Below are 108,499 nucleotides of genomic sequence, written 5' to 3'. Positions count from 1 at the left end.
CTTCCGTGTTTGTTGTTTGTCTTCATCATCCAAGAACTACTTGGGATACGTAAATAGTCTTTACTATCATTTTTTTTTCTAATAACGTGATGATGAGATATATTTTCAAATTTTACTTTACCATTTTTTTTTAACATTTTGAGAGTGCACTTTTTGTTATCAGCTTGATGCATTAAAATTTTTAAATTTAGAGCATTTTTCACAAAGATCGAATTTTGATAATTAAAAACAGAAATTTTTTTTCCTTATCCACTGAATTAACACTTAGAATTAATAGTACTATCATTTCATCTAAATGGGTCGATCACTTGTTTCTTGTAAAAATAAATAATGTTAAGAAACTGTTGGGAAACTATAAGTATTTTTCTCGAGGGCTTCTTAATTCTCTGTTATTTTCAGAGTAAATGCTGGATCAACTTTTCTATCAAAAGCTAGACCAAGAGCAAGGAACTGTTATGTGGAGGAAAAGTTAGGGAGAATCAGACTTAAATAACATAATAATATCGATATTTTATCATGTTTCAATAAGCAACATGTTTGTCATGGACTGCACTTTTGGACACATTAACAACCCATTTCTGAATCATCAGGAAAGTATGTATTATCTTAAGCTCATTAAGAAAGCAATGAGAAAAAAAATTGGTTTCTTGCCGGAAGAAAGTTTTGTGTACTTCAAAAAGTCGAAATTCCACAGAAAAAATGCTGGAAAATTCATATAATAAAACAGTGAAGATAAGAGTTGTGGTGGGGGACATGGGACTATTCCATTCTTTACTAGTCAATGTCAGAAATTTCTCAGCTTTGAAGAAAATAAATCAAAACTTGTTTATTTAAAACTTTAAATTAAATTAAAATTGGTTACTATCATACACATTCAGACAAAGCTGTAGGACCAGATTTTTCCATTATCACAGGTTTCATTTTTTGATCAAATAAGTAATGGAAGAAGTTATAAACATTCCGCTCATGCACTCATTTCACACATTCACATAATATATAAATTATCAAAATTTTTGCATTTTTCACTTAAATCCCTAAAGTAAAAAAAAAAAAAGAAAGAACTTGCTAAATGAATGTATGAAAAGTCCATACCCCATAATATATAGTCGAGGAAAAATAAAATCCTCTCCATCAGTTTCCTTCAATAGACAGCAACAAAACCATCTCTCACTTTTTTTCCCCTTGTGGCTAACCCTCTTGAAATGACGATTGATCATTCATGGCTTAAGCTAACCTAGAGATTATTGGCCCCTATTTTATGGTTTGGACTTTGAAATCTTGTTCCCTATTCAATGAACATCCAAAATTTTTATAAAACTTGATTCAAGACTTAAACCATATCCTAATTACACTTAAAATAAAAACAAGATTTCTATATACTTACTTCTGAAAATGAAGCTTTTCGCTTGTGTTTCTCAATCATCAAGTAACGACATTTTCGTCGCTAGCTACTTGAAATGTTCGGAATGGACATTGATGTTTGAACGTCTAGAGTAAGTCGTCATAACTCACATGAAAGTTAAACATCTCAATTAGAACCCATATTAAAATATATAAATGAAGCTTTGATAGGGACTTAAATAATCCATTCGTGTAGGAATTTTGATCAAATATTTATATTTAGCCATGGCTTTTGTCCGGATTCTTGCTATTTTAATAAGAGATGATAGGCCACATTGAGACATTATAACTGTGTTAGATACTTTAGGGTATTTTGTGATAAAAAAAGATAAGTTTTGTTTAATTGAGAGAATTATATATATATATATATCAAATAATTGGAATAAATTAAGAAACCCTAGATTTCTTGCAATATATCGAATCCATATACACGTAAAAATGGCCCCATATGTAACATGGGTGTCGGCTTGACCGGTCCTTAAAAGGATACAAATGTTAGCATCATGCTTCAACAAGGTCTTTGTCCATCAACTAAAACAAAAACACCAGTTCTTTCTAGAGAGCAGTTATAACTTAAACTCATAATTTTTCTATATATTTTTTAATTTCTTTTTTGTTCGTGTTCTATATGCCATTTGAAAATTTTAGCTATTTCAACCGGTACTTCTGATTCGGGGAAGACAAGAAAAGATGGATCATTCAATTTTTATTTGAAAAGTTGAGAGATAAAATTCAAGGAGCAGAGCGCCGCTCAAAAAGCATGGAAAATTTCTTATAACAGTTGAGACATAATAATGCATGGGTTTAGCTAATTGTTGGACTATGATTCCAACAAAATTTCAAAGTAGCTTAGTCTTTGTTTTTCTAGGAGTCTTGTATTCTTGTTTGATGAGGCAAAAAAATTGTTGAAGTCTCGAATCTTGGCCTCCCATAGGAAAAAAATTAATGCACCTTAAAATCCTTAATTAATAATTATATAGCATAGACCTTTTTTTTTTTCCCATTAAAAGGTTGTAAATCCCAATGAAATAGTAAATAAATAATAGACTAATACCTAGTGATTGCTTAAAAAGTATGAAATGTTTGTTTAATTTGAGTTTTAAAGTGAATTGAGGTTTGTGAAAAGATGGATAAAAGGTTAGCAATTTATATATTTTTAAAAAGTGATATTTAATAATTTTAAAAATTAAATTTTACTATTTGTAATTTATATTTTAAATTTTTTAAGCTACGGTTTCTTAGCTATATATCATTTTTCTAGTGTTTATTTTTCAGGATAAATGTGGTGTTTTTTATTTATTCAAGCAAGACATTTGCTAAATTTGAGATTATAAATTCATTGTGCGACAAAAATACAAGTGAATGACATTTCTAACGTGTATTCATTTACATGTAGTTTAAATTTTTATTGAATAAGCGTATATTGTGAAGAGTTAGGCTATATATATATATATATTTTTTTTTTTTTTTTTTTTTGAAAAAATTATTCAAGGGTAGAAAATTTTATCAAATAATGATCCCTCCCCTTGTATTCAAACAATATATATTTACAAAAAAATTATATAAATGTGCAAGATAAAAATAAATTAAATTAAAAAAATTTTATTTTTTATCTTAAAAAAAAATTATGAATATAAAAATTACTCATATACATTAAATATCTATATAAATGAGAATAAAAATGAATTTACAATATTTATTAAATATAAATACAAAAATATATATAATATAAAAATATTTTATTCATTTCATATCTTACCTATTGATATATGTATTAAAAGATTAAATGACTCTTAATTTATCATTTTTGAATGGTGATAACGTGGAGTGTGGGACTCACATGTGTAAAAAACAGTGCCCCACTTCCGCACGTGTGGGGTGTCGAAGACAGAATCAACATCATCAATCAAACCGATCGCAGTCTATGTTAATTTTTTTTGTTTAATGTGCACGTGCACCGCAATCCCCTTGAGTTGTAAATTGTAACGGCTCTGCCTCTCTTTTCTTTTCTGTTTTTCCCCTCTCGCATCTTTTTTGGCATTATTTTTTGTTTATTTTAATCAATTCCTTTTCAATTATTTATGCTTTATACCATAGTTTTTATTGTTTATTATTCAGCAAAAAAAAAAAAATTTCTGTATGAAATTTGACTCCCCTTCCACCTCCATCTAGCTGTTGATTTGTTTAGTTTTATTTTTGTAATATTCTATAAACCAATTATGAAAGAAAAAATTTTAAAAAAGCAAACCATATTCTTATATAAGTTAATTTATCATAAATCATGTGAAATTTTTAAAATTTATCAATGAAATTAAAATTTGTTTGTTATATTAATTTTTTTAAAATATTTTTAATTTATCTTGCGAGAACATATAGCATCTTCCTTTATGAATGAGATAAATTATATATATATGTGTATATTTGTTTATAATAGGAAGATTTTAGCGGATGGGATATAGATAAAAGCAATTTGGGTTTAAACAATAATAGCATTTTGCCGAATGATGTAGGTATAACAATTTTCGTGCAAAGGGTATTTTAGAAAAAAATATATAACAATTAACAAGTAATTAACAACTCATCTTGTTTAATTTTTAATTAGCTTATAATTAAATTTTCTTTAAGTTGAAAATGAAAGGTGTAAAAAAAAAAGACGCGAAAAGTATAAGAAAAAAATTATTTGAAAAATGGCAATTTTTAATTCATCGTTTTTTATGCTATAAATTCAACTTTTTGAGTAAAAAAATTCTTTCTATCTCATTTTTTTATGTTTTTTTGGGATATTTTAAAATTATATTTTTTTAACATTTAAAATTTTTATATTTTTAATATTTTTAAATTTTTTTAAAATTTTTTTTTACTTTTGACATTAAAATCCATAAAATTTTAATTTTATAAAAAAATTTAAAATTTAATATTAAATATATTAAAATTAAATTTTTTTTAACTTCATAAAAATTAGTATATGATAAATATATTAAGACAAAGACAATATGTACATTTATTTCTTGTAATCAAATAAACATATAATATAGTATAATAAAACAGCCAAAATGTTTGACAAAATTTTACTACCAAGTACTTACTAGTATAAAATATTAGTTTGTTTATAGTATTTTGTTGCTCAGAATTTAAACCATCATTTCACATTCTTCTTTGTACCTTTAGGGTGACGGGCGTGCACTTTAAAGATTCCATTACGCTCATAGGTGGTAGCAATTAATTGGTAGAAATTCAATAAAATTAATCGTTTCATTTTTTTTTCTTTATTGATGCAGAGATCAGTTCTTGTCAGTGACAGCCGATATACTTATGGGTTTATTTTTATTTTGGTTTTCTTTTAATTGATGAGAAGCTTCTTGGATGGTGAAATCTTTGGTTAAAATATACTAATACTAATAGTAATGCCACTATCAAACTTGAACAAACAAAAGCAAAAAGTGCATTGTCAATAAATTTGTTTAAATATTGAATTATTCGTTTTAATTTAAATTTTTATTTAAATTTAAAAAAAATTTAATAAAAATAAAAAATTTATTGATATAATTTTTAAATTTATTTAAATTTTAAATTAGATATTGAATATAAATTTTAAAATTCAAGCTTGAGTCGTCCCAATTTGAATTCACATATATATATAAATTTTTTATTTATATTTAAATTAATTCTTATATATATATTAAAAATACATTGTATTTTATTTTATTAAACTTAATTTTAATTTTAAATATTTTTAATTTTTACATATATAAAAATAAAAATTATATAAAATTAAAATTAAGTTTTATAAAATAAAATAATGCTTATTTTTAATTTATATATATATATATGAATTAAATATAATCTAATTAAAATTAATTTAATCATATTTGTTAGTTTTTATTATATAAAATTAAGTTTAATTGGTGGATTTAAGATTGACTTTTTTAATTTAGATCGGGCTTGAAAAATTTTTAAAAACTAAAATTTCAGACTAATTTAAGTCTAGACTAACATATAAACTATTAATGTCAAATATAAATTTAGCCAGAATCCAACCAAACTCGACTCATGAATACTTCTAATTACCAAATACCACCATTTATGCCACACATTACTTTGATTGCTCTATTTCTTTCTTTTTGTGCTTTCAAATAGAGAAAGGTGGTTGCTCTTTATCAAACCATTTAGTTGAATTCTTTTGTTTTTCTTTTTACATTATTGCTCAATATAAGTAAATGTGAAAGTAGGTAAATATACATATCCTCACAGATATAAATATATATTTACATATACTATTAGAAAAATAATTTTCATCTCATCACTTTTATTTAAAATTTTTATATTTTTCTAACATAACATATAATTATTAATTAAAAAATTATTAGTGATTATAATATCTCATTTTATGAATTAATCAACTTACCCTTGAATTGGTAAGCTCTATATTTGAAATTAATCCAACAATTATGAGAGTATGTCATCTAGAATTTGTTATACTACAATTTTATAATTATTCAATTACAATAAAAAATTATGTAGGATCCATTACTTATAAGTATGAGTTCCACATAAAATTTTGTTGAACTTCACATAATTTTGAATTGTAATTGGTTAATAGTAGTAAAATGAATTGTAGGTGAAATGTTCCTACAATAATGTCATATCAGAAATTACGAAAAGTTGAGACAAAATTGATGAAACAAGCATCATAACTCTAATTAGGGGTAAAAATTTTGAGAAAATAAAAAGTCAATTTGAAACAATAGTATTCATTTTGGTTTGGATAAATTTTTTTAATCAATTCAGTTTAAGTTTAGATATTAAATATATATATTAAATTTGAATCAAATTTTAAATCAAAAATAAAAAATAAAAAATGAACCGAATTGAATTATATATTTTTATTAGTTTATATATTTTTAAATTTTATAAAATAAAATAATTATTTTATACCAAATCTATTTAAATATATTGGAAATTATATTAAAATAGTATATAAAAAATTAAATTTAAAAAATTGATGAATCAAACCGAATCGGTAGAATTTGATCATATCAAATCGTATGAAAATTTGAATAAGATACAAATCGATTCAAATTTTAAAAATTAATAATTTTATGTATTATTTAAAAAAATTAAAATAAATTTAATTTAATTCAAACTGTTATCACCTTTAATTCTAATATTACTAAGAAAACCTCCTTGCTCAATTGAAAATTTTGTTTGCCTGGATAATAAGTTATTTCAAATTCAACTCTAATCTTTACGAGGTGTAACATCTATTAAATTTTCACCTTGTCTTAAAAAGGATTATGTAAATCTTATTTACCTCAAAATTTTATCATTTTATGAAAAAAAAAAAAAAGCATATATGAGTATAACTTTTCATTTGTATCATTATAATTTTGTATGATAAAAATACATTTCTAAAACTAATTATTAGATCAACTATTTCATAGAATAAATTCTATATTTGGTATTTATATAAAAAATAAAGATTTCTATATGTTATAATTATAAATCATTTTTAATATAAAAAATAAAAATTCACTTACATTATTATAAATCTTATACTCTTTTTTAACATTCGAATCTAAGTACCTAAAAATATTTTTAATTTAAATCATTTTAATTCAATGATAAAAAAAATGTAAAATTTTCATTGATGGAAGTAATTACTCCTTAAAAAAAGATTTTAATAACACCGTACAAAATCAAAGAACAAGATTTGGATGGAGATGCTTTGAACTTGTTAGTAATTAACTTAATAAATATATTATAAAGTTTAAACAAGAAAAGTTGATAAGGGTACGGATGAATGTATGGAACATGGGCCGCACATTGGGAGATGCACGCGGCATTGAATGTGTACGCCACACACATACATCCACGGGGCATCTCTTTAACTCCACAATTTTTATTTTTTTTAATAATTGATTTGTGTAACAAATTTTATTTTAATATCTGAATTTAAAAGTGTAATATTCTATCATAATATATAATTAATGATAACAATTCTCTAAGAGTCTTTATGAGATGCTTATATTGAGCGTCAGTTGAATTTAATCACGATTTTAATATTATACATGTTTGTTTAAATTTATCTCGATTTAAAAAATTGAGTTACAAATTTTACTTAAATTTGTTTAGATTTATCTAAATTTTTTTTTAAGAATAAAAGACTTAGTTAATTTTTATTTAATTTTTTAATTAAGTCTTAAAACATAAATAATTTAACATAATTTTTAACAATTTATAATGTAATATCTTATGTATTTATTGTTTATATGATACACGTATAAAATATATAAATATAATAATATATATTACATATAATTAAAAAAATGTGTTAATTTATAAATATCATTTAACGAGGGTCAATTGGAACACTTAAACACTTTTCTTAATTTATTTAACTTTCATGAAAGTGAGAGTTAATTTATACAAATGCATCCAAAGAAAACAAAAAAGTATAATCGTTTAATATGTTAATATATGCATAAAAGTAGAGGTGCGAGTGACTTTAATTAATTAAGTTGATCATGGTCGCTCTAATTAATAAGTAATAATTTTACATTAGTTAAAGACATAATGACATTGTAATTAATCCTACTTGAGATCATGTGGTTACATGTTCAAAGTGATTTTAAAAAAAAAAAGAAGGAGAAACGCATAAAGACACTTCAAAGTTGTGTCTATCATTCGATCTTCTTGATCTCATTGTCTTCGAATGTGGCAAAGTACATACATCTTTGAATGTGGTAGTTTATAAACTTTCCGACATCCGAACATAGTTCAGTGTTAAATGTCCCCAAATTTAAAACATGATGACTCGCAAAGTTGGCAAACAAAAATAAAATGGAATTAAATAATAATAATAATAATAAAAAGAAAAGAAATGATCAAGCATGTAACATTCTCTTAATTTTATTTATGGAGTTAAAAAATTTCACGCAAATATTGAACTCAATTTATTGCTTGTTAAAGAGAAAGCCTTGATTCTATCTACCAGTTAAATTAACTCATCTATTGATTAGTTCAACAAATTTTTTTTTAATAAACTTAATATTAGGTTTAATGATAGGCGCATATATTTTTTTTATTCAAATAACAAATTTGAATTTTATTTTTGAAAATTTAAAATGTAAATTAATAATCATGTTTGGAATTAAAGTTTTGACATTTGACAATGAAACCCAATGGAATGTTCATGAAGGTTTAATCGTAAAAGTTTCAAGAAAAATCTTGCCCACTCGAGTTTATAAGAAGTTATTAATTTTTTTTTTCTAAAATGTAAATAGGACAAGGAAAAAAGAATTAAAATAAAAAGTCTCTTTGGAACCCCAAAAGGCCTATTTTCTTTGGATCATTTGCTATTTTTAAGTACTACAAATTTCAAAGCCGTAAGAAAATTTACAAATAGATGAGTCATGTGATGTTAAAAAAAAAAAAAAGTAAGGAGAGTATAGAGTTGCAAATATGTTACTACTTTAGCTTGATTCTTCTTTTTATATTTTATGGTAATGTTTGGTATAGGGTGATTATTTTAAAAATTATGGTGATCTATATATGATAATTAGATCACTATATTTAATAAGTACTAATCATGTGAAGGTAATCTCGAATCATAGGTAATCTCGAATCATCAGGAGTTATCATATTATTCCTTGGAGCGTGATCTAATTCTCGTATAAAAAGATAAAAAAACTTTTATTATTGAAGTAAAGTGATATATAAAATTAATAATATTTAATATTATTCATTTAATATGTGAATTAAAAATTTACTCTCTTAAAATTATAATTATTTTATATTATAATTTTTATATTTTAAAACTAATATTCATTGTAATAAATTCAAAATTATATATATTTTATTTTTAATATTTATTTATAATTTATTTTTATTTTTCTATTATTATGAATTTGTTAGATTTATTTTTTAATTAAAATATTTTTTTACATAATTTCTATATTATAAAAATTAATTTACCCATCAATAAATATATTTATTAATTTAACAATTTAATTATATTTAATTATAAAATAAATAAAATATTATTAATATTTTACAAATTATTATCTTTAAACAATATTAAAATTATTAATTCGTGTAACTATTATAATATATATAATTATTTTTATATTTTTAAATAAAATAGTATTTAATTTTTAGTAATATTAAATACAATAATTTTTAATTTTTAAAAATTAATGATTTTTAACTAATTAAAATGATTTTAAATCATGAATGATAAGATTATATTGATAATAAAATTAATTCAATAATTATATTACCATAATAATATTATAAAAATTATACTAAACAAAACCTAAGCGATGGTGCTGTTAGTGTTGAAGTGTTAATCAAAGTAGCTGTTGATATGGTTGTTAATGGCAATCATAGTCGTTGACAGGCATTGAGATCGTTGATTTAACGACCATCATACAACAAGGTTTTGTTTTGTTTTATATATATAGTTTTTGGATTACTACTTTTGAGATTAGTTGAACCCCTCCTACATTATTGTCTAAAGGTGATTAATTTTTTAATAATCCCCATAAAATCAATAAAAAACATGCCTTCTTGTCCTCAGAGATAAGTCTTTCCTTTTTCAAGGGTTAAGTGGCCAACAAGTACACATGACTTAAAAAAGCCATTTTGCCCAATGGTGGTGGGATAATGGCTGCCAATCAGGTCGATGCCATGCACAAACCCCTGTCCATACGTCCACCTTCGTTCTCCAGTTTCTGCTTAATTATTAGATTTGCTATTTCAATTTTCATGTTCCCTTTTTGTTATGTAGTAGTATATGGTGATTGATTTTAGAATTTGTTTTTATTATAGCCCACCCTTTTAAAATAATTTTTTCTTTGACAGTGCTAGTATATATAGTTTATTTAAGTGATAGAGTTTAAGTTTCACATTTTTCCAGACAAATGTCAAATCACTTTTTTGAAGTATATGTTGTTTGATCAAAGAAAAAAAAATTATATGGAAATGACTATATATATACTTCACGATATTGTAGGAAAACAGTAATATTCCAAGTAACGTTAATGCATGCTAAAATCGTAGTAGTAGTAGTAATTAATGCAAAAAAGTAATTATTACAGTTGTTTTGGAGAGGGGTTTAGGCTAATAGCTATGATAGAGAGAAGAGAAGGCGATGAAAGATGTCAAGTTGGGGGATGCCATTATTATTAGGAGTTTGGGTGTGGGACCAAAGGTGCACAATGGGTGCCTAGACCTTGCTAGCTATGTGTGACAGGAGAAAGTGATTTGAAAGTCGATTAATGATTATATATAAGATTAGTTAATGATGAAATATACTGTATTGCTCGACAGGCCCTGACCTGCTTAGCTTAAACTAATCAAATTCTCACTGTCCTTCCTCTGGCCTATTCGCTTCCTTCCCTTTTCTCATCAAGTGTCACTATCTTTTGTTTCATTCATTTTTGGAATATATGCTTGTTTTCTTTGCATATCCTTCTTATTTTGTTCCTTTTTGCACTCTGATTATCTGTACTTGACCAGGTATTATGATGTAAATATGTAATCCACCATTTTATGTCTAATAGTTACAATACGTTTTTTCCTTTATCACCTTGGTTATTCATATATATACATATATATAATCATGGGCTTTTGATTTTGCCAGCGAAGATTGAACAACTATATTTGTTTTTTTTTTGTTGTTTTTGGCAAAAGAACGTCATTCGTATCAGTTATCAGTTTGTGTTAATAACAATCCTCATGATCTGCTTTTATTTGATGGTAACTTAAATATTTTGCAAGTATAAAAGGCTATTACATGAAATCTCTAGGAATTAAAATTTGCACTTGTAAAAATATCTAGATGGTTATAAATAGGCTCAATAGAAAAGTATACGCAGCATGATGATTTTAACCTTCGGATTTCTTCTAATCATAGAAAAAAAGCTAAGTCCACTTCAGGTGGATTATATAGCATAGGAAGAGGGACCACTATTTCAACTCTATGGATTGTAATCATATCTGGAGTAGCACTAGGGCGTGCAGCGGCCTCTTATAAAATCTTTCAACTCACCAAAATGAGAGAATTTCATACTAAGAATTTCTTTTTGTTTTTTGGGTAGATGAAAGGAGAGTGTCAAACTGTTTAATCTCCATTAATCAATTTGACAATTTGTTATATATATATATATATCATCAACTAGCTCTGACTGAACCTCCCTCTTACTGGGTATTTAATTAATAATGAGCCACACATGCTGCAAATTTCAGACCTGAAATAATGAAATGATCATATATAATTAAAATTAAAAAAAGTGAACTCCACATGTTAGAAGGGTTCTGCCAATACTGAATGGTTCTCTTTTGTCCTATTGTTTTCCCCCTTTTCAAATTCCTTCTTTCTTTCTTTTTCTTCCTAAGATTTGTGCAAGAAATATAAATTACAGTGCTTTCACAATTTTATGTAATTGTGTTAATGTGAATATGGATAATTCAATCGATCCAAGCCAACATGACCATTTTCTTTACAGATCATAAAACTAAAAAAATTAGAACCCTACAATCTTTATATCCCAAGACAAGTTTAGATAAGGGTTCAGGACCTCTAGATATCTGTGTGAGAGACATTCAGGGATTGCTGAAATTGAGTTTGTTCTCCATCACATTAATATTCACAGCAACAGCATATAGGAGTTTATTTTATGTTGTAGACTCAGAGGATAAGCCTCCATAAGGTCCCTAAAAACTAAAAAGTTTTAGTAAAAAGAATCTTATCCCCATGAATTATGAACGAAAAGAAAAATAGAAGACTCTTGAAAATCGAAACCAGAAGTATTTTTATATTGTAGTATTGTTTGTATTTGAGATATAGGTAATTAGTTATACTGCTTGCATAATATATATTAATTTATTGTAGTTTTGTCGAGTAATTAGCTTAATTGAAGAAATTCAAGGGAAGAGAAGATGAAGATGTAGATAGAATAATACACGCCATGAATAAGTAACAAGTTTGGTGATGGATGGAACGTTTATCTTCAAAATTGTTCAATTTAATTGCATATATATGACCCATTGCCAGCTCTAGCTTTATATACACGACAATTTGTTAATATATCTCTCAGTTAAACTTAAAACAACGAACATCTAAAAGGACGAAAAGTCAAGAATAATAGAAAATAAAACAAATAACTTGACAAATTGATGTCTATATGGTAACTAATTCCCATTTTATAACTACAAGGACTCGGAAATATATGGCAAGCTATTTGAAGCTGTTGCAATAATTGAATATATGTAACAATGTGCAATATTTAGCTAGGTACCCTGGAACTAATAAATATTCAATTTCATTCTTAATTTGATCTGAAAGAAACAGTAGTTGCAGTTATGACACATATATAAGAACCAAGAAAAGCACAAAATAAGAAGTAATAAATCTAATCATCAAGCAAAATATATAGAAATGGCTTTGATTGTATGCTTGTTCTTTTGTCGTATAAGGATACGAAATGGAATCTCATTTGAGAGTATAAAAAATTTAGAACGAAGGGTGCAAGAGGGGTTTTTAAAGGAAAAAAATAATGAAATATGTAGCCCAATAAGGGGACCGAATGTAATTAAGAATTGATTATTAAATGATCCACCTCCCTCTTTCTCTGGTGTTTATAAGCCCCTTTTGGCGATAATGCTCAGCCCAAACCTCTCCTCTCTCTAAGAACAAAAAGAAAAAAACCACTTAAAATACCCAAAAAAAAAGAAGATCAATATGACAGGTTCTGGTTCCCCTTGTGGTGCCTGTAAGTTCTTGAGAAGAAAATGTGTTAGAGGCTGTGTTTTTGCACCTTATTTCTCCCATGAACAAGGTGCAACCCATTTTGCAGCCATCCACAAGGTTTTTGGTGCAAGCAATGTCTCAAAGTTGCTTGCTCACCTCCCTGTCAGTGACCGCTGTGAAGCTGCGGTTACAATCTCATATGAAGCACAAGCTAGGCTTCAGGACCCCATTTATGGCTGTGTTTCTCATATCTTTGCTCTCCAACAGCAGGTTTTGCGACCGTCCTTTGACCTTGTTTGATGTAAATTGATGATTTGAAACCCTAATTTGAGTTTTAAATGGAGATCTAATTATTCAATCTACCATTGCTTTCTTGTGTTTCAAAATTCTACAGGTTGTCAATCTACAGGCACAACTTGCTTCTCTTAAGGAACAAGCAGCTCAGAGCATTCTTAATGGCTCTGTTACTGCAAACCCTAATGACAAATACTATGGAAAGCTTCCTTCTCAGCTCCAAGAAGTTCAAAGTTGGTTTCACCCAGATAATTCAAGCATGGCAGCAAATTTTAACCAAAAACTCTTAAATCATCCCAGCACTTCAAACTGTGAGAATGGATTTTTGGATCCAAACTCTTTAGGGAATTTTGAGAATTCATTCATCTCATCAGGAGAAGATCATGTCTCATTTACTACTTTTGGGGAGACTCCTCATTCTTTGTCTTCCTTCGACATGGAAACAAACAACAGACAATGGACATTCCAGGATGTTGATGACCTTCAATCAATGGCCTTTGGCTATGCTCAACTTTCATGATGAAGGGGATCAATGGTCTTCAGCACAAAAGATTTATATAAAACTGGTGAAGACATCATCGACCTTCCAGTTTTGAATTGAATGCTGCATATTTTGAAACATATATGCACTTTTTGTTGCTATAAATAAACGCTAGGAACCCTAGAAAATTAATGTTCATACAATGGAAAACCCTAAATCCACCCTACTCTTGCTTTCTATAATCTAGTGTAACCTTGGAATATTGATAGAATAATAGTGTATTTCCTCTCTCTGAAAAACTGGAGAAATTGATCTGGTTTCGGTTGAGCAAATTTACTTTGTCTATGGACCAATTAAGGACCTCAAATTTTTTACCTAATAAAATTACTGTTACCTAAGTTCCTTTTCTACGCACTTTCCCTTTATGAGCCTCTTCATACAGCTGGTTCAAAATAATTTTACCAAATGCTCTAAGTAATGGATTCGATTCAAGATTACAGCATTGGTCTAAGTAATTCATAAATCCTACTCAGTAAAATGTTTATGATTTAGCTGAAGATTAATTATTTACTTTGTTTATTTGCAAGAAAATGACTGATGATGAGTTGGTTGAAGCTAAACTTAATGGTGCAACTGGCTTGTTTACGCATGAAACATTGAACTTTTTCAGCTTGACTCTAGTATGTAATCCAACTGCTTTGGCTTCTATCAAGGAAACACTCCTTTTTTGTTTTCAAGAATATATAGTATATAGCTCCAGAAACAACCAATTTTATCAAAGATTTAAAGATCTCTGAAATTATTAATTATGTATTGTGTGCGGAGAATAAACATAAGGAAATATGTACCAACCTCATTTTCATTAGAATACAACATGATTATGATCCCAAGATCAGAAACTTAGATTATTCGTGGAACCAAACTTGTCATTCTTGATTCACCCCCCAGTTTTGTTATACTCGATGTTGTTTACTACATATCACAATGTTTTTTGTGAGGATTTGCAATATTAATATTGTTGGCATACACATTTTTCAGTGCAAAGCAGATTTTTTTTGACTTGTCATATGGAATAAATTATGCAATGATCAGTGCAATTTATTATTCGATTGTTCTTCCTTAATTTCTACCATTATATATAGCATCATGATCAAGGAAGAAGGTAGAACTGTGAAAAATCTCTGACTGAACTTATTACTTCATGGATATATTACTTTAACTTGCAGGTTTGCCATATTGATTTATGTGGTGAGTAGTGTTCCTTATTCGGGAGATTAACTGCAACGAGTTACTAGTAATTTGATTTGAAGCAGAAAGAAGTGCATGTGTGTGAGTTGAAGGGTTTGATGACATATATATTAAGACAAATTCTGGTTGTCAAATCTGCCTAAATGAGCTGTAAAGTCCTAATTTTGCATTATTACATATCAAGGAAATCATTTGGACAAAATCATCGGAGATATCAGTGCTCAGTGCAAGTCTGATTTTCAATAAATTTTGGATTATGATGAATTAGTAGTATTTCAATGCTATTGAATTACTGCAATTAAATCTTGAATTGGAAGTAGACCTCACCAGTTCTTTTCTTTGCTCAATAAACATTTAACATCATAATTATTGGCAGATCATATCATATACCCTCTTGTTTTAATATTGTCTTTTTTTTTTTTTGGTTGGTCAAAATAAAAGGATATACCCCTTAATTGGAAAGCAGACCTGAGGCCTAGATCATATTTAATTTTGTATAGATTTTTATTGATAAAAATCAGTGTTCATCAACATCTTGACGTCTTTTACATATAAAGATGGGATGTTGAGATCTATTTTTCTTTTTTAATGATTTAGACATGATCAAATTGAGGAGAAAAAAAAAAGAAATTACAGATAATAAAATTCAAATATCAAACGTGTTGAATAATAAATGTCACATCTTAAAGATAATTATATAAATCAATAAAATAAAATTAAAAATTTATATATATGATGTTGAACGAAATATTGTAGCGACTTAGGCTGAATAATTGCTTTAATATAAGCTTATATAGGCTATAAGATTCAAGAATCTCTATGCTTGCCATATGTTTTTATCGAAATATACAAAGAAGTAATGAAAAATGAAGGAGCTAGCATTGTTTTGCCATTTCTTGAATTTTCCTCCTTTATTTTTTTTTTTTTTTTGAGTTGTCTAAAACCGCAGAGAAAAAATAGATAACATTAGTTAGAAATTGTTACTAGAATTTATTAATACCATGGCCTTTTATTCAAGTAGTTAATTTCTTGATGGCGTGTAAAACACACAACTACTCTCCCAAATACTTATGCACATTTCATCCACAAGAATTACGACTTTTGGGCTGTATTCCCTCTTGGTTCTCCCAAAAAAGGCCCAACCAAATGGCCGAAGTATGGCCCATTTTGCGATCAGCTAATGACAAAATGTTTAACATCTTCTCTATATTAGTGCTTTTTTTTTCTTTGATTAATTTCAAGCTATAAATTCATTAATAAATCAAAGAATAATTTTTTTTTTTGTTCTGTGACTATATGAGGATTAGAGGGATGGGTGGGAATGAATTTTAAAACAGCTCTACACCTTCTAAAGAATAATGGGTGTTTCATCTCTTGCCAAACAACAAATTTTTTATCACAACATAATGTACGGTTATCTTGTCTTAGTTAAATTGTCAAGATTAATATTTTTAATAAAAAAATTTCTAACTTTGATTATTATCATTCTAAATATTTTAAATAATTAATTTTTATAAATATATATTTAAAAAATACTTCATTAAAAAATTTTAGGACATTTTTTTAAAATTTCTATCAATAATAAATATAAAGTATCCAAATTAAACAATTTTGATCAACAAAAAGTCAAAATATGATAAGTTTATGGGAACAAATGAACTGCCTAAAATGAAAATTATAGTTTATTTTATTTATTATAAAAATAAGCAGCCTGTAAGGACGAAATTGTCCATCTGGCGTGATCTGATCTATTAGTGGACCCCATAATCGACGGTTCGGATTACACACACCTGCGTTGCAAAATCAATAGTCAAAAGTTGTATTTTAAAAATAATTAAAAAATAAAAACCACCAAGAAGACGTGTAAAATTGTTAGCCATTCATGATTTCCTTGTGTTTAGTCTCCAAACCGTTTCTTTCATTTATCCTTTTGTTTGCTTTCGTTTTATTTCTAATTTTTCAATTCCCAAATAAGACAATAATTCGTGTTTATTAGTTTGTAGTTTAAACCAACACGTCATCAACAATTCATGTCATGTGCCTAATAAATATTAAATATTCAAATTATAGAGCGTCTAAAAATGAGAATAATTTTTTTTATTTGAACGTTTAATTAAATGATTAATATAAAATTTGAGTCCATAAAAATAAAATATTTTATTTATAAGATTTAAATTTGATTTTTACTATTAATCATTTTTTGTGAGCGATTTATAATATAATTTAAATTCCTGTTAAGACTTGTCATATACTTTGATCTTGAAATTAAATATTTTCCTTCACTTAAATTTTTATAACAAAAATTAGTATAATTAATTATTAACATTCATCATATACTATACATTAATTCCATTAATTAATACTTTATCCCACCTTAATAATTAAAGTAAAGAATTAACCCCAATAATCAACATACTTTTCGCTGATCTTTTGACAAAGATTGGAATTGGAAGTGTCTGTCACGGTTCTAACTTATAACATAAATATATTTTATGACAATGGGTCTTGTCCTTTAAGAATAAGACACTATCAAAGAGACAGACCATACTCTCTTTTTATCTTTTGAAATCTTTTAGGAGTATACTTTATAATGTAACAATTTAAACTGTTTTCTACTAAAGTTTGATTTCAGTTCTTTTCTATTTCACTGACCTCACATTCAACCAATGATCACTCACTCCAATTTAATTAATCCTCTTTGGAATAATTACTTTTTCAGGTTCAAGTAATGGAGTCCAACAAATGTATTCTACAGCTTAATATTCCAATTTTTTTTTATTCTGCTTTTTTGTTTGCAATTTGAAATATATGGACAAAGTACGAAAGTGATTACTGTCGCTTTACTGGGTTTTTTTTTTTTTTTCTTTATTAATTGATTACTGATAAAGATTTTCCTGATATAAAGGGTGATGGGCTGGAAGAACTTGACATTAGATTAATCCTAACTTGTAGCTTGACTGAAGTTATTTATTCTCTTACATGTTTTTATGGTTTGTCTTAAGGTTTTATGTTGGTCCATTAATACTCTGGCAATTATGGCTCCGACGGTGGCAGCTGCCAACCAGGATATCACCCCTTGCTGCTGCTATCAGATTAACCCGTATAAATTATAATCAACAGTCCGTACAGGAAGATTATAAAAAATTTTAGTATCGCAAATATCTCTATGCCAACTTAGCTTACATGTTTTGTTTTGCAAATTAAGATAGTTACACTTTTAGTCCTAAATGTTTACCTATTTTTCGTTTTCAAACCTAAATGTTTCAAAATTGCTATTTCAACCACAAACGCAATATGCTACGTAGTTACCGTTATTTCTTTGTGTACATTCCGTTAGCAAATATATTTGATAATTAATGTTAAGACTGATATTATAACCATGTGATAAGGTTTAGGACTGAAAGCAAAAAAACACATCAATTAATAAGAAGAATCTGGAATGCCTAAAATGTTGGACAACCATAGATCAGTACTGGGTTGGAGCTTAACTTTTGTTCTAGTTGATCTGATATTGGAGATCGGTTAATAATAAGAATATCTAGAAGCAAATTAAGCTTGATTAATTATCAAAGAGAATGATAGTCTCGTTACTTGAACGTCAAGCTAAAAACGCTATAAGAACTTCTATCTTTTTTTTTTTTTTCATAATTTAATTTATATTCTATCGTTAAACTTTAAAAACTGAATTTATGATTCTATCATGTTTTAATCATGTCTAATAAATATATATACATTTTTTTATGTATGACCATTAATGGAGTTTGATTATGCTCTATACATGCTTATGAGACAAACAACACTTCAAAAATATAGTTGGAGAAGTTTTATTTGTTTCAATGATATATGGAACTTAAATAAATAGTACTAATTTTAATTATAACATCTTTAAATAAAAATAATAATAGATATAACAATTTATATTATGATATAATAATATAATATGAAAAATAATATAAAAATTAACACGAAAATGTTAACTTAAAATTTTTTAAAAATTTTATATGAATTTGATTAAAAAAAAAGTGCCTGAATTGGTTAGCAAAATGTGGGCAAAGCCTCTTAGCTCATAATGTAGCCTTTGTGCATTCAATAAAGGGAACATTTTGTCTATAAATATGAATACAGGGCCATAGGTTATTGGTTTTAAAATGAGCAAGAACTAATTATGTTAGGTAAACCTACTCATTAGAACATAAACCCTAGGCAAAGTGGGTCCCAAGGATACTTCCCCAAGGGTGTGCTTGCCTCTAATCACCATCATTGCACTCACAGGCTCTTCCCAGATATCCCTATTTGTTGACATGAAATTAGATTTTTCTTAGCAAAGCCATAATTCTATGCATCCCAGGTGATCTGCTTTTGGACTAAACAGATGCTGGAAAGGAATCCTTGGTCACCTTTAAACGATGTAGACTCATGTAAAGATAATCAATCTTAGATAAAGAATCAAGATGGTTGATTTATAACATTACAGCTCAAGTAATTAAGTTGAAAAACAAATTAATTAGAGTACTTTATATGGCGGTGCCTGTATAAATTTCTTCACTCATTTGTTGCATAAATTCGAAGATTTATCCAAACAAGTGAGATTACTTTTATTCAGAAAAGCAAAACATAGTTAACCAATGCTTTAGTAGAGCTATTTACATGTTTATTAAACTAAGATATTCTGACAATAGTTGGAGGCAATCATCTTGGTTACGGAAGAAATATATATTGACCCTGCTGCATAGTGTGATTCCATTCCAGGCTGATGATAATATATTATTATATATAAAAATAATGTCATCTAGAAAACCCGGGCCAAACAAATAACAATTGCTTTCGTAATTTAATATCCGATCGTAGGAAAGGACACCATAGGGTTCAAATTTGTATGTACATGCCATGTGTAATCTATCATTGGCGTTGATAGGTAGGAAATGAAAACAAATCTGGATAACCCGACTTTCAATGCCTTTATCAGATTGTCAAATGAAGTTGCTCTATTATTGTGGCTCAGTAAACAGTAATCTATCAAAAGAAAAAGTAAACCAACCCCCAGTAAAGTATTAGTTTCCAGGACAGATATATCTATCAGAACAGACAAGAATTAACCACCCCCAGTAACTTATTGCAGCTACAGTATGAAGAGTTGAAGACAGAGCTGAATTCCAAGTAGTAATAAAAATTTTTGATTAAAGAAAGGGGAAAATGCCAACATTAGGCTGATCAAAAAGTTATAGTACCAAGATTTCTTGAGTATATACATCATTCTTTGGAAAAAGATCATCAGCATCAGAACAGAAGCAGGATCATACTCCATAGAGAAAAAACAAAAGGATGATTCAGTTCAGTTCCTCATCATTCTAAGGGCAAGTGCTTGAAGCTCACCCAAATCACAATTATATGGTCTCTTCTTAGGATAACCCTGGAAAGAACACTCCTCTCTTCTTTGTATTTCTTGCATATTCATGCTATCAGCACTGTTGAGTTCAACCGACTCAAGTGAGCTTTGTGGGGAAAATGGATTCATGTAGCTTGGATAAGTTGGAATGGAAGGAACACCACAAAGGTTATTTCCTTGCCACTGACTGTCTATGTTATGTAAATTCATAGCATTTTGAGCTAGTTGAGCTTTGACTTGCATTAATTGAGCTTGCAGGCATGCCACCTATGAAATCAAGAAAAGAGAATACGTAAGAAGATTAGAAAATGGTCGCATACTAATAGCTGCATGTTTGATACTCTGTTAAAGTTAAAGCCAATCATAAACAAAAAGAAATTCTGTTGGTAAAAACCCTTGAATACAAAATCTGAAGTATAGATTTTTTCAGCAACTGTATCATTGCAACAACTCATCAGTCATGAAAGAAGCTGGTGAATATAAGAAGTTTGATCTTTCCAAAATGATTCTCGGCCGATAAATAAAAACTTTCCTCAGAAATGTGCAAATTAGAGCATGGGGGAATATTTGTTCTAATTCTATATGTAAGCTTCCTTCAAAAGAAAAAAAAAAATCTAATTACCTGTTGTTGCAAGGCGAAAATATGAGCAACACAACCATAGACAGGATCTCTAATCCTTGCTTGAGCCTCATAAGCAATGGTAAAAACCGCCTCACAACGGTCATGAGCTGGGATATGCAACAATAATTTGGACACGTTGCTAGCACCAAAAACTTTATGAATAGCTGCAAACCTTGCAGGGCCTTGTTCTGAACAAAAGTAAGGTGCAAAAATACAGTCAGAGGCACATTTTCGTCTCAAGAACTTGCATGCACCACAAGGGGAGCCAGTTCCAGTGACAGTAGCAGTGCCAGAGCGGGATGTTGCCATGGCAGAGACTATAGAAAGAGAAGAACTTTGAGAGAAAACAGTAAAGAAAACAAAATGCAGAGAGTGGCTGGAGATCAGGAATAAGAGAAATAAAATCTTAAAAATTTTCAAAGCGCACGAGTACACTAGGAATTGGTGCTAAAAAAAATGTGGTTTGGGGATGGTTGGCTGGCTAGGTGAGAGTGGGGCTGTTGGGGGGTCCTGCAGGGGCACAACAAAAGGGGTAGTCTTATAAGAAGCGTGAATGGGAGACATTAATGGCCTTTATGTACGGTTCTGAGGGAACATTTATTAATGGTTTATGCAATATGGGGATTGTTTTTTAATAGATCAGACCCAAGTTACTCTACGATTTAGACTTTAGTTTACATTATTTGAAATATTTTTAACACAACAAGTTTGATTTTTGGTGGTGTTTTTAGGTTTTTAGTAGAAAGTTTAATCTTTTTTTCCGCCGATCGCCGCTCCTTGGAACTGCTGCTCTTTGTCGCTTTGTGGAAGCTGCTCCTACTGCCACCTGCCGGTGAAGCCTACCGACAACAACTTAAGTGAATTACGACCTTTTTTTAGTGCATTTGGTTAATGTGGTTGTTGTATTATAGAATTTTTATATTGTTTGAAGATAAATTAGGTAGCAGCATTTGTATGTTTCAAAGCTAATCACTTTAATTCAGCCAGCTAAAACTGTTACATTTTTTTTTCATGTATACCACAATGATAATGGTTGATTTTTACATTGAGGCAAGGTGAAGCAAAGGAGATACTCGGTTTTTGTTGGTGTTTGGACTTTGGAAACCTGGACATTGACTTTGTTTTATCTGGTTCATGAAACTAGTGCTGCTCTGCCTACTGAGTTTAAAATTTCTTCCTCGTGTTTTTATCACACACGAGAGACAACAAATAAACCAAAAAGGAAAGAAGCCAACCTAAAGTAGCAACAAGGCCAAGGCAAAGGTAACCTACTCTGAATTGACTGACAGAGAGAGGCCATCATTTTTTTTCCCTGAAAGTAAAACAAAGACAAAAAAAAGGCTAACAAGAAATACACGTTAACCTGCGATGGAGTCCTAACTAGAGCCCAGTGCAAAGGGAAACCGAATGATTGCTTTTTTGTTTTTGTTTTTGGAAAATCAGAACGTTTTAAGAAAGATCAAAACAGTTAAAACGTGCACTACAGGCTTTTGAGTTTACTGCATAAATCTTCTGTGGTATTCGCGGACATATGTAACAAATAAACCATAATGTTGCAGGGCATGATTCTGGACAGCAATATTTTTGGAATTTATGTGTTTGCTCATTATTGAAGCATATCTGTCGACCAGAGCCATCAAAACTTATTCACTTTTAACTTAAGATCTGATCACCAGATTCACTTCATTCTCTTTCGCATTTCCTATTAACTCTAATTGCCAAAACCCCTTTTTAACTTTGTAACTTTTATTGTCCCCCTTGGTCGGAAAGCTCGCTCTGATTCAATGTTTCTTGTCGCCAATGAACTTTTGCTCCATTTATACCAAAAATGATTTCTTTGCTTAATGAAGATCAAGTTTGAGTACAAAAAAAAAAAAAAAAAAAGAAGCTATCAATAAATCAGCATGTGATCGTATCAAATTCACTGCTAATGCTTATTAACTAATTGGTAATTTTGATGACCATTTAGAAATTGACAATCAAAATAAAGATGTAGCTTTGCTGCAAACAAGCCCTTTAGGCAGGAGTAAAATGTTCAAATAATTGTATAAGGTTTATCTCATTCTCATCCAAGTATTTACGTTATATGAAGCTCACGATCTTCGCATGTAAGTTTGTCTAACACGTCTACTTAATTCAATATGTTATTTCATTGTGAATTTTAAGCTTCTGAAAAGTTTGTACACCACAAAAACAATGTATAATAAGAGGCATACAAACTTAATGCTGGAATTCACAGATATGGTTAATACATGTTTGCATCAGCCATGAGCAAATGTGGAAATATCAATCAACCCAAAAGGCCAAATCCAAAACAGCTGGAACCAGAAGAAAAATGGCGCGGCGCATTGGCCCAAGAACAACCTTTTAGCTACCTTAAATAAACATGCAAAGAAAAATATAGACTAGACGGCAGCCAACCAAAAAAAAAAGAGAAGCACAACTGGCATAAAGGCTCGTTACTCCCTAACACAGGAAAATGGCGGTTTGCACCCAAAAACTACTATCCAATGTCATAGTTCTCTGTTCATCTTCCTCGCTAGCTAGGCCATGACACCACATCACAGCGCCCCAGGCTTCGAATTTATATGGAAAAGATCCAAATCATTGCCAGCATTTATACTTTAAGTCAAGTTACAGATGCACATGCAAACTAACAATTTCTGTATCGGTAAGTAATAAGATACATTCGGTTATAACCATAATATCTAGTCGAGGAGCTAAGTCTTATATAGCCTTTGGTTATCTCCGATAGTCAAATTTCAGCTCTTGGTATTCCTGGTAAGTGCTAGCAAACTAAAACAATGAGTGGAGAATTGAGGCTAGACTTAAACTATTAAGGTAGGGATCATGTGCTAAATGCGGCTCAAGATAAGCCTTAAGCTCTAGGCTCTTCGAATTGAAAGTGTCAGTGATTGTCATATGACCAAAGTTTTTAACTACACCATAAACATAATGCATGTCGTATTTGCTTATTTATTTTCAAATGAGTACTCCATATGATCAGCAAGGGAATAAACTGATTAGTTCATTACCGTTTAATCCTCTACCATGTCGAGAGAAAAGACACGGAATCCTAGAAGAAAAGATCAAAAGTGCAAGTGTTTCTCCATTTTTTACAAACAGCTTTTACATGGATAACAAGCACGAGTTAAAAGATCTCCAAGCTAACACCCAAAACGAGATCTTATCAAGACTCAACCTTTGTTTCAGAACATCCAAAATGGGACAAACTTCAATATTTTTGACATTTACAGATCTGACCTTCATTCAAGTACATAAAAACATCCATCACTGCCCTCATCTCTTATGATGAAACCTGACTTTCAACAAGAACTGCATCTTAACCTGTCCAAAACAAAAACAATACGCAGATGATAAGTGCAAAACCACGTTAACAACATCAACTGGGTTCAACGGTAATAGCAATGATATAATTAGGGGCAGGTGCAGTAGCAGCAGTGGTAGATGGGTAGTAATAATAATTACACATGTCCAATTAGTTTCAAATAAGGCCACTCAAGTACACAGAAGGAAATATATCAGAGGCTAATTCAAATTTCAAATGAGGCCATTTAGTCTTTCTCCCTGAACATTGCCAACAATTTCCTAGCCTCAAATCTTGTCAGGCATCTTCCAAACTTAATTCCAAGGATTAATTCCATTGTTCATTTAACTTGAACAACTTCTTTAGTAAAAAAAAAGAACCCCTCATCTCACTAAAAGGAAAGAGATAGGAAGATGGCATCTTTGGGGAATGGGGATAGACAGAATTTGGTAGAGTAATTTAGAAAATATACCTTCAGCCTTTATATTAATAATGCACAGATGGATATACGTAATGCACATTGCAATAGAACCGAAGGTCTAATTTATTTTCATACACTAATGGTGGACAACATATCAAGTGCAAACTGCCACATATAGCTAATTAGCTACAAGGGCGGCAAAAATCTTTTAACTTACTTGAGCTGCATTATAAACAATGTACTCATTATACATCAGCTCAGATGCCTTCACATTGGATGGAACTGGTTTCCCACAAGGAACAATAATGTCATCCTTCCACTTTGCAAAGTCAGACTCCCGAGGCACTTTCTTGCCAAGCCCTTTAGTAGAGTGCTTTCCTTTTGGTAGTTTTTCTATATACTGAATGAGAATAAGGAAAAGTAAGCATATAGAAATATTTAATAAATGCCAAGTTCTCCATCTAGTCATTGGCAAGAAAGGGTGGTCTAACCTTGGCCTTTGTTAGTTCATAGACTTCCCCTAAAGCAACTTCACTGAGAAGCATTAGGCCTACAGAATTTTTCCTGTCAGTATAGCAATACTGAGCACTCTTACTGACCAAATCAGCAAAGTAAATCCCCTTGCCAAACTGAAATGCCAAAGAATTAAAACAGTTAGTCTTGCATAAGAAGTGGGTATATCCTACATGCAGTGATGTACGAGTATTTATGAAAAGAGAATGTAAGAGAACCATATAGCCTGTTGCGGGAGCTTCTGGTGGAGCTATTCTTAGTCCCTGGCTAAGTATTCCTACAAAATTTGTCAACCGTGAACCTGCATGGGAGAATATCTCATAATGGTCCAATAGATCCCAAAACTGTAGCATCAGGCAAATTGCCCCAAATTATTTGCAGCAATTTGCATCGGCAGTCAATCTCTCCTACATAAATAAATAGCCACTTACCATGCCAAAGAAGCATTCTGTTATTAAGCTTTTCTCGATAAGGAGTAAAATTAACAAATTCTCCATCTCTTTCAAGTGAGAATACTTCTTCCAGTTCAAGAGTCCATTCCTGATATTAACATATAGTTGCAGTAATTATTTATTGCAAATTGAACATATTTTAGAAGGAGGGAGAAAGGAAAAACAATAAACAAGCCCATAAGCAGTGCAGTCAGAGTTTGTCACTCTCATATAATAAAGCAGACTTACAGTATGAGTAGGGGCATGAGTCGTAAGGAGATATTTCTCAATCAACTGAAAATCTTCACTATCATGAGGAAGGGGAGCAATATCACAATTGAGTTTCTTGTATTTCTCATCAAGGGAGTCATCACTGTCAACATCAAAACCTACTAATCTTGAGGCTATTTCCATTTCTTGAAGAGCTTCCAACATTTTAACCTACATTTTAAGCACAAAAGGAGGATCACAGTTTATGCCTTACACGAGAAGCTTATCTAAACTAGCAAGTTTGTTTACAGCTTTAAGAAAAGTAGCAGTTTTCCAGCAAAAGTTGAGCAAGTTGACTCCAACTCCCTGACTTCAGCATACAATGTATCAAATTGAAACAAACGTTGATATCATGCTAATACCCACACTATTACAACACAGCAACCACGAAGATAACTAGTCAATAACATTTTTTTTATAAATTTTTTAGCAGTATTCTCTATGGCCAGAATGATAATCAAAGTGCCATGGAAAAGTAGGTTCTATGTTATGAAAGTGTTATCCACCAACAGCATAACGCTAAAACCACAAGGAGAAAATGTCCACCTACAGGCTAGAGGCATTGCTATTGACAAGCAATTCAGAGACTAAACAAAAAGCTACAACCTAAGTACTTAATCCGCAGCCAAAGAGTTAAGATGTCTTAAGGAAACAGCATAACACCCTTCACTGTTTCAGGGGAAAAAAAGAAAAGAAAAGGGCAATTAAGTATCAATCCTACAATGAGAAATTGTTTCTGAATTAAAAATGTGAATACCAATGCTCATAACAAGACAAAACGGGGACTGCTTCAAATTAATGGACGTTAAAACATAACATACAGGAACCAGGCAAGTAAATGTAACTAGGTTGTTGCCAATAAATGAAACCAATTACTCCACTTTATACGCAACAGAAATCAGTCCCCGAACAATTCATAACAGCACAACTACCCCTTATTTTGGGTTTAATGTAATTTCATAAGTTGCAGTAAAAGTTTCAAGGGAGATGAAATCAAATGAGTCACGGTGAGGCAATACTATCATTCAAAGGTGAGAAACATGAATACACAACAGCATAAAAAAAATTAGGAAAAGGAAACAATATGTAGAATCTGTACCTTTGACTTAAAATCATCTTCATCCCTTATGACATGTGGATGGGTGGAAGGAATTACAGTAAAAAATCTATTACTGGCATCAATAATCAAGCTTTCTTTGACAGAAGGATCATAAGCATTGCTATTCAATAGATTTTGTATCTCTGTCAATGCCTCAAAACCTGGGCCAAGGAGATATGGTTACTAAATTTTCTACTGCACATATACAACAGAAATTTAACTCATAGAATGCAACATCTAAGGATGTTCAGCATAATACATAAATAAATGAGACTTTTACAATTACTCACCCTTCTGAATATTATTTTTGCTCAGCTTTCCAAGTGGCATTTCAGACATATTAATCTCAAACTCCATCATTGCAGCCCTGCAGTCAAGAATGGATCTTTCAGACACCTAAATAATTTGAGAAAGAATAAGGAGAAAGGGGAGAGTTTGATTGGAGAATGGGCCATTGCCTGTATGTTTCCACATTAAAAAGCATCTTCATCAATTCAAGTAATGGATGAGGAAGTCGACTGTCTGCATCAGTGTGCTTGTTTTTTGACACCTGTTTGTTAATTCCATAATCCTACGAATTCCATCATGTAAAAGAGAATTATAAGAAAAGAGAATCCACTATCCAAGCAAGAGGCATAGTATATATAGTGGGAGATGAAAAGGAAATAGGCAATACAATATCCAATGGGAAAAATCTGCCAGGCTGTTTCAGGAAATTTCGTTTCTGTTCCCACGCCTCCCATGTATTCCCAGTCTTCTCAAGAAATAAATGTTTGAATTCAGAGATTGCATCTGATTTTGACATCTCTTCCAATTTTTTACCACCAATTTTTTCATTCCCAACACGACCCCATTTACGGAACACATAACAGCCTGACCCTTTATCTTCTTGGATGATTTGGAGGATGTAATAACTTCAGATGCCAAACAAGTAGAAGTTAATATTCATTGAGAGGGAAAAAATCAAAAGAGAGTATAAAAATAGGAAATCAAAAATGAAAAAGCAGAAAAATTACTGTAGCAATAAATTGATATGAGAACGGAGTCAGAAAAGCAATGAGGGAGAAGGCAAAGTTTCCAAAGAAGTATGTATCTCACTGTCTTCAAAGAGGATGGGAGCAAGGAGAATGCCCCTCATCATTCTTTGAAGAAGCGAGGGCCATAAATTTGTTAAGTTGTATCTACCAATAGGCAATAAGAAAAAACATTTAACACAAATTCCAAATCAGGAAGGTCACAGTCAGCCATAACATAACAAATTAAAGAGACAGCCAAAGAGACAGATGTGCAAAATGCACCTGTTAACACCAGTTGATAAGTCAGACATGTTCAAAGTTGTGTTATATATACTTTCCCCATCCTCAAGTATGTGACATGAATCTTGCAGACCAGAAGCTTCATGCACGGCACTTTGTCCTTTAACTTTGACAGTAACCATGCTAGAGGCCTCACCAATGGCTTCAACTTTGTAAAAATCAAATGGAAGCTTTTTCTGTCTTTTAAAACAGTCAACAAGGTAGTCCTCCCTAACAATTGGCAATTTCATCCTCCTGAAAACAGAAACACTTGAAATGAGTCTAAAATGAATGGAACAACTCAAGACCAGAAAGATGAAATCATCTTTACCTTGCCTTCCTTATCTCAGCATCATGACCATCCAACTCCCCACTCACAACAAAGCAGTTAGTATCTACAACATTATTTGTTAGGTACAAACCAATTAACATAAACAACTATTAAAAATACAGTCCAGGAAGCAGAAACCTTTCTTGATCTTAGCATGAACGACACCACCTGCTCCATTGATTTTTTCCTTCCACTCTTCCTGAGAAGCAAATATCCTCAAGAAATGAACCCATGCTCACATTTATTCTGAACAAACTGAATTTAGCTTCACTAACTTATAAAATATAGTGGATGAGATTTTACCATGGACTTGTGAGGTAATCCAGCAATAGAAACTTTCAAATCTGCCAAACTTTCAACCTTTGAAGTTTGAGATTGGACATTAGCAGCATGACCTGAAAAAGCAGATGCAGAAGGCAGGATGCGAACAGCCTTTTTCATTTTTTGTGATTTAAACCACTGAAAAAAGATTGAGTCAGTAAAATATTACAGTTTATATACTTGTATATCACATGAATCTTGTTGAATACCTTGCTAAGAAATTCATTATTTGTTTCATCTGGAACATTCCATTTCCCTTTAAGACGTTCAGGTTCACGAGTAGAGTAAGAACACTTGCTCCATACTGAAAGGTAGCCATGGCAACGGTACATGCCTCCAGAAAAGCGAAGATTACCAGAACACATGGGGCATTTGCCAAGTGCTCCAAACATCATCCCATCAGCACTGGACAAAATTATACCAAAAGAATCGTTTCAATTTTCAGTGTAGAAAATTAGAAGTTCATGTTCATTGCATGGTACTAATCATTAAGCAATTCATTGTGAAAGTTACATCTAGATGCACAAAAATGAAAAGAAAAAAGAACTAGAAACAACAGATTCAATTATCAAGTGTTTGATATAGGTACAACATATTTGCATCGATTGACAGATCAAGCAGAGGTATCTGCAAAATCATCCAATATATTTATTTATAAATTCACGAAATATTCATGCAAGTGCTCAACTAAACAATATATAAAAAAAGGGAAAAAACGCAATCTCAATGCATAGGAAAGACTTACCAACGATCACGCAAATCAAGTTCTGATCCTGCTCCATCTTGACCATTGGCTTCAAGCATTTCGCGCAGTTCTCCTGTTGTCACATGCTTCTTCAACTCATCCTTCAAAGCCCACAGTTCTTTGGTCTGGGCCTCCATTTTACTTTCCAGATCAGAATCATTTGGGTTTTTATCCAACAAGTCATTGGTGTTCTTTGTACACCCAGCCCTACTAGTTGGCACATCTCCTTCCAACTTAGTGACTTTTAAGTTCTGATCATCACCAACATCCTTTTTACGTTTTGTGCCAGCTGTGGAGGTTGATGCTGGCTGTTTATCCTCTGGTACCTCAGTTCCTTTGCCTGAAAAGGACAATGATAATTCAACTAGAAAGCAACTAAAATCAAAATTTAGAACCGCTAGGGCATCAAAATGAGAAAACCTAGGATATTATTCCCATACCATTTTTAGCAGCAGGAACCTTCTTAAACAATGCAGAAACAGTTGCCTGGTCAGAAGATGAAAGGCTTTCCCATCCGGGCAACTTCTCCACTTGAGTAGCAGGAGACAATTCCATGAAACACCTGGCATGGTTCCACACCAATCCCTTAGATCCTTGACCCTCAGGCTTGGAGGATATACGAACCTAACAATATTAGAAAAACCAATGCATAAAAATGTTAAACCTCATTTGCGCACAACTAGCATTATCAATGTTGTCTTAAAAAGTACTTAGAATATTTAAAATACCTAAAACTTAAGCATTGGCATAAACGGTGTCAGCAGAAACCATAAATGAATTTCAAAATTCACATCATGCACCTATTGTGTTCTTCTATATATCATGCATCTACCGTGTTCTTTTACATATCAGTTTTATTTAAGATAGATTGCAACATTAGGAATTAACTCATAAACCAACTCTCATATTGCTACCATGGAGTCTCTAACTCTGAAAATATGGAATTATTTAAAATGCACACTTTTAGGGTGGGGACACCAAGAAAACAAACAGCATTTTAATTTGTCTGAAAACTTTTTTAAACAAATAATAGCCTATATCATTTGCAAGAAAACAAAGAAGGTACAAGGGATACTTGTTTGGAAGATAATTCTAGAGAAATTACAAAGAAATGTCACATTTGATTTGGATTTGAAAAGACCACCCAGAAATCAATTTGAGAGAGAAAATAAAGGCACAAGTCACGTTGATTTTAAAGCTGAAAAAAGTAAAAATGTGCACACAACTATATATCCTTGGAAACACCTAACGGAAGAAAACAAATAGAGAAATCCTACCACCCCAACCATTAGTAGCATAATAAAATACGCACCTCATCCAGCCCTTATCTCAGAACAATTCTCCGACCACCTAAACCATTTTTATCTTACCATTTGATATCTAATAGTTTATTGTGCTATCAAATGGAAAAAAAATCTTCGACCTATCCTCACATATGAAGCAAGTTTCTATCACCATAAAATATTTACCAATTTTCAGATGTTAAGGCAAGCACCAAAAGAAGAGAATGTTTACTGGGTCCTTGAAGCATAATTTCAACCTTATACACTTAATTCATAGATCCATTTTATAAAACCACAAAATCAGTAACTAAAGTCAAACCCAATACATGAAAAGCACAAACAGATAAAAAAAGCATTAAACATAAAAATCCACCTCTCCTTTCATAATCTTTTGGGTGCAACTCTTGCAAGTAGCACGAGAAGTTTTTGAAACTTCAATAGCATATTCCATAGCTGTAGCAGTGACAGCATTTGCATTTGAGGGTTCGGCGGCCTCCACATAGTTCCTGATTCTTTGTTGGTCTTCCCATCGAAGCGATTCCATGCCTTCAACATCATCAATACTATACAATAAAAAAAAAAAGTTAACATCCGCATCTTCACGAGATTATCTTTCGGAAATCACAACGGACAATTAGTACAATACGTACGACTTTATCTGTTTTGCTTTCCTTAGTATACAATTGGCATGGTTCCACATCTAATTCATAGAACAGACAAACATAAGCAAAAAAAAAGATAGAAGATTTAAGTATCCACAATAATGGCAATGAGTAAAATTTAAGTAAAAGGTAACAAATTACAATAGAAAAATGGAGCCTTTGAGTTTTAGAAGAACGTGGGAGTCAATGTTAATGCCTAAACCTAAAAAGATCGGAATAGGGAAAAGCAAAAGATTAAGTAAGCAATTAAGCAATATGCCACAAGCCCAAATGAGAGTTACAGTTGCATGTACTCAACATTCCCTGAATTCTCAAAAAAAAAAAAGGCCAAAAGACCCAGAAAAAAGAAAATCAGTAGAGGAAATGTACGGGCATGAAGCCATCGAACTGGGTGGCGGTGATCATTTTGCCGAGCCTTAACTCCTCCTTGTCGATGATGCTTTTGCAAGTTTTGCAAGATGATCGAGCCGACTTGGCATACTCCGCTTTCCATGGCTTTGGCGGGTTAGCCATTTGCTCTCTTCTTTCTCTTGAGAATCAGCAACGGGTAAATGAAGTAGAATGTGTGGTTGTCAAACTGGGTTTTCTAAAGTATTTATAAGTGTGGAATAAGAGAAGAAAATGGAAGTGAATCTTCGGAAAGAATGAGTGAGAGAATCTGTTTGCTTGGCTGGCTTCTCTTCTCTGTTACGCCTTCCTTCTCAATGGGAGGAAAAAAGTGAAAAATCCCATTTTTATCTTACCCTCAGCTCCACGGTTTTTCACCTTTTGTTACGCCTTCCTTCTCAATGGGAGGAAAAAAGTGAAAAATCCCATTTTTATCTTACCCTCAGCTCCACGGTTTTTCACCTTTTTTTTTTGGCATAAAATGTTCGCGGGCGTTTGTCCAACGAACTCTCTAGGGACCAATTCTAAGTACTAACCTGGTCCATTGGCCCGGTTGCCTTTCTCTTTGTTTTGTTTTTTCCTTTTTGGTTATTTTGGCATTTCAATGGCATTCTTCTTTGTGTAAACCATTGAAAATACCTGTTTTGAACATCTCATTATCCATTATTCATTTCAGCAACCAACTGTGAATACAATACTAACAACAAATTCAACCATATCCAACCAGATTAGAACAATATTTTTGCTTCAGCTTGGCTTATGCAGCAATTAAGTTACATTTGTAAATCGAATAACTATTAATTCCACTGTCATTTATTTTTTAATTTTAATTTCATCATTATATTATTTAATTTTATTTAATTTTACCGTCATTATTGTTTTTAATTTTATTGTAACTAATCTTGTTATCCATCCAAATGAATCATAAGAACGAAACTATGTGATCAAGCTAAGAAAGCCACCCTCAACATCCTTTGATGTTCCTACACTGCCTCCCAAGGTATTTCTTTATTCATGGTAAACAGAAAGGGCGATAAACACTCGAGGAACAATGATTGTCTCGATCACTCCTTTGCTTGCCCCTTGCCTGGCAAACTTTACCAACGAAATTCAAACAAGCCATGACGTTACGACGCACCGGATGCAAATCAACTAAAAATTCGGGGAAGCGTGCTCTCTCCATCACGGTTCTAAAAAGGGGTTAGGAATGAAGTTCTTCTTTAGAAGTTACATCCGTTTTGTGTTTGCCACTAAAATTCATGAACGCAGGGCATGTTGAGCGGTGGAGAGATTGACTACAAACAGCTTAAGTACTAAGGAAGGGTGAATTAATCTCTAAATGTTTAGAGGAATTATCACTTCTTTAAAACGGTAGATGATAAAACCATCCTACTTACTAAACACTACAACAAGTGATGATAAAACCATCCTACTTACTAAACACTACAACAAGTGATGACTCCAGAAATTGAATCAAACTACTAAAGAACCATCTGAACTTGCCTTTAACACTCTGGAGCTGCACAAGAAGTTCAACAGCCAGTATTGCAGCAGTTCTTATCAGCAGTAGTCGTTACATGGACAAAGACCATCTTGAACATGATGAAATATCCTAAACCCTCACTAAAGTCTTTCTCCCAGTGATTAAAGAAATAAACCTGGATGCTGTGTGACAATCACCACATATTCTCAAGTTTTTCATCAATCTGCTGGGCATTCCATCTCCAGTGTGCATCAGTCCAAAAGTGATTGCGTTCATTTCTCACTATGGCTACAAAGAATTTCTTGTATAATCTCACCATCAACGTAATTATGAACCAAGCTTATATATGTTACATAACCATGTTCTCTCATTTTTGTCTCTAAAAGAATTGCACATTTGCTCAATCTGTGTTTATTTAGGTTAATCCATCGTCGGCACAAAAATATGTGCAACTACTTCCCAACTTCAATTGTGGCAAATCCGACACTCTTATGCAGTCCTTTTTTGCCAAATTTCTGCCTTATTTTCTTCACCAATTCCCATCTGCCAATATCAGCATAGATGCTAGAAAGCGAAACAAAAACAGACGCCTTTTTGGCCTCCAAAGGAAGGAGCTTCTTAGCTACCTTTTCAGCTAATTCAACCATTCCATAGATTCTGCATGCATCCAATAGAGCCCCCCAAACACTAGCACCTGGTTTTATTGTCATGTTGTTGATGAAGAAAGCTTCATCGATTTTCCCAGCCCTTCCTAGTAAATCTACCATACATGCATAATGTTCCTCTGTTGGAACAATCCCATAATCTTGAGTCATTGCTTTAAAATATTTCCACCCTTCTGCAACCTTTCCAGAATGACTACAAGCTGACAGAAGTGAAACGAACTCATTTGATAAAAAAAAAGCCAAGGCTTCTGACCATAAGCCATGCATTCCAAAAGCATTAATCATTGCACTCCAAGAAACTACATTCTTCTCTGGCATCTCACCAAAAACTTTTTGAGCCATAGCAACATAACCACATCTGGCATACATGTCTATGAAAGCAGTGTAATTTACCACATCCAAGTCAATCCCTTTTCTTATCATGTAACCATGAACACTCTTTCCTTGTTTCAAAGAACCCCCAAAGGAACAAGCAAGAAGAATACTAGCCAAGGTAGATGAACGTGGAGTCAATGATTGCTGCAACATCTGTCTAAACAAGACAATAGCCTCCAAGCCCCTTCCATTTTTCGCCAATGAAGAAATAACTGCACTCCGCAAAATCACATCCTTTTCACTAACCTCTTCAAAAAATTTCAGCCATAAATCAAACAAACTACATTTCACATATATATCTATAAGGGACGTTTGCAAGTAGACATTGGAATCAATGAAGTTCTTTTTAATACACAAACCATGAAACATCTTTCCTTCTATACCAGCCAAAATGTTTCCACAAGCTCGTACCATCCCTTCCAATGTAAAAGCATCCAATTCAAAACCCGAACTCTTCATTCTAGTTCAAAAACTTCCAATTCCTTTGAAAACTTCAAATACCCTTTCATCATAGTACCCCAAAGAACAGAATTTCTCCCAGGAAAACCGTCAGATACTTTCCTTGCATCTTCCAAGGCACCCAATTGACCATGCATATTCCCAAAAGCCGCTGCAACATACGGGTCTCCTTCCAATCCAAACTTAACAGCTACACAGTGAATCGATTTCCCATCTTTCAGGAACGATTGCTTTGATTGCAGATACTAAATTGAAACTGTCAGCCCCAACAAACTTGCTTCGCATTCGACTAAAAAGGCGTAAAACATCGAGATAAATCTTGTTGCTGGAATACCCAGAGATAATGGTGTTCCAAGAATGGAGATTCTTGCAAGTGATGTGTTCAAAGGCTTTTTAGGCAAATTGCAGAGAACCCAATTGGATATAGGCGTCGGTGAGCCTTGGAACCGAAGATGACGAACCCGTGGAACCCATGTAGAGTGATACGCGCATGGATTTGTTGGGTAAGAGAGAGTTTTGGTGAAAGGGAAAAGAGAGAAAATGAGGGTTTTCGTGAGGTTTTGAGAAGAAATGGCGGCAGCTTCGGCATCAACAGTTATCTCAAGGAACTTTGCTCAGAACAAAAGTAAACTTGCAAAAGTAAAAGGTAATTACAATTCCCAAGTACCCCCGACGCCTTTAAAGTAGTAGTAAGAAAATAAGGAGATTCATTCCTTTCATTTACCTCATGTTGTTACAGGATTGATGTACTTCTTCAAAAACTGATGACTGAGACCTAAAACTACAACATTGGGTAAGCGTGCGAAGAGATTTTTTTGCGACATTTTCAGCTCGAAACAAAGACAGACACAAGGTTGAATACCAACCAGTTTTGGTAAGTTTCCCACAGAATAAAATGTTTTTGGGTTGTTTCACTTTCTTTCACGTTCTAAACAAAAGGTACACTTCAATGATTTTGCGACTTCATTTCTTTTGATATTCGTCTTCTGACAAGGCACCAGCCACCGGCTTAGTGTTTTTCTTTTCTCCTTTTCCCGTTGACAACACAATTATTAGCAGTAGCGAATAATTTGTTATTTGCAGCAAAACACAGACACAAACACACAAGATGATTATAAGTTGTTCTTTATAAACTTCTGTGATCAATTCTCTACAAAATTTATCAGAGCCGTAATACAAACCCTAATCACCATGCAAATGTATAAATTAACGTGACAATATTTCAAAAAGAAAACCAAAAATCCTGGTATATCATTCTACTTCTGTCTTTTCCCCAGCTCATTTTTTAACCAGTTCTAATGCACCACAGGAGTTTGCATGAAGAGGAACTGCACACAAAATGATTACTATTGTCATCACTTGAGAAAATAACAGACTTGAAATTGCAATCATAGTTGATTTAAGTTAGAATTGTAAGTTACATGCCTCAAATGATTTTCCTGCGCTCTCGAATTCAAGCATGCTAAGAGCAACTTCACAGCTCTGTGAGACAATGGGCTCAGGATCTCTAGTAAATTCCTCAAGCAGCGCTACACTTTGTTCATCTACAACATGAGCACAACATGGAATTCAATTAGACTAACCAGAGGCAAGATTCATAAGCCATAGTAGTCATCCAAGAATTAGTGAATGAGAGAGTGATCAGATATCACGCTCAGCAACACGTATTATAAAAAAATGCCTTAAGAAAGTCCCATTGCCAACCCTCATAAAAAGGGCAGTTTATGTGGGACTATTCACGTCAGATAGCCTTACCTGCAATGGAACCGAGAGCTTCGGCAGCTTCATGTCTAACCATTGGATGCTCATTCGCATTCCTGAGTATACTGCTAAGTGCAGCTGCAGCAGCTTTATTTTGCAATTGACCCAAGACATAAGCAACCTGTATTAGAGCAAGGTGACAATCGTAAAAATCCATCCCGTTGTAAAGGAAACACGATAAGATTGCATAAAGGATAAGACTATTATTTAAAGGAGCATCATCAAACCTCATGTTTCAACAACGCACTTTTAGCCCCCAAAGAATCAATAATGGCAGAAACAGCTTCTTCTCCACCATGGTTTCGGAGAGCAAAGAGAGCTGAATACCTCTCGTACATGCCTCTTTCTTCATCCAAAAGAACCTCCCTTGATATTAGACGACAACAGTAAATAGCCTAAACAACAAACTTGGTAAAGAAAGTTGCATCTATTACCAATAATGAGAAACACCTAAGTTTATCAACAGATGAATGAGATGAAGCTGGTGCAGCAGGGTCTACAGACAAAAAAGGTGACTTTTCTGTCATGGATGATTTATCATCACTACCACCAGACTTTAACTCCTCAATTCGCTGGAGAGCCAGTTCACATGTTTCCCGGACTTCCTGAGCAGGATCTAGAACCAAACTATTCTTCAAAAGAGGAATGTTACTCTCTAAACCAATTGCACCAAGTGCTTCAGCTGCCTGTGGTACAATAATATATGAACCATTTAAGGAAAACAGCCATCATACAACAGAGATAAATCAAATACAAAACACTAGAACAACAGCTTAACATGAACCAACCTCGTGGCGAACAATGGGATGCAAAGAAAGATCATTTAGAACTGATTCCAAAGCAGGAATAGCTTCAGCATCTTGCATTTGACCCAACGCAAATGCAGCTTCATGAGCCAACAAATTTGATGAATCCCTTGTCGCTGCAAGAAGACAGATGGCAACAAAGATTAGACTGTTCGGTAGGGGAAATAGGGCAGATTTATACTATTAATTCATTGATAAAATCACCATTTACTAGTTTTTCTTTTGTGGGATTTTCCTAATATGTGTGTGTGTATAATCCATTATTGCAACTAACCCATAGATTTATCCCAGATTAAGTGACTTTGACTCCTATCTATGCATTTTCTACATTGGTTTGGTTTCAAAGAAAAATGATGCAAAATGGAATTAGAAAAGTAATCGAAAAAAGTAAAGTAATTAGTCCCCTATTTAGCATTACTTAATTATATTTACATACCTAAAAAAACACACACATATGCTCAGACAGTAATTAGACAAATAAAAAGACACAGAGAAATTTGGTATGTAAAATTAAGAAGCGAACGGACCTTGAATGAGAGCGTTGCGAGGAGCAGGGCCTTTGAGGTTGCGAAGGGAGAAGAGGGCTCGGAAGCGCTCGGATATCGGCTGCCTGGGGTCAAGCAACCGGTCGCACAGAAATTTCTCCATGTCGTTGGCCAAGGTCGATCCCGACGTTGATACGCCGTCGTCCAAGGAACCAATAAGTCGGCGATGCAGAACAGCAGATGGCGGCCCCTTGAGTAGTTGCTTCGAAACGACGCGGGTCGGGGATCTGGGGACTTGGATTCTCTATGTAATAAGACGATTAAAAGAGGAAAATGGGTTTTTTTTTTTTTACTTTTGTTCCGTTTCTTTATTGGGCCGGTTATGCTTTATTGTCACCGATAATAATAACTGTGTTGGGCCTTTTTGGCCCATTTGTTTCGCTCTATTTAAAAAAAAAAGAGTAGGAGTCCACATCAGCGTGGCCCCCACAAAAATACATACTCATCATAATCTGCCCAATCCCGTAACAAACATCCATCCCCCAGCATCCAGATTAAAAAGCAAACGAAAATTACCATTTACCGTCCACTCTCCCTCCACGCCCTATAAATCTTTACTGTCAGTAAACTATCCAATCTCAACTCCTGATTTGCAAGTATTTTTATTTTTTTTCTTCACAATTTGTCTGGTGCTGCCATAGCAGGGAAACCCATGCCATCTTCCCTCCAAAGGTAATCTATTCCCACGTTCTTTTTTGCTATTCTCTTTCAGATCTGAATTTCTTCAGTTTGATTACGCTTTTTTCACCTATCAATTCCTTCTTTCTTGGTTCTCATTCTCTTCTTTCGATTACCCACTTTTTTTTTTTAATTTTTGATAATTCTTGAACTGATTTCGTTAAATTCTTGAATCGATGCAGATTTTATATTAATCAAAGGGCTAAAAGACTTTGACTAGTACTCCAACCAGAGAGAGAGAGAGCTTCGATTCTCCCATTTTGAAAAACCATGAATCCTAGACGGTCAGTTGAATCTATATTTGGCGAATATTTGTAACCTATGGTTTGGTTGGGTTAAATTGCTTGCTCAGATCTGTTTTTGATTTATTGGCATCTGATCAGTTATTTGAAAGGCTTGCCTAATTACCTTGCCCCATTTCATATGAACTCTTTTCTCTAATGATTCCATGTGATTTTTATCAAATTTTGGTTGTATTTGAGAAAGGGTTAGTTTATTGGATGTGTATATGAAGTCTCAGGGCATGAGGTGTTGCCATTGTAGCAATGTTCTTTTATCAAAATTTTCAATCTCTCTTTTTGAAAGCTGGATTTCCAATCTAATTATATAACTAAAATGGTAGAATGCTCTTTGATTGTTAATTTTATTATCACCTGGGTTTATGGATTCTGCTCTTCATCTGTAGGAAGTTATTGTTATGTTATGTACTTATTCTTGTAGTCTAATTACAAATAAGGTCCGCTTGCATGCAGGGACATGCGTAACAACAGAGTTGCACTTTTTGATGGCATCGAGGAAGGTGGCATAAGGGCCTCATCTTCTTATTCACATGAAATTGATGAGCATGATAATGAAAGAGCAATGGAAGGATTGCAAGATAGAGTCAATCTGCTGAAGAGAGTAAGTCTGTTCCTGGCTGTTAAACTGAGCCCATCTATCTCATGCTATTAATAATTGCATTGTTTGTGTTGATTCCACATAGAGGCGTGTAATGTATAAGACATTTTAGCATTTTAGCTATTTTAAATGTTGATAAGCCAGATGAATTGGATAGTAGAATCTTGTCATCATCTGTAACAGAATGATTCTTTAATTCCTGTTCCTTCCTTTTTCTTCTTCACAAAGCAGAGGGGAGGGAAGACAATCTTGAAACTTTTCTTTCAAAGAGCATTAAAGGTGATATGCTCCTGTAAATATAGTAGTCTTTTGGGCAAATCTGTGTTCTATTTGGGTGCAGAACTTTCTATTATTCAGGTGTTATGGCATTTTCATGTTTTGAGGTAGATTTTAAGCTTTAATCCTGATTCAGTGACATGTTCTATGAAATCAAGATATGTGTTTGCTACAAGGTTGTAGAACTGATGACACACACTCAGAATATATATATGTCTCTCTGTGTGTGTGTGTATGTGTATAATATGTCCTGAAACTCCTATTTCTGTGAACATAAATATAATGCAAGCATATTCTGATACATGTCACTTCAATAGCTGTCCGGCGATATACATGAGGAGGTGGATAGCCACAATCGCATGCTGGATCAAATGGTATGTATGCAGCAGCAATAAAACTTTCTTCTTCTTAATGTATTTGGTTTTGCTGCTGCTGATGTTAGTATATGGCCCATGGTTTGTATGTAGGGAAATGATATGGACGCATCAAGAGGGATACTCTCAGGAACCATGGACAAGTTTAAGATGGTATGTGAACTAGATAACTTTTGCTCTTTGTGACTTTGGTTAGCTTCTCTAACTTGCAGCTTTCATTTCTTCCTGAAATGCGTGTATGGATGTGTGTTGTTAACTGGTACATCAACTGTTTCATGCCATAACAAAGAATCTGATCTGCCTGTCAGGTATTCGAGACTAAATCAAGCAGGAGAATGTTTACACTTGTGGCATCTTTTGTGGTTATTTTCCTTGTCATATACTATCTTACCAGGTAATTGTTCTATGGTGTATTTGATACAGCTGTGGGCTTTATGTGACAATTTGAAAACCCTTTTATACATGGTTACTGTAAACAATGTGCTTCCTACATGTAAGATATTTTGGTATTTTTGTATAAAGATGTTTTGGTATATCAAAAAGGCCTTGCTAGCATGAACTGGCTAGCAGTTAATGTGCCTTTAGCATCCTACAACGTATACAATTTGCATTATCTTTCTTCTATTCCTGTTAATGGCTTAAGATTTGAATGCAGGCTGTCTGCAACTCTCATACAAGTTCCGAATTCCTATTTAGAACTGAGCCAATGACTGGCTACTAAAAGTTAACCATGGTTAAATCTTGTTTTAGTTACAGTTTTTCTTACAAATTGTTGTTTGGTTTCTACCCATGGCGAGAGGAAGCGGAAGGTAGAGAGGGGACATTTTAATAGTAGTATTATTAATTTGCGTGGAGAGATGACAGAGAAAAGATTATCAAACAAAATGAAAAAGATTAGGGAAAAAAACAACTGAAGAAAAAACTATTTGTGGTTCTGATTAATTTGATTTTGAATTTAGAGCTTAGTTATGTTGTTTCATGCAATTACTTTTAAAAAATAATATTTAAAAAATGTTGAGTTCAAATTTTACCATTTATAATTTTTTTTATACTTAAGCTATGAATTTTTTTGTATAAAAAAATTTGATTGCGGGTACGTATTTTCTTTCTGTGTAATTGTAGAGAAATTGGGTAAAAATATAGTAGTCTGATGAACAAATGCTTTTCCTTTCAACAAGCAAAGAAAGTGGTTGTTTGTTTCCTCTTTCTACTCTCGCCCATTGTCCTTTTCTCCTTGTAATTTGTTGCCCTGTTGAAATGCTCGAAAGATCACCAAGGAAACCAAGTTTTATCTCGTTTTGTTTCTTCTTCTACCAATCATGCTCATATTCCATTTGAGTTTTCTGTTTTAGGTCCGGAAAGCAGTCATCACTCTCACCTTTCAAGCAATCACTTTCTATTGTTAATTTGTTTTAAGGTGTAGATCCACAATCAAATCATGCAAATTTGAGACCTTCAATTACGGCCATCAACGTTGGTTGATTAAACCTTTCACTTTTCCTGAAATAGTCCTTGGGATGATTTAGTTTTCAATTTCAAAGCATGCCGTCCCAATAAGCGCAAGGATTATCGCCTATATTTTTCAGTTTAAATTCCTACAATTTACTAATTCTCACGTCTTCTGATATCCACAATAAGTTTGACTCTGGATAATAAAAATCAATGCCTACAATCCACTAATTCTCATTATGGTCTTCTGATATCCACAATAATATTATGTTTGACTTTGGATAATAAAAAAATCCCAAAGGCTTTCTTGATAGAAGAATGAAAAAAAAAAAAAAAAGTATGGAAATTGTTAATTTAATAATTAAAATTTATAATTATTTTTTATTTTATAATTTAATCATTAGATTAACAAATTTTCTATCTTAAACTTTTTTAATCTCTCTACCAAGTAAAGCCTAAGAGAGAAACGTCAAATTCTTATAGATATAGTCTTCAAATTGGTGGTTAAGACAACTTAAGAAGACATGTAAGGTGAGAATTTGAATCCCATCATCCGTATATTTTATCACAAAAACACTTACAAACGTAAATTTGTATATTATCTATCTATCTATCTATATATAAAAATATGAACTCTAAAAGTGTTAATAGTGATCGATCCTATAAATTTTTAAATTAATAATTTTATTTTTAAATATATAACTTTTATTAATTTATTTAAATTTAATTTAAATCAACTAGAATTAAAAATAAAGTTTATGAGAAATTAAATTACTTAAAATTTTAAAAATTTTAATTTTAAAAGTGTTAAAATTAATTAACCAACATATCTTTAGTAAATTTTTTTATTAATTTTAATTTAAATGAATTTTTTATCATTATATTCTTTTATTGTAATTAGACTAAAAATGTGCTAAAAATGATTAATTAATTCTAAAAATTTTTAAAGTGATTGACTAAAATATTATTAGTAATTTTTTATAAATTTTAATTAAATTAATTTTATTTTCATTATTAAACTCTTTTTTTACAAGTAGAGTGATTTTTCACATTAAATGAAAATACAAATAAAACGATATAAAAACTTAATATGCATAACAATAAAACAATTATATGAAGTTTGTTTTTTTAGTTTTTGCAAAAATAATTGTATATGCAATTTATGTTGATAAATAAATTCATTAAAAATAATCATAATTAAATCATTTAAGTATTTTTTCTCAATCTTTTGCCTTTTAATTTTTTGTTTTAATATATCTATATTGTATGATAATGATTTTATTATTTATATGTTTTGTAAGTTGATCATTTGATCACTGATAACATAATTAAATCTTTTTAGTCCCTTAAAATAATTTTTTAATATATCATTCTTATACTTTTATATGACCTTTATAATTAATTTATCTTTTGTATTATTTTCCTTAGAATTTTATAATTGTTATTCTCATTAACAAAAATTAATATCAAATGCAAATGCAAATAAATTGCACCCCTTGACTAACAATAAGTACTATACAATTCATATAACACTTTAATTGGACATTTCACCTATAATATTAGATAATTAGGATACAGTGGAGCTACCAATAGCTTAATAATGCGTCCTGTCAAATTGACATAAGAATTGTTCATATTGATTGAAATAATAATTAATTTAATTTTTTCAAAACTTTTATCTTAATATGCTTATATATGATTAATTTATACCTCAAATTATTAATTTTTCTCAATTATATTAAATTGCTAGTTTTTTTTTGCCATCTAGGTTGTTAAACTATCTAACATGAATTATTATATGTAAAAAATTATCAAATGAAGTAAAATTAATTATTTTTTGTGATTCTTTTAAGGTGTGACAAAATCTATTAAAACTATTTTTTGAATGTGTTTATACCTAAATTCATTCATTTTTTAAAATATATGTTACTAATGTTAAAAATAAAATCATTATAAATTATATAGGTATTAGATAACCGATTTGATATTCTTAGAATTCAAAATTTCTTAATAAAATATGACAAATACTAAGATTGGGAATTTATTTTATTTTATTTTATTTTTTAAAATTATGTTTTTTAATATTTTTATATAATAAAAATGTATATAAATAAATTTTTTAAATAAAAGAAAACTTAAGTTTTCTATTAATAAAATGTTTAATTACGTTCAATTGACGGAAGTATTAATGAAAATTTATCCTAAGCAGAAAAGTAGGGTGAAAAATTGATTAATTATGCATAACTCTTTTTTTTTTCATAGGATAAAGAAGATTAATGCTATATGATGTTTAATGAAAAATATACAAATATAGTGATTTCAAATTTCTTTAGGATTAATATAAAACTCTTTTATTGGAAAAAAAAAAGTGTATACTTTTTCATTTTCTTCTTTATGTTAGTTGAAGAATACTCACTTTTGTATCAAAATTTTTAAAGTTATCATATTAAGTAATATTTGTTTAAAAAAAATAAAATTCATCAAATTAATTATTACTATTACATTTAATATAAAAATATTATTATATATTATAATTTAACTAAATTTAAAAGTGATTTAAAATCATTAATCAGTAAAATTTATTTGATAAATCTTTATTTAATTGTGTATTTAGTATTTCAATCATTTTAAATTTTAACTTTTCATAATTTTGAGTTGGATTTTAAACTTGGGACCAGTGACTAATTAGGTTGAGTCAAGTTTTGTCATTTACTTTTATTCGTAGTGTACTCAATTGTTTACTTATGCAACTAAACAAATTCGACTCAATAATTTATGCATATTTCTCTTTATTTAAAAAATTATATTCAAATCATCCTAAATCCAAATAAAAAATATATATACTTAATTACTTATAACTGTAATTTTATTTTAGAAATACTTTTAAAAGTAATTAATTTATTCAACCACAAAAACAATAAAATATAAGATATTAAAGATTAAGGAAAAATACTTAAATAAGGAACTTTTAAATTGTTGCGGAAGATGAATAAGAAGTATTAGACTTTGATTAGGTTACTATTTTGATTAAAATTTTGGTTATATTCAATCATTTCAAGTTTTAAATAATTATTAAGTTGTTGACTTTTAAAATTATTGAAGTTGAGTCAAATTAGTTCTTTTTTATAATCATATGTATTATATTATTTTTAATTAAATTAAAATTTAAAATGAGTAAAAATTTTATTTATACTCAATTTGAGTTTTGAATTGTTTTAAATTTGAATTGATTGATTCATATTATTTTAAATATTTTTTTATAACACTAAAAATAAATTTCAAAATAGAATGAGAATACAACACAATGAAAATTTAAATACAAAAATATAGAGATACTAATAATAATTCAAGAAGAAATCTTTATGTTCAAGTCTTGCAAAAAATTAAAGGATAAATCTTCTTTTGGAAATTTTGAAATTAGTATTGCAAAAATGTTAATTTAGATCAATGAGTTTATAATCGTTCATTTGTTAATCAAGTTATTGTTATATAGATTAAGAGAAACAATTCAAACATTCATTTGAAAATAAATATCATAGTTTATACTGATTCAGGGAGACAGCATAGAGTTAAATATTACTTGAATTATTATAATTACTTATAATATTCTTTACTCTTTTCAAATGAAAAAGTTGATCGGCATAAAAAAAAAAAAAGTTACTTGGAATAATAGTAATACTAATAAAGTAATAATTAAAAACATATCATCTTTTTTGTTTAGTAAAAAAAAAAATTTTATGAAGAATGCTAAGGTAATTATTACGAATTTAATATTTTTTAAAATTTTGATCTATTTAATTTTTATAAATTTTATTTAGTAAATTTGTTCTCATTACTTTTGTCACATTTATAACAAAATTTTTACCCAAAATTATATACTTAAAAATAGAAATAGAAGCAAAGTTCATTACTTCCATTGGTGACAAAATACTTCAAAATTTTTAATTTTTTATATATATTTATACTTTGCAAACAAGTATGAAAACATATACTCTAATAATTCAATCAAACCATTAATAAAACTTATCTTAGTATGTATTATTTTATCATGAACTAAAAAATTTAGAAAATATCTTAGAATTGTTTACTTAATGTATATCGTATATATTTTATTTATTTTAGTTTTAATACATGCGTTATGATTTTAATTTATTATAACATGTTAATATACTTATAGTAATTTAAAAGCATTTACTCATATTTTTCAAGTCATTTACACTTGAATTGTTTCTTATTTCTTTATTTACTTTACGTATTACATCATCTAGCATACATTGTGATTATTTTCTTTTTGAATATACATAAATAAATAATAAAATAATAGTGGATAATTAATATCTAAGTAATTATTATTGAAAACTTAAATGTAATCGATATACTTAGTAGTAAATTAGTAATAACTTAATTGTAAATGAATGGTAATTTCGTAGTCAAATAATAATGTTATTTGTAAAACGAAAATTATCTCGTATATTATTAGTGGACTTTTAAATTTCATGTTTCATAATTATAAATGCATAATAACATATTAGTGAATCAATGATAGGTTAATAAAAAATAAATGATAACTCAGTAATTAGTAATTAATAATTTTTAATAAATTAATGATAACTTAATAGTAAATTAGTGATAAATAAATAGTAAATTAATTTCAATTTAATAGTAATTAATTGATAAGTTTAGTGGTAAGTCATAAATAACTTAACAGTAAATTAATGATAATTTAATAATTAATCATTGAAAATTTAAAAGTAAATTAATATAACTTAGTAGTAGTTAATTATTAATAAATTAATAGTTAATCAATGATAACTTAATAGTAAATCATGGATAATTTAATATAAATTGATGATAACTTGATAATAAATTATAGTTAATTTTGTAATAAATCTGTGAGGATTTTGTAGTAAATAATCGAAAACTAAGTTATAAATCAATGATAACATAGTAATAAATGTATAATAACATTTAGTAAATCATTGATAATTTTGATGTAAATTATTGATAATTTTGTAGTAAATTACTAATAATTTAGTTATAAATAAGTGATAATTTAATAACAAATTAGTTAATCATTGATAATTTTGTAGTAAATCATAGATAAATTAATAGTAAATCAATTATAATTTTATAACAAATTATTAGTAATTTAGTAGTAAATTATCAACAATTTAATAATAAATGAGTCATAACTTATAACAAATCATTCATAAATTAGTAATAAATCAATACTAATTTAGTAGTAAATTATTGATAATTTAGCAATATATCATTGATAGTTTAGTAATAAATTATTGATAAAATAATAGTAAATCAAAGATAACTTAAGTGTCAATCATTAATAAATTTTTTTATACTTAAAACTGTTAAGAATTGAATCTTAGAATCTTGGTTACTAGCAAAAATGGAGTTAGAAATTTTATCTTAGATGATTAAGATAAAACTACCATCAACCTATTCAATAAAAAAATTTAGTGAAAAAAATTTTAAATTTGAATAAAACAATGATGTTAATGTATAAAAAGAAAATTATCTTATACTAAAATTGAACATGCACTTTTCTACGGGAATCCATTGTTAAATATATAATGATTCAAATTTTATTAATAACTACAAAAAATTTATCATAAGTTATTAAAAAATTACTAAAATTATATCAAAATATTACTAAAATTTTATCAAAAATTACCAAAATTGTATCAATAGTTACCAAAATTGTATCAAAATTTATCAAAATTTTATCAAAAGTTATTAAAATCAAAATTATATATAAGGTTATCAAATTTTACTTATATTATACCAAAATCAAAATTAAATTATTAGTATTTATCATTATTATCATAATATCAAAAAATTATTTATTGAAATAAAATTTTAAAGATAAGAATAACATGTAAGTTATGCATGTGTTAAAAACTAATATTATATATATATATATATATATATTATATAACTAAGAAATAATTTTTCATGTGTTCAATTATTGGAAGAAGCAGTGAAATTGCAGGGCACTGAACATTCCGACAATATCTAGCAAAATTGTACTTTGCTAATGTATCATATATTAAACAATACTATAGATTTCATGAAGTTGTCATTTTATACAGTGTCCAATTTTAAATTTATAAAAGCAATGTTGTAGTTTCCTCAAATTAAGCACCCACTTGTGTATGTTTTACACGTGACTGGACCTTCCCAGAAATTTCTATTTTGCTAATTTTAGTTATACTTTATCTAGAGTTTTAGTCCCACACCCAATTTAATACAAACAAACAAAGCAAAATCTGGGTTTGATACAAGCCAACTAGAGCTAGCTGGGTAAAGCTTTGATTGAGTCTGCTGCATTATGCTCCAGAAATTAACTTGGATATGATAAGTACTATAAGCCGGCCTTGGCCAGGCTGAAAATTTCAAGCCAAAGCCAAAGCTTTGACAAATGTTGTTGTTCAGTTGTGTTTGTAGTACAGTGCATAGGGGCTTAGTCATAAGAACTTGTTCCTACGCTTCTGTAATTTCTCCTAAAGATAAGTTCTTCTCTATGCTGGAACCATCTTACTTTCTCCATTTCTAAACATAATTAGCATATGTTTACCTAACGTTTCCTTCAATTGGTTATTACTAATTGCGTTTTATCCCACGCAAGCTGCTGATTGCAGTCCTTCAATTTGAGGCCAAGGAACCTTTTTTTGTTCTTGTTTTTTTAAAACAACGCCAAAGGAATTAAGGTTTTGAATCCTGAACTTAAACTCTAATATTCATCCGAAAGATAACAACCAATTAATATAGATTAAGTTGGGATTGTTAGAATGTATGTGCATTGATGTAGGTGACAATGTGACATATCAAAGTCTAACAGACAAAGAATCATAGAAGATATTTTGCACTACAATATTTGATCTTTTCATTAGAAATGCATAAATACTGCCAATCAGTTAGAACTTTTGAAATTGTGTTATTGGTATCTGCAAATTGTGCTGCTGAACTATACTAATATAAATGGGGCCATCTTAAGGGTAAAAATACATGGTATTTTCTCAGTCGGAGCTCAAAATAGGCATATAAACTTGTCCAAAAACAACAACAACTACAGCCTCTAGGCTTCATCCTCCACTGTTCTCCCATTGATATATACCGTATGAAGAGACCAAATCGGCTTAAAGTTTTTGCAACTTTTTATATCATGCATGTACAGTTTATGCACTGATGATGATATAAAGTTGCCTTTAAAAGTGGAAATGACTTGCAGCTGTCAGCGTATGGTGTTGTTCTATCACACATAGCTTCAAGAATATCATATCATGCTTTTAGTAACATTACAGCGCAAACAGTACTAGTGCAAACAGATGTGTCATCCAATAATGACATTGAAACGCAATTCTTTTTTTCGTTTTTCAGAACCAAACAAATTAACGAGACATTCTTGTTGTATATCCTACTGATCTCCATGAATTTCATAAGCTGACAAGAAATGGTGATTTTTGTTGGATACCCAGCTTCACATTAGGACAACCTGTGACGGGAAAGCAGTGCCTAAAAGAATTCGTCTAGGAACATTTGTCGTGAAAGCCTTAGTTCACGACAGGATGGGAGTAACCAAGCCAACCACAACCAAAAGTCTTTGCTTTACAATCTGCTTTATTCACTGGATTTGATTTACTACCCCACCGAAAAATGATTAATGCTACTGATTTTATCAGGTTTCAACATCTTTTTTCTCAATATAAATGTACTTGATGTGCGTAAAATTAGATGAAGTCTCCATGGGTATCTTATATATGCTAACAGGAAAAATTAACTAGGGAAGCACATCTTGAAATTTTTGTATCTCTCTAAATATAGTTAGTATAAATTAATTACGTATCTCCAAAAAGAATTTTTTATTATATTAGTAATTCAAATCCTCCTCTCTTAAATTTTATGAATAATACTGTACAGAAAATCATCTCCATAAAAGGAAAAATTCTACACCAAGATAAGATAAGAGGACAACAAATTACAACTCATGAATGTATGTTTGAAGGTGGAGGAGATTGCTGATCAATCCGCTGGCTAGCTGAAGATTGATCATTCAAAACCTGCATCTATTGTAATCGACATGTCCCGAAATTATTAATTTGTTTCATTGGTTTATAACTTCATAGCAAAGCATAAGAAAATACTAAGGCTCATGGCTAAAACATTCAGACTGGAACTAAAAATAAGTTATCGTACCGAATAGAGGTAATAAACTAGATGATATATATATATATATATATACACACATACCATATCTGATGATGATTTATCAGAGAGTAAAGTATTTACCCAGTCCAATTTGTATCTAACTGAAGGCTATTGGATCAAATTACAAAAACACTTTTGAGAAAAAACAAAAGATGCGTTTTGAAAATTGGATTCATGTAAAAGAAGAAAAGGTTTCCCATTACTATAATAAGTAGCTGGAAAGATACTTGGCTATGAAATAGTATGTCTCAAGTGGAAAGTACGAGATATGTTATCTTCCGTATTTGAACCTTAACTCCATGAATACATTCTATTGTTAAAAGTTGAGACATGAAAGAATTGAACTCAAATAAGAACACCATGGATAGATAGTATTAGAAACCTAAGCAAGAATTCTTGTTCGAAATCCGAATAACAAAAAGGATCAGTGATTACTCACTAGCTAGCATCGACTAATTTCCATTGATGAAAAACGGGAAATACATTGCAGAAAACTAGTACTGAATTTGGCAATCTGGTCTTCGTAGAAGTATCGATGTTAAAAGATAGCGTATATCCTTGAAGATATATGCATACTTTACTTCAAGACAAAGGAAACTGTTTATTTTTCGTTTGGATGAATAACAACAAGGGAAATAGTATAATATATTGTAAAAGATTTTGACATGAAAGGCATGTTTCCATGATGGGTCCTGCAGCTCAACTGCCTACCTAGGTTTCAATTCATTGAAGCAGAAACAAGCATCCAAATAAGACCTAATTAAATGCATGAACAAAGGATAATCTAATGTAATCAAGAACCCTACTCAGACAAATCTCACTGTCAATTGTTCTACATGCAGCAGGAATGCAAATTTATATTGAAGCTGTATTTAGGAAACCAAGTGTATAATTTCATCAATTTTGCTTAAAATTAAGGAGGAATATACATAACTTTAATGTGCATCTCAGTTTGAAATTAATAACATTTGTTTGAACCATGATATTTTTTCATATTTAACCAAAACTAGATCAATGATTTCTCTGAGACAGCATAAAAAAAAATTTGGGTTGATGGCTTTGTCCACTGTTTTCCTTTCTCATTCTTCTACAAAGCATTAATTAGGGTTTCCTGTAAATTCAAAAACCTTACAAAGAAAATAGCTCCATGTCTGCTAATAATTTCTCACTTTATTAAATCACAGGAAAATATTTCGAGTTCAACTTCTTATAAAACATGAAATAACAGAAAATTTTCTACAAATACTACTAAGTAGAAGAAAACAAGATTGTGCAAAAGAGCACACATAAAAAAGAAGAACATCTTACAGAATCCATCTTGCCTTCCCTCGCTCTTTGAATTATGAGGCATGAAAAAAACTCCTTTCCTTCTTCCTGTTCTTCTTTCTGCTCATTATTCTTCTTATATTCTGCTTCCTCAGTCACAATCGCCATAAAAATAAGCGCAAATACATTTATCAATGTGGACGAAACAACTTGATGTATCTCATTAACTTTTTCCCACATCGGAAAATATAACCGTCCAAGCTATTTAGTACTTCATAAAGAATATCCACAACTACTTTATATGTAGAGAAAGTTTTTAATTATATGTATATATAATATTATGGATCATGACCTAATCGAAGCTCCAAGTCTAATTCATCTTCTTGGCTACTTCCATCTGTCTTCTTGTTTTCATGATCATCTACATGGGATGGACCAATTCGCAAGCTAAGACTCCTAGGCCAATCCTCCTCCCCATATGGATTCATATGCTGTGAATTGTCCACAAACAACTCATCACTGTGGTGTGTGTGTGGGGGTCTAAAACCCCAACCAGAAGATGGAAAAAAAGCTTGATAACTTACATGTGCCTCAGGAGCTATGGGGTAATACGGCTGATAGCTTTGGATTGGTGGATAGGAATAGGACCTAAGGCTTGCGTAATAGTCATCATCTACTTTGCCTGAAACTATAGGAACTGAACTAGGCCTGCTCTTGGCTCTATCTTTCCTGTGGATATTCATGTGCCCTCCTAAAGCTTGTGCTGTGTTGAACCCTCTCTTGCAAAACACACAGTCATAGGACCGGCCAGTGCCTATATCATCGTTGCTTTGCTCCGATCGATCAGTATCTTCACTCGAGCTTTTGGAGTCTTCAAGCTGGTTGGATTCCATGGAAATTGTTAATTAAAACTCCCAAATCCTCACAAAGAAATTAATTTGTTGGGGATAAAGGCGTAGTGGAACAGAAAGAGGGGGTAATATAGGGAGGAAAAGATGAGGAAAAAGTGTTAGACAAGAGACAAATAAAGGACATAGGCATTGGGTAAGTGAGTTGTCTGAAGATGTTCTGAGAGAGAAAAGTCTTAGATGTTTGCTGGGAGAGCTTTTCTGTTAGCCGGCTGTGGTAGTGGATCCATCTTTAGCAGACAGTAGTTAATATTTTTTATATAATATTATTTGTCTGCCAATTTTAATCTCTCTTTTGTTGCTTTCATCTGATTTTTCCTCAACGCGGTCTCCATTTTGTCACCTCTCTCTCCCTCCCTCCCTGCATAGATTTTTACCCATATTTCTTTAATTTTATATATACAGATTAGCACATCTACATATAATTAATTAATTCATGGTAAACCTATTCACATTGAAGATACATTTCACTTTCCCAACTACTAATCTTTGTGTGTCAAATACGTTACCCTAGGAATGATTCCAGATTTCCTTTGAATCCCATTTATTTACCAAAAAAGTACAAAACTTCTTCAAACTTAAAAATGCATGCAGTATATACTTTTAATGCATTATAAGTAGATGCTGTTTCCATTGTTTTATTGATTACCAAAGAAATATGTTCCATCTAGAACTAGTACTGCTATATTTAGGTGCGTCATTCAGTTCATGGTTGTGAATTGTGGCAGCAAAATTTTTCATTAATAGAACATAAAAAATGGCCCTTAAATTAATCATAACTGTTGCATTTATAAAATCATGAATTAATTATGATTCTCTAATGAAGCCTTGCTTATCACACTGGTGACGAAAGATGTAGGAACCTTCCTGCAGAATATATTATGAGGAAAAATAGTGTAATTTTGTACTTTGCACTTGTCCTTAAGTATAAGCTTTTTCTACCATAATTAATGGGAAACACATCATCTTTTTGTCATCACAATAAGCTTCATATTTACTATCATGATCCTTTTAGGTTTCAACTGATAAACAAATTTTTTTTTGCTTTGGAAAAGTTTTGATTGTGCACCATGAATATAAACATCTGATCATACAATACTCATAAATATTAGAAATTCCACAAACTAACAAACAGCTCTGCTAATTATAACCCCATAAAACAAAAAAAATCTGCCATCGATGCCATCCATGATCGAAAATCTTAGATTTTCCCAAGTTGTGATTGATCATGTATGTACACATGCTAGCTGCATTATTAAAATGTCTCGCATACGCATTCTTGGTTTTATCTCTATGGAATTGAGCAGCCAAAATAATTGTAACTTACAATAAAGAAAAAGAATAAATGTTTAAAGAATAGCTCTCGGCTTCCATATGTTTTAAATATCAATACCAAATTGAACTTGAGTCATTTTCCTTTTCTCCTTCTGTAATTATATGTTTTTATATATTTGCAGGCCAACATTTTTATATACAAGAGTAGGTTAGATGTGTTGACAGGGCAGGTGCTTTGTTTGGTACAGACATGGGAATTAAAATGGCAGTTAGCACTATCAAATTTCCACCAATTTCATCACTTTTTAATGACTAAAAATTCCATTTTTATATGATCATATCTATATTGCATGGAGAAAAATGAACTTACAATTCATTTTTTATATTATATATACAGTCCTATACTAGGTGAACAATTTCATTTTTTGAAAAATTATTTAGTTGTAAATTAATTTAACGACCATCATCTCGGACATGATAATAAAAGTGCATAATAACTTAAAAGAATGAGAGTTGACATAACTTTAATATCGATGAATCATTAATTAGATTAATTATTTATGCTATCATAGAATTGTCTTGATGCCATGCGTAAATGAAATTTTGATTTGCTTTAATGTTAAAAACAAAAGGGTTTTAGGTATCTTAGATGTTTGTAATTTGACTTGGTCTGCCAAAAAAATTGTGGGAGAAAGGAGATGAGAACTACACTAGAAAAGACTTAGGACAATGGCAAGAACAAGGACGACAATAACGTGAGTGCGCTCCTGCCAAGTACTAATTTTTATTCCATGTATTACCAAATCACTTTGCCCTTTACTTTGGATCAACTTTCTCTGTTGATGGTACTCAATGTCTCACAGTCCTTTACTAAATGGTTCTGTTGGTGAGTACTTACTGTAATTTCAAGATTGAATTTCAAACATTAATCGAATCTAAATTCACCACTTAATTTTGACTCAAATGGTAAGAGAAGGCCCGAAGTCAGTGGTGCGAGCTAGCAAACCAAATCATGTGTAGGGCGGAGCTTGGGATAAAATCTGAATACAAGCCTTAGGCACTCATTTCTAAATAAATAAATTGGACTTGAGCTTCATTGTGTTTTCTACATAAGCAAGCTAGTTAATTTTCTTACTGTATTGGCCTTCAAATAAGAAAATCAAGTTAATTACGTTAAAACTGAAGTCTAATTCTAGTTAAACTTGAGAACAATAAAAAAAATTCAAATTCAAATTTCAAATTTTGTAAATTTTTTCACTATTTTCGGAACCTCATAAAATTATCAATTCAAAACTAAACAATTTTATACCTAATGAATGTAAAGTCCAATTAATTTATTTTCAAAAAAAGGGTTAACAGCATATAGTATATAGGAATGATAAGATTGTGTGGTTGTGGAATTGACAACGGTTTGATTGTTTGTCATTTTGTTTTGTCTCAATTAGTTTGTATGAAGATGCTTTTGCTTCATAAACTGTGTGAAGGAATGAACAAACTCTTGAAGGGGATAGTAATTAATTAATGATCCATCAGACTTTAATTAGTCCCATTTTCGATGTGTAATAAGTAGAGATTTTCAACATCGTTTGTAGATTTAATGATTAACAATATGGTAAAGATTGGGAACTGAGACATGGATGTTTCAAGTCTCAACGCCCATGATTTAGAGATAAAAGCAAAAGTGAAATGGAGGGGACTTGACTTTGGGAACAAAAGGAGGAAGAAGAAGAAGAAGAAGGAGAAGAAGGGAAGAGACGAGACGAGTGCCAGCCTTAAGATGGTGACGTGCGCCGACTAGCTTTTCCGTTATCCTCTCATCCCATGCCACTTTCTCACTCATCTTTTCACTTTGGCAGCTGGTTCTGTTCTTGAGTGACCCCCCAGACGTCTATTCTTTTACCCTTATTATTGTTTATTTACTTTAAGTGAATGACTTCATTTTGAACCTTTAGTGCCTTTCTCTGTTTCTCTCACAGTCCACTCATTCTCATCTATTAATTGCTAGCCCGGACACAGTGAGAGTGAGAGAGAGAGAGGGAAGAGTTCTTGAGTGTTTTGTTGTTTTTGGTCTTGGTTTGCTCAGATAAAAAAACTTGTGTTTCTTGTTAAGGAAAGGCCATCATTTTCCAGCTGACACCAGACATTTGTGGGGAACATGATAAAGTTTCAGATGTTGGGAAACAAAACTTCCCCTATATGCACACTGACCAAAATGCCTCTTTAATTAGAATCAATGGACAAGGCAATCTGGTAATGGCTACAATATTAATGGGCACAGTGGCTGCTACTACTTTAACCATTATTCATGCATGCCTTCTTCTGTAATGCTATATGAGATTTGATCAATAGGACAGATGTCATCAAATTAATGATAGGCTTATTTGTAGACTATAGTTAAAATGTCTTCAATTTGACAATCTCCTCTCTCTCTCTCTCTCTCTCTATATATATATATATATATATATATATATCCACATTCTTGCTTGCACACATTCCTTCTTTATCTTCTAGTTGTATATATAAAAAAATGAACATCGATCTACATTTTCCACCATAAATCCTCCTGGTTTTCTATTTTTTTTCTTGTATTTTTTCTTAATTTCTATATATATCTAACTATCTTCGCTAGTTTTGTATATTCTGCTCCGGATACATTACTATCAAACAGTTTAAAAGTAGAGAACTACAGTTGGGCGCATGCATGCTTAGATAGGTTGATTGGAATTCTCATCTGTCTTTGTTTATGACAATTGTTTCTCCAAGAGGGTAGAGTGTGACGGATTTCCTCTCTTTTTCCCAAGACCAAGGAGCATAGAATTAATGAGAACAATGACGTACGTAATTTCTGATTTTTACATCAGAATAATGCAAAGAGAACATTCATTAATTGAAGAAACATCCCATCTGATCTGATCTGTCATAGGAAACAAACAACTTCATCTTCGACTATGTTACAATATTCAACCCAAGTAAACTACCCTGTTATGATGATCCTGGTTTTGACAAACAAGGGGAAAAAATTCGGGGCAAAGCTGATGAGAAAAGTTCATGGAGCATATATCTGATAGATTAAATGAACAGAAGAAAAGTAAGGATGTCTATTCAAGCTCATTAAGCAAGAACCATATTTGCTAAAACACTAATTGTAGTCCTAATATCAGTATAATATTGCTTAATATATTGACAACCTTCATCATCAAGGCTTATCCTGAACTTTTCTATCTGTTGGATGAGAAGGCTACATGTGGGGAAGCAAAGAAAATTTTCGAGTACAGAGAAAAAATAGAAAAAGCAAATGCAACCTACATGATGAAAGAAGATACATAAAATCAGATAGAGCCACAATACTGCCTGGAATTAGAAACATAGCACTTAAAGATGGCCGAGTCGAAGCTCCAAATCTAAAACCTCCTTTGAATCTTCGAGCCCTCTCTCCAAGTCTAATAAGCCAGTAACTCCACCAACCTCAAGCTCATAATTTTGTGCATGCCTCTTCAATTTTTCAACCCCAAGAAAAGGTATCATCGTCTTCTCTTTTGACAAATCTCCAAGTTGAGGGATCAAAGGCTTTCTTCGGTTTTCACCATAGGGTAAAAGCGAAGAGGAAGGAGTACTGAAGAGTGGAGAAAGCATGGAATGATGGGGATAGACTGACAAGTTAACAGAATGAGAGGGTATTGAATTAGATGGTGAAGAAATAGGGTCAGGGTTAGAGTTGTGTTTGTTAGCGTTCCGATATTCTACAACCCACGAAGATAACAATCTCAACCTGGCTCTGTCCTTCCTATGAACATTCATATGACCTCCAAGAGCTTGAGCTGACCGGAATTCTCTCTTGCAAAAGCTACAAGTATAATATTTTGGATGCCATGTTGACTCACAACACGAGTGGTCACCCTCCAACTCCAAGTCGAAGCAGTTACAGCCCCACTTGCCAATCTTGTTTGCACTCAAACAAGTCTTCTCCATGCTACAATCTATATTCTAAAAACATCAGAAAACAAATTAAAAACCAAAATGTTGGTTTAACTAGTTGGTATATAGGCTATAGCCATAAGAAGAAGAAGAAGTAAATGCAATTTTAGAGAGAAAGAAAGACAACTTACAGATGATCGATCGGTCTCTGAGAGATATGGTGGAGAATAATACAGTTAACCACAGTGAGACGAACTGAGCAAGTATTATATCTGCTTTATATAGAGCCGCTACTGAAATTCTAAGCGCCAGAAACAAAATATTCCATTAAATGTACTCGCCAGGCAACAAATGTTGGTTCTATTTCTGGATATTAGTTTACCGATATATTAATCCACAAATTTAAGTGCCAAAAATATGCCTTTATGCCAAAAATGTACCGGAAATGCATATAGCAGATGTTAATTAGACTACTGAATGATTACGAATCTCGACAACTTTTGAATTTGGAAAAGAGAAATTATAGTGAATAGTTATATACAAGAAAATGTTACAATATATATGCATAGAAAATGTAACGATACAATTCGAAATTAAATTTAAGTGATTAATACAATCATTATCATCTATTAAATCTAAAATTTAAATTTAAGCATTAGCAATCTTTTTTTATTTTTAAATTATAACCTCTTTTATAAAAAAAAAAAATGTATGAGGTGAAAAATAATTATTTCTTTGAAAAAAAAAACATTAGTCCTAATCACGACGTCTGTGACCGAATCTTGAATTCTAGAATTAGAACAGTTGAGTTTGTTAGTACTGACATTTGGTAAGTCAAAGTTGTATTTGTATTCATATAAACTTCATATCACAGGGTTGCTTGTTTTGAGATAAAATTCTATTAGTAGATAATTTTAAAGCTTCTCTGTAAACATTTGAGTGTTTTTTCTCTCCTATCTTCGATTAATAATTAATAAGATGTCGTCTAGCTAAATAATTCCTTTTTGCATTTAAAAAATAAAGAAAAAATCAAAGACATTCCCTCATTAGTGCATGCTACGTGATAATACAAGCTTATGGTTATGGATACGTCAATTCTTAATCCGTACAAAGATGCCAAATTGCCAATATCTTGAACTTTGCACCAACCCTAGTTTTAGTTTCTACATAGAGAGAGAGAGAATCCTTCATGACATACAATAAAAAAATTAAAGTAGATCAATGCTTCCACAACTTAAAAAAAAAAAAAAAAAAAGGCTGATCGATAAGGGTTTCATAGAAAGAATCCACAGCAAACCCATTGAAAGAGCAAGATTATTAACATTTTTTTTCTAATGCCATGGCAGCTATCAATTTCCTCTATATATAAATATATATATATATATATATATCTTGAAACAGCAAACAGAGAGTTTACATATCTGTTGGACGAAGAGGAAATTATCAAATATCGTTCCAGAGGCCAACAAGCATCCTACTGACAATCTTTGCAGCCGCCTGCCTACTTTTTAACAATGCTAGACTTTGATGAAGCACAATAAGCATCTCATTTATGTATGGTTCATTTCATTATTCATTAACAAAATAATATGATAAATAATGCAGAAAACTGAAAATGCTGTAATCTTCATGAGAGGTTTGATTTAATTCGACCTCCGTTAGAGACAAGTGAAGTCACAGCGATTAGGAAATGACATTTTGAAAGGATTAGCTGACTATTTGACCTAAAGAATCTTAATCCTACTTACAATCTTTGTATATGGTGTGTGTAATAAGTCGTTTGAGTCTGCATGCCTACACTATAATGCTAGTAAAATTGTGTTAAATCTATCATCTAGATAACAAGCAACAGAAGCACAAAGATCCATCAGAAGTAGTCATCAAATGCCCCCTCCTTATCACTGTCTTCAGAACCTGCACAACATGACCTCCAAATCTAAGAAAAATGACACAGGTACTACCAGCACATCCTCTCATCGTCAAACATAACTGTGAACTAACTTTGAAATATAACAAATTTTATTAGTAGAAAATTTTTGAAATATCAGGCAATGAATTGCTAAATCAGGCAAAATTTTTCCTAAAAGAGAGCATTTCCTGTAAAACAAATATGTTTTATTTGTCTTGTCTGCTATGTATTTAGTTGAAGCTGAGTCCAAGCGCAAACGGCATTTGCATCAAGAAATCATGCTAACCTGTAACTTCAGTGGCTGAAACGTCTTTAACAATTAGTGGGAGAGCATTAGGAGGGGGAGAAGAGATGTTAGCTGAAGCACAAACTGAAGCTGGAAATGTGAAATCTGAGTCACTTGATGAAGCATCAGAGTTGTCAGAAGTATCAAAGGAATCATCTCGAACAATGGGCTGAGAGGTTGATGTCGAATTTGATGGAGAACGCAAAATTGTTTTCAGTTGTGAAAATTGGTCAGACATACTAAATAATAGCCTGAGACATGGAAAGACCAGAAATAGCATTAGTCAACAAGGAGCAGGAACTTCATTGAGTTTGAACTAATGTGGTGTAACCAGAAGTAATGCAGATATCAAAACAATCTTAGAGATATTATCAATGTAATGCAGCAATACTTGGCAACTATTGTTGCTAATAATTGTTTTCCCTTGTTATTTTTCATGTGATATGCTCATTTTCTCAGCAGTGTTCTTTCAACAAAAGTTAGATAGACACATGTCAATAACCTAGCAGAACAAACAGAGAATGTCATTTCATTACTGATCTTTAACCATTAAAAATTGTTCTTTCATAAACAGTTGAAAACTTTTAAGTGTGCGATTGTCAACTTTTAGATGTCAACTTTTAGACAAGTGAACAAGCAAAATTTATGAATAACAAGTAAATACATCCTTGTATTACCATCTAGTGTAATCATCTTCTATGATCATAAGTTTATCTATTAAACTTACCAGGAGAAGATGAATCAACACAAAATCTTAAGATGTAAGATAACATCAGACTACTGTAGCTTCATTTTTAGTTTATAAATCATTTATTTATTTATTGTTGGTAAATAAAATCTAATTGATTCAACTTAAAATATTATCTATTGTATAAACAGCCCTTAGCATCTATGTAAACCAATCTACTCATATCAACAGAAAAAACTGGGGGAAGTGTCGCAACTTAAGTTCCTATAGCATTACACAAGCTAGCACAATGTGACAAAGTCACTTCCGATTTAATTTTCTTAGAGGTGATACAGAATTATCTCTTTGCTAGGATCAACTTCCGTTATAACCTTACATAAGATCAAGCTCTTGCAGAGATGAACAAATTTCAATAATAAATAAGTTCAGTAGAAATCATTCTTAAGGGATTAAAATGAAATACTATCTTTACTGTTTTTAAACTTAGAGGCCATATTTTTACTCAATACAGCCAGTAGCAAGACTTCAGCCAGTTATCAACATAAAAACATCAATATGGTAATTGTTCAGATCAGAACTTGAGAACCTGATTCTATAACGGGATTTTTAATACACATGTAAAGGGGCAACAACCCAAGAACCATAAAAGAAGTAATGATCACATAGGTTTTGCATATACATTTAAACACTAGTCATTTCGTCCTGGAAGAACTTTGGATATCTCTATCTCAAAGTATTTTCCCCCTAATAAACTGAATTAGATATCTTTAATGGAAAAACTCTTGACAACTTAAAGACGACATAGTGCTAGTGCAAAACAGCAAAAAGTAGAATAGATGGAACCACAAGTTAAAGTTAACTTTTCACAGCCTGCAAAGTCACTTTTCTTCCTTATAACTCCTGCACTTTATAAGTGGTAGTGCTCATCTTGACCATAGTGAAAGTCCATTCTGGAGCTCTAAAAGTTTACATGGTACAATTTTTCTCAAATCTAAAGACCAGCATGTGACCAGAAGCATATTCGTTACAATAATCATCTTAACTGACATTTTATGTACCAAAAGTACACAGGTTAAACTGTCTCTAAACATGATAATTTATTCAATCACTACCAATCAAGTAAAACTCTGTTTACCCAATCATTAGAAGCCCAGAACAACTTCTAAACACAAAACATAGCAAGTTAAGTTATCCAAAGCTAACTTCAATACAGTGTAAGATACACTTTAAGCAGTGATAAAAATACAACCTGTTCAAAGAGTCTTGAAGCTGATAAACTCTTCTTTCAGTTTCTTCTAATTTCTTCCGTCTTTTCTCACTTAATTCTTGGGCTTCAGCATGTTTCTTTTCATATTCATCAGCTCTTTTCTTTTCTCCGAGCAAGCGGATCTGTAAGACATAAAAGCTTGCTTAATGAAAACAATATTAAAAAGTTTAAAATTCAAAGCTTGGAAAACAGTTGTTGCAATTAAGATATGGTGAGGCATGTCAAGCCAAGCAAGAAACCATATAATGAAAAAACCCTGTCCAGATTGCACGTGGTTTATTAACCATGTCCAAGCGCTAATTTCAGTACTCATAATTTGGAATGGAACCAATAGATGAAAACATCAGGAAATGTCAAATGAGCACCTTTCATCTTTGTGCTTAGAAACATGAGACATGGATGCCCACTAAGGCTTCTATCAGTAGCATGAGAAGTAACATGTCCAAGCTCTATTAACAGAGTTTCAAAAGATGCTAAATTGAAATTTATGTTAGAATAGGTATTCAGATGCTCTCTATTTAAATTCCATTAATCCAGGTCCAGAGAGGAAGTTACACAGATGACAGATGGTTAAGTACCCTGGAGGTTGTATCCAAGAATATAAAGAACCATCTCTTCATTTAGAGAATTCCCATTTCAAGGTTTTTTTTTAAAAATAACGCAATAGTTTATCTGTCTGTGTTATTTAATCTTTGTCTGATGTTTTGTTTAATTTCAGCAAATTCATCATTTCTTATATCCAGACACTCTGCAGGGTTCTATCACATCACAATTTTAAGATTAGACCACTTTACAGGTCAGTGAAAATTCAGAAGCCATACTTTTTGAGATGGAATGCACTGTATTTTATGAAAATTTATTAGGCTCGCACCTTTTTCTTGGCCCTTACATTTAACTAGACAGAAAATTTAGTAGCAATTATGAAGAATGATGGATTATTCAAAGAAGAATAGGGTTATATCAGCAGCACCTTCAGCTTTTCAACTTCTGCTCTAAGAATCTCAATATTTGAAGCATCTTCGATGGGACTTGATATTTCTTCAATGATAGGACATAATTCATTTGCTTTTTCCGCAACCTCATGCTCTTTATCAGGAAATGCATCGGTTTTCTCTGCTTTCTTCTGCACAGCTAGGGCAGAATGCGGGAACTTTGCTTTCTCTTGTCCTTCAAACTATACAAATAATAGGAGTTCAGTTAGAGAACATAAATGCCAAATGACCAAAATTTAATAATGATGAATTTGTTAACCCTCATAACAGCCATCGTCATCACCACCATCAGAACAACTGCTAAGCATTTTCTTCTCAACATCCAGGCAATATCCAATTCCAAGCAATGGAGGAAAAACTGCTTCAACTTCAAAACTTTCCAATAATTATATAGTGCCGAAACTAATAGTTTAAAGTGCCTTGCTTAAAAGTTTTTTGATTAAAAGACACAAAAGTGCAGATCTGCATGCTTGCACCACACATGCAGATAACTGTTATATATGTATAAATAATTGGGTATGTATCTTTGTATATGTGATCTTTAATACCTATAATCTATATTGTCCACAATCTTTCACAGATATATAAGTTCAGACCTTGATAAAACCTTTTATTTGGACAGAAAAGGACATCAATGTTTATTACATTTCTAAAACATCCTTCAAGAGTTATTCACTCATAAATTATTGAACTTTGGCTGCTTACTTTATAATTCTAGATCTATTTCTCTTTCCTAATTGCAATATAATGTCACTAAAAATTAATTTCAAAATTAAGAAAAAAAAAAAGTCACTAAACATTTAATGAAATTTAGTGGGTAGTAAAATGTTGGTCTTCTTAGTTTTAATTCAAATATGATTGGTGGTTGTAAAGTTCCCTAGTTTCAGTTACCTGTCCTCCTTAATTCTAATGCTAGCATTTAATGGCATAAATTTAAATATCCAAACTTTATTCTTATTTATGTTTTCAAGTTTTGTAATATTTTGAAAGAGAAAAAAAAAAAAAAAGAAATCATACTTGAAAGTCTAGAACTTCTTCTCAAGAAGATATATCACAGCAAAATCCAACATAAATCCAACTTATTTTGAAGAAAAACAACCAAAGCACTAATATTTACATGTAATTCTATATTTATATTATAATATACTAAAGTAGGCTTCCGGTAACACTGTTATGAAAACAGAGTCACCTCTCAAATGGGCACTGTTACCATAACAGTACCCACATTTTTTACTTGAATTTTTTTTTCTATTTTCCTGTTTTCTTTTTTTTCAAACAACCACATTTCTTTTATATTTTTTGCATTTTCCTTTTTCAACTTCAATCTTTTTGAATTTTTTCTTTTAATTTTTTTCCTTTTTTTTTTTGTATCTTCTCTACTTGGTTTGCACAAATAAACCATTTTATTATCAATATAATAGGTTTTTTCCAATTAAATGAACTAATTAACGTACTCAATTTGTATTATTTTCATACTATAATGTTAAAAATGGGTGTTATTTTATTTATTTGACTACTTTATGTATGAAGTGTTGCATTATTATTGTTTTTATTTTTAGCTCATTTTTAGCTAAATCAAAACACATACACTTTTAATATTATTAATTATTAGTACATAAATTATCAATTGTAATTATAAACTTATAAATTTTGGTAGGATTGGCATTTTAATGAATACATTTCACTATAGTTTAAAGTTCAAATAATGTAAACTAATAATTGTATTCATTTGTATCTCTTAATCTTTGATTCTCAATTCAACAAATTATATACCTATATTATTATATTTGTTTATTTTTAACATCTTTTATTCACATTAATATTAACTATCAAATGTAACATAGCATTAAAATGTGCTTAGCAATTTGTATAATAATCATACTAGTGCAAAAACATTTGTTAACCAAAGTTGAAGAGCCAATTTTGTGATGAATATATATATATATATATATATGCATTTTTTTTGAAGTATCAAGAATATAAATTCTATATTGTAGTGACTAAATTTGTGAACTAATCAAATTATCACATTAAAGAGTAAATGATTATTCCAACCCTTTTATGGTGTTATTGAATTATCCTAAAATAAATATTGAAGATAAAAATATAAATAAAAAATTTAAAATTTAATAATCATTTAATTAAAATTAAATTATTTTAAGAGTAAATGATTATTGAATTATCTTAAAATTAATATTGAAGATAAAAATATAAATAAAAAATTTAGATTATATTATTAATTGATAACCTAATATTTAAATCCAATTTCACCAATTAAACAAGAATCTAAATAGTATGTTCTTAAATTTATAATAAATCCTAACATTCCTAATTTAATTTATCTTTAACTTTAATAATATCTCGATTTTTTACAAAATCAATTTTAATTTTTACACTTGACAATAATATAGAGAAACTTTTTACCTATAAATGTATAGTACCGTGGCAACCCATGGGTACTGAAGCTTGTTTATAACTAAATGAAATATATTAATTTCTTTTTTTTTTTTTTTGGTCTAACAATATTAATATTCACATGTAGCACACAAGAAATGAAGGCTAGCAGGTATCTTCAGACATATTTATGTATCTTACAGTCAATTGTTTTTCCGGCTGTACATATATGAGTTCGTCCACTTGTTCTAGACTCGCATCCTCCTCTTCTTCATCTCTAGCAGCCTGAAGAAAATTGTAACGCACATTAATGCACCCAAAGAAGGGAGATTAAAACTCAAAAAACTGTTAAGAGGCTAATCCTTCCACCTTATGGTAAATATAATTCCACAATGGTACAACATTCACTTATGAGAATAGTTGGGAAAGAAAATTGCTTATCACAGCAATAATTCTTGATTTTACTGAAAAAGAAGATGATAAGCTAAAGAACCCAAAGTTACAGCTATGTGTTGAGAAGATGATAGATTTCTCAATATTTAAACCCAAGACCAACTATTTGGTGAAAAGTTACAGACTTAGAGCTACTCAACTATTTTAACTTGTAGCTTTTCATTACCAAAGAAAATAAGTCAAACAAATGAAAACAGATGTAGAGGAAGGTTTTTGTTTTTAAGTTTGGTAAGGAATCCAACTTCTCAACTCCTTTTTTGAAGGTAGTCATTAGCATTAGGCAGCAAGACCTTAGAATGACATGGGGCAACTTGTATCAAAATTAACCAAGATGAAGGAGGGTGGAGTTTTACTGGCCAAAGCTAATAATGGAGATAACAGTTAGAGTGCATGTATACAACATTTATACGAGACAAAATCAACCAACAAGAGAAGAAAATGGAACATGAAATGAAAAAGCAGTAAATGAAGGATCTTGAAAAGTCAAAAGCCTAGTTCCAATTTTTTGCGTATAGGAAAGGGGTACGCTATGAGTGGTGTAATTTGAGCCCTACCATTTATGCTATGCTAATTGCACTTTATAAGTGTAGAACCCGCTTCTTCCTGATGCCATAACAAAAATATTTCAGGACACCCAACTTAAAATAAAAGAATACTCTATTTTAATTTTTTTTTCTGTATATGTATTGCATTTATTCTCCATGTTTCACTCTTGAAATAGAAGCTTTGTCCATCACACCATCATCTAACCTGACACAATAACCTTTCACTAAAGGAGCACCCAACCCTCAACGACATCATGTAGTTGTTGTTAGTCTTCGAAATAATCAGTTCATGCATCACTTGTGTCAACTTACCTTTCAGACTGATCAAAAGAATGTCATCAATATTGATCACTAATATGCACAACATACATTCTGCTCCAGGGGGATGTATCATGGTGATAGTTCAATATAAAACTGTAGCCAATGACGTTGTTTTGCTTTGGTCCTATACACTTTCCTGTATATTGGTATTTATGCATCTTTCTTACCATTTAGCTTCAAAAACTTTAAAGTTTTGTGGAGTTATAAACCTAGCATATGAAAGAAAACAATCCTTGACTAATCTGCATCATCTATCCAGAAAACTCCATGCAACTCCTTTCCATTTTCACCAGCGAACTTTTCAGGAAGCCTATCAAGATCAAACTTTCAGTTTCCTCTTCTTTGATGGGATTGTTGTAGACATCAATATACACATAGAAGATACTGCTAATATCGTAATGCTTACTTTAAGGTCAAATTGTACTATTAGTCCCTGTACTTAGGCCAAAATGCAGATTTAATCCTCTACAATTATCTCAATGTTGACACTACTACTTTTCGCCATTTGGAATTTCCGTCCAATCATTAACAAAGTTTTCTACCTTTAATTGTGCTAACATGACGATATTGGTATGATTGTATTTGACAACTGATGACGTAGATTTTTTATTGACCCTGTGGCCAGGAAGTGTGTCCAAAATATTCTTTTCTTTTTTTCTCCTTTTTTTTTCCAACCCTCCCAAACAAGGCGTTTAAACCCCTCTATATGTTCTATTTTTTTTGTTCATTTCATTCTTCTTTCTCTCTCTGTCCACAAACTCTCTAACCCTTACAATCTTCAAACAAAAACCAGAATCTAGCACCTCTTTTTCAAATTCTGGCAGTTGGCCACTGATCCCCAGCATCAGTTTTCTTCCAAAAAATACCTCCAAACTCCTTTCGACCCCCTCTTCACTTCTATCAGAATAGATTTCACCAAAAACGCCTCTAAACCCGAAGATCTAAACATAAAGTTGCAGCCTTTACCTCAACAAAAATCCATTTTCACCACTGTTGGTCATTGTCTCGGTTTCCCTTGCTTCCTCTCTCCGTAGTATAACCCTTTAATAGCCTAAATGTCCCTGAAACCTCACAACTAATCCTAGATCTAACAAACCCTAACTCAACCCCCCAAAAAATCCTATATCAAAACCCTAGCCTCCCTTGCTTTTTTTTTTTTTTCAATTTATTTGTTGATTCCTTTGCTGCCACTTTCTGGGTTTAAACACTTCCTTTTTGTCAGATTTTGTCAAATTTAGGTGCTATGTTGGGTTTAGGGTGATGGCAGTGGGAATAACTTCTCTTTTTTTCTTTGGGTTTTTTTTTTACTGAATTTTTCTGTGTAACAGTTGGATTTTTTTGTTTTTATCAGTAAGGAGTTAGGTTCAATTCCTTGATAACGGAAGGAAAGATAATTTAATTCATGAATCAGTTAGTAACAAGATTATTAAGACTAAGATAAAACGAAATAAATCTTTTTTTTTTTTTTGTTTTTAACATGTGAAAGCTTTAATTAGAATAAAGAATCAATTCAATATATGCTAAAAAGGGGATTTGCTATTATTTTCATAATGTGAAAAGAATATTTATGCAAAAGGGTAGAGAGAGAAAAATAATTAAAAAGAATATGATAGGAAAAAATGGAGGAAAAAAAGAATTTTTTGGACCCCACCTGCTGGCCGCATGGCCAATAAAAAGTCGATGCCATCAGCTGCCAAGTACAAGTAATCTTGATATTGCCACGTAAGCATGGTCAATGCTACATCAACAAGTCAAAATCCAAAACAGCTAACTTAACGGTAGAAAACTAACTCTGTTAACGATTGGATGGAAATTCCAAATCCGAAAAATAGAAGTAGTGTCAATATTGAAATCATTGTAGAGGGACTAAATCCACATATTGACCTAAGCAGAGGGATTGATAGCACAATTTGACCTTACTTTAATAATCAAATACATTTTTCCTCATGAGAATAAAAGTACCATCTCATTATCGTCGGTGTTAAAGAAAACATGCATGTCAGTGTTTTATAAGCCATATGTAACTGTCATTAATGCATGAATGCGCACAAGTCTCATTCTAGAATTTTTATATATGAGTAACTTGATATGCCCTAACTCCGAAATAACCAATGCAAAGTGGAAACCAGCCAGTTGTGCATACAGTGATTATATTTGAATGCACTTATTGACTGGTACACAAAAGTTGTGACAACAATAATAATGCAAATATTAAATACTTGGTACAAACTTACGACAGAAGTTAAAAAGCACCTACCGTCTTTTGCTCCTTGAGGTTTCTTCTGGCAATTCGTCTCCTAAATAAGCTTTGTGAAAGAACTGATGCTTTTTTGATCTTCTTATAGAATGAAACAGCACTATGACGTCGCCAGTATGCCTGCAGGGATTTGTTTGAATTAAGCAACTTGTAAACATGACAAATAACATAATTCTTTAGGCATTACATTAAAAACAGGGCAATGACCTGAATAATAACTGCAGCCTTGTTTTGCGCCTCATATCTAAATACATTCCGAGCAGCCATGGCCCGCAATCCTGTCTGCAAGACAATTGCTGAGGATTTGGTATCAATGTAGTTTCTCCTTGCTACTTGTCGGCGAAAAGTCTTCTGAATTTTGACAGCAGCTGCATCGCTTTTCATGTCTTTATATAATTCACGAGCCAGCTTTCCTAGAAGATACAACAAAAGATCAATGCAAATAATTATTACATGCAGGTGATCATCCCTAAAGGCCACGGGCAACAAAAAACACATGGGTTAGTTAGAGATTGATAGGAACCAAATTACTCTAACATTATAAATCAGATTAATGATGCTAATTCTATGCTGACATATGTAAATAAACGTTAGCACATATGCTCACCCCTCCAAGCAGTTTGTATACGAATAGAAGCCGTGCGCATGCCAACATAATGTTTACGAGTTAAATGAGATCTAATTTGCTTTTGAACAACTATTGCCGACTCGCCAAGTACTTTTGCCTTACGTGCATCTAACTCAGACATATGACCAGCTCGTAGGAAAATCTTGGTCTTCCCCATCTGCAAAACAATTCACAGAATACATCCTCTTGCAACAAAATCTCAATACGTGAGCATTTATAACCCCAACTATTTTCCAGAACTAAAGATTTAAAGTTGCTTTCAAATACATTATGTCCAATCTATAGTTGAGATCAATATTGCACAAGCACTTAAACCATGATTATGATCTCAAGGTCCTCCAGCTAGCAATTTCTCAGGTGATATGGCTTTGGCAGGTCTGATATGTAACCATTTCCCTTCTTCACTCGCATTAATTTAATTTCCAATTTTGTTTGTCAAAAAGAGAAAAAGGAAAAAGGAAAGTTCTCGAATTACCTGATACCTTGAAAGCCCCATCTTTTCCATAATCCATTTGCATGCAACATTTTCTTCATAACTGTTAATGAATGTTATAACTTCAAATTAGAACCTAACCCAGCAGTAATTTGTAAATTCGAGAAAAAATAAGCAAATGTTTTTTTTTCCTTTTCTAATCGGTTTGGGATGTAGAGGAATACTTACTTCCCTTCCAAAATTTCTGGTGCAAGAGTAGCAAATCGATTTAGAAATTCAGTAAAGGTTCTGTGAGTAGGAAATCCCTCACACTTGACTCTGATTGCCTCTAGAACACCCTATACAAGTAACAATTAGTTTGGAATACACACAAGTTGACTAATAAGTAATGGGATATTGCAATGTAAAACCAAGTATACTTACACCAGAACGCAGTTGCTGCAAGACATTAACATTCTCAAATATTTCAGGTTTTAGCTCGTTGTTTGGCTTTATACATCTGATATAATGGGGTTCAGTAGAATTTAGTATATCCATCAATTGCTGTAATTGTAACTGCAGCAATGAGGTCAAAACATGAGATTTCACCTTTCGAAGGGACATTGAAATCTTGAGAACAAATGGCATGGCTCAATAAATCATTTATTTTTCAACATATCTGAGAATATAAGAAAATTCCATGACTAGTTTTTAGAAATGATAGCCAAAAGTAGATACCTTGAAACGAGAACCGATAGATGAGAACTTGCCAGATTTAGCAGTCTCCTCAGGAAGCAAAGGAAAAAGGCCAGCTACAAAGGAACATTTGGAAGCACTCAACATATCCTGATATTCAGGAACAACATAGTCTTTGTTTTTGTCTAAAAACTGATCAGACTGATACTGGACCTGAAAATATACAGGGATTATAATACTTAAATGCAATCACATGTAACATTGCATGACTGATGGAAAAAATTGAGGAACCATAACTTACCTCTCCTGCATAATGGACAACAGTAAACTCTGAGCGAGCCAATTTTGGCTTTACAAAGCGTCGGTGATCCTTGAATGTCTGATAGAGCTTTTGCGCAAAGGTTTCATGGGTTGATTTTGGAAACATACTGTATAATGAAAAATGCCATCTATGTAAGCAGATCAATAAGAAAGAAAAAAACATTAGATTTTATAAACACTGCATATGAACAGGATACTGTATTAGGAAATATGCAAATTCATGAGCAGCAATCCTTCAATGTAACAGAAAATGTAAAGAAATGTTTTCATACCATGCTTCATCAAGAAGAGAAATGATCCCACCTGGTTTCTGCAGAAGCATTAGATATTAGAAATCTGTGAAAAAAAAATTGCTATTCAGCAGATCATGTGCATATACTAAAAAATATGGAACAGAAAAAGATAGCCCTATGATAAAACAAAACCTGGATACAGGAGCCTTTACATGGCAACAACTAATGCAGATATGCAATGACAATTTTACTGCATAAGGTAAGTCACCAAGGCTAAGGCATAAAGAAATAAACTAGACAACATGTTATCTTCTCCACATTATGATCCAGAAAGATAAGTAGCTCCACTCCAGAAATAATGCCATCCCCAATTTTCGGATCTCTGTTCCAGTAGGCAAAAAATAGCCTCAAAAGAAACTTCATAACAATGTTGTCAGCAATGCACCATCTTATTCCATGATTCATTGTACATGATATTCATATTTACAGTTTTCCCACAAAAATGGCTTGTTAAAAGATTCTTGGTCCAAATTAATTGAAACTACTTCAAAGACCACCTGAACTTTGAGAATAGAAACTAAAGTTTAAGATATACATCTTAGACTAGTCAAATTTGGTTTTGTACTGTTTGGACAGCTGATTTACTTCACGAAGACAGAGGAAAAGCCAAGAAGGTGTGGATAATTAAATTTAATGGAGACCACCATTCACACTAACTTTTTTTAGATAAGATTAACTAGGATAAAATCAATGCACTAAAAAGTGTTGACTGTACATCTGGTAGTTAATAGACTATCATGTTATAATCAGAAGATTGACTAACAAAATGTCCCACAAACCATCACTACCAGTATTGCTAATAGTGACATCACTCCAGTGCCTCCTATCCTCAAGTAGACCAAAGACCACAGCAAAATCTTTAAGCTTTTTTTAGATATAAATAAAGCTTGCCAAACATTTCATTAACCCACTCATACATATCTCATTGGAAAAGAAAGAAGGCGTCTCAAAACTATTTGCCTCCATCACTTCTCCTTTCTGGTAGTTGTTCCTGTTAGATTAGTGAAGATGCTCTGTTCTTTAATGAAAATTTCCCATTCTTTTTGCTTCAGGTGGGATTGCAGAGTGACTCACTAGGAAGGGCCACCCGTCTCCTCCCCATTGGCTATCTTTACTCTGCCATTGATTTTGGAAATATAATAGTTCTCTTCATTAAGGTTCTAAACTACCACAATGAATTGCAGATCATATACAAATTAAACAATATAAAGCAGAATGATCAGCACCACTTGATCCATGTTGCACCTTCTTTTTCTTTCATGGTCACTGTATATTTCACCATATTGTTATTCATGCTGATAATATTGCTACTACAGGCATTTGTTAAAATGTACACTTTGCATGCAGAAGGCAGATACATTTCTGTGAAAATCATGTAGTTTTAGATATGAGTATCATATGTACATCAACAGATTGAAGATAATAATAATAATATACATTAATCTGAATGGAAAACGATACACAATTTGAACATCAAAATGTCAAAATGCATATGATATTTTTAATCTTCTGGAAAAAATAAGCAACACTAACTCCAATATGAAGTGTTTCTCTCTGCACTCCAGGTTATACCCAATGATTAATGTCGTGTTCCCACAAGATGCTTTTTACTAAAGCGATGCCACCCATATTTATTTCATGCGAGTATGAGCTAGTCAATATTTAGGTTAAATTCTCAGTAGGGAGACTACCAAAGGTTAAGCAATAACTGGAAGGTGTAAGAAAAAAGTAAAAGTAGATACACTTGACAAATTCAAAGAGCTATGAACAGTTAAAAGGACCGTATGCAACCTTTTCGATAAGATCCAAGACATCTTGATTATCAACAAACTCTACATAGCTCCAATCTATTTCCTCACTTTTGTATAGAGCTTGCTCCATCTTGAACACGTGCTGAATTGTATCATCATACTCAGTACATACAGTGGAAGACTGAACTAACACTAAAGTTGTCACATGAGACTAACCTCATACCTGGTTGAAATGTTGTTGCAGCTTTTCATTGGTGAAGTTAATGCAAAACTGCTCAAAACTGCATAGAATAACATATTAAAACCAGAATAAATAAGCAGCTCTAAACATGCTTAAGTTCTTTTATCTTGTAACTCATAAATTTTCACAAAATCACAAATAAGCCTACGATTTTTTTAATCCCACAACAGTTCTTTTAACTCTGAACAACTCAGCAATTTCATCATCTATCCCCAAAAGATAAAAGATAAATATAGAACCACCATAAAATGATATTCTAAAAAATAGCCATTTTTGGTCCATTATGCCCCTTCGTAGTCCACATTTGTTCAGTGGTTAAAATTACAAACTGTTTAAAATATTACACTATAGGAAGGCACTGAAGGAGAGGATATATGCAATCCAGTGTTTTCAAAATGTTAAGATGCTTGAGGCTTGAGGAAACAACTCAATGTTAAAAGGTTCACGTCCAATTTCCTTATCCTATTAATAAAAGAATTTCACACCAGAAAAAGGATAAAGGCCTTGTCAATAGAATTCTTGATAGTCCATGTTATAACCATGGCATTCTTGGTAGCCAGATGTTAATCTAAGATGCTCAAAGGTAAGTAACTGTTTCAAAAAGTCAACACTCATTTATGATGTAGATCAGGGACCATCATCTAGTAAGGTGGTAAATGATTAGATCAACAAGCATCCAAAAATAAAAATTACACCAGTTTGTATTTGAAAATGGCTACTCTGTGCAAACCTACTAACTGCTAAAATTATTTCCAAATAACCCTACCTAGGATCTTGCCGTTTTGCAGGATCATAACTGTTAATAATCTTTCTGGGTTGATGGAGATCACCACATTCAGAATATGAGAGCTAAAAGTATAGGACTTGAGAAGCACATATTTAAAAGTAAAAGATTGTCTCTTATACTTGTAACTTAACATGAACAACAAATGGTAGTGGTATTGCTAACCAGGGAGGTTGCCAATTAATGTAAGTGGTCAGAATCTTAAGCCACACCATTGTAGCTTGGGCTAAAGACAAAAGATTACCGATGATGCAATTTACTGGGTTTTTAATTTTCACAACCATAAAAGTACACATATTGGTGTCATCAGGCATTACCTGTTAGTTTTAAAGCTTTCAAAACCATAAATGTCAAGGACTCCAATGAGACATTTTGAGTGAGGATCTTGGCCAATGGAGACATTAATTTTGTTCACCAACCTGGATGTAATACAAATGAGGAATTCACAAGAAATCCACCCAGTTTCAAATGAGTTATAGAACAGCATAAACAGTCCAGAAGTTAGCATCTTACCAGTCAAACAACCGAGAATATATTGTCTTTGCTAATCCATCCCTGCTAACTGTTGCACCAAGTGGATCAAGACTCCTTTTGATAATTTCTTCTGGGGTGATCATAACACGCTTACATAGTGCAACTTCCAATGCTTGAGAATCACACCTGAAATATGGATCAACTGATCTGCTAATACAGAGACATTGGATTGAAAAGGAAGCGGTAGGCAACAAGAGAACCAAGTATATAGCCATACATGAGTAGCTCTGCTGTCATTTGAAGATGGAATTTGGATTTGTCATCCTGTAATATTGATGAATCTTCTTCTCCCCTAGCAAATGTAATATTGCCAAGATGAAGAATTGCAGCCACAACTCTAAAAATTGCCTCCTGAGAGAGAAAGAGAGATTATTCCTAGTCTAGCTACATAAAGATGTTTAAAACTAGCAGCTAAAATATATCAAGCTACAAAGCAGATGGGAGACCCGTTCATTCTCACTTATCCCCACAATATCCATAGCTTTCCTGGTGGCAAGATAATCATGGGCATCATCTACACCAACCAGTTCATAGCAACTAGATTGATTAAGGTAATGAAACGACTTAGGATCTCCCAACTTATATCGATTGATATCCTGAAAAGACTTAAAAAACTGGTTAGCTGGAATGATATGACAAAATTCATGAAAACTTATTAAAGGGCTATGCAATCAAAAATGCAAGAATCAAGCCAAACACCAACCTCCAGTGGTGCAGCACAAAGAAGGTAAAAACAGTGGTAGTTCCGTTCAGGATCTGAAATTTGGCAGACACGAGATTTTTCTAGGAGATAAGTTCTAATGGCTGCCCCTGATATTTGTCCACGTTCATCAAATTGAATCTCAACAAATTTTCCAAAACGACTGTGTCAATGTAATGAAGAGAAGGTCAGCAACTACACAAATTATATGAATGAATAAGAGATCATTGAAACTATCACAATTTGCTCTTGGAAGAAAAAATTTCGCAACAGGGAGAAAGAAGCTATGAATTTTTTCCTAGTTTGACTTTCTCTAAAGAAGTATCAAACTTATTAAGGAACTTCTAGGTGCAGTAATTTAAATAAGATGACACTACAAAGACCAATCCATTTTTTAATACCTTTTTACCTTTACAGCTCATACAACAAAATTTAACAAAATGAAAATTGAAAGGGAACAAATGAATAATTATGTACAACTCACTGAGAAGTTGAAAATAGAAAAAGTAGTTAGTCCCTGGCAAAAACTAGTCAATAAAACATAAAATTTAGGGTTCAATGATAAGCCAAATAACTAGAAAGCTAAAAAATCATACAAACTTTTCAAACATGATAATTTCTCACCTCGAATTGTTATTCCTGACAGTTTTTGCATTGCCAAATGCTTCAAGAACAGGATTTGACTGCATCAAGACATTTAGTGCATAACATTCAAAACTAGGTAAAAAATGCATATTAAAAAAAAAAGGAACTGATATCTACTAAAATTTCAAAATCTAATTTCTACTAAGGGAAAGGAAGATTTAGGCTCCATTGATTTGACAAATAAGACAAATTACAACGAAAATTTATTTACATGTAAAGTTAAATTTTCCTTATACGTTTTGGTGTTTGTTCAATATGCAAGTAGTTTGTTATAGATCCCGGTTTTGTTAATTATTCTTGCAGATTTTTATGAAAGTGAAGAGAAGAGAGGAAAATGCAACGAAAAAAGAGAGGAAAAAGAAGCACATGTGATAACAGTAAAATAGTAACAAGACAATTACTTTTAGCATAAAAAAATTCTAAGGTGGAAAACCACTTACACCAAAAATATTATGTAAGTGATTTTCTATCCAAATTATTGTATATAAATTCTACGGCTCACAACATTAATGTTTTTTTACTCTAACAACATAATATAAAATGTTTTTACATCAAACCAATTTTTAAGAAGGCATTTATGTAACAAACTCAATTCTAGATTCAACTTTGGGAATCTGATGAGAATCAAAAAGGACCCCAACATAGTCTAGCTGCAATAGATTCCTTTGTATCTAGATTGAAACATGTACTTTAGAAATCGTTAATTTAACATAGGGACTGTGAGCTTGAAATTGCAATGGATTAACAACAAGATCTATGGAGTTAATCATCTGATTTCAAGTGACCACACTGCATAGTGCTCCATCACATTCGGATTCTATGCTTATATGTCAACCATGTCCTAGATTACTGCCATCTCTAGTTCAAAATTTGTGGCAGCCAGCATGCAGGGAAACGTACATGAAAGCCTGACTTTGTAGTCTAAACAAGTAAAATAACCATATAACTAACTCACATGCGGTTTCAGAAAAGAACTCCAAAAGACAAAAGGAAAAACAACTCCATTAACTCTAATGAATCAACTGAATGCAAAAAGTCAAATAGAAAATTTGTTCAAGCAATTTCTTTTTTTATCCTTTAATGAGTTGTAAACTACTGCTAATATGGCAACATCTGCCCCCTTGTTGCACATTCTCTCTCCTCTCTGAACATGTGATGTTCCTCCACTAAAGTGCAAGATTTCTTCAGTGATGATAAATCTGTTGTTGTACATGCTAGTATTTTAGGGAGAATACCTGAGTTAAAGTTTTGAGGAAATATACCCTTTTGCCGCTTGTATTCTTTATCCTAGAGATAATCTTTTCTTGCAATCTTTCTGGATAAACTACGGTAGAAGAGGAAATAAAAGGACATTTCGAGGATGTTATTGTAGCGTACAATTCTCTTAAGTGTTTGATGATGTGAGAGAAACTGTCACACTGTTAGATAAGTAGATTAATTTTTTCCATGGTCCAATGAGTCTATCCTAATTTTAAAAAGTTTGTAAAGAGATAGTGTGTCTTATAACTTAAAAGCACAAAGCATACAACACAAAAACATTTACCAATGTGTTAACACTAATGCCTTCATACATAGCTAAACTCATTCTTAGATAACATTACACCAAAATATGTGGTCATTGCACCCCATGACTATGATCTGCATTAGCACCTACTACTACAGAACACGCTAGAGATCTATGATATATTAAGTCTTCAAATTGTGTGCTTCAAGCATTTACTTGACTCTAACACAAAGATAAAGATTGAAACATTAGCTTACTTCAGTTCAGAATAGAGTTAGATCATCCAGCTTACTTCTAGAACTTTTCGTTCAACAGTTCGTCCTTCAGCAGCAGCATGGCCACCCAAATATGCAAGATAACGCATAAGCATTTTGGTGGTTTCAGTCTTACCTGCCCCACTTTCACCACTGACCATTATAGAGTTGGATTTTCCCTCGTTAATCATTGCCCTAGTTGAAATTTATGCAATTCTTAGTGAACTAGCTCCACAATCTTTACAATACACAAATAATGATAGGATCACAATTTGAGCTCACCTATATGCAACATCGGCAATTGCAAAAACATGAGGCTTCAGCTCCCCAAGTTGAGCTCCCTTGTAGCGTTCCATCAAATAAACATCATACAAATGAGAGAGTTCTCGGAAGGGATTGATAGCGATGAGAATGTTCCCACAGTATGTCTGCCATGAGGCCAAAAAGAATTATTAACAACAGAGCTGCCCATAGCAGCTATAATTTATGGTTTTCTCTCACCCGCGTGAACAGAAACAGATTGAAACCTAAAAATGACATTGATCTTACATAAATTTCATTGATTTCATATCTGGTGGCCAGATTGTAAAGGACGGCCGGCTCATGCAAGTATGATAGCTTAGTCATGTCATCAACACCCCCAGCAGGGGCTTCCACATCCTTTGGATATAATTTTGATAACTTTGCAGTAACCTGGCCGACATTATGGTGAAGAAATTGAAAGATGGCTAAATAAGATTTTGTTGCAATGAATAAATCAGGCTAAAGCAAAAAGCTATAAAATAGTACAAGAAAGTAATAAAATCAAATTTAAAGAAAATTTTTACCGTCCTGACATCACTAGTTTGAATCTCAGCTTCAGCTCCATTAGTGTTAATTACAATCCCATCAATCCAAGCCAACTCTGGGTCTTCAACCCATATATGAGAACCTACATTAATGTCCTGAGACATCCCCTGCACCAGTTTAAATTTTGTTTTTTAATCATATAAGTAATTTTCTTGTATGCTTCGATAAATTTACATAAATTCCACGAACCGTTTTGTTTGGTAAATGTAAAATTCCTTGAAAATGATTGAAATCAAACGAAACCCATTATTTTGGAGAAGGATTCTGACACCGATGCCGATACGCCAGCGAAGTCGCCAGGGAGGGGCGGCATTGACAGGGAAATATTGTTTTGGAGAGGGGTAATGTGGTGGTTTTGTCAAAGAAAATTGAATGGGTTTGATTGAAGAAAGCAAGGCGGGAATCGAGAAGGCTTTTGTTTTTTCTATTTGGATTTTTTTTCCCCGGTGAAGGGAGAGCAGAGTAGTGTTGTTTGGATTGGGGTTGGCTTGAGAAAGAGGAAGACGCAGTCGTGGGAGCACTCTTGGATTTCGCCATTTTCTTAGAGCGTCTCGTGGTTCCTTCTCTCCTTTTCTACGTTTTTGCCGGAGAGGGTCTGAGTCTGAGATCCGTTACCTTTTTTACTTGGGGAAAAAGAAACGCTAAACGCAATTAAAATTAAAATTTTAAATTTATATAAAAAATAATATTTTTTTTTATAAATGTGACCTTAGTTTAGAATAAAAAAAAATTACTGCTGTTCAGATCCGTTGATTTTTTTGACAATTAAATTTATAAAATATCATTTTTTATTTATATAAATCAATTTAATTAAATCTTAAATTTTATAATATTCTCATTTAATAATTTTATTTTGCACATTCATATAATATATAAAATTTTAAATTTTAATTATAATTTATAAAAATTTAATATTTTTATTTTTAAATTTTATAATAAAAATCAGTATGTGAAACAAATACACATGACACTGTCATTGGCGAGAGAAATGAAAGGAAAACAAGAGAAAAAATAATTTTTTTTATTTGGTTTTTATTTTAAATAAAAATAAAAGAAAGGAAAGGGGTTAAGCAGTCTTCCCTTTTCTTCAAAAACTAATTTTTAATTATCTTTTGGGGGAAAAGTTAAGAAATGGAAAATAATAAAAAATTTTAAATATAAAATGGTATTATATTTTATTATTTTTTTAATTTTCCAAAGTGCATTATAAACTTAACAAATTGTATTGATATTTACTTTTTTTTTATCAAATTTAGGTAACTTACCATTGTCAATAAAAAAAAATCATATATTTTATTTTTTTTAATTTACGTTGGATCTTATATATTTTGATATTTTATTATTATTTCATAAATTTAGAAAAAAATATTTATATAAAAAATACATACAATTATAGAAATTATGCCTATGGAGCTTGTTAGACTTGTAGTGAAATATTAATACAATTTTACAAGTAATTTTATTTACTAAGACATATTCAGATTTTTAAATTTCCTCAATGAAATTAATTCTAATAAAATAAAATTATATATAAATAATTTCAAACCTAAATTATTTTATGTATTAATAAAAATTAATCTCTTTTATTGATTTTTTTATTTTTTGCTTAAAAAATTAATTTTTAGATTATTCACATGGTAAATAAAACATTTCATGATATAATTAAAATATATATTATAATAAATCATTTCATTTCCATTATTTAACCAATTACAATTTCTTTTCTCATATATTTTTTATTAATTTTAAATATCCAAAGCATGAGTATATGTATCATTTTTCTTTCTCTTAAAATATATATATATATATTTTACTAATATTAATCCAAACATAACTTTAATTAGAAGCACTTACAAAATAAAATAACCTAACACAATCTTTAGGCATTTGCTTACTCAAATCTAATTACTCCTTTAATAAAATATGACTTTTAATTAAATATTTAATAGGGAAGGGCTTCCTAAAAAACAAAAATCCTCCCCTAACAATCAAATGTCTTTTTCATATCTCATAGTCTATTCCAAGAACCCATTAAAAGACCTTCACAATAAGCAAAACTCATTTCCAAATAAACCTAGTTCAGTTTATTCCTAAAAAATACAAAATCTCCTTAAGTTTTCTTTCCAAATAAATTTTTATAAAAATAGAACTTAATTTATTCATACAATAAACGATATTTAATAAGTTTAAATTTTAACACTTATAATTAATTTTCTATCCCTAAATTATAAATTCTTTGTAAAAAATATATTCTTTTATTCATATGATTCATTTATTTTTATAACAAATAAGAATGAGATATGATGATGTTATAATGTCATTTTTTTTACTAATTTAACATTAAATGAAAGTTGGTTATATGATGCATTGTACCAACATTGTATGAAAAGTTTATCACACTTTTTTTCTTAATGTGCTTTAAACGTAACCAAATTAAATTCTAAACATAAATAAAGTTTTGATTTAGTGATAAGAAAGATATTTTAGCATTTTGAGGTTTTAAGTTTAATTTTTAATTGCGTATGAATATGATTATTTAATTAAATTATAATTTATTAATTAATTGTATAAATATAATATTTAATTATGAATATAACTTAAAAAAATAGAGTTTAAATTTTGAATTTCGAACAAAAAAAATATTTATTAGACCGATATTTATATATTTTATAAATGGGTCAATATAATTTCAATGTAAAAATAATATTTAAACTGGATTGGATAAGATACATTTTAATTTTATATTTACTAGATATGTCATCATTTAAAATATAAATTAATAATTTTAGACAAACAAAATTACATAATGATTATGGTCGTGGTAATGCAAGCAAAGCAAGAGTGGATGACCCGAGCAAAGCATTGGGCAGTGGGCAGTGGGCTATAAGTTAAGGAGTTAATTGGGCAGCTTTATGTGTATCCAATTACATAGTGCCCTCTTGATCACTAGTTTAGCCCCTATCTATTCCATTGCCTTTGGAATAAAAAATACGAGCGACGCCAGACCAAGCTGTGCCCCTTTAGATTGTTTGGTGCATTTGATTTGACGAACAAAAGGGCGTTACTTTACTTTCCTCCAACCCTGGAAAATCCTTTTCAATTATCCAGATCAAAGCTACTGCTACTGGGAAATTGATTCCTTTTAGTTTCAGCAATTGAAACTAATTTTTCGTGGAGGAAGAGGAAAGAAATGCCATTCCCTCCATCATCATCGTCATCAGCATCTACGTTTCTCCTCGAAATCGACGAAAACCTAACCCTAATCCCTGGCCTTCCAAACGACGTCGCAGCCCATATCCTTTCCTTCCTCCCATACTCCCACCACTGCCGCCTCAAGCCCACCTGCAAGCCCTGGTACTTCTTCCTCTCCTCCAAAACCCTCCTCTCCCTTCGCCGTCACAATCGCCGCCGTTGCATCTCTAACCTCCTCTGCATCTTCCCCGAAGATCCTCACATCTCCTCCCCTTTCCTCTTCGACCCCGAACAGTTGGCCTGGCGTCCTCTCCCTCCCATGCCATGTAACCCTCACGAGTACGGACTCTGCAATTTCACTTCCATCTCCCTCGGGCCACACATCTATGTCCTCGGTGGGTCCCTCTTCGACACCCGCACCTTCCCTCTCGACCGTCCTTCTCCGTCTTCATCGGCTTTCCGTTATAACTTCCTTACTTCCACATGGGACCGTCTCGCCCCCATGCTGTCCCCACGCGGGAGCTTCGCCTGTGCTGCAATTCATAGTGCCGATCAAATCATCGTCGCCGGGGGTGGGTCCAGGCACACCATGTTTAGAGCTGCAGGGAGTAGGATATGTTCGGTGGAGAGGTACGACGTGGAAAGAGATGAGTGGGAAGAATTGGACGGGTTGCCCAGGTTTCGAGCCGGTTGCGTTGGGTTCACAGTTCGAGGAGATGGGGAAGAGAGGGAGTTTTGGGTGATGGGAGGGTACGGGGAGTCGAGGACTGTCTCGGGAGTGTTTCCAGTGGATGAGTATTACAAGGATGCTGTGGTGATGAAGTTGAAGGAAAATGGGGGTGGGAAGTGGAGGGAAGTTGGGGATATGTGGGGGGAAGGGGAGCGGCCTAGGCTTGGGAAAATCGTTGTGGTGGAGGATGAGGAAGGGGGTTGCCCTGCTATTTTCATGCTTGATGATAACGATATCCTCAGGTAATTATTTTTTTTTTGAGATAGTTAATTTGATATTTCTTTTGGTTTCGTTGATTGTTTTCTTGGAAATATTAATTGTGGCATTCTGCCATATTGCAAAGTTGCTATTCTTTGACTTTGAGGATGTTGGACATAATGTTATAAAGCTACCAAGTACTTCAATGAAGGATAATGAGTAAATTGAAAGGATCTACTTGAATTCAAGAAATGCTGGCTCCTTTCACCTTCAATAGACTGGGTTGGAGGAAAAAAGTAGGAAAATTTTTTCTTTATTTTCAATCTATAATAATTTTGTCCTTTTTCAGTTCTGAAATTTGTGTCAGCTCTCAAATATTGGAACATGGGGCAAAAGAACTCATGGAGTTGAAGCAAGACGTGCGGTGGAAACTAATTGAATTAAGCTAATTACTTGAGTCTAAGCCTTAAATATTGTTTTTATGGTTGAGTTGAATAATATATTCAGTTGCGGGATTGAACCATATTCCATTGGTATCAGAAATATCTATTGCAAGAACATAGCCAAAAGCTTTGATTCATTATGGCTTTTTTTTTCCTTTTTTGGGGTTAATGATTAGAGCCATCCTTACCTGCAAATACACTTGTCAAGTTAGAATATTTTACTTAAGTTACTGGTGCCTGCTTGATTAGTTACTAGTTCTTCATGTTTGCACGACTTGAATGAGGATATTTCTAACTATCTGGTTTGCTTGTCAAGTTTTAAGATTCTAAATTTATAAATATATATATATATATATATTAATCAATAGTTAAAATCAAGTTAACTTGACAATAATTGACAATATTTCTATAGCAAAAATGCATAACTTTGTATGTGCGTGTGTCAGATGAGAGAGAGTGTGTGTTCTTGAAAAAATGTATGTTGTGTACATCTGGATGTTGAGACGTTCTAATGGCCTTACTAATTATAATTTATAACCATGACGCTAATGCCATCATTTAAGAATATTATCTCGCAAAAGAACTTTCTCACCAACTGAACAGGTTCTTCATTTGATACCTGGAACCTGTCCTTCTTCACTGATTTTATTCAATGTATTTCTTGCTAACTATTTGTTAAGGCTTGGTTACTGAAGATAAGAATTTTAAATTTCTGCACTTCTTTGACTTGGACGCAAGGGTTGGTTTCTGCCTATTTGCCTGTTCAGATAGTTGTTACATCTCTGCTGTTAGACGGTTGTTAAATCTCTTCTTTCTGTGGCACATTTTCCTCTTTTAATTGGTTCCATTTATTCAGATGATAGTACTAACCTGCATGATTCCATCTACTATCAACAACAAACATGCATTTTTTTCTAAGAATGTTATGCTTTTTCAATTTCCCTTTAGGATTCTTTTTTAATAGAAGAACCATAATTTCAAGTTATTCATCTTTCTGTTTATTTCAAATCCTTATTTTTGAAATACAAGACACTCATCTTTGCTTTATTTCTCTTCAGATACAACATGGCTTCAAATTCTTGGCAAAATGAGTCCAGTGTACCAAGGAGAGCTCCTTACAAGAGCTCATTTGGTTTTGTTGTTCTGAATGGGGAGTTACATGTAATGACTATTGTAAATGGAATTGATTCAACAGAAACTCGACGGTCACGACAGCAGAAGAGGGCAGGGACATTGTTTATCCAGATTTATCATCCTAGGAAGAAGACCTGGAGATGCCTTGTCACAAGGCCACCATTCCAACAACCATTGGATTTCAGCACCACAGTTATGTGCACAATTCAATTGTAGATGTAAGAATTTCTCCTGCTTAGAGCAGTTAATTGTACGTAATTAGTCTGCCCATTCATGTATGATGTCTGTTGATACTTGTGATAATCCTCTATTTGTATTGTATATAGTACATATTGATAAATATCGATTCTCGCTTGTATGACTTTATGTATCTGGTAATTCTAAATAGATGTAAACGCCCATATGTCATTAGATGCCACATGGATAGAAGGAACAATAGCTTGTGCAATTGAATTACTATATATAGTTATTTTCCTTCTATCCTGTTCTTGCATTTTATTTACTACGTCAGTCGCATATTTCCTGGACTTACGAGTGGGTGAATAATTTTTGGATAGTGTTATTTTTTAGCCTTCTTCATAGAGATTGTTTGAAGGGTTCCGGCCTGACTGGTTGTTCAGACTTATTGAAGAAGGAAAGGAAAAGGAATGGGCTGTTTCAGAGGAACAAAGTTGACTTTGTCTAACTCCGTATTTCTGTGTTGGTTTATTCGTGACACATTCTTGCTCCTTCCATTCTTTTCGTTTTATTTTATTTTATTTTTTTCCTAATACTAGTGTACCAAGTGCCTGACTCCCCAAACCTGTTAGAAAAAAGGAGCATTGTTTGTAACATTTGTTTTGCTCTATATGCTTGTTTAGTTTCAGTTTTATAGAAAATCTAGCAAACGGAGCAAGTGTTTCACTTTTCTGTTGTCTTCATTTGAGTACTTATTTTAGGTTGTATGTATCTGCTAGAATCATGGTCTCTGTGTTGCCCTACTTATAATATAGGGAATCAACTATTTATTGGTGAAAGTGCCAAGTAGAGTTCATTAGGTTTTGTTCTAGATGGGATGTTACTTGCAGAATTGATTCAATAGAAAATCGACGGTCACAACAGCCACAGTGCCTTGGGGAGAAACATATAACATGTATGGATATCTCCTGTTTTAGGGGCAGTAAAGTTTATGCATCATCGGTTCTCCCATCATCTATGATGTTTTCTATGTTGATTCTTTTCAGTTATTACCTTTAAAAATTGCATAGGATATTGAAACTTACCTTTTGCATGGGTAAGTATCAGGTTTTTCTAAATGAATGTGAAGCCCTATTTGCGTTGCGTCAGAAATAAGATATCACCTGGAGAGAATATAAGAAATGATTATATGGAAGGATATGTTGCTTCCATTTAAATTGTGTCACTTAATAACATTTTTAAAAAATAATTACTTAACTCATATAAGATGTTGTAATTAAATGATAAATATTTATTTTAACAAATTTATTAATAATTGTAGTAATAAATAGTATAAAAACTATTTCATGTAATTTTTTTCTTATGATGAATAAATAGTTTCTGCAAACGTTTGATCTCTGCAACGAATGCGGGAATGTTGATTCTGTTCGCAAGCAGTAAAAAGTAGCAGTCTTTTGTCCAAGTCTTTCCAAACTCGTGTTTCTCCTCCACTAAAAAGATTAAAGAATTCGGCCTCTAAAGACACACCAATCCCATGTTGAATAAGTCATTTCTCGTTATCCCCCATTTGGGACGGGTCAGGTCATGTCTTCTTTTCCTTCAGTCTCCTCACGGTATCCGAATTAATGTTTCCCCAGTAAATTGAAAATTTCGTGTAATGTGAAAGCATAGCACAGAAAACCTGTGACTAAAATTTCACACATATTCAAAGAATTAATTCTGAGTAACTACGCTTCCTCCAAGTTTCCTCACCTTCAAAATTGCCCCCATAGGAAGCAATGGAACAGAAACTCTCCGGTCAATAGTCCAACCGCGTTGCTACCTGGAAACAACATTTATTAGTTCATGCTAATTGCTGAAAATTCATAAAACAAATAGAAAATTTCTTCCACCATGATCTTTATCCGGTAAATGGCATGATATATAACACAAGCCAATAGATTTTGATGGGAGAGTTTGGGAGACTTGTTGCCCACAATTTGATCAACTATGCTCTATTCACGACTCCATACTTTCAAGTCTGCATTGATATCCATCCAGCTATACATCTAAAACAATTAAGTGAGATTTGTTTTTAGTGAAAATTTTTGAAATTCTTTTGGATTTAATTAATAATTTTAAAATTAAATATTATAATTATAATTTAAAAATAAAATTCTTTTGCTTCCAGTTACCATCTCTTTATTTTATAAGAAATCATTTTGCAATTTAAAAGGAAAAACAGAAAGAAACAGAAATACTAACTAACTTTTTTTTTTATTATTATTACGATTTCTTTTGGGTGATATTGGTAAACTTTTGATGGGATGAATTGTCTTCTTTGTTTTTTTTCAAGAATTATTAAATTGATTTTTACTATACCTTTTTTCAAGATGATTTTCTTTTTAAAGAATCATATATGATATACATACACACACCTCTATACATGAACTTAAATTTAATAGAGATTAATTATGGATTATACTTTTTTATTTTTGTTTTTGAGTAAAAAAAAACTGCTGTTAAATCAACACTTGCAACCTTTTTTTATATTAATCTAAAAAAAAAAAAAGAATAAACATTTCAGAATCTATGAAAACTGATACCTAGTTTGAGCAGAAATAGTTTACGGAGTTTTTGCTAATTACAAATCATTATCTGCCCCAAAAGATAATAATTGCTAGATAAGAAAACTAATTAAAGATCGATTCATTCAATTTCTAATTTCTTGGGTTCACAAGGTCAAAATAAGTCATAAAAAAAATGTATATAAAGTGATTGATTCAAGTACTTGCATGCATCTCCCAACTCCCATGCAAAAAAATCTTTATCCCAAATTGTCTTTGCTTAATTTTTCCTAACAAAATGAGGCATATATATATATATATATATATATATATATATATTTATGTGGTTTATTGCAGTGTCCTAAACAAAGTGGAGTTGATGTAGTCGTCCATTGATTACAACAATACTCTTAATTGAATAATTAATTAATTATAAAAGCAAACTTCTTATTATGTAGGGTAATAATCGTATCCATTTAATCTTTGCACATATATAAACCAATGATCGTCATCACTTAGCCGATGTTCTAACAACGATGGGATAAAACGACTTCATGCTGTTTCGGATATCAATAAGTCACTGCCCTTGTTTAATGTTTAGGTCTTGTTTGTTTATATCCATGCGGCTTGGAAGGCAAGAAATTAAGGCCTATTTTCCCATTTTACACTTCATTTCCTTATCCTTGAATTCCCATTTTCCAAGCGATTTCGTGTACTAAATGCTTCTCAAATTAGGCACACAGATATTAATCTAAAGGCCAGAGTAAGCGCGTCTCCACCGGGAGGGAATGCTGATCAGCTAGCTTCGGAAGAGAACAAGAAAAACCCAAAATCCATAGTCCAACCCACATGCCAATTGACACTACTGTTTGATTCAACCATTGATGTGTAAATTACATGACGCCACCAACTTGACATGCAACCCATTTTTTACTTTCAGATGCTATTATTTAATTTGTAAACCATGCTTTTTTTCCCCCCCTTAAAAACTCAGGTCAAGAGTCAAAGTATTCCTAGTCATTCAAGTTGCGATAAACACTTATAAATACGCCTATCTTCACATTCAGGGCTACATCGATCGACCTTCTTTAGTTATATCTGTGCTAGCTTTGTCCCATTCCCATATACGTTAAAATGAGGTGTCTAAATCTTTTTCTTGTCATTGCAGCTGTGATTTTTGTTGTAAGCACCCATCCATACCAGGCTTGCGGCCGGGTTCTAAGTGAAGATGATCTTGCGCTACAGTCTCTCCAAAAGGGAGTACCTGTTCCTCCGTCTGGACCCAATGGCTGCACCAACATTCCTAAAAATGGAGGCCCACCTTGCATCGGCCAGAGGGCCTTCGCAGGCCATGTTATGGCTCCTCCACGGCTGCAACCGGACCAAATGGTTCCATTTACTGCGGCAGCATAATCTCAAATGAATGCAACTGATTATTACTTTATTATTTTAGCTGTTAATAGTATGATCAGGAAATTAAATAATGGGAACATTCCTAAATAATGGGAACATTCCTGATTAATGTTCTCCTTTGTTGCTATTAATTATTAACTCTTTGTCTTTGTTTAGATACATGAAGCACTTGCTAAACACAAGTTGAATTTTTAATAAAACAATCAAAGTTTTTGCTTTGTTTCATTTCTTTGGCATCTATATATAGCTAACTTTTTAAAGCAAAAGGAGGTTGCTTATGAGAATAAAGATGTTGAAATTTGAAAATCCAAACCTAATGAATAGCACTTCTTAAAAATAATTAAATGAAAATTAAGTTTTGGATATACTTATATAGCTATTTATAACATATACACAAATGAGATATGAATGCTCCGACTTTAATATCCAATTCCAATTTACCACATGAGAAGAGTTAGTGGTGCATATATATATGTCATTTAATTTTTCATTTCAAGGACAACTAAAGGATTAAATAAATGATAGATATGGAAGACAACAAAAGAGGGAAAAAAAATTACATGATGCAAACTAAAAGAATGAATACTACTTGCTGTTCCATTGAGAATGGGAAAGTCTACAGCTTAGTTACACGTATAACATCTTCAAGATTGGAATATGAGATTTCAATTTTACTAAATTTTAACTATTAAAATGTGACATGTTGATTATTTAGCAAAGAACAATGTGATATGCATGAACTTTTTCTTTGGTTCACCTACTGTCGTCTTAATGATGGATGTTAAACTTTTGACTAACGTTAATTCAAATAGTTAAAAACTCTCTCTTCATTCTATAACTCTTCAATGCCCGATTGGGTTATTGCCAATGGCCTGCCTAGCTAATATGAATGTCTCTGCCCCAAAACATGAGGCTCAAAAAAGTGTTAAAATGTCATGACATGTAACATTTTAGTCAAGGCACGCAAGCAGTTTGAAAAACTAGAAAATGATTCCATTTGCGTTTTGTGGACTTTTTTTTTTTTTGGTCCTTCATGAATCCTTTGACCTTTTCAATTTCTTTTTTGTTGGTTTCTTTCTTGGAACAGTCCGACTTTTTCCTATGCTAATAAACTTTTAATGCAAATTAATATTTATAAAGCAAGAAACAAAAAGTTTCCAAATACAACCAATAGCAATCATCACGAAAGCATAGGGAAAATTCAAAATACCTTTTAAACGTGGGAAACACTTAAATGAATTTTTTAGATGAAACTTGTAAAATTTTCTATTAAAAATAATTAAATAAAATTTAAAACTGAAAATAAAAATCAATAGATTAAAAAGTTTTGTTACATAGATTAATTATACAAAATTTTTAAAAAATTTCATAAATCTTGATTTAGTTTTTAGATAAATATTTTTAGTAAAAATTTTGATAAAATTTTTATCGTTAAATAAATACTAATTAAATTTAAATTACAAACAATGTTTTTATAAATTTTTTACATATTATTGATCTCATATTAAATTTTATTAATTTATTGATTTAAATTTTTTTATTAAATATTTTTTAAAATTTTTTTTCACTAATTTCACTTAAAAAATTTTATCTAAATTTTATTGGAAAAGTGTAAAAACATAATGAAACTAAGAAATTGCTGCTAATTTTTCAACAACAGACAATTTTCTTTTTAAAAAAAATATCATTTCGTATTCTTCATCTTCAAACAAAAAATCCAAATCATGTTTCAAAATTTGCCGTTGAAACTAGTCAGAGTTGTCCACAAGATTATAGCTTGTAAAGTGCTACCTCTAATTCAGTTCAGTTGAGTTTAAACTTTAGCCGGAACAGGGTACTTCCATCATTGAACATTTTTGGACTAAAATCCTCAATGCATTAGGAGGATGATGTAAGAGTTTGCATCCTTAAAATCGTTTGAAAAGAAAAAGATTAACTCAAACAAAATTTGGGTGTTATCGTTGACCATAGTATCAAGGAAAAAATGAGGCTTCTACGTCAACTAGATCAAACTCCAGCTATTTTCGTTGGTTTTGAAATACTGCCTACTGTATGAATTGGGTCGATGCTGATCCTTTCAACTTGACATTAAAACTATTTACTTTGGCTTTTTTTTTTTTTAAGTAGTTGGTGTTGCTTTCACCATTTTTCTCACGTAAATAAAACATTCAGCGTTAGAAATTAGAAAGGAAAAGAAAGAAAGAAAAACAAAACATTTTGAATAAAATAATGAACATCGATCCTACCTCCCAGCTAAACATTACTTGGATTGGCTGCCCTAAGCAAGAATTAATAAACAAAAGAATTTACAAGTATGGGAAACAGCGAGAAAAATTTTTTTGATCACATTAATATGTATTTTGAATTCTGAATTTGGATGGCTAAACTTGTAGCAATTAAGAAATCTTGTCTTGATCATGAGTCCCCTTGGCAGTGGAAGCCGCCCGAAACTCAGCAACAACGCTGGGAAATGCGGTAGACGAGTGCATAACATTACCAGCTATGTTCATGCCGCCAAGCTTGCAGACTCCGGTTTCGCTTCCAGGGATGTTTGTGCATGGATTGTGTTCGGACCCTATCTCCTGACCTTTTTGGAGTGATCGAAGCAGAAGCTCATCTTTTGCCAGCCAGTGCTCCCCATCCAGTGGCCTCATTGCTCCAAGTTGAAGTGAGGCTACTAAAAAGCAGCAAAAGAATACAGTTTTAAATAGGTTTTTCCTATGAGAGAATACCATCTTTCTTTACTGGACAGAAAATTACTATGCAATTTTTTTTCTTATTTTTCTTGTTTGAGTTTGAGTAGAGCAATTAGAGAGAAATAGAAGATATGTGGTATTGGATGAGATTGGCATGAGGTTCAGGATTTATATAGAGAGCAGTGTTCTCTGTTTATTCAATGGATGTGGTTTGACAGCAGCCTGAAAGGGACTTTCTGAAAATCTATGAATTTGACTAAGCCGTGGTTTGAAGCTTGAAACGAGGCGGAACTGATTAACGACACGGCAGCTTCAACCACAAACAGTCATAAAAAGTGGGGAACGTGGACGATTTATGTTTATATTATTGCCAAAATAATATGGTTCTGAGTACGGGTGGATCATTTGTCAGCCCCAACAAAATTTTGTCGCCAATGGAGTTGAAATCATCCGGTATAAATTTGAAAAGAGACCTTTGGTAGCCTTGTAGGGCGTGAGATGCAAGCTTATCCTGCACCTCGGGATAGAAATGAAGAAAAAAAGCTTCAGATTTACCTGCAACAGTCTTAGCAATCTTATTCCAAAGTTCAAAATCAAACAACGGAAAGAATTTAGTTTAAGGGCCGCAAGAAAATATGTTTAGCTTTGAAAAAACTTAAGATTGACTTGAATATTTTAAGTGAATTCCCGAATAAATTAGCATACTCCTTTCAAACAGTGAAAAGTTCAGACTTCTAAAATGCCCTCGTTTAAAGAAATATCATACAAGATAACCACCTTAAAATTATCGACCAAGTGGGCACGTGTGCGCGCTTGAGCTGGCTGGCCCCTAAGGTCCCGCCTACTTGAAAGGGCCGGCCCACTTTCTTGATGAGCAATCATAATCTAACTCTTCATTCCCTTCTGCTATTATTGTTGGCTATTTAAAACATAACTGTTCAAATATAGAAAAGATGAATCTTAGCTCAATACGAGAAGGGAGTTAGAAAATCATGTATTAAGTTCAAATACATAAAGCGTAATAACTGGTATAGGTTGCAACTCAATACAGAAGGAAAGATCAGATGTTATGCAACAACCGACAACACTTGGTGGACTTAATAACTTGAAGTTGTCTTAATAGGAGATGCAAGCTTAGAGTCTCCTTGTCGTGCATCTAATCCCTGCACTTTTGGTTTTTTCTTTTCCTTGGGAAATTCAACAAAGATCACAATGGGACTCAAAGTCTTCACAGATTCGACAAAACAAATTCATTTAAAAGAGTTAAAGAGTACATATCATTGATAGAAATAAAGACACTAATCAGTGATGTGTTAGTGCAGAATCCCATCTTTCTACAAGTTGGTGCACAGCGTTATTAACACAACTGTTACCTGAATATCACTTGGAAATAGCATCTACCAGTTTCTCCTTCAATTGTTCAGCGGCACCACCTGGGGCGCAAATACTGAAGGGGTGGACAACCTTGTTATTATCTGTTGTTGATATGTCAGACTCGTGCGCGCTGTAATTAGATTTTTCTTCCAAGGCTTTTAAGACTTTAGACTGGGTGAGCATCCAAGGGGCAGTGCGTTGTCACAACTGCATCTTCATGCCTTTGATGAAAAACTATATTATGCATTGACAACTGCTTCTACATATTGTTTACCATCTCCCTTTCAGTTTCCAAGACCCTAATCTTCATCTGGAGCTCAGTGATATAGGTAATAGCATTACCAAGTAGAGAAGCCTTGTCCATCTTAGAGATATTAGGAACAAAAGTTCTTAACGCATAGAATAGCTGGTTAAGCTTTTGCTGCCTCTACCGCTTTGCTTCAATGTGATTCAATGGTTCTTCTCTCCCATTGGCCGGCTTCCTTACCCTCTTCCTTGGTTTCCGCTCATCAGGTAAAGATAACGAGTCATCCTTAGGCTGCTCCAAACCAGAAATTCTCACTTGAGCATTCAAACCTCCAACAAGCAACTATGGGAACAACTTTGCTTCACCATCATCACTTCGACATCCATTAAAAGAATTACCATAAGTTTGATTGGAACCTAGAGCTTGAACATCGTAAGATTCCAACATGAAGCCTGTCTCATCTGCCACTTTTGGAGAGAAGTTAATACTAATTGATCGTGACTTTGAACCACCCAAGCTTAGTTCACATCCAAATATCTTTGGAATTGTTTGTCTGTACAGAACTGGATCCACCAAACACAATAATCACCATCTCCACAATATTCTGCTCTTCGGGAATCAAATTGATGGAACCAAGCTCCACCACTCCAGACTTCACAGATACAAACACCCCTATTTGCAATCCAGCAGATCTTGCTAAAAATAATCTTGATTGATAATGATCTGAACAACTATTCACATCTGAGGTCCAAATTGATCTGTTAGACTTGTAGTCTCCAGGAACCTATGCATCACATTGAAATGTAAAGTACAATGAAGTGAGATAAAACATCTCCATATCCCATACTCCATCCAACTTTGTAGCATAGCCCATCCTCCTCTGACCCACCAAGGCATGCGTGCAGCCACTGGAGCAACAGCTTTTTCATCTCATTTTCTTCTTAACCCCTTCCAATTTGCCATTCCCAGAGATATTGGCATCACCAACTCCACCAAGCTTAGGATCCCGCAAGGCCCATCACTCCAAATCAAGATAGATCCACCAGATTTCAAACTTGACTCGAGCCAGAAAATTGCATGGTTCCAATTTGACCTGTCTACGATCTGGTCAAGCCTTTGCTGCACACCCAAATCACTGGGTGGTGGAGTAACTAACTCTGACAACACATTTTTAGAAGCCAAAGGCTTCAGTACCCAAAATAGATTCCACCTTAGCCTTACCTTCCTCATCCATTCAAAACTTTTCACCCATTTCTTTATTATCTTCTAGAATTATATAAGGAAAGCTCAATTATAACAAAGCCCCCCGCAACTGTGCCATAAACCGATAAATTCTTAACCATAACTCAGTGCATTGCAGTTTTGAACAGTGCCCACTGAACTCGAGCACTTAAAACTTCCCAAAAACCACATCTATAAGCTGAATTACAAAGCTTTAACCTGTCAATTCAACAAATTTCACACCATTGAGCAGGTGATCATCAATACCCAACACCCAAAATTAGCTGCTTCTACTAAAGCTAAAAAAAAAAATCACTTTAATTACTAAACCTTAAAAAAAAAAAAAATCTAGCAAAATTTTGAACTCTACCCATTTACCAAATCAAAAAGGTAACGCAAAAAGTCAAAGGTTTTAACGCTAAACAAAAATAGCCAATACAAAACCAAAGAAAGAAAAGGAAAAAAAAAAAAAAAAAAAAAAGAACTTACTTGAGATGAAGAAACAACCGTATCTGAACTTGCATTTGAGAATGAAGATTCCCCGGTTTCACCTAAGAACAACAAAGCTTTCAGATCTCTCAAAATAACTTCCTTTATTTTATAAATTACGTCTTAAAAAGTTCTGCCTTCATGATGCCACGTCATGGTCCTATCCCATCAATCCAATGGTTTCCATATGATTATATTTTTGACTCACTGTCACCTGCATTAACTGTCAGCTTAGCCAAAAAACGCTTGCTTTTTTAGGCTCAAATGTTAATGGAGGCACGAAAGCAATCAAAACTGTCTTTTTTAGCCATTTTTTTAAAGTTAATTCCTTCGCCCTTTTCTTACATAGGCTGACAAGACCACACTGCTGGTTTCTTTTGGGCCCCGCCTCTGTTCTGCTAGCCTGTGGGCCGAACAAACTAAACCTCAAAAGCCGACACCCAACAAGGCCGGCTTTGTTTTTCTTTTTTGGTCCAATTTTTTGAATACATACCTCCAATTTGGAGCAAAGTGAAAGATTATTGATGTTTGTTTTTATTATATTATTTTTAAAAAGTAATTGAATTAAAATTTTTTATTTAATTTAATTTTATTTAAGTAATTTTATTTAAGTAATAAACCAAATGTTCATGTATCTAAATGTTAATTTTAATGTTTTTTGAGTTAATGCTATCTGAACAATAGATGTAATTGCACTTTAATTATATGTATCTTAGAAGCTTTTTCTTTTGATAGATGGAAGCTTTCTGTAGTCATAGCAAAAGAAGTAAATAATAAAAAATATATATAGATAAAAGATACATCCAAAATTATAAGTTTTTTTTTTATACATTAGAGATTGCTGAGTATTAATTTAAATTATTGGAATTTATCAACAAATTACACTTTGTTTCGTACATCATGGAATCACAAATTACACGACTGATCAACTTATACGTTGTTTCGTACATTCATCGAATCACTAGTAATTAATAATTAAACCTGTTACATTAACTTTGGACATATATATATATATATAAAGTTGTTAATATCTAATAAATTGTCGATATTTATTTTTTAATTGTGTGAATGAAATTAAAAAATTGACACATATTTTATTCTATTTTTTAATTAATTTTTTTATATCTTTTAAAAATATATGTAACACTTTATTAACTTATTTGCCAAGTTTAAAATTTCAATAAAATAATATATATATGATGAGGAGAAAATTTTAGACTATGAAATATCTTATTCTAAGTGGGAACTAGTCTGAAACATATGGAACTTAATTATTAAATTAAAGGCACATGTCACACTTTACGAAATGGACTGAAACTAAAAACCGACGCCAGGCCACCCACTCACCATGTATCCAGGCACTATGCTTTGGTGGTGGGCGGAATAAGTAAGAAGAAAGTCAACTTAGTTGCATGAAATGAAATTACTTACAGATATGTCTTTTTCTTTTCAACTGTCAAAATACGCGGAAACAATATAGTTCTGAAAGGAATAATGTATGGTTACATTTCACTGCTGTTTCGTTTGGTCATTTCAAAGGACGTCCGACATCCTCTCCTTTTTTTGTTTTTGGTACTTAAAGTAATTAAAAATTGAACCATAAACATTAAATTTAAGGGCTTCTTTCTTTTTTTGTCATAAAGCAAGCTATCTGGAACTCCAAACCTCTACTTATAAAAAATGATATTTACTGCAACGCAATGCATCACACTTGTGGTGGATTTTCTTTTCATCTGATCTTTGATTTGTTTCTAAATTTTGAAAGGCAATTCTAAGTTGATTACATTTAATTTAGTTTCTACACCAAATTTGTGATCTTTGCTCCTCTCAAAACTAATTAGATGGTAAGCATATGTGATAATTTTAAAAATAATATAACAATACAATAAAAATTATATAAAAATAAAAAATAATATTATTTAAAATTTTAATAAAATTAAAAGTATATATTTTATATTTATTATAATAATTTTATTTTATACGTATTAAGTACAAATACCCTAAAAACAAAAAAACAGTAACAATAGTCAAAGAAAGAGCTTCAGAATATCCAAATTTGAGAAAAAGAAGTAAGAAAAAATCTGGGGTAAATCGCTCTCTCCATTTCCCAATGCAAACGGAGACAAGGGTAGACAACGCGATTTTCCGTATCTCATCGCTCTTAAAAAGTTCAGATATGTTATGGATTTTTGGACACGGGCTTACTTTGAAGCACATTTGTTCTTTGTCTTTAATGGAATGGATTTTTTTTAATCTTGTCATTACCAATGTTGTGCACGATGAAATTATTTTTATCAATTTTGTTCGTGTTTGGTCGTTGAAATATTTTAAATGAAAAAATAAATGTACATTTGATTAAAAAAATTTTTATTGATTATGTCGTGGATAGAGTTAGGAAAATTTTTTATTATCGTAAATTTAAAAGAGTTATTTCTATTAAGTAAGTCTTATTATTTAGAGATCCGTTTCATCTACATTTATTAAAATTAATATAGATAGCATTACTTTTAATCTAAATAAATTGATATAAGAAGTATTACAAAAAATTCGAATGGTTATTGGATGTTTAAGTTTGTTACATTATAAACTCTATTCATGCAAAGGATTTTTGTTTACCATATTAATCATTAGTGCCAATAATCTATCAATAGAGATTGAGAGTATATAGTTTAACATATTTCAAAACGATAAATTTTTTTTACTAATTATTTGGCTAATTAGACTTTTAATCAAATTGATACTCATTATATGTTAAATAATTCTCTAATAAATTTGTTCCGTATAATGTACAAAAATCTTTAAAGGTAACAAGCCTAAAGCCCCAAGATTGTAAGTGGTTTTATCACACTTTTGTACCCAAAAAAATTTCTCAAAGAGGTGGGATGCATGATTATACTGAATTACGCGTTGATTATTTCAAACATAATTTACAATATGATAGAGAGAGCTGATCATAAGTTATCTCTTCTCAAAATATTGAAAAAAAGAAAAGAAAAGAGGGAACTATTTATAATTTCCAATATGATAATGGTGAATATTCATGACAAATAAGAATGTGAGGAGAAATAACCTTCATTCCATTTATTTTTACAAAAGGAAATTATTACAATTTCAACCTAAAAACTTTATCCAAACTTTATTCCTTAAGCTTTTTTTTTAATTAGCTTTTTTGCTACATAAAAATTTTGAGCTACACAAGGGGATGTAATCCTTTACCATCCTGCACATTCCATCACATCCATATGAGAGATCTCCAAAAAGTAGCTTCAACTTTTAACTCATGGGAGCCTGATTCAATACATCATTATTCAATTGTCAAATACAGCACATACAATCAAGAAGTAATGAAAGACCCAAAATAAAAGAATAATTACCTACGTATATCTATATATACGAATTATTCCAACCAAAGTTCAACAGAAACCATGAATGAAAAAAAAAAACTAAGAAAAGGATCAAAATATGGATTCAATGAATATATAGCTGCACGCGTATAAAAACATGGGCATGTAGAGAAGTTCGATAATTACTTTGGTGGTGGACAGTTGCCAGGGATGTGTCCTTTTGGATTACAACCAATGGGTGGTGTTGTAGAATGATCTTGAGGAACCACCCGAGCTGATGCAATGTGACAAGCAAAAATTAAGAGCAAAGCAATAGCAAACACTTTGAAAGTAGTACTGTGGATTATTGAGTTTGTGAAAAGGTAAGCCATTGTTGCTTATAGGAGCAAGGATGAAGGAATTTAAGGAATGATGATATATTAGTATGTCTTCGGTTCAGTGCGAAATATAAACCAGCCACATGGTTTAAATAGAGAAACTGACGATGTATGAAACAAGCAAGTAAAAGATCAGGAAGGTACCATGCAATTTAATTATTGGAATGAAAGTAAACAGTTTTAAAGACTAAACTAACCTGTAAAATTTGAAAAAGATAAAAGAAATATAAACTTAGCCTAGGTAATTAATTTAAAAGAAAGTACTTGACCCACTTTTCCTAAAATTTTTATAAGTTGAGAATTATAAAATATATAACTTTAATGTGGTTTTTATGATGTGGATTGTGTAACAATTTGATCATAAAACTTTGGGGACTTTGACTGTTTTAAGTCCGGGCTTAAAATCAGGGTTTTGTTCAAATTATAAAAAGGTTTAGAAGATGAATTTGAAGCATTCAAGTTATAAGACTGGACTGGATATTCTTGATTGCATGCCATATACGGTTAAAGAAAGCTATGACTTTATGGATTATTCCAATATTCCACATTCTACTTTGATGTTCACATTTGGTTTATTTTAGTTACGCGGAATTGAATCGCATTCATGAACTATGAAAGGAAGGTTATGGAGAAGAAAAATTATTATGTGAGGTTATATTCATGGTAAGTTGGTGAATCCACCAACTATATTTAATTTGTTTTTTGTTTATATTAATTAAAAAAATATTTTACGATGGTATTGTAGCATTTCGAGACAACTTATTGTAATCGTTACTTAAATATTTCGATGATGACAAAAAGTTTCAAAGAATCTCATGCTTTGGTTTTACCTGGAGGGAAAATGACAAATCCCAATATCGTATCGAATCTGTCAAAAAGAATACTTTTGCATTAGGTGCATAAGAAAACTTTAACCAGGAAACTGCTTAATTTTGCATTTTGCATCATCATGACATATTGCCTTTCCAAAAATTCGTGAAGCAATACGTAAAGACAAAGTAGATAGTGGAGGGGATAACGACTGCAGTGTCAGCATTGATTCAGAATTGTCAGTGATTGATTAGTCTGATACCGAAACCAAATCTCTTTCGGAGTGATGTATCTGCCTGCCTATGCATATAATTATACATATAGCATATCGTAGGTTTTTTTTTGTTTTTTTTTTTATTTAAAGTTCATATGGCAATTCTTACAGTAATAGTACTACTGTATTCCTTATGCCTGTCCCAAGTGAAAACCAGCTTGCAATTCGGAGAATGTTATAACCATACCTTGACAATGCAGATTAAAGTTTAAGTACAAATTAAGGAACATAATTGTATAAATCTTATACATTATAAGTTAATTAAATAATAATATTTTATTAATAAATAAATATTAATTTTTAAAATAAATATATAAAACTTAATATTTTTTAAAAAATTTACTCAAAAATAATATCATTTAATTCACTGATAATGTATAAAAATTATATACTAACAATACATTAAATGTAAATTAAAATTTTTTTGGCAATATACGAAATTTTATGTTGCATATTATTTTCTACAACAGAAACATATATTAAAATTGTGGAAAATACTTTTTATAACATAACAATTTGTAATATCTTACAGCATTATATATATATATATTTATATATATATTACTAATTATCAAATTTCTTGCAGTGGGACGATGTAATTACTTCGCTTTTACCGGTTGCTAAAATGGAATTTTTGTATGGTTGAGCGATGGTAAAGCAGTCAGGACACGATCGATTATAAACTTCCAAAGTTTGTTAGAATTTTGCAACTTTCTCTCAAAATTTTGGGGTTTTTATTTTTCTCTATTTAATTAGGTTTCTATTGTCTTTCGCATAAAGTCAAGGTTTGATCATGAACTTCGTCAATTCTTCAAAAGTTCAGTACGCAGTTGATGCATGCATCGGTTAACTTTTCCGGCCCTTAAATTCAGGGCTTGAACAGTTGAACTTCGGTCAAGATTCAAGAAATTAAGGTTTGAAAGGCAAATTAGTTAGAACCACGGTCAAAGTCCCTCAAAAACAAATTCATGGAAGATTCATGCATGGAGGATTGTTACTTTCGTGTGGTCAACCAACAAAGTTATTTTATAATATGTTTAATGCATAATATTATAAATAAAATTATATTAAATAATATCATTTTATTTTATATTTGATATTTATAAAGATTATGATACTATAATTTTATTTATTAATTAAAATTATTTTTTTAATTTATATAATTTAAATTATTAATATAACTTTTAAAAATAAAATAACACATGTAAATTTAATTTTATAAATTAAAAATAATTTTCTATATTTTAAAATATGAAATATCTAATTTTAAGCGGAAACTAATCTGAAATATGTATGAAATTTAATTACTAAATTAAAGGCGCATGCCGCACTATTGGTACTGGACAGAAATCATACGCCGGCGCCGACTCACCATATCTCCAGGCACTCTACTTTGGTGGTTGGTGGCATAAGAAGAGAGTCAACTTAGTTGCATGACATGAAATTACCTACAAATTGAAATCTCTTTTTCTTTTGGAACGTCAAAATACGTTGAGACAATATAGTGTTGAAAGGAATAACATATGGTTACATTTCAGCGCTGTTTCGTTTGGTCATTTTCAAAGGATGTCTGACATTCTTCTCCTTTTTCCTTTTGGTACTTTTAAGTTATTAGAAATTGAACTCTAAACATTAAAATTAAGGGTTTCTTTTTTCGTCAAAAAGCGGAGCTCCAAGCCTCCACTTACGAAAAATGACATTTACTGCAATGCGCTGCATCACACTTTGGTGGATTTTCTTTTCATCTGATCTTTGATTTGTTTCTGAATTTTGAAAGGTATTACTAAGTTGATTACATTTAGTTTAGTTTCTACACCAAATTTGTGATCTTTGCTCCTCTCAAAACTAATTAGATGGTAAGCATACGTGATAATTTTGAAAATAATATAATAATACAATAAAAATTATATAAAAATAAAAAATATTATTATTTAATATTTTAATAAAATTAAAAGTATATAGTTTATGTTTATTATAATATTTTTATTTTATATGTATTAAGTACAAATACCCAAAAAATAAAAAACAGTAATAATAGTCAAAGAAAGAGCTTCAGAATATCCAAAGTTGAGAAAAAGAAGTAAGAAAAAATCTGGGGTAAATCGCCCTCTCCATTTCCGAATGCAAACGGAGACAAGAGTAGACAACGCGGTTTTCCGTATCTCATCGCTCATAAAAAGTTCAGATATGTTATGGATTTTTTGGACACGGGCTTACTTTGAAACACATTTGTTCTTTGTCTTTAATGGAATGGATTTTTTTAATCTTGTCATTACCAACCAATGTTGTGCACGATGAAATTTTTTTATTAATTTTGTTCGTGTTTGGTTGTTGAAATATTTTAAAATGAAAAAATAAATGTATATTTGATTAAGGATTTTTTTATTGATTATGTCGTCGACACAATTAGTAAATTTTTTTATTATCGTAAATTTAAAAGAGTTACTTTTATTAAGTAAGTCTTATTATTTAGAGATATCTTTCATCTACATTTATTAAAATTAATATAGATAGTAGTACTTTTAATCTAAATAAATTGATATAAGAAGTATTACACAAAATTCAATGGTTATTAGATGTTTTAGGTTTGTTAAATTATAAACTCTATTCATGCAAAGGATTTTTGTTTACCATATTAATCATTAGTGCCAATAATCTATCAATAGAGATTGAGAGTATATAGTTTAACATATTTCAAAACGATAAATTTTTGTACTAATTATTCGGCTAATTAGACTTTTAATCAAATTGATACTCATTATATGTTAAATAATTCTCTAATAAATTTGTTCCGTATAATGTACAAAAATCTTTAAAGGTAACAAGCCTAAAGTCCCAAGATTGTCAGTGGTTTTATCACACTTTTGTACTAAAAAAAATTTCTCAAAGAGGTGAGATGCATGATTATACTGAATTATGTGTTGATTATTTCAAACATAATTAACAACATGATAGAGAGAGCTGATCATAAGTTATCTCTTCTCAAAATATTTATAAAAAAAAGAAAGAGAGAACAATTTATAATTTCCAATATGATAATGGTGAATATTCATGACAAATAAGAATGTGAGGAGAAATAACCTTCATTCCATTTATTTTTACAAAAGGAAATTATTACACTTTCAACCTAAAAACTTTATCCAAACTTTATTCCTTAAGCTTTTTTTTTTAAATTAGCTTTTTTATTACATAAAAATTTTGAGCTACACAAGGGGATGTAATCCTTTACCATCCTGCATATTCCACCACATCCATATGAGAGATCTCCAAAAAGTAGCTTCAAGTTTTAACTCATGGGAGCCTGATTCAATACATCATTATTCAATTGTCAAATATAGTGCATACGATCAAAAAGTAATGAAAGACCCAAAATAAAAGAATAATTACTTACGTATATCTATATATACGAATTATTCCAACCAAAGTTCAACAGAAACCATGAATGAAAAAAAAAAAAAAAAGAAACTAAGAAAAGGATCAAAATATGGATTCAATGAATATATAGCTGCACGCGTATAAAAACATGGGCATGTAGAGAAGTTCGATAATTACTTTGGTGGTGGACAGTTGGCAGGGATGTATCCTGTAGGATTACAAACAATGGGCGGTATTGGGGTATGATCTTGAGGAAGCACCCGAGCTGCAGCAAATTGGCAAGCAAAAATTAAGATTAAAGCAAAAGCAAACACTTTGAAAATAGTACTATGGATTAATGAGTTTGTGAAAAGGTAAGCCATTGTTGCTGATAGGAGAAAGGATGAAGTAATTTAAGGAACGATGATATATTAGTATGTTTTAGGTTGAGTGCGAAAACTAAACCACGAACATGTGTTTAAATAGAGAAACTGATGATGTATGAAACAAGCAAGTAAAAGATCACGAAGGTACCATGCAATTTAATTATTGGAACGAAAGTAAACAATTTTAAAGACTAAATTGACCTGCAAATTTTGAAAATGATAAAGAAAATATAAACTTAGCCTTGGTAAGTTTAAAGAAAATACTTGACCCATTTTTCCTAAAAACTTTTACAAGTTGAGAAGTATAAAATATATAACTTATAATGTGGTTTGGGTAACAATTTGATCGTAAACTTTGATGACTTTGACTGTTTAATTCCGGGCTTAAAACCAGGGTTTTGTTCAAATTATAAAAAAGGTTTAGAAGATGAATTTGAAGCATTCAAGTTGTATGACTGGACTGGATATTCTCTATCGCTTGTCATATACGGTAAAAGAACTCACCGACCTAGCTATGACCTCACCGATTCCAATATTCCACATTCTACTTTGATGTTCACATTTGGTTAATTTTAGTTAGGCGGGATTGAATCCCATTTATAAACTATGAAAGGAAGGTTATGACAAAATAATAAGTCAATAACTAGTAGCAAGAAGAAAAATTATTTTGTGAGGCTGTATTCATGGTAAGTTGGTGAATCCACCAATTATATTTAATTCGTTTTTTGTAATATAAATAAAAATATTTATATTTTACGGTAGTATTGTTGCATTTCAAGACAAATTATTGTAGTAAAATACTACAACTAGTATCGAGAGCAAAAATTCTACAACCCCTAAATTGACAGTAATGAAATTACTAGTAAGGATGAATCACGCATCTTTCCTTCTTGATAAATTAAATGGTGAAAAAGTCATATACCTTTCTCAAAGCCAGAATGGCCACCGTCTACTGGCGTGAACACTTTTGCATTAGGTAGATATATAAGCATAAGAAAAGTTTGAGCAGCAAACTGCTTAATTTAAAAAGAAACATGCATATTGCATCATCATGAAATATTTTCTTTCCAAAAATTAATGAAGCAATATCTAAAGACAAAGTGGAAAGTAGTGGAGAAAACGACTGCAGTGTCAGCATTAATTCAGAATCGTTAATGATTGGTTACTGTGATACCGAAACCAAATCTATTTCGAAAGGGATGTATCTGCCTGCCTCTATATATATATATATATATATATATATATAGTATATTGTAGGTGTAGACATTCAATTGAGTCTAGATTCAGATTAATTGGATCTGACTTAAAAAGGTAAGGTCAAATTCGATTTTATCCTATATTATTATTTTTTTTATATATTTTACATATTTTATTATTCATTATTATTATTATATATTAATATATGTATATCTTTATTTATTTATTTATTTTCTCTGTTAATATTTATATGTATTATATTTATATAATTATATATTTATTATTATATTATAATTATTTTCTTTTCTTTTTTTCTTGTAATATTTTTTTTGGTTGGTTTATCTTATTGTGTCCCTAATTATCTGTTAATAATCTTTTTTTTTCTCTTTCTTTTCTTGATCCGTATCTGATTTTTTTACTATTATTATTATTATTTTTTCTTTGTTTTCTTTTTTGGATGACTGGGATTAAAAGATGAAGAATCCCACTGTGTAGGGAAACTCAATCAGAAGAGTCCAATTGGATTCAAAGATTGAATCCCCGTTCAAGAAAGAATTGGGATTGATCAGGAACTCCTGATCAACCCCTATAAAAGGCACCACCTGGAACAGAATGGAACACACAGAAAACAGTGAGCAAAGCTACTGAATTTGAGAGAAAAGAGGTGTATAAAAGAGTTTTCGAAGGCTAAAGAAGGTTGAGAAGAGTTAGGATAGCTGTAGGGATCGAAAATAATTTTTTAAAAATTTTTGGCGAAAAATTTTTCTGAAAATTTCTGGGAAATTTTCAAATTTCGACGAAAATTCCGACGAAGTTTGAATTTTTCGACGAAAATTCCGGCCAACTTGAAGTTTCCGACGACCAACCCAGTTTTCGACGAAGAATCCCAGAAATCGGTGATCTTCCGGCTAACTTCCGGTAAAAATTTCCAGATTTCGATGACTTTTTCCAGAATCCGGTAAAAATTCCATCGGTGTTCTTCAATTTTTAGAGAGAAGGGAGAGGAAAAAGGAAGAAGAGAGAGAGAGAGAAGAGAAGGGTTCTGTCGAAAAATAAAGGGAAGTGCCTTTTATACCCGCTTAAAACGACGTCGTTTTGGCCTTAAGTAACCAGAGGATCCGCGCGTTTTACCGAAACCCGACCCGACCTGAGCGTCGACCCGCTTCCTGATCCGCGCATGCCAGCCCCCCTCCGAGCCGAGCCGAGTCAAGCTTCCCAAGCCGCTCCTCCGAGTCGTTTCTCTTCCTTGAGCCGAGCCGAGCCGCGATCCGAGTCGCTCCAGGTATTTTTTTTTTTTTGAATTTTTTATTTATTTGTTTTATCTTTATTTATTTTTATTTATTAGATTAGATTTATTTAATATTTTTTCTTTATCTTATTTTTATTTTTGTTTTACTTTTTTTTTAATTGTTTAATTTTTATTTATTTTCACTTTTTTTTATTATTCTATTTTCTTTAAAGAAAAATCAAAATTTTCAAAAAAATATTTTTAGGGAAAAGTTGAAAGTATCAATTTTTCTTAAAAATAAATTTTCAAAAAAAAAGATTTTTGAGGGAAAGTTGAAAGTATCAATTTTCCTTGAAAATCAAAATTTTCAAAAAAATATTTTTAGGGAAAAGTTGAAAGTATCAATTTTCCTTAAAAATAAATTTTCAAAAAAAAAAATTTTTGGGGAAAAGTTGAAAGTATTAATTTTCCTTGAAAATCAAAATTTCCAAAAAAATATTTTTAGGAAAAAGTTGAAAGTATCAATTTTTTTTAAAAATAAAATTTCAAAAAAGGAATTTTTTGGGAAAAGTTGAAAGTATCAATTTTTCTTGAAAATCAAAATTTCAAAAAAAATATTTTTAGGGAAAAGTTGAAAGTATCAATTTTCCTTAAAAATAAATTTTCAAAAAAGGAATTTTTGAGGAAAAGTTGAAAGTATCAATTTTCCTTAGAAATAAATTTCCAAAAAAATATTTTTGGGGAAAAGTTTAAAGTATCAATTTTCCCTACACAAGAACAATCATTCTTTCCTTCCTTTCTATTTTGATTTTGGTTTTGGTTTTTCTTTAATTAATCCGACGACGGAGCCTCTGCAAGTGAAACAGTAGTTTTTCTTGCATACTCTTGAGGTGAGAGAATTTTCTCAATTTTCTGCTAAAAGTATTAGAGTTAATTGAGAAAAATTTCCAATAATTAATTACTTGGTAAAATTTTAAGGCTTTTGGATAACATAAATTTAAGCTGGTACCATCTTTTGATGGGCGTTGTGAGGGTGCTATAACTTTCCTCACACGTAACCGAACTCCCGAACCCTGTTCTGGTTTGTAAACCTGGACCTATTCTTTTAGGGACCCTTAAACTTAGGTGCCTCTTGAAAGGATAAATTCTTTAGGTGACCAATCGTACCTAGACAAAAAAAGATTGGTGGCGACTCCCTAAAAGTCAATGTCTAGGATAGATCCCCGGATCTGGACGTTATGACAGCTTGGCGACTCCACTGGGGACTTGAGAGTCAGGCCAGCAAATAATTTGTGTTATCCAAAAGCCTAATAAAATTGAACCTTTTTGTATATATGTATTATTGTTCATTCATGTTTATTTACTTTGTTAATTATGTCATTCATGTGCATGTGCATAACATGAGCTCTACACCCGAGCTCCGTCCCTCTAGGAGGGAGTAAAGTAGCTATTACTTTCGTGAGATCTAATGTCTCCGCAGTGGCTAGCGAAATACTCCCACTCAAATTGAACCTTTTTCGCTTTTAGCCTGTAATGGGTGAGGATTAGGGTGCCTTACTAGTCTGTAATGGACAGGGATGTAAGGAGCAATTTGAGGACCTTTAGACTCTGACCTTAAAACCGCATGTAGTGAACTTTAAGAGTGCCTACACCTAGGATAGAGCTCTTTCTACCCAATGATAGATATATCCTAAAATTAGGACACAAAAAGGGTATTTATCTAATCATTTTGATTGATTAACTTTGTGTATTATTTTTATCATATGTAACATTATGCATCAACATCACTTACGTTTCATCCATGAAACTAACTATGTTGTTTGTCTGATTGTATGCATCTGTATTCTTTTCATGATCATGTTTCAACACAATCATTTACATTCATTTCATACTAGATTTCATTCAAAAAATATACATTTCATTTGTGTATCAAAGCATCATACATAAGGCACAGCATAACATTTCTAATCATAAGTATGGTACTCAAGGTCCGAGGATAGCTCCATCTAGCGAAAACCCTGCTCATCCATACAACACAAGATCCAGAGCAAGGCAAATGGAAGAAGAAAGTTCTCATAGATTTGAAAAGCTAAAAAAAGCTCAGGAGAAGATTGAAAGTGAACTAAGCAAGATTTTGGAGGCCCTCAATAATATGGATAAAGGAAAAGGAGTTGAAGGAAGTACAAGCCAGCAAAAAGTGGCTGACCCTTTGTACCCTCCAGGTTTTGGCCCACCTCAAGCCCAGTCTGCCCAAGAGGTCCTACCACAACATTTTGTATATCCAACATATCCTGGAATGCAATCAGCTTTCAACTCAGGGCAGTATAATAGCTATATAAATCCTGTCTTCACTGAAAAGACAGTAGAACCAATTCCTGATCTAGAAGAGAAGGAAAAAGAAAAGATAAGGGTGAAAGTTGAGGAAAGCTCTAAAATTAGCATGCTAGAGTAGAGGCTACGGACTGTGAAAAGATTTAGCTGTTATGGGTCAGTTGATGCTGCTGGGCTCTGTCTAGTTCCTAATGTGGTTATCCCCTATAAGTTCAAAGTATCAAAGTTTAAAAAATATGACGGTACAAAGTGCCCCAAAACCCACATCACCATGTATTACAGAAAGATGACAGCTCATGCACATGATGAAAAACTCTTGATGCATGTCTTCCAGGATAGCCTTACTGGTTCTGCTGTCAGGTGGTATGTTCAGTTGGATAGGACCCACATTCGCTCTTGGAGCGATATGGCTCATGACTTCATCAGTCAATATTAACATATCATCGATTTGGCCCCTGATCGTTTATCTTTATAAAATCTAGAGAAAAAGTCAAATGAGTCTTTTAAAGAGTATGCCCAGAGGTGGAGGGATATTACTTTTCAAGTACAACCTCTTTTGACTGAGAAAGAAACTACAGTGTTATTTGTCAATACTTTGAAGCCTCCATATTATGAAAAGATGATAGGAAATGCAACTAAGAATTTTACCGACATGGTGATCTCTGGAGAAATTATTGAAAGTGCCATAAAAATGGCAAGTTGAAAGGAGGAGAAACCAAGAAGACATCAGAAAAGAAAAAAACTGAAGCTCAAGCTGTGAGCTTTGATAGACAACAATTCGGGGGTTATCAACCCTATCCATCCCAAAGTTACTCTCCATATTATCCTACTGTGAATAGTGCCTCATCCTACCCATACCAGCTAGCCCCACAACCATCTTATTCATCCACTTACCGCCTTAACATTCAAGCTCCTATAAGAACCCAAATTCATCCTACTAACCCAGCAAGTGGCTCACGAGAACAACAGACTACTCGAGAAAAACCTGT

The 108,499-nt window shown here is 31.7% G+C and overlaps 10 protein-coding genes and 2 pseudogenes across 20 annotated transcripts; 3 read left to right on the top strand and 9 right to left on the bottom strand.

Moving 5' to 3' along the window:
* The first annotated feature begins 12,909 nt into the window (after positions 1 to 12,909).
* On the top strand, positions 12,910 to 13,992 carry LOC111306118 (LOB domain-containing protein 29-like). The gene is made up of 2 exons (XM_022904026.2): positions 12,910 to 13,423; positions 13,548 to 13,992. Exons 1-2 carry the CDS (start codon positions 13,145 to 13,147, stop codon positions 13,965 to 13,967), a joined length of 699 nt encoding a protein of 232 aa, XP_022759761.2. The 5' UTR covers positions 12,910 to 13,144; the 3' UTR covers positions 13,968 to 13,992.
* Positions 13,993 to 19,993: 6,001 nt separating this feature from the next.
* Positions 19,994 to 23,022, bottom strand: LOC111306116 (LOB domain-containing protein 16-like). Its single transcript, XM_022904025.2, has 2 exons — positions 21,185 to 23,022; positions 19,994 to 20,829 (listed from the first exon to the last, which is right to left on the bottom strand). Exons 1-2 carry the CDS (start codon positions 21,491 to 21,493, stop codon positions 20,509 to 20,511), a joined length of 630 nt encoding a protein of 209 aa, XP_022759760.2. The 5' UTR covers positions 21,494 to 23,022; the 3' UTR covers positions 19,994 to 20,508.
* A 1,165-nt stretch (positions 23,023 to 24,187) lies between these two features.
* Positions 24,188 to 32,589, bottom strand: LOC111305272 (poly [ADP-ribose] polymerase 1-like). Of its 3 annotated transcripts, none has more exons than XM_022902638.2 (20): positions 32,253 to 32,589; positions 31,872 to 31,921; positions 31,595 to 31,784; positions 30,379 to 30,562; positions 29,939 to 30,278; positions 29,403 to 29,598; positions 29,176 to 29,331; positions 29,011 to 29,071; positions 28,873 to 28,936; positions 28,545 to 28,796; positions 27,923 to 28,160; positions 27,705 to 27,817; positions 27,537 to 27,613; positions 27,247 to 27,407; positions 26,127 to 26,318; positions 25,878 to 25,986; positions 25,665 to 25,747; positions 25,425 to 25,562; positions 25,151 to 25,333; positions 24,188 to 24,532 (listed from the first exon to the last, which is right to left on the bottom strand). In XM_022902638.2, exons 1-20 carry the CDS (start codon positions 32,394 to 32,396, stop codon positions 24,485 to 24,487), a joined length of 2,979 nt encoding a protein of 992 aa, XP_022758373.2. In that variant the 5' UTR covers positions 32,397 to 32,589; the 3' UTR covers positions 24,188 to 24,484. The 3 variants fall into 3 exon arrangements, with proteins under 3 accessions (XP_022758373.2, XP_022758375.2, XP_022758377.2); XM_022902640.2 differs by lacking the exon at positions 32,253 to 32,589 and adding an exon at positions 32,025 to 32,092; XM_022902642.2 differs by lacking the exon at positions 31,872 to 31,921.
* A 1,471-nt stretch (positions 32,590 to 34,060) lies between these two features.
* On the bottom strand, positions 34,061 to 35,983 carry LOC111305269 (pentatricopeptide repeat-containing protein At1g06140, mitochondrial-like; annotated as a pseudogene).
* Positions 35,984 to 36,360: 377 nt separating this feature from the next.
* On the bottom strand, positions 36,361 to 38,605 carry LOC111305270 (ARM repeat superfamily protein). The gene is made up of 7 exons (XM_022902634.2): positions 38,347 to 38,605; positions 37,802 to 37,935; positions 37,464 to 37,699; positions 37,241 to 37,379; positions 37,008 to 37,134; positions 36,678 to 36,796; positions 36,361 to 36,580 (listed from the first exon to the last, which is right to left on the bottom strand). Exons 1-7 carry the CDS (start codon positions 38,465 to 38,467, stop codon positions 36,548 to 36,550), a joined length of 909 nt encoding a protein of 302 aa, XP_022758369.2. The 5' UTR covers positions 38,468 to 38,605; the 3' UTR covers positions 36,361 to 36,547.
* Positions 38,606 to 38,901: 296 nt separating this feature from the next.
* LOC111305271 (bet1-like SNARE 1-1) lies at positions 38,902 to 41,211 on the top strand. 2 transcript variants are annotated; one of them, XM_022902636.2, is made up of 6 exons: positions 38,902 to 39,036; positions 39,225 to 39,326; positions 39,795 to 39,942; positions 40,533 to 40,589; positions 40,683 to 40,742; positions 40,898 to 41,211. In XM_022902636.2, exons 2-6 carry the CDS (start codon positions 39,313 to 39,315, stop codon positions 40,985 to 40,987), a joined length of 369 nt encoding a protein of 122 aa, XP_022758371.1. In that variant the 5' UTR covers positions 38,902 to 39,036; positions 39,225 to 39,312; the 3' UTR covers positions 40,988 to 41,211. The 2 variants fall into 2 exon arrangements, with proteins under 2 accessions (XP_022758371.1, XP_022758370.1); XM_022902635.2 differs by lacking the exon at positions 39,225 to 39,326 and having other exon boundaries at positions 38,943 to 39,036.
* A 10,121-nt stretch (positions 41,212 to 51,332) lies between these two features.
* LOC111306115 (protein LATE FLOWERING-like) lies at positions 51,333 to 52,788 on the bottom strand. 2 transcript variants are annotated; one of them, XM_089750553.1, is made up of 2 exons: positions 52,112 to 52,788; positions 51,333 to 52,018 (listed from the first exon to the last, which is right to left on the bottom strand). In XM_089750553.1, the coding sequence occupies exons 1-2, from the start codon at positions 52,418 to 52,420 to the stop codon at positions 51,866 to 51,868; spliced, it is 462 nt and encodes a 153-aa protein (XP_089606679.1). In that variant the 5' UTR covers positions 52,421 to 52,788; the 3' UTR covers positions 51,333 to 51,865. The 2 variants fall into 2 exon arrangements, with proteins under 2 accessions (XP_089606679.1, XP_022759759.1); XM_022904024.2 differs by having other exon boundaries at positions 51,340 to 52,788.
* Positions 52,789 to 56,808: 4,020 nt separating this feature from the next.
* Positions 56,809 to 78,989, bottom strand: XIJ (P-loop containing nucleoside triphosphate hydrolases superfamily protein). Of its 6 annotated transcripts, XR_016331674.1 has the most exons (28): positions 78,539 to 78,971; positions 78,328 to 78,456; positions 78,050 to 78,193; positions 77,783 to 77,928; positions 77,539 to 77,695; positions 75,722 to 75,780; positions 75,101 to 75,260; positions 74,844 to 74,993; positions 74,615 to 74,748; positions 74,377 to 74,523; positions 74,181 to 74,282; positions 73,062 to 73,119; positions 72,879 to 72,980; positions 71,067 to 71,104; positions 70,775 to 70,901; positions 70,516 to 70,686; positions 70,222 to 70,353; positions 70,027 to 70,136; positions 69,841 to 69,901; positions 69,345 to 69,522; positions 68,945 to 69,150; positions 68,738 to 68,857; positions 65,363 to 65,446; positions 62,746 to 62,949; positions 61,758 to 61,897; positions 59,821 to 60,071; positions 57,817 to 57,926; positions 56,809 to 57,694 (listed from the first exon to the last, which is right to left on the bottom strand). XR_016331674.1 is itself a non-coding variant. In XM_022902630.2 (27 exons), exons 2-27 carry the CDS (start codon positions 78,451 to 78,453, stop codon positions 59,493 to 59,495), a joined length of 3,354 nt encoding a protein of 1,117 aa, XP_022758365.1. In that variant the 5' UTR covers positions 78,454 to 78,456; positions 78,539 to 78,989; the 3' UTR covers positions 59,164 to 59,492. The 6 variants fall into 6 exon arrangements, 5 of the variants coding, with proteins under 5 accessions (XP_022758365.1, XP_089607132.1, XP_089607133.1 ...); XM_022902630.2 differs by lacking the exons at positions 56,809 to 57,694; positions 57,817 to 57,926 and adding an exon at positions 59,164 to 59,539 and having other exon boundaries at positions 78,539 to 78,989; XM_089751006.1 differs by lacking the exons at positions 56,809 to 57,694; positions 57,817 to 57,926; positions 65,363 to 65,446 and adding an exon at positions 59,164 to 59,539 and having other exon boundaries at positions 78,539 to 78,970.
* Positions 57,083 to 57,679, bottom strand: LOC111306439 (zinc finger protein 11-like). Its single transcript, XM_022904305.2, has one exon. The coding sequence runs from the start codon at positions 57,677 to 57,679 to the stop codon at positions 57,083 to 57,085; it is 597 nt and encodes a 198-aa protein (XP_022760040.2).
* A 2,372-nt stretch (positions 78,990 to 81,361) lies between the features above and the next one.
* On the top strand, positions 81,362 to 84,416 carry LOC111305267 (F-box/kelch-repeat protein OR23-like). Its single transcript, XM_022902626.2, has 2 exons — positions 81,362 to 82,513; positions 83,971 to 84,416. The coding sequence occupies exons 1-2, from the start codon at positions 81,540 to 81,542 to the stop codon at positions 84,260 to 84,262; spliced, it is 1,266 nt and encodes a 421-aa protein (XP_022758361.1). The 5' UTR covers positions 81,362 to 81,539; the 3' UTR covers positions 84,263 to 84,416.
* A 5,964-nt stretch (positions 84,417 to 90,380) lies between these two features.
* On the bottom strand, positions 90,381 to 91,031 carry LOC111306114 (uncharacterized). The gene has a single exon (XM_022904023.2). It carries the CDS (start codon positions 90,915 to 90,917, stop codon positions 90,579 to 90,581), a length of 339 nt encoding a protein of 112 aa, XP_022759758.2. The 5' UTR covers positions 90,918 to 91,031; the 3' UTR covers positions 90,381 to 90,578.
* Positions 91,032 to 91,675: 644 nt separating this feature from the next.
* Positions 91,676 to 93,751, bottom strand: LOC111306113 (transcription factor MTB3 pseudogene; annotated as a pseudogene). The gene is made up of 2 exons (XR_016331621.1): positions 92,252 to 93,751; positions 91,676 to 91,812 (listed from the first exon to the last, which is right to left on the bottom strand). The product of XR_016331621.1 is annotated as a transcription factor MTB3 pseudogene (transcript).
* Between the last annotated feature and the right edge of the window lie 14,748 nt (positions 93,752 to 108,499).

The sequence above is a fragment of the Durio zibethinus genome, chromosome 21, assembly GCF_047325235.1.
Source record: "Durio zibethinus cultivar Kanyao isolate XHJ-2024 chromosome 21, ASM4732523v1, whole genome shotgun sequence".
In the NCBI taxonomy this organism is placed as follows: domain Eukaryota; kingdom Viridiplantae; phylum Streptophyta; class Magnoliopsida; order Malvales; family Malvaceae; genus Durio; species Durio zibethinus.
Note: the sequence above shows the minus strand (reverse complement) of the source record. Positions and strands in the feature narration are given on the sequence as shown.

What these genes read in the sequence shown, in the direction of transcription:
- LOC111306115 (XM_022904024.2), bottom strand. Translation starts at nt 52,420, where the DNA reads ATGGAATCCAACCAGCTTGAAGACTCCAAAAGCTCGAGTGAAGATACT.
- LOC111305270 (XM_022902634.2), bottom strand. Translation starts at nt 38,467, where the DNA reads ATGGAGAAATTTCTGTGCGACCGGTTGCTTGACCCCAGGCAGCCGATA. An exon ending in TCGCAACGCTCTCATTCAAG is followed by an intron (nt 37,936 to 38,346) that starts GTCCGTTCGCTT and finishes GTCTTCTTGCAG; the next exon opens with CGACAAGGGATTCATCAAAT. An exon ending in AGCTCTCGGTTCCATTGCAG is followed by an intron (nt 36,797 to 37,007) that starts GTAAGGCTATCT and finishes CTCATGTTGTAG; the next exon opens with ATGAACAAAGTGTAGCGCTG.
- LOC111306116 (XM_022904025.2), bottom strand. Translation starts at nt 21,493, where the DNA reads ATGGCAACATCCCGCTCTGGCACTGCTACTGTCACTGGAACTGGCTCC. An exon ending in TTTTCGCCTTGCAACAACAG is followed by an intron (nt 20,830 to 21,184) that starts GTAATTAGATTT and finishes TTGATTTCATAG; the next exon opens with GTGGCATGCCTGCAAGCTCA.
- LOC111305267 (XM_022902626.2), top strand. Translation starts at nt 81,540, where the DNA reads ATGCCATTCCCTCCATCATCATCGTCATCAGCATCTACGTTTCTCCTC. An exon ending in GATGATAACGATATCCTCAG is followed by an intron (nt 82,514 to 83,970) that starts GTAATTATTTTT and finishes ATTTCTCTTCAG; the next exon opens with ATACAACATGGCTTCAAATT.
- LOC111306114 (XM_022904023.2), bottom strand. Translation starts at nt 90,917, where the DNA reads ATGGTATTCTCTCATAGGAAAAACCTATTTAAAACTGTATTCTTTTGC.
- LOC111306439 (XM_022904305.2), bottom strand. Translation starts at nt 57,679, where the DNA reads ATGGAGAAGACTTGTTTGAGTGCAAACAAGATTGGCAAGTGGGGCTGT.
- LOC111305271 (XM_022902635.2), top strand. Translation starts at nt 39,017, where the DNA reads ATGCCATCTTCCCTCCAAAG. An exon ending in ATGCCATCTTCCCTCCAAAG is followed by an intron (nt 39,037 to 39,794) that starts GTAATCTATTCC and finishes GCTTGCATGCAG; the next exon opens with GGACATGCGTAACAACAGAG. An exon ending in CCATGGACAAGTTTAAGATG is followed by an intron (nt 40,743 to 40,897) that starts GTATGTGAACTA and finishes TCTGCCTGTCAG; the next exon opens with GTATTCGAGACTAAATCAAG.
- XIJ (XM_022902630.2), bottom strand. Translation starts at nt 78,453, where the DNA reads ATGTCTCAGGACATTAATGTAGGTTCTCATATATGGGTTGAAGACCCA. An exon ending in TATTCTCGGTTGTTTGACTG is followed by an intron (nt 74,283 to 74,376) that starts GTAAGATGCTAA and finishes TATTACATCCAG; the next exon opens with GTTGGTGAACAAAATTAATG. An exon ending in TGCAACAACATTTCAACCAG is followed by an intron (nt 72,981 to 73,061) that starts GTATGAGGTTAG and finishes GATACAATTCAG; the next exon opens with CACGTGTTCAAGATGGAGCA.
- LOC111305272 (XM_022902638.2), bottom strand. Translation starts at nt 32,396, where the DNA reads ATGGCTAACCCGCCAAAGCCATGGAAAGCGGAGTATGCCAAGTCGGCT. An exon ending in GATTACCTCACAAGTCCATG is followed by an intron (nt 29,072 to 29,175) that starts GTAAAATCTCAT and finishes TTTGCTTCTCAG; the next exon opens with GAAGAGTGGAAGGAAAAAAT. An exon ending in TCATGCTAAGATCAAGAAAG is followed by an intron (nt 28,937 to 29,010) that starts GTTTCTGCTTCC and finishes ATAATGTTGTAG; the next exon opens with ATACTAACTGCTTTGTTGTG.
- LOC111306118 (XM_022904026.2), top strand. Translation starts at nt 13,145, where the DNA reads ATGACAGGTTCTGGTTCCCCTTGTGGTGCCTGTAAGTTCTTGAGAAGA. An exon ending in TCTTTGCTCTCCAACAGCAG is followed by an intron (nt 13,424 to 13,547) that starts GTTTTGCGACCG and finishes AAAATTCTACAG; the next exon opens with GTTGTCAATCTACAGGCACA.